The sequence below is a fragment of the Pelodiscus sinensis genome, chromosome 18 (assembly GCF_049634645.1).
Source record: "Pelodiscus sinensis isolate JC-2024 chromosome 18, ASM4963464v1, whole genome shotgun sequence".
Classification (NCBI taxonomy): domain Eukaryota; kingdom Metazoa; phylum Chordata; order Testudines; family Trionychidae; genus Pelodiscus; species Pelodiscus sinensis.
In genome coordinates, this window is record NC_134728.1 from 24324082 (window position 1) to 24466514 (window position 142433).

Below are 142433 nucleotides of genomic sequence, written 5' to 3' on the forward strand. Positions count from 1 at the left end.
TGGACACTGGCCCTCTCCTCTGGGAAGTGGTGAAAGAAGGACCTGTTGCAGCTCTCCCACTGTTGCATGGTGTTGGTCATCCATGTTTGGCTCTCGATGGTCTGTATACAGCCCCAGCTGTCTCTGGAAGCATTGGGCCCACCAATTCCGTGGAAGCAGTGAGAAGATTCTCCATGCTGCTGTTTGCGGGGGAGCCAGTCTTCATTGCTCTGGATTTGCAATAACTTAACAGATGCTCTCGGCTGAAAGCTGCTGGAGCCAGAGACTGCTGAGTCATCTCCTCCTGCTCATCATGCCAAATTGAAAATGTGCACTGCCCAAGTGCTTTCTGAACAACTTGCGTTCTCCCAGATCAGAACTGAAAAACCTTTGCGTTGTCACAGAGCTGTGTCTAAAGCGCTTCTCACAGGCATCGGAGCCTGCCTCCCTCTCTGCTGTATTTCCACAGTTTACTGAGGTCTTGACTCTGGATACGAAGCATGCTCTGCTGTGGTGTTTGAGGTTGTTTTCATTTCACTGTTAGTTTAACACTGTCAGCATTTCTAGCTGGAGTAGTGAGGTGAAAGCAGAGAGGGAGGGTTCAGAGTTTTAGTAAGCATGATTGGGGTGGTTCAAAATAGCATATGGTTGTATCCATTCAACTGACAGTGTTTGCAGGCCGGGGCTGTCTGTGCATTTTCTTTTGTCCCAAGCAAACCAACCACTGTTAATGTGCAATGGAGGGTGAGAGTAATAAAGGGCTAGTGAGCAGTCCTGGGATCTCTGTTCTCTCCTGGCAGGCTGGTTTTGGGGAGCCCATGGGAGGTTTCCCTAGTGGTACTTGCTGTACAGCTTTCTTTCCTGCTCTTCTGGTCCAGTGCATAGCAGCACCTCCCAGAAGGAATGGTGTTCCTTGCTATGGCAAATGTTTGCTTGTGAAAAACTTAACCAGTTTTTGAAATACACTGGGTTTATATGTTTTCAAGGTTATGTTCCAATTTGCCATCCATTTGTTTCCATACAAGCTTCTCTTACTGCAGAGCAGCAGAAATGGTTGTTGCTCTCTCAAGGGGGGTTAAAACTAAAACCAGCTGTGAAACTTCCAGAGCATTGTACTGTTTGTTCACTGCACAGCTGTTCACAATGTTCAATAAAGCTTTATAAACTTTGGTCTATGGACTTGTGCCAGTTGTGATGCATGCACTACCACTGGACTAAGGCATCTGGATGAGTAATGTTTTCTGACCTTTTCTGCCTCACTCGACAATCTGTTCCCAGAAAAAGGTGCAGTGAGCCTTCCAGAGATGTGGTTCAGGAGTTTACACCAAGGTTTGTTCGGTGGAGCGTAGCTCCCTGCCTACCGATGCTTTCCATTGATTATTTAATGTTGATTCAGGTTGTAGGGTTTAAACTCTTACACGTGGCATTGGGACCTCATCCAAGGTTGCGTCACTGAATGCTGTGTATGTTTGCTTTGACCTGCCCTTAGAGCTTGAAATCTAAAACTCAGTCTATGGGTGTGTTATTGAAAGTGTGACCTGTAATTCATGGCATGCAGCACCAGTGTGGGGGGAGTGTTCTGGTACCTTCATTTCACTTCACGTGTTCGATGACAAGTGAAGGCAATGCCTGAAACCCCCCTGAAGGCTTTCTGCATCTTCGCTTGCATTGCTGTGCTGGGGTGAATTAATAAGTGCCACTTTTGTCAGTGTAGACTCAAGCAGCACTAAGGATGTTAAATTGCTGTTACCTGACTAATTGTGTAGTTCCATGGTCGCCAACTGGTTGATCGCGAGGTCTTGACCAGTTGATCGCGAGGCATTGGGGCCCACCCCACCCGCCATTTTCCCCCACCCCTGCGATGCCCCACTACCTACCTCCAGCGTAGTACTGGCTTCCCGCGGGGTGGACGGAAATCCTTCCTGCAGCTTTGTGCCACTTCCAGGGGTTCCGGAAGTTCGCTGGCTGCTCCCCTCCCACAGCTCTGTGGTGTGCCTGGTGCTCTGCGGGAGGGGGTGTCGGCCCCAGAGGAGGAGTGCAGAGGCTTCCCGCGCTGCAGGAGGGGTGAGTCGAGCACGGAGGGCGTTTGGCCCTGGGTCAGGCGTGCGCTGACTTCCCTCTGGGGGGGGGGGAGAGAATCCTGGGAGGAGGCAGGTGCAGGGAACTCTCTGCCCCCAATGGCCCCCTGTTCCCTCTCCCCACCCTCCTGTTCCCTCTCCCCACTCTCCAGCCGCAGAAGTCTAACCCCACTGGCAGCCTGTCCCCTGCCAAAGCACCCACTAGCACCCTTCCCCAGTAGTATGTCCCCTGCTCCCACCAACACTGTTGGGGACACATTAGTGAAGCTTGGGGGGGGGCGGAGGTGTTGGAGGGGGGTTTTGGCATCTCCCTTGTGTGACTCCAACTGACTTTTCTGTGCGTCAGAGACCCCTGACTCAAAGCAGGTTCCCTGCCCTTCTCAGAAATAAAGACAATGCAGAAACTTTTTGTGTTTTACATAGTATTTTATTTAAAAAACGAAGCCTGGCCAACAAACCCCCAGTTGGGGCCAAGCCTCCATCTGGCCACAGCATCATAACACTCCTGCACTCCCCTTTCCCCCAGACCCTACATCTGAGCCTATCATACACTGGAACCCCCTGCCCTGAGCCCCTCACGTACCCCAACCCAAATTCCTGAACCCTCACATCCAGAAGTCTGTGGCTTGCTTAGTACCCTAACCCTACATTTGACCCCAACACTGCCCGGCCTGGTGCCCCCTCCCCGAGCCAGTGTCCCCTTATCCACCTTCTCCTGCATCCAGATTTCTTCCCAGAGCTTGCACCTCTCACCCCTTCCCACACCCAAATCCCTCATTCCCACCCCAGCGCCTACATATCCTGTCTCAACCCAGCGAGGGTACAGCTAGGAGTTTTTCAGGATTCTGGAGATATCCCAGAAAAACTCTTCCGCATCCAGGGATGCGTTTGTTCTTCCACTTCTTTTAGTGGAAGAGCAAACATGATCTTTCGGTCACCTTTATTCCTCTTTCCACAAGGAATAAGGGGGCCTCCAAAAGAAGGGTTTTTCTGACATTTGGTCTAGTGTAGAGAGGTCAAATGTTGGAAAAATTTCCTACAGAAGAATTGGGGAAAAAAAGCAGCAGTATAAGGGTTGGGGATAGCAAGTGATGGAGAGGAGGAGAATAGAGAGGGCGGGGCTTCAAGGAAGGGGCGGGGCGGTAGATCTTGGCTTGTTCTGTCATTTAAAAAATGATCTTGGGTGTAAAATGGTTGGAGACCACTGGTGTAGTTGATACAATTTGTATTGACTACACAATTAGTTGCTAAGGACTGCTCTGCAGAGCGGCAGGGGGGTAGCTCCAGGAGCCGGCTTGAGCTGGGACTGAGTAGTCCTGGCTTGTGCCTGCTCCAGGAGCTGCCTGTGCTGCAGCTCTGAATTTTAAATGTCGTAAGAGCTGCCGGGCTCTTAACGACAATTAAAATGCAGAGGCGCAGCGTCCTGCACCAGCGTGAGCCGGCACTGCTCAGTCCCGGCTTGTGCTCTGAGTCCAGCAGTCCCTGTTCACGTCAAACGGGCTGCTGCCGGAACAGCCCCTGTGCACAGCCAGCGTGGGCTGCCATGAGCTGGGCTGCTTGGCAGCAGCAGCCCCTGTCCACAGTGGGGTCTAGCTCCCTGCTGGGACCCCCATGGACAGGGGCTGCTTTGCATCAGCCTCCCCTATTCTCCACCCCCTCCCGCCGCCTCTGATCAGCAGACTTTTAAGGTAGCTCCCCCCAGCACCAGCTCCTGTTTCTCCCCCCACTCCTTGCTGCCTCTCAGAGGCAGCAGTGGGTGAGGAAGCAAGTAGATGATACTCCAGTCAACTAATCAGCACTGTGCAGGCAATACAGCTTTCCAGCAAGATTGGTCAGCAAGTGTGTGGAGTGAGTGGATTGGCACTATCCTTTCAAAATAGACCCTTTCCCGCACCAGGCTTGCCCAATGGTACTGGGAGGTACAGAAGTCTGAAGTCAGAGGGCTAGTTTATACTGTGCTACACTGGTGAAGATGCGCTATGCTGATGGGAAAGGGCTCTCCTGTTGGCATAATTACTCCACTCGGGGCTAGGGACTCCTGTGAGCAGCAGCAGCTGTATTGGCAGGATGATATAGCTGTGATGCTCTCCTGCTGACAGGAGATGCCTCTTTAAACTGATGTAACTTATGTTAGTGGAGGGTTGGGGGGGGCTTTTTCAAACCCTGGAGTGAGGCTTGTTACATCAACTGAAACGAAAGGGTGGACAGGCCCATAGCAAAAGTTGCAGGCTCTCTTCAGTGCAAAAATGTAAAGGGTATGAAATATACCTCGCTTCCCACATCCTGAAATTAATTGCTGGCAGGGCACTGAGACCCTTTTCACCAGTTTAAAGAGTCCACAGAAATTATATTTGCCCATTATTTGAAAGAAAACATTCTCATAAAAGCAAGAGTGAAGAACACTGCAGAGGTGAGCTCGTCTGGGTAAGGAGAGTTGTCTTCCAGCTACTTTGAGTCCGCCAGCATGGAGAGGAGATTTTAAAGTTGATCAAAGAGCGGAGAGAAGTGGACTGAGACAAGAGGCTTGATGGCTCTGGGAGGTCAGGTTGAAGAGCGAGGAAGCTTGCAACTGTGTGTGTGTTTGTTCAGGGCAGTAGACTCACGAACTGAAGGAAGCTCTGTGAGTAGTGCAGTGTGCAGTTGGTTCTCATCCAGGTTCCACAGAGAGGTGTCCATGTTACACATCCTTCACATTTGGTACTGTTGTTGGCAGCAGTCTCAGCATCAAATAGGACAGGGAGACTGCAGTATTTCTGCTCTTGTAATATAATGGGGCACCACTGAGAAGGTCCAATTGGCCCAAGACTGGGGCTGCTCTAAGGCACACCCAACCAGTCACCAAGAACACTTCAGCTCCCACTCTGGCCAGCAAGAAATCCCACAAACAACCCCCTTAGACTCTCTAGCTTTATCTGTGTCATAACCAGCACTGCATCTTACACTGATGAGAGGTTATGAAAACCAATCGCACCGAATTGGAACCGATTCTTCCAATCCCAAAGGAACAGCTTCATTCCCTCAGATCTTACCCAAGAGAGCATGCTGTGCCAATCTTTTAGGCTCTAAAATTGAAAGAAATGGTTGGGAGTAGAATTGTTAAAGAAATCATTACAGACCCCGCTCACAAAGTTCCTGGTGTAGGCTTGCAGAGATGGAAAGTCTCTGGAGTACATCCTCTGTTAGAATGGGTCAACAAGTCCTTCTGGGCCCTTTCTCCATAGCAAAGATGCTTCTGAAGTGAAGAGCAGTAGTGAAAATAAAGATGGAGCCCCTAGGATCCTTTTATACTTTTGGCTGTGTGGAGGGAATTCCATTGTTCTCCCTGTGCAAAGGTACCTTACCAATCCATCCACTGACTTTGATCTTTATCTGTTCAGGTTTAGCACCCTTTCTCCTGCTACATTATGTATAGAGGTAGGGGGGTGGGCGACAGAGCATCTTCCTCCCCTCCCCCGCTTCCCTTCTCCTATTTATTTCGAGTTTTCTTATCCCCTAATCATAACTCCGGTCATCTGAAGAAGTGGGCTGTGCGCACAGAAGCTCGTGATACCATCGACATGTTTTGTTAGTCTATAAAGTGCTACCAGACCATTTGCTTGCTGTTTTTTTTTCTGTAACAGACTAACTCGGCTACCCCCGAAGCTCCCAAAATGGAGTTTGTCACATGAGCAAGTCACCTGTTCATGTGCTTTTTAGGTGAACAGCCATAGCCTACCTGCTGGTCTGCCGGTTTGCAGCAGCCTTCCTGAGATCTTTATTGGAAACACTTAAGGCCCATTGTTAGAGGAATACTGCTGTTCGCTATTTTTTTTTTTCCTCCCCTTCCCGCCCCACCCACTCTGGCCTATCCCTTACTTATTCATGGATCTGGACTTCTAACTCCGGTCATCTGAAGAAGTGGGTTGTACCCACAAAAGCTCAAGATACCATGTACATGCTTTGTTAGTCTTTAAGGCGCTGCTAGACTATTTTTTGTTTTTTATATGCTGTCAGTATACCATGGCAAGAAACAGATTTATTGCTACTCATGAAAGACCTGCCATTAGGCAGTTAGCGAGTAAAATGAATGAAAATGCTTTTGCTCTGGAAATAATTGGTATAGCTGTCATTGCATTAGTTCATAGAACTCTGCTTTACAAAGTCCTTAGATGGTCTTAGCTAAATGACTAGTTTCACTCTGGTTGGGATTCACTTACATTTTTGTAAAGCCTCCTCTTACAGCTAGTCCATCCAACATCTTCAGGCGGCACAAGATTTGGCCATTGTTTTCCCATAGCTCATTACACAGCTGGTTTACAGTCGTCCACAAGACTGTCATGACTAAGATGGTCTCTTGGGATAGGGTAGTCTTGCTAACTGTGCTTGCGTACCTAGAGTTTGCAGGAAGCGCTGGATGCACCATCGCAGCACTTTGATTGGATGCAGAGGGAGTGTGCGGTTTTCACAGTCAATGTGGCGTGCCACCAGCATGCAGCTCACTTCAGGTGCCCTTGCTCTATATGCATGTCACGTTAGTAACACCAGTAGGAAAAAAACCTACATGGATGGCAACCCGCAGAATCTGGCAGCCCTGCACCTGGACAACGGTAAACAAAATGTCTCAGGCTCCAAGTTGCCCACCACTGCTTCTAGGAATGTGAAGACCCAGGAGAGTGACCACAACATATTTTACAAGTTCAAGGTCCAGTCTGTTTTACAAGTTTATTAAAACCCACATGCATCTGACGAAGTGGGTCTTTGCCCACGAAAGCTTATGCTCCTACACTTCAGTTAGTCTATAAGGTGCCACAGGACTCCTCGTCGTTTTTGAAGTTTATTAACGTTTCTAAGCATCTAGAAATTCAATAAATGCCTCTGCACAAGTTCCAAGTATAGTCTCACATCCTTAATGGTATTCTTAAGCTCTGATGCTGTCTTGACAATTGATCATCAGTAGAAGGATCGTTCCTGCATCCTGCTGGAGTTTTCCCACTGGGAACTCAATTTACCCAGAGCATGTATGCATATAGTGTACCCTGTGCTGAGGGTATGTGTAGAAATGTGACTGCTGGGGGTCTTGTAAGCAAAAAATTGCTCTTAATACCGCCATGAACTTGCAGTATGACCTTGTGCAAGTCGCCTAACTTCTCTGTGGCCCAATTTGCCACATGAATAATTTACCCCACAGGAGCCTTGATGGGCTTAGTGCCCCTCTTGGACACTGCCTAGCGCTCCGTGGATGGAAGGTGCTATAGCAGCGCAGGTAGTGTAGGACTTGCAGGCTATGTCCACACTGCCAGTTTTTGTGGCAGAAAATATGCTAATGAGGGACTCATTTGCATGAGTCATGATCTCATTTGCATATTTCCTGCCGATCTGTTTTTGCGTTAGAGGTTTTTGCACTAAAACAAGTAGTGTGGACGTTTCCTTTTTGTGCAAAACCCCCTTTTTCCTCAAGATCCTTCTGCCTCAAAAAAAGGAGGTATACCTATCTTGCGGAAAAAGGGTTTGTTTTGCACAAAAAGGAAATCTCCACACTGCTTGTTTTTGCACAAAAACACCTAGCGCAAAAACGGATTGGCAGAAAATATGCAAATGAGATTGCAACTCATGTAAATGAGTTCCTCATTAGCATATTTTCTGCCACAAAAACTGGCAGTGTGGACATAGCCGCAATGTAAGATGATGGCGTGTGCTCAAGAAGCCTGTTAAGCATACAGTGGATCGGGAATCTTAAAGCATTCCTCTGCCCCCAAAGTCACTGCTGTGAACTTGGTAGAGAAGCTGCGAGGCTTCCCTACGCTCTTCTCCTTTGGGCTGTCCACCTGCCACGTTGCTTTCCATTTGATTGGGAGATTACACTGACAAGCTAACCTGCCCTTTGGTTCTGCCTGTGGTTGTGGGGGGGCGTGTTTACAGAATGAAGCAATTACATTGCCCTGGGGCCAAAGTACCGGGGGGGGGGGGGGGGGGTTAAACAGGAGGACTATGGAAGGGCCAGTCTGAGAGCATTGCTTTCACTTTTCTGTTTTCTCTACACCAGTGTTTCTCAAACAGTGCTCCATGGAGCTCCAGGGCTCCGCGAGGTGACAAACTGGAAACATCGACAGCTACAACTCATACAATCAGTGCACCGCTGGGGCTCCGCATACATTTTTATGCATGTAAAGGGCTCCAGAGCCCAAAAAGTTTGAGAACCGCTGCTCTACACTCTTCTAAGGCAGGCAGCTACTTTTAAAAGTGCAGCCCAGTATTGCTGCTATGCTCATCCTGTCCCTATGCTGAAGGCCTGTTGAACTGACCAAGACAGCCCTAGCTACTCCACTCTCCGGCTGTGTCTACACTGGCAAGATTTTGGCAAAATCTTGCCACCTGTCTACACTGGCTGCGAGTATTTGCGCAAGACCACTGACGTTCTAATGTATAAAATCAGTGCTTGCGCAAATACTCTGATGCTCCCGCTCAGGGATGAGCCCTCCTGCGCAACTGTTCTTGTGCAAGAGGCCAGTGTAGACAGTCAATGTTAATTTCTTGCGCAAGAAAACCTGTTGGCTAAAATGGCCGTTGGAGCTTTCTTGCGCAAGAGAGCGTCTACACTGGCACGGATGCTTTTGCGCAAAAGCACATTTCTTGCGCAAAGGCACATGCCAGTGTAGACGCTCTCTTGCGCAAATGCTTTAACGCAAATTTTAAAAGTATTTGCGCAAAATCTTGCCAATATAGACATAGCCTCCTAGTACCAATTATGCTGTTAAAGGGGACTGTTGGTAGGGCTGCCAGGTGTCCGGTTTTGAACTGGACAGTCCAGTATTTGAGCTTTCTGGTCGGAAAACAAATTGATAAAATATAAATGAGAAAATAGAAATGTCTGGTATTTTCTAAATGAGATGTAATGTAGATTGTGATGTCATGTCAAGTGTGTCCGGTATTTTTGATGAAACCAACCGGTAACCCTAAGTCTCTTGGCCCTGGGTAAGGCCCTGCCAATTGGCCCGTTTGCTCTGTACAATGTTTATTTGCTTTGATAATGCATCAGCACCCTACGGAGAAAGGCCGATCCTGATCAAATTCAAATTGAAAACAAACAAATCCTCAACCTCCAGAAAGCGAAATCCAAACTGCTTTCAAGTGACCTGGCTCAGACCGGTGTTGCTAACAATTGAGTTAAAATGGGGCTTAACAGTAGGTTGGCCAATGTTAAGTGATCTGGAGGGACACTCAGCTGGAGAGAGATGACTTCATGATTGAAGCAATTGCTTTACACTATTCCCTTATGTGAAGCCAAAGGGCCTCCATTTGATTCACTGGCATGACAGAGGTAATAAAGTGAAACTTGGCCCATTGACTGCATTTTTCTTTCCTTTCCAGCCAGTTCAGTTCTTTCTGAATTGCCGCCTGAACTTATATCTTGCTGTGACTTCTGTCATCCTGGGGTCAGGAGCAAGGTGAGAGGAGCTTGCATGGCACTTGGCTGGGTTTATGCTGTAGCCTCCATCTCCACCTCTCCCCTGAGCATAAAATTAACCCGAGTCTTACAGGATAAACTGATTAATTCTTGTTCACTAGATCTTCCCCTCACAGAGCAGCCCTGGTGCATATGAGCAGTGCTGAACCTTGCTTACTGCATCTGCTAAGAGCATTATCTCAGTGAGACCTCCTCCCACCCCACAGTCTCTTCTCTGAAACTGCTCAACAGCCTGGAGAGCTCAGCTGACATCTGCCCCCAACCAGGGTCAGGGAGGAAGTATTTTAAAGGGAAACTGACTTGTACTGAAAGGGAGGAAATTAGGGACGTGAGAGTGTTACACATTAAAATGATTAACTGATGAAACTGGGCTTATTGGTTAATCTTCACGATTACATGCAACTCCCGCCCCCCCACCCCACTGCTGCCTCTGTATCAAATGTATGGTGTATCAGAGGCAGCAGCGTGGGGGAGGGGGAGCAGGCAGGAGCTGGTGCTAGTGGGGAGCCAGCTTTAAAGCAGGCTCCTCCCCGAGCACCGGCTCCCAGAGAGCTGCCTGCCCCCCCGCACTGCTGCCTCTGATACAGAGGTAGTAAAAGGGGAGCAGGTAGGAGTTGTACATGCAGGGACCCAGCTTTTACCTGCATCCCCCCATGCTGCTACTGCTGTATCGGGAGGGGGCAGGCAGCTCCCCATAAGCATTGGCTCCCACCTGCTCCTTCCCCCCATGCTGCTATCACCGTTAAAGACCACCCTTATCTAAAATACACCTAGCTCAGGGCAGAAACTGACTTCCAAAGTAGTCTTGTCTTTCTGTCCATTCCTACTGCACACGTCCTCCCTTCATCTCCCTGTTGAAGAGCGCCCTTAAAAGGACATCACCTCTTTTCTTCAAGATAAGTGGACAAATGAGTTTCCCTTTCTTTACTTCTGACTGTGATGAGCTAATTTTAAGAGCGGCCTCCACCAAAATCAATAGCTTAGTAAGATATAAAATCCTTTGTTATGCCTAAAATCTTTGGAAACATTTTTAACAAACAGATGGTGAAATTTCATAAACATGTCTATTGTTATGGAGATCACACAAAAATAAATTAGTGTTCCCTTTTACTAAAAGCAACGAATGTTGCTGTGAATGCACTGAATTGCTCTGATGGATTAATTTAAAATAACGTCTTTGTTTCAATGTGTTAAATATGTAGTAATCTGGAATGATTACTGTCTGACGGCTTAAAGACTACACTTAAAATATAAATCAGCTTAGAAATACTGATTAAGAAAATGTAAAGCAGAGAAGAGCTGCAGCATGTATTTCATGTTGTATGCAGCAGGACAGCTGACTTGCCCTTTCTACAAAGCTGTTGCAAATAAATCTCTGACAACCTTCAGGGTAAAGCAAAACACCCGTGAGTGACACGTTTTATTTCCAAACATAGTGCTTTTAATTAGGCACCTTCTGCACGCCCAGTCTTCACAATCGGGCATGCAGTGGAAAATATGCTCCATTTTCTGTAGAAAAAAATTGTAGGTGAGTGGGTTTTCAAATGTTCAGGGATTTGGCTGGAAGGGGCTAAGCAGAGAGGGGGAGGGAAGAAAAGAGGGAGACAGTGGGGCATGGGAGTGGGCAGGGCCCGGGCACAGCGGGCGTGTGAGGCAGTGCAAGGGTGGAGTATGGGTAGGACCACAGACTGGGGAGCTTGCTTGCTTCCCTAAGTAGCAGCTTCAGCCACTGCCGTACACACGGCCATCGTGCTAACCAGGCTTATAAAAACCAAAAGGCATCCCAGATGCCTCAGTGCAATCCATGATGCTTTCCTGGCACTTTCTGGCAAAGAAAGTAGCACTGAGTATCTCCTGAGTTGGGGGGGGGAGGGGGAGGGAAGGGGAGATGTGCACAAGTATTAGTTGAAAAGTGTGAAAAGAACTGAAATTCCTACAGGTTCTGTTGTATTCCCCCCCCCCCCCGGGCCAGGAGGAGGGGGGGTCCCCTCAGGGCAGGGGGCTGGGCATGCTACATGACAGTACCTGTAAGATATTTGTGTGGAGCACAGTGCAGGTATCTCATGGCAGGAGGCTGGGTGTGTGTGGAGGGGTGCAGGTGTCAGGGTTGGGGGTGTGAGAAGGGACTCGGCAGAGGGTTGGGAGCTGCAGGAATCAGGGCTGTGGGTATGGGGGTTGCATGGCAGGGGATTATGGTGTGCAGGGGCAAGTGTGCCCTTTAGGGAGGGTGGGCAAGTGGTTGAAGCTCCCCTCCAATTCATCAGCCAGGCGAGACAGGCACACTCCTGAGCTTTCCTCACTTCCTGAGAGTGAGGGCAGGCCTGCAGGAGAGCCCTGGGAGTCTGGCTGGGAGGGCGCCTGCTGCAGCGAAGCCTCCTAGCTAGCTCTTACCAGAGCAGCACACAGGGGTCTGAGTTGAAGTGCATTGCTGCACCGGCTCCCTTAGGAAACGTGGCACCGCTCAGGGCAGAAACCTAGCGGCCATCTCGAAGGGGGGCATTTACACGGCGCTTTGGGGAAACAGAACTGGTGCATTGGAACGTCTGCCCTTCTCCACATCAGGCTCAGTGGTACCAGCCTGCAGCTGCTTTGATGCACTCAGAGGATGCACCAGTGGTAGATTGTTAAAGGGCTGTTTCAAGCAGCCAGGCAGCTCCCATTGCAGGGGGCTGGTCTATGTGTGAGCCTGTAATGTAGCTTGTGCAAAGTGTCAACGTGGCTTCTGCCGGCTGGTGTGCTTTCACGCCTCTCAACTCTGCTGTGGCTGCCCTTGGATAGGGGCTCAGCATGGAGCCGAGCGACAATAGTTGTTGGCTTTCCTCTGCTCTTGTTCTCCCCATATGTGTGTAACATCCAAATCCCAGGCTGATCAGATTACAGAGTGATCAGCGGCGATGCAAGCGCATGAAACACACAGTCAGATTAATCCCTTAGGAGCCAACCTGTGTAATCCCCAAAGGCGCATCTGCAAGCCCCAGCCAGGCTTAGCCAGAGCTCAGGCTGACTGCTGATGAGGAATTTCTGCTGGGATCTCGCTGTCTGGGCTGGGGGGAGGGGAACACAGAATGGCATGAAGGGCTGCAGCTTGACAGACAGATGTTGTGATTCTGATCTATACCCACCAGTAGGTCATATGGGCTTTCCTTCAATAGTGCCCCACCCACTGGGTGGGTCATACCACAGCTGATCTACCCAGTGTCCAGCAAATTTATATGCTGTCCCGCCACTTAGCCAAGGTCTGCCTCTCCCAGACCCTGTGGTAGCTCCCACCTGGTAGGCATGCCTTGCAACAGAGACAAGCAAATCGGGTGAGCGCCTGTGACGTGGGGAGCCAGTCTCCCTGTGAGATGGGCTGGCTTGTGTGGAGAAGAACAGGTCCCCTTTGATGCCTGATGTTGGCACATTTCCCCTAACTGGGGATGGGGCTGATCTCCCCTGTCCAAGAGATGGTGAAGCAGGACTTCGGGATCCCTCGCAGGACCAGCCTCTGGGATGGGCTAGGAGAGGCATCACCCCTAATGGGAAGCAAAACAAACAGCCGCTTGGTCTAATTTCCTCTCCTCCTGCTCTGTTGTTGGTGTGAGGCTTCTGAGATTAGGTCACCCATGCATCCCAGAGGGACCTCCTGGGGGAATCCAAGAAGGGGGTGTCCGAGGCCTGACCCTTCCAAGGAGCAGAGGAGGCCTTAATGGTTTTGGGTGGATTGCAGTGTGGTCTTTTGCACACTCCCCTTCTCCAGTGGCACCAGTTCCTGCCCAGTCCCAGTGGACAGGGCTGGCCTAGTCCAAAATAGGTCTGGGTTGTATCTCAAGGCAGCATCTCCCTCCCTGACTCGTCGCCTTTAGAGAGCTGGACAGAGGCTGTAGGTGCATTGGCCCTGGTATTAGAGGCAAGCTCTCTCACCAGCAAGAGTTGGTCCAATAAAAGATACCCCACCTCCCCCTTGTCGCTCCAGAGTTGGCGAGAGGCTGGTCCATCCCTGCCGGCTTCCTGTTGCAACAGCCGTTCCCAGCAGCAGGCTCCTTTCAATTCCCACAAGCAGCTCAAGGCACGTTGCAAAGGAAAGACGTAGCAAAGAGCCAAGGGTCTACTCCACCAGTGCCCCTCACAGCCCAGGGAGCTTGAACAGCCGCTTTGGTGACCAGCTTTGGGTCGGTGTGAGCGCAGAGAATTTGCTTTCTGTTTTGGAGCCATGTAGACGGCATCCTCGGACCATGGCCACTAGCCCACTCGGGGGTGGGGGGGTGTTTCCTGAAGCAATCCCAAGACTTCCAGGGTGGGGGGGAGGGGTGTGCAGGTGTCACTGAATTTCAGCCTACAGCCTTTGCCTCAATATTACAAGCCCCCCCGCTACCTACTACAGGTGAGAGGTCACTGCAAGTTCTTTAGTACAACTGGCAGCCACATGTTGGTACTTTCCCCTGCGGCGGCTCGTGCTGGTTCATACCAGGCGGGAGGAGGAGGTTGCTGTGGCAGCAAAATTTACTTACATCGTGGGAAATGTTAGGACGCCTCTACTGCTGACAGAGCCTCCTGGTGCAAGGCAGCAGCACAGCTCCTTGGGCAAACTGGGCAAGGCAGGTGATGGCTAATGAGGAGCCTCGTTGGCTTATAGAAGTGAGGTGATGTAGGCCTCTGTGTGATGCTTATTAGGAGACATGTTCAGGTTAGAGGGGGTATAGCAGTGCAGAAGGTGAGGCACAGCTTAGGCACATGAAGATGCTCCAGTACGTTGCGGTATTTACCTTACATGACTCTCCCCTGCCAAGCAGAGCTACTCCTGGCTATAGCACTATTCTAGCAGCATAGCGCCCCACAGCCTGCCCTCTGCCTGAGCCTTTCCCCGCCCCATGCCCTGCAGTGAGTGTGGATGCAGCCTGCTTGTCAGTGTGGTGCACCCTCCACACCCCACCAGTGTGGGAGCAGTTTCAAACCCAAAGGCCATTATAGGCCGTTCCCTTGTGGTTAAAAATAGCACTTGCTTGTTCATATGCTTCATTAAGCTGAGACACGGCCTCATTCAGTAGAAACCGAGGGGAGCCTCTGCCACACCCCGATTAGTGTCTGCTCGCCGGCCTACCACTCTGCCTACTGTCCTTAATCAGATCAGCTGGTGGGGCCTGATGTTCAAGCCTGCTGACATGAGAACAAGCAGCCAGACTTTCAGACAAGCCTGGCACAGCAGGCGCCAAACACGCTGGAAGAATCTAGCCCCGGTTGAGGATGCTGTGAAGCATTTGAGCTGGTGGCGAGCTCCGATTAACCACCATGGCCTGTTCTGTAATGGCCCATGAAGGCGGCACAGGTTTGAAACAACAGCCCTCCCCTTACCCTGCGAAGTGAACCTAGCCAGGGAGGTTGTGGCATCCCTGACCGTGGAGGCTTCTGAGAACAAGCTGGACAAAACCTGGCAAAGATCTAGGTGTCCTTGGTCCTGCCCCAGAGCAGGGAACTGGACTAGCAGGCCTTGCAAGGGCCTTTCAGTCCTAGCCGGCTGTGATTTCAGAATATAGTAAGAGGGCAAATGGAACTCGTTGGTGGGCACTTTGCCATCCCCTAGCCAGGGATGAATCTGTTAATTATTGCATGTAATTAACCAGTGGTTCATCTAGCATTGCCTCCAGTGTTAGGTCTTAGGCAGATATAGTTCCTAGCCAGCAATGGAGCAGGGACTCTTATGGACGCTTGTGCCCAGATTTGCAGACGTGCACAACCGTAGTAGTGATGCTCCCTCACCCCAGAGGCCCATTAGAGCTGCTGCACACTGTTGGAGACCTGACTGGTGGGGCAAGAGAGAACTGTTGGGTTCTGCCCCAGTGGTGTTTGTTCATGGGCTGTTTAATGCTTCCAAAGAAAAATTCTGGGACCATGCCTAGTGAATCAGACAACAGAACCGCCTCCTCGGCTCAGTGTCCTGGCATCAGCTGGGCTCCGCGTTCCTCCTGGGATCACACGGTCTCATGCGTAACTGTGCCAGAAGGGAACAACTGACGCCAGAAAGACTCTTTAGCATTGGCATAGAGACAAATGTGCCAGTTAACGCCTCAGCCTGTATGTCAGAGGCTTTCAGAAGACAGTTGCTGCTGAGAAACATTCCCTTTCATTTCATGCCTTGCTTCAAAGGGAGGTAGACAACAAAGCATTAAACATTTAAAAAGACAAGACTGTTGCACTTACCAAACATAGGCCATCAGAGAAGCAGCCAGCAGGAGGAGACAGGCAGCTAATGCTTAGAAAATCTCATTAGCAAATATACTGATTCCTACCTATTTCAGGGCTGGACCTTGTCGGCCATCAGCCATCTTCCCTTAAATGGACTTGACCTAGCAGTGTGCCTCGCAGCAAGTGTTCAATCGGTTCGATGCCAAGGAGGGCCCTAATTTAACAGGTCTTCCACGTCCCATGACACTCCTCCCCTACTAACAGCCAGAGTCAGTTTGCAGTAAGGCTTGTGTCAGGGCCTACTTGATTCTGTTTAAAAGAAAAAACCCAAAGGCTCCTGATGGGGTTGGCTTGACTCAGCTAGGCCTGGCTCCCTCCCCCGCCAAGTAGTGCTAACCATGGGTTTGCCAAATGGTCCACCTCATAACACCCTTGTTAAAAGGTTACTAATGGTCATCAGGAACTGAGCAACGCAGGCCTCCTAAGAGTGGCTGGAGCAGCTTGAACAAAGGGCACACCAGGGCAGTGCTCGCCCCGAAACTCACATTAGGCCAGCAGTGCAATGTGCATCAAGTGGTGAGCTGAGTCTGTGTGTACATGCAGCCTTGCAAACGTGGTTCACAATTAGTAGCACCATTTTATAAATGGCAATGCAGCATCACAGGCAGGCAAAGTGCAAAGGTCCAGGTCACAGAGCAAATTAGTGGCAGAGCCATGTCTCCTAATCCCAGACCCTTTCTCTAGTCTTTGGCTTATACTTTTCCCATATAGCGCTCCATGTGGTCTTGGTGCTGATACAATTACCCGGCTACTTTCTAATCCCTGTCCCATTGGCTGACACGGACACAACCCCAGAACCACCACTGCCCTCTCTATGCAGCATACCAGTCATTAGCAGCTTCATAGCACGGTCCTAGGGGCTTGACAGGTGGGGGTCAGTGATGCATACGCCTCCCGTTTGGTATGGAAATGTTGGCCCTGGAGTGGGGCGCGCAGGGAGGAAGGGAAGGGATCCCAGGTCCAGTTCCTTCACAGAAGGGTGACTGGAACTGGGGTCTCCCATCACCTTGGTGAATAGTCTATCTGTAGGGGCCAAAAGCATGATTTGCCTTTTAATATTGAAGACGGCTCCCTGTGAAAACCCTTCCCTCTATGAGGGGCACATGAGGAATTGAACCGGAGATCTGACAGCCCCGGTGAGTACTCTAACCACTGGAGAGGGCTGCTCATGCTTCAGGCGTGCTTTGGTCCAATTAAACTGGACCAGCTTCAACAGGGCAACTCCTTTGAGACATCCTTGTACCTCAGGCATAGACAGCTTCTTGGGACAGTGTTTGCCCAATTAATATTTCATGAATATAGAACAGTGTTGACAGGAGCCACTCTTCCATCAGGCACAGGGAAGACTTGCCCAAGGGCGGCTAACTGCCCAGGGGAGAGCCAGGGATGTTTGCATGTAAAGACTAACCATTGAACCAAGAAGAAGATGCTTATTGATTAATGGCATTGGTTACACTCAGCGGAACCGCCTCCCCGAAACAGGGGGGTAGGGGCTGGCGGCCCCGCTCCTGGGCAGGCCTCGCTGTGGGCTCTGCAGTATAAAGCTTAGCTAAAAGATTTTCAGGGGGTTACACGTTTACCTTCTTACAGGATTTTAACAGCCCAAGTGAGAGCCCCACACGCTGGCCGGTAGAGGGCTTCCCATGCTTAGGTCCTGCTTGGGCCTGATTAATAGTTAATTAACAACAGCTTCAACAGGGAAGACTGATGGTGCCTCACCTCAGAAATCCTGCAGGCAGCCCCTGGAGATAAACCCCCCCAGGCTAGGTGTGTACTCAAAACACTGGACACGAGCCTGAGTCTCACACACACTGGGGCCCAGCTAATTGGTACAGTTTTAATGAGAGCTGAAGAATGCAACTCCCCTATTCAGATCCCTTCTCGTCGAGCACAGGGGAGCTGAGCCAGGGTTCCCCACCTCCCAACCCTAACCCCTCAGCTCAGGCGTTGAGGGAGGTTGGGCCTGGGCCGAGGGCAAGGGCAGCCAGTGTCGATTCTACATTGTTTATTACTGTCCCTGGCTGCAGAACAGCAGAGGGGATGAGAGAGGGCTGGAGCGGAGGTCGGTCATTCCCCAGCTCCCACCAGCAACTCCCCTCAGCCCTCCGCTGGCCTCTCTTCCTGCCACAGACCTCCCCCTGCCCTCAGCACCTGCCTCTCCTGGGCCTAGGGACTGGATCCCTCTCCAGGAACAGCCCCGCTCCTTGCTGCCCAGTGAGGAAGGAGCCACGCTGCGGTTTCTCTTGCTAGAGCCACAACATTTGTGTCTTTGCGTGGAAACGAGATTTCTTGTCTTGTAAATGGCCCCTGGCTTTTGGCTGACTAGGCTACACTCCGAGCCATAGGAAGACGTCCCTCCTGGACACGTGAAGTAGGCCAGTGGGCAAAGCCAGTGTGAGGTGGTGTTGCCACTGCCTGGGGTCGCCCAGCTCAGTGGCAGGAGACAGTCTCAAAATCAGGTCCCCTCTCACCAGCCTGAAATTCACTTGGGGGAGGGAGGGATATCAAAACTGGTAAGGAAAAGGTAACAAATAACAAAGCTGGCAGCCATTCAGTGACCGCAGGCGGCAGCAGCCTGCTGCTGCCTCCTCCCCGCCGCGGGCCCTGGCACAAAGGCAGGTACCTCGGTGGCTGTGCACACAGTGCAGAGTAGGCTGTCTGCTGCCAACACAGGAAGGGGGATCATGGAAGAGGGTGAAGCAAGGAGGGAGGAGCTTTGGTTTATTCCCACAAAAAGGCTGCATTAAGTGGAAGGAGCCTGAATGGTGCTAAGGAAACCCTAATTTGAGTACAATGTTCCTGGAAGGACTCAGGCCCCCCACTGAGCGGATTCCACCTTCCCCTCGCCCCACCCCCACCGCTTTGGTGTGGCTGTGACGGGCAGGCAGAGCGCACCAGCTAAGAAGTCAGCTGGCAGCAGAACAGGTCTATACAGGCTCCTCCCCACCCCGGAAACAGGATCCTTGTCACAGACTAAAGTCAGAGGCTGGCTGACCTAAGCAAGCATCGTAGTCCAAACCGGAGGCGAGAGGTTGTGCTAGCAGGTGAGAGTGAAACCACGTCTCAGTGCAGACTGCCCAGTGAGGCCAGACAGTGCAGCCTTGTGGGGGCAGGTCCCACAGAAAAACAAACTTTAAAGGACACCAGTACAAAGGGAAAACAAGGGAAGGCCAGGCCCTTGGGTAACACACACACCTCCTAGAGCAACTGTCTCAGAGCTCGCTGCCTTCATTATCTTATCAGAAGGTAACTGGATCCCAGAGTTTATTGCAATGTTATGGATTCTCTCTCAGTCATCATGGCACAGGGTAATCTTGCAGACACGTGAGGCCTGCCCCGCCCTTGGCTGAGGGGCGCACAGAGCCATCCTCAATGGGGAAATGGCAGATGGGCGCTTTCTTTGCAGCTCTTTAACAGACTTGGGAGTTTTTCTGAGAAGCAACAAGCTGATGCATCAGAAGCGTCCGGTGTCTGCCCCAGAACACACGGCGTAGAATGAACATCTCTGCCCTGCACTGACCACAAGCACAGTCACAGCTTGTGATTTTATGGGACCACCACAACTTCAAGTCTGGACAATGGCAGTTGGGCTGGTTGCCCCAGCTTCTAGGAGTTATTGTTTATTGCCCACACACAGTATGTGGCTTTTATTAAATTCCCAATCACAGAATCTCAGCCTGACTGATGATGGGTCCATGGCCAGCAGGTGGCAGTAGGGGAGCAAACAGGGAGCCTAGGACATGCCTTCCATCATAGGCCTTAAGCCAGCTCTTCAGGTACGTCCAAGGGGCACATGCATCAGTCCTTCACTACAGAGGTTCTTTTGAAAAAGAAAGGCTAGATGGGGTTCTTTTGAGGAAAAAAAACCCTTTTTCAAAAGAACCGTAAAACCTCATTTTTAAAGGAAGAATGGTTCTTTTGAAAAAGGGTGTTTCTCAAAAGAACCACATCTAGACTTTCGTTTTCGAAAGAACCTCTTTTGAAAAAGCAACTGGAAGATGATATGCAAATTTATGCCTAATTTGCATATCTTTAAAGAGTGAAAGCAAGTCTAGACATGCCCCAAGCGAAATAGGCAGCAAATTTAAAACAAAAGGAAGTAATTTTTCCATACCATAGAACTGGACAACACTCAACCTATGGAACTCCTTGCCAGAGGATGTTATGAAGGCCAAGATAACAGAATTCAAAATAAGAATTAGCTACATTTATGGAGGATACGTCCATCAATGGCTATTGACCAGGATGGGCCAGAATGGTATTCATAGCCCCGGGACGGGCAATAATTTTTTGCTGGGGGCCACTTAAAAAATTTCTGAAGTGGCCCCGGGTTGCACTGGACAGGGCAGGGCCTCGAGCAGGCTCCTCCAGCCCCAGGCCCTGATTGGGGGCAGGGGATCTTGCAAAGTCTCCTTCAGCCCTGCCAGGAGCACCTGGAGCCTCCAAGCTCTGTGTGTTCCTGGCAAGGCAGAGGAAACTAATTGGGCTGCGGGTGGGGAAGCAGCAGGGCCTCCATGGGCCAGATCCACTTGCTTGGTGGGCCAGATCCGTCCTGCAGAGGCCCTTTTGCCCACCCTTGCCATAGACTGTTCGGCAGAAGCTGGGAATGGTGGACAGGAGATGGATCCTGACGATTAGCTGTTCTGGTCACTTCCTCTGGAACACTTGCCATTTGCCACTGGTGGAAGATTGATTAGCTGGATCTTTGGTCTGATTATTAAGGCTGTTACGTTCTCTGTATGTTGACTGTAAATTGATCTGCTCTGCTCCGTCCCTTCGATGAAGCCGTTGCATGTGGACATTGAAGATCATCCAAACAGAGGTCAATTGCAAAGTTCATCTATTTGGACCAGTACCTGATCCCAACTGCTGCAAACACAACTGGCCCTTATTTCTCAAGTCAACCTCATCTCCAGCCCTCTTTTCCATGACAGGAGAATAAAGAGGCACCTGGAGATGGACAGATTGGTGTGAATCTTGGTATCTGGCAGGACAAACCCACCGGATGCGAAGGTTGGTACAGCCAGATAAGTAATACAGAGCTGCACAGACATGTGACTTGTCTTGGGGCCCTAAGGGAGCAGCAGCCAGAGGCTAGCTGCACAGTCATCATTGCTCCAGCTGCATCGTGACCCGGCCAGCAGGATGGCATGAACTCACACACTGAAGTAGTAATGCAGCCAGGAGGAGATGCTAATATAAGCAGCAAGAGCTGCTGGCAGGAGAACACACATGTTTAAGGGAAACTGGCTCCATCCAACTGTGCTGGGGAGGGGTGATTCCCCTCTGAAGCTCCGTCTTCTTCCCAAAGCTTCAGTACAGCCCTGTAACCCTCAGCAATAAATCAGTGAGGGATGTGATGAGATGCAGGCTGCATAGCCATGATGAAGCAGCTTCTAGTGGGACAACCCAGCTCTAACCTGCATTAACATTTAGAGGACACAAAAAGAAACAAGGTTTGCTGAAGTGCTAGTCAGTCTCTCCTTTTTCCTGCAGTAGCCCAAGGAATCGGAGAGTGCTGGAACAGTTTGCCAGTAGATGCAGCAGCTTTAATATTTGTACTAGGGAGTCAAGCGATTAAAAAAAATGAGATTAATGGCATGTTTCAATGGGGGCAGCGCTGCATGTTGTCCGGGGTCAACTGGAGTCCCCAGCTGACCCCGGGTTCCAAGGAGCCTAGGATCAGCTGGGGACTCCAGCTGACCCCCAGCTTTGCATTGCAAAGCCCCTTTGAAGTGCTGCTCTGGTGCTTCAAAGGGGCTTTGGAACAGCGGAGCTGGAGATCAGCTAGGGACTCCAGCTAATCCCCGGCTCCGCGTGCGCTTCCCCTTTGAAGCACGGGAGCGGCACTTCAAAGGGGCAGCGCAGCATTAATGCCCATGATTAACACATTAAAAAAATTAACACATTCATTCTGACCTGCGTTAATCGCAGGTGTTAACACAGGTCAATTGACAGCCCTAATTTGTACCCAATAACCCTCAGCTGGCATCAGTAGACTCCGCTCACATGACCCTATACAAGATCCTCAGTTACATGATGCAGCAGAGTTTAATTTTTGCCTGCCTTCTAAAAACCCATTCCAGCAAGGCCAAGGCATTCACTAAGGCTGCATAGTCCCCGAGGAGTACATCTGCGGGGAGCTGACTGGAAGAGTTCTCTGGGAAAATTTTGGTTGAGAGAAAAAAAAAAAACACACACACAAAAAAACCTGCTGCCCCTTTAAATGCTGCTCTCCCATTACTGCAACACCCCGCCCTCCCCCGGAAGACAGTCGCAACCCCCTTGGGGTTGTGCACCACTGGGCTACAGATGTGCTGTTGAAAAGGCAGTCTAGAGCTAATAGTCTGATGGGCCTTGGTAGTACAATGCCTGCTAGAATGTGCTTCTCAAAACAGATATTTGCCTTGATAAGTTTGAAAATTTAGGCTGATGGATGTGGGGAGATGGGGGAAAAATGAGGCTACCTAAAGAGATAGTTGTAGTGGGCCAGAGGCCAGCGACTCAACTAGTGTGAAACCTCCTAGCTCCCTTGAAGTCAATCACAAGTGTGCCCAAGTGTGCTAGCGTGAAGCCTGACTGTAGATTTGTAAGAGGCACTCTAGTATTGCTGAGAGGAGCCCTCGTTTATATTTGTGACATGACTTGCCCTAGCTCAGAGTGCTGCACACACAAAAAGCTGACCTTTTCATTCAGACACAAGATGCGAAGGGTTTTTTTCCGTGAGGTCTTTGTGTTTAATCAGACAAACTTCAAAGTATTTACACCAATATTGGAGTTTCAAAGACCCCCCCCCCCCCTGCTCCTCCTCCACAAATCTGGGGACTTTAGGTTTTCCAAAAAGTTTTATTAAAAAAAAGGAGAGAAAGGGGGCTAGATATTTAGACACTCAAAAGGCAGTGGGGGTGAGGAGCAGGGAAGAGGCAGATAACCATGTTCTCTGCATAGTCATCAGCCGGCAACTTTACAAAACACATTACAAGTGAAAACAGCAGAAGAATACCTTGTGCGGTGTAATTTATTTCCCTGAATCAATGCCAAAGAGCATCAGACTCATTAGGTTAAGAGACTCCTGTTTAGTTTATTGGCTTAAAAAATAAATTTGGCAACCACGATAGTAAGAGAGGAAAGTCTTCATCCTGCTGCCTCCAGGGTATTCGTCAGTTCCAACACCAGTATCCAGCCCTGAGACACAACAGAACCTAGGTCCCCTCGTGTCCACACACAGGAGGGTCACCCTGTTCTAGCACACTACAGCATGCACAATGGAGGAGGGTTCATCTGAACATGGGACAAGAAAAAAATTCAAGGAATCCTGCTCTATTCTTCTTCAGACTTGCCCAAGATAGGGAAAGAAAGCAACATTGTGGTCACTTCAATTATTAATAGTCATCATTATTGCTACACCAGCTGTCATAACGTCAGACAAGCACCGGAAACAACCAGTATTCAAGTCATTCTATTCCCCTGCCCCATCTTTCTTTAAAAAATGTACATACTGAAAAAGTTTGAATATGTACATCAGCTGTTTCATGCCCCACCCCACCTCTCCAGCCTGGTGTTCTTCAGCATATGCCTATTTTTGTTTCTGAAGCAATGATTTTGTCTTGGTGGTAGATGTTTAAAGTTCTGTTATATAAATTGTACATGCTTCATTGGCACAACACACATCTAATACGCCCCCCAACCACGTTCTCTGCACATCGGCAATCTTACCAAAAAAATAAGTGGAGGGGGGGGAACCTGATTTCTCTAGGAATTAAGGATTTCTCCACAACTGCTCAATGTATGCAAAAAGACACAGAACATTTAAAAGGTAACGAGAGTCCCTGCTCACGAATGCAGAAATCTAGACACAGTAATTGTCATGCTTTGCAGAAAAACTAAAAGGTCTAAGTCCAAAATTCACGTAAAGGATATACAGAACATTAACAGTCTTCTCATGAAGAAAGGCAGGGACTTTTCTTGGAGCTCAGGGGAAATGAAGTCTTTTCAAGATGTTTTTTAATATGTAGGTAATTAAAAAAGAGAACCAATTTTAATAAATAAGCGTGAGATGCAGGGCTGGGTTTGTGTTTTCACCACTCCCATTTTCACTGAGCTCCTAGAGGAAAAAATGCCTACATGGAAGAATCTGCTCCGGGAGAAAATGAACTACATTTCCCAGCATGCCCTGTTTTGGAAGAGACTGGCAGCAAAGCTAGATTGCCAGCCACATTTGAGGGGCTAGGTTGGGAAGACCCAATTATCTCACCCCTCTGCACCTGCTTCTCCCCCGCTGGACTGGGAAAGTTTTATGCTAAGGAGCTGAGGCCAGTCGATGGGAGCTGTGTCTTGGATTTCAGTGTGGCTGCAACAGCTCAGAAAGCGGCAGCTTTAAAGAGCATCTATAAACCCAGGCTGGATTCTTGCTTCACCTCGGTTTCTGACCCTAATGATTTTTATCACAAAGGCAAATCAGCAGTGCAGATGAGAAACGTGCGGTAAAGCTGATCTGTAAATAACAGGCGTGGGTTAGGCGTGGGTCAGGCTACCTCCAGGCTAGGTTCCTTGCATTGCAATATGAGCAGGCCAAGTTGGAGGGGACCAAAGGTCAGATCCCACTGGAACCAACATGAGTTTGGCACGGATGGCAGCGGAGGGAGCCCACGGGCACAGAGCCCTGCACGGATACACAGATGTGCATCGGCATCGGATCCGCAAAAATCTGCCTCGATCAGCGGCCACAGATGCAGCTCTGCGCAGGCTTGCAAGGTTCTCCGCCAGGGGCTGGGCTGAGGCTCCGAGGCACGGCCCCACCAGAGCCCAGTTGGGGAGAGCCACACAGGCAGCTATGGGGAGCCCGCCTGCAGTTGGGGACCTTCCACCTGCCCTTGGCCAGATGGGAAGCCTGGGGGGGGGAAGGGAGGAGGGCAAGGGAACAGCTGGGGCTGAGCAGTCCCCCCCTCTGCCCACAGGTGGAGGGGCTGCCGCAACTGGGCTCCACACTGGCCTGGCAGGCGGGTGGGGCTGTAGCACTGCCAGGGGGCTACTCAGTTTACCACAGCGGGGCTGCAGCTCCCAGCTGCACAGGTAGCTGTGGGGAGCTGCAGTGAACCTTCCACCTACTCTGGGCCAAGCAGCACCCCCACCCCCCGCTTGTTCCCTGTCCCCTGGCTCCTCACCTAAGGCAGATGGAGGAGCCACACCAGTTCTTCACAGCTGCCTGAGGGGCTCTTACCAACGGAGCCCTTCACAGGTACAAAATTGGTGCTGTCTGCAGAAATGCTCCACAGGTCTCAAGCGGCTACTTGTGGATCTGCAGTCGGTCCTCTCCACGATAGCCCTGGACACGTCTCGTGCCTCCCTGGCTCCAGCTGAGGGAGCGGTAGCCAGCCACTGCTGTCAAGACCTTTCTGCAACCTGAGGCTGAGCTGTTCCAGGGCCTGGCACCTGGCGGAGGTTTGGCTCAATTGCCCTAATGACAGAGAACGATCCCAACAGGGAGAGAGCTCTGGGAGCACGAAAAATACCAAACCCCACTTTGCTCCAGAGCCAGGCCACAGGCTGGGACAGTCGGGGGAAGCACATCAGAATCAATCACCCATGGCTTTGGTGCCTGTGTTTCTAGGGGGTGGGATTAATCCCAGCTTCCCGCCCTCCAGCCGGAATTTCTCCAGGGGAAGGCTTTGTGCCTGCCCAGCACTCCTGAACACTCCCCAGAGAAGATGGTTCTCCTCTGCACCAAGAGCGGGCATCTGAGACAGACCCAGCCCAGCCTGGCGCAGATCGGATGGGTCTGAACAATGGTGCCAGTCTGTCGCTCTGGGGACAGCTGGTCAGGAGTCACTCGCAGCCATGAGCCAAAGCCCCCCCCAGGACAGATGCCCCCTAAGGGAAGCAATTAGGACAGCATTGGCTCGGGATAGCTAAACTCTGGGCTTGGAGCACAGTCCCTCAGTTGCCAAGAGGGTTGGGTTTGGGGTGTTTTTTGGCACAGAGAAGAGCATCCAAAATACAGACAAATCGAGTGAGGACTATAAAAGTCTTGGGGGCAAATGGCAAAGAATTCCAGTTCCATCCACTTGCAGAAACCAGCGTTACCTTGGAAAAAAGACATGCAACTAATTTAACAGCTGGGGCTCCGGGGGAGCACCCGGGCAACTCGGGGCTATGTACAACACCAGGCTATTTTACAGCTCCTTAGACGTTTTCCCTTTTCAGACGGCATTACCCACCGACAGCTGCGAGGTGGCTCCAGTTGAACCACATCACTTCTCTAGAAAGGGGAGAGAAATCGGGCTTTGGTGGCTGCGTGGGCGTCACAGTCAGAGGTGGAGGCAGGAGCAAGATCGGCCACTGAAAACGGTCAGACTCGGAAACATCTCCAGCCTGTGTGTGTGGAGTAGGAAAGGGCAAGTCCAGCAACCCCCTCCTACTTCCCCACCCCACTGAGCGCTCTCCCCTCCAGAGGTGGGCCGAGCACACTCAGTCCTGCTCCAAGCACTGGCCGATCCCACATGGGGCCTGAGGAAGAAATCCATAAGGACTGTGTACGTGGGACCTTGCTTGGTGCATTTGGAGATTTGGGCTGACAGCCAGCCAGCTATCTTGGCCGTGGGCAGGGTGGTGTCTTGTGTGTTCTCTCCTGTCTTCGGCAAAGTGCCCACCCATTAACAACACTCTGCCATCATGGGCACCACTTGCTATTCCACCTCCCTGTCTCTCATTCTGACCACCCAAGTCTATCCCAAGTGTTCCTTTGGCTTAGCACTTTCACTGAAAGGCCGGGAGTAATCCCCAGGCAAACATCCCCTCTGCAGACTTCCTCCACTGTCCACTGGGGACCAGCCTCCGAGACACAGGTCATCCATTTGCAGTGTTGTCCTACAGCACAGTTAATGACAGGAATCCAAGTGCCGGGGCCAGCCCGGCTCTTATTGCCCTGCATACAATCCATCCACCTCCCTGCTCTCCTGCCAGCTCGAAGGAGGTGGAGAGTTGCCTACTGTAATCTCTCCTGCCCCATGACTGACTTGGCTCTAGATGGCCGATTAGCATCTCTTTTAGGGTAAGGGTCACCAGAAAACCCCCACTGACAGCAGGTTGGCCTAGAACTGGTATCTGAATCTGCCTTCCACCAGACCTCCCTGCCTGAGGAGAGCAGAGGAGAGATCTGGCAAGAAGGGATTCAGTCGAGATTTTACATCTACTGGACATAGTTTGCAAACTCAAGTCTGCAGTTTATTCACGAGTCTGATGAAAAATGCAAACAGCCACTTGCGTGTCAACTGCTATCAAAGCAGCCCAGGATTGCAGTAGGAAGTGAGGGTTCTTAGCACCTCACAGAGATAGACCCTTCCTCTTTCCTTTCCTCACCGAGGCCTAGACTAGAGATTGTACATCATTTCTGCATTCGGGGTCTAGTGCCAATTTGCAGCAAGGGCCAAGTAAGTAGGCCAGACACCAGTGCACACTGATGTTGCTTCCCTACCCTATCATGCTGCAAACGGGGTAGATACCAAGACCCTGCCAAAGCTCTCAGCTCCAGCTGTTGAAGTAAGGATGTTAAATTGCGGTGATTCAACTAATTGTGTAGTCGACACACATGACATTGACTACACGACTAGTCGATAAGGACCGCTCTGCAGGGCTGCAGCGGGGGCAGCTCCAGCCGCTGGCCTGAGGCAGGACTGAGCAGTCCCGGCTCGTGCCAGCTCCAGGAGCCGCCTGCGCCACAGCTCTGCATTTTAAATGCAGGAAGAGCCACTGGGCATTTGAAATACAGAGGTGCAGCGTCCCAGCCCAGCACGAGCTGGGACTGCTCGGTTCCGGCTTGCACCGAGTCCAGCAGCTTCTGCTCGTGGCAGCCAGCCTAGGCTGCTTGGTTGCAGCAGCCCTTCTGTGGGGGGCCCAGCTCCCCTGCTGGGACCCCCACAGACAGGGGCTGCTGCCGGAGCAGCCTCTGTCCACAGCAAGCCTCAGCCTGCCACAGGCAGAGGCTGTTTCCCAGCAGCCTCCTCTATCCCCCTCCTGCTGCGGGGCGGGAGGGAGCGAGTATTCAATTCTCCCATCAACTACTTTCTTACATCCCTATGCTGAAGCATGGGGTTGAGGGGAACCCTGCATTAGTGACCTTCTCCATGGCAGCCTTTTCCCAGACCCCCACCTGTACCCAGGGACACAGCCTCAGAAGCTGGGCCAAAGCAGGAGACTCCAGAGGCAGGGTCTGGAGTTGAGGAGATGCCCCCTGGCTGCTCATGACAAATTCTGGGAGTGAGGACAGAGAGGAAAGCCCCCTTTGCTCTCAGGCAGAATGGAGACTTCCCCTCTACAAGTAGTTCTTGAAACCACGGCCCCATGGAGCGAGGGATGCTGTCTTGGGATTCTCCTGAGCTTAGCCGCCTGCAGAGGATCAGACCACGGTCCTGGCCGGGCACAAAGAACCCAGCCAGTCAAAAAGCAGCAACTTTCCTGACTGGCAAAGTTGGGAGACCATCCAAGTGTCCCAAGAACAACTGTTGCCCCTGCTTCTCTAGCACTAAAATCCTTGGCGTAAACGAAGATGCATCTTAATGAGTGGAATGAGGAGACAGAGGGTCTGGCCGGGCATTCTCCCGGTGCACTGCTTAGGGTGCTGGCTGGAAGACCAGGGGTACTTGGTTGAAGAATACCCATCAAGCAATAGGGGGGTAGGCAGCAAGGATAGGAGAAAGGAGGCGTATCCTGCCCCACTGGCATTTGCCTTAGTGTGTCTCTAAGAAGTAGTCATCAAGATGACAAGGTTCCCTTTGCTGGGTGAGACAAGGCTGGAAGACAGAAACCTGCAGCTCAGGATATAACACGGTCCCAAAATGAGTCAGGAGGCATTGGCACCATGAGCAGCAACACTGAACACGAATGCAGCTGCAAGTGCAACTCAGCCACAAAGTCCTTCTCGCTCTCCAGTGGAGTCTTGCACGGGGAGAAAAATCACCTCAACAGCCTCCAGGTCTGTAGGCCACAGCCACCATCCCTGATCCAAACTCACATGTGCCAGGCCAGGGTGCTGGCGCTGGTGTCCCAAGGCCACCACCCTCTGCCCCAGCAGCACAGGGTGGTGGTGATCGAGTGACGTGCGCACTGAACTGTGGACGTCCTCTCTCTGGAAGAGTCTCTCAGTCTAAAACCACAAACGCTGCTGTAGCGAACTGCGGCCCCCTCTGCTCCGGGAGCAGAGAGGACTGGGGGAACCTTGTGCTGGTTTCAAAGGAAAGAGAGAGGCTGGAAGAGGCATGATCTGAGGTTGAAAGGTGTCCATCTGGAGCACTAGTGTCCAGTCCCAGCAAAGCCAAGTGCTCCAGTGAAAGCCTAGGCCATTGTTGTCTATTCCTTTCATTGCACTTCAGAACCACTAGAAGGAAGACGCCTGAAGGCCCCTCCAGCTTCTGCACAGACCTTCCCTCCTGGAAAGACTCCTCCTCCAATCTCCAGTCATGGCACACCGCCAATTCCCCTCCGACTGATCTCATATCAAAGGGCCGCACTTTGTTAAACACACACCATAAATCAGTACTTAGTGATCAGGAGAACCTAGCCCCCTCCACCTTGTGGGGCTCAAAGGCACCCAGTCTCATCCTCTGGGAGAAGAGCTAGTCCCCAAAACCAGGCTCTGCAAGGAGTTCTTGAGATGCGGTGTGCTGTGTGACATGTGCGGGGACACACCAGGAGAGCAAGGTCTTTGGCACCAGGAATCATTCCCACGTCTATAGGTTCTCGCCTGGCTGGTACTGGGGCTCTGTCGACGTGAAGTAGTCCTCCAAGAAAGCCTGCAGGTACTCAAAGGTGGGCCTCTCCTCTGGGTCCTTCCTCCAACACTGGCACATCAGATCGTGCAGGGATTCGGGGCACTCTGGAGGGCAGGGCATCCGGTAGCCACGTTCCACCTGGTCCAGCACTTCCCGGTTAACCATACCTGATAGCCAAGAGAGGGAAGAGTGAGACATACCACTCAGTGCCGGGAGAGATCTCAAAGGCTTGCTGACCCCCGGACCAAGCTACACAAAGATTTCAAGGACCTTCATGCCTGTAATATGCATCTGAAATTCTCTTTGGAGGCCCTGAGTGCTCACAAAGCACTGAAAACAGAAGACCCGCCAATGGGTCCCCTAACTAGAACCCTACTTTGCATTCCACTAAAGGATTGCTTATAATGTTGGCTTTGCTATGAACCTCATAGGGTGCCGAGACGTCACTGATTATCATGCCCACTTCACAGATGGGGAAACAGAGGCACACCAGGGTTAGCTGACATGGCTAAGATCACGTACCTAGTCTGTGACAGACCTAGGAACTGAGTCATGACCTTCTGCTAGCTACAAAGTCGCCAGCCCTGAATATACCACATACTCATGCCGAGTTTCTCCCCACCCCACCACGGCAGGAACGTGGGGAGAACTTGATCCAAGGCAGGGGGTCTGGGCAGGAGTGGCCTGAGGCCAGCTGTGGCAGCCGGCGCCCCTGCCTGCATGGCCATCAATGACCATGATATAATCACGGGCTGCCCCGGGTCTGGGGCTTCACTCAAGGCTCAGTGAACATCTTCTTCCACCCCCTTACTCTTTCCCACCATGGGGAAGGCCTCATTATCTGCCCCCATGCCTAAGCAGTGGCAGAAACACCACAGCAAGTTTCTCCATTGCAAAGATGAGCATAGGAGTCACCATGGCAACTTTAACAAATACACTGCTCCATCGATCAGCTGGGATCTGCCACAGCCTAAGCGGATACCAGATCCTGCCGCGGCCAATGACTGCACAGTCACTATAGATACCAGGAGGTTAGGGGGCATCTATGCTGAGGCCAGATCTATACTGGACCCGGCAGCTCAGCTTAAGGTACGCAACTCAAACAACGCAGAATACGTAACTGGAGTCGGCTTCCCATGAGCCAAGCGTGGTGGGAGGCCAATAGGGGCAAATGCTCTCATCGGCTTCCCTTACTCCTGGCAAGAGCAGGAGTAGCGGCCACCAGCAGGGGCACTCAAGTTCCATTTAGCAAGTCTTAACTAGACTCTTTAAATCGAACTCCGGAAGATCGATTGCAGCAGTGTCGAGTGACGACATGGCCTTACCTGGATATGGCACTCTGCCCTTTGTGGTCAGCTCAGTCAATAGGATTCCAAAGGACCAGACATCTGACTTGATGGTAAACCTGCCATACAAAGCAGCTTCTGGGGCTGTCCACTTAATGGGGAACTTGGCACCTAAGCAACAGCGAGAGAAAACAAGTCTCAGATGCCATCACACGGTGTGTCCACTTGAGAAGCCCACACCTGGAGAACCGAGGGGTCGTGACACTGCCATGGGGGTGAGTGCAGAGCTACTCTAGGTGGGAGTTTCTCCAGCCAGACTTGCAGACCTCTGTTCAGACGACTAGGCTACAAAAAAGCCTGACCCACCTGCAGTCAGTGGCACTAGTGACTGCGATTGTCCCCCACACTCCTTCCAAGGAAAGCAAGCACTGTATTAAGTTCCCCAAGGGTCCCAAGTCCTCTCCCCTTCACCTTCCAATGGCACCAGGAGGGGGAGCAGCGGGCGAGCAGGCGTCAAAGTGCGGGTTTCAAAGCACAGAGTACGTAGCAGCGAGCATGGGACTGTGACTGCAAACTCCTTAGAAGTGCTGGCTCAAGAGCCCTGCGAAGCCGAGTCCCCCAACATGTGTAGCCTGAGCTGCAGCCATGCAGGGTTCCCCACCGGCTATTCCCCACCTTCGGGGTCAAGGCATGAATTCAGTCTTCACCCCGTTTAAATACTTGGCACCTCTGCAGAGACTGCCAGGGCCAGCCTGCAGGAAGCCAGACAGGCCCACAAACAGCTGCTAGAGGGTAACAATTTTGGGTCATCCCAGAGCTGGGCTTGAATGTAGGAGCCTGAGCCACTTGGAAATGTGGGTTCTGTAGTGTAGGCCTCACTACTTTCCATTTTCCACAGCTCCCTCGGGCACCCGCACACAAAAGCTACGTGCCCCGTCCCGCTCCCCATACCTTGCCTGGCCGTGTACTCATTGTCCTCAATCAGCCGGGCCAAGCCGAAGTCAGCCACCTTGCACACCAGGTTTTCCCCCACGAGGATGTTGGCAGCTCGGAGGTCCCGATGGACGTAGTTCATCCTCTCCACGTAGGCCATGCCAGACGCGATCTGCAGCCCGCCCGGACAGTGCGCAGAGAAGGTTAGAAGAGGCAGGACGCTACGCCCAAGCACTAGCCCTCACTGTTTTACCGCAGTGTGGTGTGCAGCTGCCTCCAGGGCACGGCAAACGGCCCACACACCAGCAGCAACATGGGAGGCACTGACTGAGGCGGAAGGGAGGTGGTAAAGTGGGTCACACCCAGCTTACAGGACTTGGAAGGGGCTTGTAGTTATTTTGTAAGGCTTCCTCGGGCTAATGCAGGTTTGTGGGGGGATTGGGTCGGGGAGAGAAGAGACAGAAGCCTGGCAGTGATAAAGGATTTTCTTCCCACAGAGCCCCAGTAGTTTGGAGGCCTCTTCTACAGCAGCCAGGTCAGGGCAGTAAGACCTGGTGGGATCGGTCCAGCGGCAGGAGCCAAGCTGGGAACAAAAAGCCACAGTCGTCCTTGTGTCTGAGCCATAGAGTCAGGGCAACGGATCTAGCACAGGACCCTTCCCCTTCTCCAAGTGCTGTGACCCTCCAGACTGCTATTGCCTTTGACTGAGGAGGTTGCCGTAACAGCAACCCGAACCTGAAAGGCAGGTGACCCACAGTCTAGCACTTTCTAGCTCTACCCTCACCGTCCCGTTCCCAGGTCTCACCTGAGAGCAACTGTGGCAGAGAAACAGAGAGCAGGTAAGGGCAAGTGGGACAGAGGCCCTCCCCTTCTGACCAGATTCTTCCGCTCTCTGCCCCACCCCATGGCACTGTTGGCTTTGGACCACGTTACCCCCAAATGCAGAGGACAAGGACGTCTGAGGCAGCACCTCAAACACTGGGGGACATTTCACGTGGGTGCAAGCAAAATCCCGCTGGCCTCAAACTGCCCTTGTGGAGACTGCTCTGGTTGTCCTGTCCTCTCTGTCAGCTGGACCCCCACACCACACCCAGACCAGGCCTGACACGGCCCAAAGCCCGAGGGCTGCCCACAGTGGCCAAGGAGATAAAAGGGAAATTCCAATCGCAGCTCTCCAGTCAGCCAGACCCACCTGAGCCGCCATGTCCACCAGCTGGGGCAGCCGCAGATACTTGCCCATCTCCCCCTTCAGGAAATCCAGTAAGCTCCCTAGGGCAGAAAGGCACAGCCATCAGCTGCGGTTAGGAAGGAGCAGACACCAGACTCTCGGCGGCTTGACGGTGTTTGAGCATAACAGCAAAGAGGGGTCCTCATGCAGCGGCTCTTGGAGTGAGGGAATGATAGGGGGCGGGGGGAAGAGTCTTGTGCTAAACCAATCGGCAGCCACCCGGGATTTCTTTGCTGCACGTTACAGCCAGTTGGAACATGGCAGCAGCAGGGACAGAATCCAAACCCTCCTGCTCCATAAGACACAGACCCCTGCCTGCTGAGCTAAAGAACAATCTGCCAGCAGGATGGGGCCTATGACACACGGAGCAGCTCCAGTTCCATGCAGTAGAGGGCAGGAGTGCCTGCACCATTGTGAGGCAAGAGATTAAGGCCCAGAATTGGGCGTGGTTATTCCTCACTTCACAACCTGCGGCGCCCGCCCCTAGGGTTGTCCACTATTCCGGGAGATTTTTTTCCCCCCCAACATGACCTTATGCCACTTTCTTAAAATATCCTATTAACATTTCCAAGATTGCTTTCAATCGTCACCAGGAGATGGATTCCAGGAGACTCCAGGCCAGTCCTGGAGAACTGGCAACTCTACCCGCCCCTCCCCATCAGCTCCCAAGCAGGCAATCTCCTTATCCCTCTGTTCCCCAGCGTTTCCCAACCCTCCACCTAACTCTTCTCACTAACAAAAACTGCACACTGCCAAGGGCAGGTGCCTCTGCGAAACACCCAGCACGCTTTCTGTGGAGCAATGGGTAAGACTGCTTAGCTGGCTGGGTCCATTATAGGCCTCCACCTCCGCCCACTGGAATCTGGCTTTCCGCGTACGAGAGCGAATCCGTTTTAAGAGAGATTCCTTCCGGCACCTGCTGGCATCCAGTGCAGCTTGCCCAAAGCCGCTCTCTGCTCTCACAGTAGGTTTAGTTCCACTAGGATGAAGTTTCTCAGCTATCAGAGCCCAGGGCTGCCCCAGGGATCATGCACTCACCTTTGCTCATGTACTCGGTTACAATGTAAATGGGCTCTTCGGACACCACAGCGTACAGCTGAACCAGCTTCTCATGACGCAGTTTCTTCATGACCTGGGCCTCCTGCAGAAATGCCTCCGGAGACATGGTGCCAGGCTTCAGCGTCTTTATGGCCACCCTGGTGGTGCCATTCCAGGTCCCTGGAGATGAAGCCAGAGCCCGTGCATGAAGCAGCTGCTTGAGGATTAGGCATTGTCTCTACAGGTGCTCATCTAGCACAGTGCTGTGCCTGGCACCCAGTCGCCCCGGCACAGCCGGGTTATGCCGTGACACACCATCAACTGGACGTGCAGGGATGCGGCTGCACCAGCCCTCGCTCAGGACAAGCCTGCGAATTGCCACATGCCTGGATGCCCTAAGAGCCTGAGCCTAACTAGCAAAGGGAGAGCTGCCGATTTCACTGCTCCCCACCCAGCTTCACTGCCGATTTCACTGCTCCCCACCCAGCTTCACTGCCGATTTCACTGCTCCCCACCCAGCTTCACTGCCGATTTCACTGCTCCCCACCCAGCTTCCGCACTCCCTGGCCTGCGCTCAATGGCTCTCTGCGGTGGTAGACGTTACACCCTTCCAGCCCTGTGTGGTGAGCAGGCACGCCCTGGGAGCAGCTTCAGCACTGGGGACGCTACGTGCCACTTCAGTGAGCACCCCCCCCAGATGGGACACGCCAGGAAGGAAGGATCCTGGGTGCCAGGAAGGAAGGTTCCCCAGTTACTGCAAGAAACGACAACGGCTAAAACTCCTATTCTCTCCTCCAGCCCCGGCTGCCAGAAATCCAGCTGGCTCACAAACCAGTCAAGAAGAGCAGAGACTTCACGGTCCAAGCACCTGCTGCCGCAGCCTCCGGCATGTGACTTTGGAGCAATCCTTACCCATCCACACTTCTCCAAAGCAGCCTTGTCCCAGCTTCACCTCCAGGCGCAGAGACTCCCTGGGGATTTCCCAAGCATCCTTTGCCAGCCCTTGTGTCTGGGGCTTGGACGTTGGGCACACGTTTGTGAGACGGTGGCACAAGCCATCAGCATGTTCTGGCAAGGGGGAGAGACAGGCATCGGGGGGAGGCGTTTAGAGACGCAGCATCTTCACTACAAGTCTTACCAGCACCAGCGCTGCAGAGTCTGTTCCGATCATCAGCCCCCGGCCTTCTCACTTCAAATCCCATGATTTGACTCTTCCCCATTTTATTTCAGCGGGAAGGGTGCCTGGGACCCTTTGGCCTAGGGTACGACACTGCATTGGGAAGACAACACCCCCTCCACTCCAAATGGAGTTTGCCATCCACGACTTGCCTGCTACAGCATTTGGGCCATATGTCTCTAGGGAGAATTTCTTTGCACCACAGCGGGGAGGCAGAACACTGTCTTTCTTCCTTGATAATGCCCCCGTAACATCTCGTGTCTGCCTCCCTGCTGAGATGCGCCTTCTCCTTAGGAGACAAGGGCTAGCGCAGCAGGTAGAAGAGGCAGCAGCCCTGTCTAACCCTGACTGGGGCAAGTCTAGAGCGAGTGGGGTTGGATATCAGAAACTGCAGGAGTCTTGTCTACGCTAGGGTCCCATCAGTGCAGCCACTGAGGGAGCTGCACCCCACCCCATTGCCAAGGAGACGACCAATAGAGTCTCAATTCACATGCAAGGCTTATGTAGCCTGGCCCCACCTATAGCTGTGCGCTTCGGGGTATTCTCCTCTGATGTCTCCCGCCATCAATGCTGTGCTTTGACCAGGCTGTTCCCCATACACTTACCCATCCCTCACCTCTCCAGCAGTCCTCCTCCCCTCCTTCAAGCCCTGTTCTTGGGGCAATATACCCCCTCCTCCATCATTACTAACCCACGGGCCCTGGGTTTCCGGAGCTGCTCTCCCAGGCCTTGCTGCACTGTGCACAGGCCATAAAGGAACGCAGGGCAGGGAACGGGTCTCAGCTGCATTCTGTACAATCTAATACCCATCTCACGCTACCTACTGGAGTAATAGGCCACCAGCTGCTGCAGGCTGTTGAACTGTGTGCGGGAGGTGATGTAGAAACCACCGCTGTCCAGCTTGCGGATCTTGTAGTGTTTCACGTTGAGCCCCTTGGCATTGTCAAAGTCAGAGACCGAGAGGCAGTAGGCACCTGTGGGAAGAAGAGGTGCATCTTAGTCCTTCTGCCCTGGAGACGCCCTGTTCCGCAAGGGGGACACCCCAAGAGCAGGGGGATATGAGCAATTATAACACCGCCTTCCTCGGAGGTTCACAGGAAGGAAACGGAGGGGAAAGGGCCGAGGCTGGGGCACTTGTAACTCGGTTGATGGGGGAAGAACTGAAGAGGCCTAAGGCAGCCAATGAGGGAATAATTGAAGAGCCAATGCAAACAGCTATTAGTTGTGCCAGCTGCACCCTGCTTCCTTCCTGGTGCTTTGCCTCTGCAAGGCGTGGAGATACAGCCCTGCCGACGGTGCCCTCCCACGGGGAAGCTGGATCCCACGCCCCTGGAAGAGATTCTGGGCATGCCAGTGCAATGGGATGGCGACTTCACAGCAGGCCCATGGGGGGCAGGGGAGAAGAAGGGGTGGGGAGATCAGGCGCTGTTTCCTTCGTACAGAGCAGCAGGCAAGGTCAGCACCAGTGAAGGCCTCCAGTTATGTTTGCTCACATAGGGAGGCCATCAAACATCATCCACTGAACAGCGTGGGGGTCACAGTAATACTGGGAGAGCTTCATGGAGCAATCACTGAGCCGCTCAGGCAGCAATGTGAGTGATTCACTGCCTTGTCTGTGCCAGGCCAGTGTCCCGGAGTGATGCTAGGAAGTGCTGGGGGGCTTGGCAGAGGTGCCATGGAGGAAACATAAGACCTGGCTTTAGGCCACTGCACGGTCATTAACCCTCAGTGTTAGTTCGAGTGTGTACATGGCACCTCCCTGAATTCCCCCTGCAGCTCCTCCTGGATACCGTCCCTTCACTCCTTTCCACACTGGCCTGCAGTGCTGCTAGGTGGCCAGTTCACACACCGCAGGATCACACACGTGCATCACACCCACTCACACGGGCGTCTTGGTTCCAGTTTCACTGGACTGCCTCAACCGGGCACAAGAGTGGAGGGGAAGGAAGATGAAACGAGCAGTTTGGAACTGAGGGGGACACAAAGGGCAGGTGCCAGCCAGTCACTTCCCTTTCAACGGGCACACTGCTCTGCAGCAGAACGCACAGGGAGAGGCACACTGTTCTGGTGCGATGTCTAGGAGCAGCTGGCCCTGCCCTCACCTCCCTGTGAGGAAAGAAAAGAAGGTGCCTCCCTGTTTGATTTATGAATAGGAAGAGGGGAAACAGCTGGCAAAGGAGAACGTGACCTCGGGAGCCTGCTAGTGCTGGTTGGGTTGGCAACGGGGCACGCTGCCATACGAGAGGAGCCAAGATGAATGCACGACTGGGAAAGGCTCCAGACAATAATAAAAGCAACGAAGGAGGAATCTGCCGAGGCAGGAGCGAGCCAAATCCCAGTTACCAGAGAGAGGACTAGCTGGGTTGGGAGAGCACCCTGAGGGCTCCGTGTCCCCCTTTCTGACAGGACGCAGTCGTGCGTTGTGCTGCTATAGGCCTCAGATAGGTGGGTAACAAGAGGGACACGTCCCACAGGCTAAAAATTGTGTTTAAAACCAATCCGCTTCTCAAAGGAAGGGCCCACACGAATCTCCAGACCCCACCTCCCTCCAGCTTAGGAGGGCCCTGGATTCTGGAGTTCAGTGGGGGGCAAGTCTGCAGGGGAAGGTTGGTGCTTTATTCATATTTTCACTGGCATTAAAAAAAATAAAAAAATAATGCTGAGTCTAAGACGTGTTTTCCGGAGCTCCCAGACCTACATTTGGGGCCCAAATTAACATTAATCATTAACAGATGCACCAACCCAAGTGTTCAAAAATAATGAGTCAGCCTCCCCCCCAGAGAGCCATAACATTTTTTAAATGAAAAAACCCCCCCAAAGTCTATTATTTGCCTTCTGATGCGTGAGTCTGTAGGGGCAGGCGGAGCAGAGAGGGAGCCCGGTTTCAAGCTTTTCTTTGCAACCAGGAAGCGTTAATAAACCCCCAAATGTTTCTAAACAATCCTACGATTCCAGGAGCTGGGACTTCGTTGTGAGGCCTGCAATATTGGCTGATTCCCCTCTTCCCCCCTCGTAACATCATGGGAGCTGGCACACCCTGCATGAAGCCTAAAAATACCCTTGAGAAGTGCAACGCCATCTGTGCAGATGGGGAAACTCAGGCAGAGCAATAAAGCAACTGGAAGGTCTCACTCAAGCTAGTGGCCAAGTTAGGAAGAGAATCCATGTGCCCTGGCTCCAGGCCTGAACCGTAGAAACACGTAGTCTTCTTAGCAGCAACCTGGGCCTCAGTTCCTAGTCTGCAAAATGGGGATAGTCACCCTTCTTCTGTCCAATCTATTTAAATGCTAAGCTCTTGTCGGCAGGGATGGCCTTCCTAAGTGTTGGTACAGAGCCCCAGACTCTGGCGAGATCTTAGCCACTACCAGGTCACGTTACCAGTGCCACCTTCCGCCCAATGATGAGTGCACAACAGAAGAGGGAAAGCGACTCTGGTACACTTAGGCAGGGCTGCGGAGAAACTTGCCAGGCCCCTGGGCAAGGTGGGAGGGGGCTCGGATCCATGCTCGAAGAAGGGGCAGAGCATTGGGCAGAAGGTGGGAGGGGGCTGGAGCTAGCCTCCTCCTGCCAGCCCTTTGGAGTGCCTGGAGCATGCTGCACAAGGCTCTGGCTGCTGTTGCAGTAGTGGCGGCGGCAGCTAGGAGCCCTAGGTCCTTTTAAATCACTGGGCCCCGGGGCAACTGCCCTCTTTCCCCCCCGCCCCCGCTCTATTGGTGGCCCTGCACATAAGCTACACTTGCACTTGGTGCAATTCCCACCTTGCCCAAATTCTAGCTCAAGTCTACACAATTATTTTTAGTGCAGTTGTGACCCATATCTTCCTGAGAGATGCTTCTGATAGGATTCTAGCATTTCTGCCCTGGCCAATCCCATCCCTCGGGGCAGCCTCGCCTCCCCTCCCTTCCCTGGACCCAGCCTGCCTGCTCTACGGAAAGTCGCAGGAGTGTCTCTGGATTCAAGGATGCTTTTGTTATGCCCTAGGCAGGTTCCGAGGCCCCAGCCTTGGAACCTGTCTGGGAAATATCAAAGAAAGTCTTTGCATCAAGAGATGCTTTTCAGCAGAGCTACTGCAGCAGCATCTGAGGCTGGGCCCCTAAGCAATTGTTCCCTTTGGGTATGTCTAAACTAGCTCGGTAGTTCGAGCTAGGTAGGCAAATGAGGGCAGCCGGAGTTGCAAATGAAGCCCGAGATTTAAATATCCCGGGCTTCATTTGCATCTTCCCGGGAGTTGCCATTTTTAAATCCCCCTTAGTCCGAACTCTGTGCCCACGGCTACACACAGCATGGAGTAGGTAGTTCGAATTAGGATCTCTAATTTGAACTACCGATACACCTCGGATATTTAAATCCCAGGCTTCATTTGCAACTCCAGTTGCCCCCATTTGCCCACCTAGCTCGAACTACTGAGCTAGTATAGACATACCCTCCGTGTCCCATCAGCAGGCCTGCTGCTGCCCATACTTCCCCAGCAACACTATTTCTAGCACGCTAACTCAATGAAAGCTTGGTGAGCATCTGCAGGCCAACCGGGAATCACGTGCCCAGCTCCAAACCTGAAGCATACAGGGCTCCCTCTAGAGGGAAGGTTGCTCCGTAAGCTTCCACATGCCCCTGTGTCTACCAGGCCCAAACTTCACCATCCCTGCCAGCAGCTTATGCCTGCACATAGAGCTTGGGGCCTGGGACTGTGCTTTCCACAAGCAGCTTGGAGACCGCGTCAGAGCTCAGCCAGTTAATAGTGTCAGACACACAACATTCAACTCCCCCTCCATCCCCGTTCCATTAGCTTATTACCACACCCCCAAGTGTAGGTCTCTGCATGACTCCGTAGAGGAATTGTGCTGCTTGCACTGAGCGTGCCCGGATCAGAACAAGGCTGGTAAGATCGCAGCACATACAAGCAGCCAGAGCGGATGTAATTCACGCCCCGGCTCTCTGCCGCTGCCGGGGTACAAGCTAGACTGCCCCTCCCCCCAGCCAGACCCCCACACGGTCTCCATGAAGCAGCTCGAACCCAATGGCCCCTGGCATTACAGGAAGGAGGGAACTGCAGAGTTCCCCGTTGCCATTGGTTACCCAGCTATTCCCAGCTGAGTGACCCAGTTTTTGCGCTGTTCTCCCGGAGGGGGAAAAAGGCGAGCACAAGATCGGAGACTGTTTACACCCGACGTGTCAATCCCAGCCGCTCTCAGCCAATCACCTTGGGGGGGGGGGGAAGGGTAGAAGGAACTGCCCATTGAAACAGGCTGGCTGAGCGAGGAGATTCAAAACACAAGGGGTTAAAAGCCGGAAGGGTCAGTTCTATCTGTTGGTACAGGACAAGGGGCTGTGGGAATGCTGTAGATAGGCTGCCCCTTTAGCCACAGGACAGGGGGCACGATATGGGGTTGAGGGCACAGAGAACCCCTGTTCCCACTGGGGCGGGGGGCTCTCCGCAATGCCAGCTGGCATCTCCCCATTCCGCCTTTGCGAGAGGAAACGCCGAGCCCATGGAGATGCCTGGCCCCAGCAGACTAACCCCCCATCCTCTTGTGCCTCCACACACCCACCACAGCATCACGTAAGGATGGTTCTCCAAGACTTAACCTGCCTGCGAGGCTCTCGTCATGGAGCTAAGGGCCTGCTGGGGACCCTCTTACCTTTGGTGGTTTCACTCTCCCTGACCAGGAACGTTCCTCGGGGCGTCTCAGAATTGAGCAGCAGCCGCTCTGACTCCCGGCGAGTGATCTTGCCAAAATACCACCTGGAAGAGCGAGGAACAGATCAGCCTAAAGAAATCCCCCTGGACTTAGACCCTCTTCTACTGCTACCACCTTGTAGCGAGTGATGCCCCAACGTCTCCTCCCTCTCAGCTCCGACTGCTAGAGCCAAGGGCTGCATTAACAGCCAGAGGCATCCCATGGAGCTCCCAAACCCCAACGGCCAGGGATCTCTTGGGAAAGATCTAATTAGGTACATTGCAAAACCCTACCCCCAAAATCACAGAAAAGAAAAGTGACTGCCTAATTGAAGTGTCCGTCAAGGCATCCCAGCCCAGTGTTACTGTAAGATCCCTCCCCAGATGTGGAGCAGCAAGTGTGTGTTATTTTCACGGGGTAGTGGGAGCTATGGGAGTGCTTGCAGCTATGTGCAAATGGGAGGCTGTGAGACTTGGGATTAGCCCTACCAAGCCTTCAAGCATGGTGTGTGCAACCCATCATGGCAGATTTACATAAAAATTAGTACTGCAGCCAAATTGCACGTGCCTAGTTTGCACAGACCTCCTGTGCAATTGCATGCACAAATAGAGGCACTGCAGGTGCAAACGTGCCTACTGGCGTGCAGCCATCTAATTTGCATATGCAAACTAGTTAATATTTGCATATGCAGCTAAATGCTTATGTGGCTTGAAAAGAAATGAGATCTTCTAGGGCCACATCTACTACACAGGACCATCTCTTCACAATTGCTCAAGATGGATATCACAGTATATGGCATGAAAACATATCTTGTCTTCACATTTGGCACTGAGCACGCCCAGGAAAACCAACACAATGTTTAAGAGAGTGGCAAGCTCAAAAAGCCCACAAAGGCCTTTCCGAGGCTACACAAATGTCTGGAATAAAACAGACTTGGCAGGCGGCGTGTACTGTTCCTTTAAACTGTCTAAAAAGTTTCAATTACTCTTCAGCCTGGATGGAGTCTGAGGGTGCGACATAGTTACTGGGGATGTAGCCGGTTTGTCCTGTCGTGAGGGAGTGTGCCAGCCACCAGTCCCCTTCCCTAGAAGAGACAAAGAGAGGGAGAGAGGAGACACATTCAAAAAGAGGAACGTCTCTAGAAGTGAAGTCTCCCCTCCTACCTCCCCACACGCAGCTGACAACCAAGAGATCACAGAGTCCCAGGGCTGGAGGTATTGCGAACAAACAGGCAACCCTGGTCCCTTCAGGGAAGTCAACAGCACCAGCCTTATTTCCAGCCTAGTTCTTCTAGACTGTTTTTGCTTAGGCCACTGTTCGGCACCCACAGCTTTACTGAACTGGGAGAAGGAACCCACAGCTGCAATCGGACTGGACTGAAATAGGATTTAGAGTTAGCAGGGCGCGGGACATGCGCTCCAAGGTTCAGGGAGAGTTAGTTCAGGTTGGAGTCTGGGGGCCCACCTAGAGCCCCAACCTTCCCACCTTCTCGAACCCAGTCCTCCAAGATTAACCTGAAGTTAAAGATTGTGTCATGTAATGAAACCTCCAGGAATATGCCCAAGCCAAAGTGGCAACCCTAGTTCGTTGCACAGATGAGCAGCTGAATTTGTTGGCCCACTGAATCATCACTCTTTGCTCTCAATATTATTTTTACCATCAAGCACAACTGCTCCCTCCAACAGTCACTAGAAATTCACCTTTAAGTGCCATCTGCAAGGGCACGTTACAAACCCTGGGGGCAATATCCAAGCTAGAAGGGGGACTAAAGGCAGAGGTTTGCTCACAGAGGGCCGAGGTTGAAGTGCTGAGACCCTGCAACTCCCATCAATTGGGGGGGGGGGGGAGTTACAATTGCTCACCACCTCGGACGATTTAGCCCCTAGTTCTTTTGGGCTCGGATTTACTGCACCAAACAAGAGGCAGATACTGAACCCTGAATAGGCAGAGGGCCCTGATCCTCCGCAGCCTCAAGCATTTGCTTGGATGTTGTCACTGACCAGCATAACAGCTGCACAGGGGAGCCAACACTCTCCACAGGCCACTGATCAAGGTGCATGTGGGGAGACCAGCTCCAGGGTTCCCAGAGGGGGCGGGGCATTAATGGGGGGGGCGGAGCCAGAGGCAGCCAGCCCTCTGCGTTGCCCAGAGCATGGCAAGCTGCCCCTCCCTCCCCAGCCCTCAGAACCACTCTGAGCACACAGCGCAGTGTGGTGCTCTGGCCAAGATTTAATGGGCCAGGGGGTCAAATAAAATGGCATTGCTGAGTTAACCAGTGTGGCTACCACGTTGATCCCATAAGGTGTGCAATGGCCATAGTTGCTGTGAGATCACCCTCACATATACACAGGCACAGGTGACAGCCTTTTAAATAAGGAAACTCCTTACTTAAAAAAAGCACATCAGACACCCACTGAAAATACCTTTGGAGCCATCTGAATTTGAACCAAGTCTGGCTGAAGGGTGAAGCACTGGAAATCCAAGAGAGCAGAAAAAACAAGGAAGCAGAGAAGGAAAAGGAAAAAACAAGAACAGAAAAAAGCAGTGACAATAAAAAATAAAGTGGGCTGGCAAAGACGGTAAGCAACAAGGAGGAAGAGAGGGGGAAAAAGGGAAGTGATGGAGTGTGAGAGATGCGTGATTGAGGCATGAATAGCACTCAGAAGGGCTTGATCTTTTGAATGCACTGGGAACAGGAGGGTCCTGTTTCAGGTCATCTCACCCTATCACTGATGCTGTCTCAGGGGCTTACATGACTGGGGGAGGAGCTTTCCCAGCAGAAACAGATCCATGCCTAGGTGCCTCTCTGTGGGGGCTCTGGGTCTGCAGCAGTGTTCCCTCTAATCTTTTCTACCCATGTGCACATTTTTTCCATCCATGTGCAGAAAAATGTGTTTCTGTGCACCAAGACACGTGCATGTGCACCATCCCTTGAAACACGCAGCTACCCGTGAGTGCACGGCTAATCAGCTGGGCGGCACTGGTGAGTGCACTGCTAATCAGCTGGGCGGCACTAGTGAGTGCACTGCTAATCAGCTGGGCGGCACTGCCATCTCTCCTGAGTGGCTGCACAAGGGGACACTGGTCTGGAGAACCACAGCCGCAGCAGTTTTGTGCAAGACTGGCAGCTCAGGGAGGAGCTTGGGGAAGGGCAGAGACCAGCAAGTAGAGGCCTGGGGAAGGGAAAAGGTGGACCAAAGACGGGGGCCTCGTGGAAGGAGCAGAGCACCCCAGGGAAAAGTAAAAGTCGGTGCCTGTGGACAGGGCCGGATTAAGGGAGGGGTTAGCCAGGCAGTTGCCCAGGGTGCCCCCCATAGGCTGTAAGAGGCGCTGCACGCCCGGCGCCCCTTAGAGCTGCCATAAGGCGCTGTGTGCCCGGGGCCGCGCGCCCGATGGCAGCTGTAAGGTGCGCAGTGTGCCGGGGGCGGAGCCACACATGCGTTGCACGCCCGCTGCCTGTGGCACAGGAATGGCTCGAGCTGGCCCTGCCTGTGGATCCATGCTTCAGTACTGTGCTGCCCGGAGGTCTCAGGGCTCCTGCAGTGCTATCCCAGAAATCACTTTAGGAAGCTGCCTAGGAGCTCAGCTTTTCCTGGAGCAGCACATGAGCTGCTGGCTATGCCCTCGTGAGGTGCGGTGCCATACGCTTTATGAGAAGCCAACAATAGGGGAGAGGTGAGGAAGGCAGCAGTGGCTCCAGCTCCAGGTGGTGCCTCTTCCTCTCCTAGTGACTAACCCTGAACTCTCTCCCTGCACGCCCAGGTGGTTTGGCGTCTTCATCTTGCAGAATTTCACAAGGCCTGCAGCTGGTGAGGAGGCGGCTGCTGGATAGACAAACTCTCCACGTGGATTTGAGAACACACTGCCTCAGAACGGAGAGTTCTGAGACTCCAACAAGCTGTTCCCTAGACAGCGACAGCACAGACTCCCTGGAACGACCACCTCCCAGTGGCCTTCCTCCATCTCAGCAGGCCGCAAGATTCTCAGAACCAAGACCGCCTCCCAGGATAGGGTCATTTTGCTAACTGCACTTATATAATATATGGAGATATACCTCTCTCACAGAACTGGAAGGGGCCTTGGGAGGTCATCGAGTCCAATCCCCTGCCCTCATGGCCGGACCAAGCACCATCCCTGACAGATTTGCCCCAGATCCCTAAATGGCCCCCTCAAGGATTGAAGTCACAACGCTGGGTTTAGCAGGCCAATGCTCAAACCACTGAGCTATCCCTCCCCCAGACCGTATGTATCTAGAATTTGTGGCTGTGCCAACTGAACCACAGTAGCACTTTGATTGGCTGCAGAGGGAGCACACGACTCTCACGGTCAATGCTGTGTGCAACCAGCACACACCTCCCTTCACATACCCTTGCTTTTCGTGTGTGTCATTTTAGAAATACTGGTGTGTGGGGGGGGGGGGGGAGACATGGGGATGGAAATTGTAAACAAAAGGTCTCGTGGGCCATACACAGAACTCCTCTGGACCACATGCAGCCCTTGGGCCATAGGTTGCCCAGCCCTGATCTAAGCACACTTTTAAACAGATATAAGTGCTAAGAAATAGATAAAGTGAGAGTCCAGGCCACCATCGTGGCACGATAAAGTATGGTCGTCATGTCCACTGGCACCGATCTCCCACGATGCTCAGACTGGTGAACTGAGAAAACAAATCCATGGTGGCCACTTTGTTGCATCAGTTCCCAGATTTTCACTGGGATGTCTTGGGGGATTCTTGTAAGTGGGTCACAGGCAGGCAGGAAGGTCTGTGTGACGGGAGACAGCAGCCACATAGTACAGAGACGGTTCAATCAGTCAGATTTTTTTAAGGGGCGGGGGAGAAATGTGTCTAATGTACTGTGACTTCTGGGTAAACAAATCTACAATAACTTTGCAGATTCCTGAGAAGGGTCTTGAGAGACTTTCCCAGAGTATTAATGTGGTCAGAATGGAGAACTATTTTTAAAAGCATGTTATAAGAGATGGTCTGAGCTTATCAAAAGGCACCCAAACACACCTTGCAGATTCTCACCCTCTGCCTCAGCCCCTGAGCAAATGCAGATTCCCTGCAAGGCCCTCCCTGTACAATGGGCTAACCCAAAACTTAGATCTCTACCCCTCAGCCTTGGGTGACTCAGTCCATTTCATGACCCACTTTGCAGGTGTTTTTATCCTATAGAATGAAATGCATGAATATTGTCACGTTATCGAGCACATCTATTTACAAGGCTGGTGCAATGTTTGTGACAATCCCGTGACCCAGCGAAACTGCACACAAAAGCTTTTTCCAATAACATGCCCATGTTTGCACCCTGGCCAGTGAGGTCTTGGGCAAGTCACTTTCTCTCAGTGCCCCACCTGCAACAGGGGGATATCAGCACTGTCCATCTCCCAGGGCTGTGGTCTACAGCAATGTTTCTTAAACTTTTTGAGACCATGGAACACCAAACAATAATATTTTTTATGCGGAACACCTATGAAAGTTTTCTTAAAAAAAAAAAAAGACAAAAACAAAGAAGAGGTTGCAGCACACCTGCAATTTGTTCACAGAACACCAGTGTTCTGCGGAACATAGTTTATGAAACACGGGCCTACATGTATGCTGAAGGTGGTGATGTGCTCAGAGACTACAGGAACGGGAGCCAAGTAAGTAGCTACAATAGACAGCAACGGTAGACAGCCCCACTTTGGCTCTCCCCCGCCCCTGAAAAATATCCCAAAATATTTCATTTTGATCAAGGTTGAACATGGGTTTTTACTGTTTCAATCGTAATCATTTTTACTCAAACTATCTTAAGTCTTAATAAAATATTTAGTTAGTATTTTTGACAGGGAAACTAACAACACCCAATACATTTTGCAAGAACAATTTGATTTCATTGAATCAGCATTTTCCAAAGCAAAACTGTTCCAACAGAAAATTTTTGACCAGCTCGAACGACTGAGCAGGATAAACCTCAATCCTTCCAGCCTAGCCAATGCGACAGGACAGTCCAGCTTTGCTGAAGATGGCAGGGGGAGGAGGGAGAGGGACCCATCCTGGGAGGAAGGGGAAGGCAAGCATGGAGACAATGATTTCAGGTGATTCTAGCTGTATCAGGATTCCTTAACTGGACCCATAGCACATTATGCCACAGCCCAGGTTCCCAGGAGTGACTCCTCCTCCCAGGGGCCTCAGTGTTTGAGGCACATCACAGGTGGGACTTTTCAGCAAGTGCCACCCCTCTGAAACCTTTAAAAACATCTTCCCCTCCCCCCCCCAAAAAGGGGGGGGGGAACAAAAGAAGCAGGTAAAGTTCCTAGCCACTTTTGGAAATCGTGGCCTGCTGTGTTCAGTCACATGGTAACCAGGCTGGGGTTGACTGAGGTGTCAGTTACAGCTGTGGTAGTGAACAGGCCCTGGGTCTCAGAGTCCTACAGCTGAGCTGTGAGGCTTTGGTGACCCACGGTGCGGTTAGCAGCAGCTTGGGGCAGGAGCTCGGTTTGCTCTGTGTTTGTACAGCAGCTAGCACAATGGGCCTGGTCCTAGGACAGGGCTCCTAGGTACTAGGAACACACAAATAATTCATACAGGGCTGAACCTGAGGCCGATCTGAAACCACACAAAGTTTGGGAGATCTAATTATTCATATTGGGGTGGGGGAGCATCTCTACAGTGCATACATGAGCATTTAAAATGCTCCCAGTCAACCTTGACTTTAGCATCTTCGGGGGGGGGGGAGGGCGGGGAAGAGTGTTAATGGAATAGGGCAGCTCCTTTTACAAATTTGCTGTGCTAGTCCACAAACTGACTTTGACAGTCCTTCCCAGCTTTTATAAGATAGTCTGCTAAAGCACAGGAGGCAGACACTTACCATCTTCCCAGCTTTTTAGTCACTTCCTGGCTATACACCTCAGTCCCACCTCTTTAACCCAAGGATGGGAGACTCTTCACGGTTTCATTCTATTGGGGTTCATACACTGGTCCTCTTTCACGCCACACATACTGATCTGTCTCAAGTTTAACTGAGTTGAAACAAAGATCAGTGACCCCAGAAGAAAACTGAAGACACTGAGCTCTGTGTGGTTTCGGAGCAAACCCATAAACCAACCGAGATGGATTCAAAACCAAGCGTGGGCTGGACTTTGTAACCCGCTCAACCAGACACGTTTCATGAGAGGTTACATGGCTCTCGTTCCAATACCAAAGGGCCGGGATGTATCACCAGGCAGGATTTTCCATCTGCCACATATTTTTCTAATGATACTCTGCAAAAGGAAAACAAAATCACTAGGTTTCAGGCTAACTGCATTCAGAACATGGGGCTAGAATGCCAGCTCTGCTGCTAGGTCAGCGAGAAAGCTTGACAAGGTGGGTGGTTATCCCAGGAACTTCTGCACATCTCAGTGTGTTCGGCAGAAGATTAAGTACTTTCAATCATTCAACACGTACCGATTAATCTCTCCCCTAACAGCACGGCATGAATCTGCTTTCTAAAAAGATGGGTTTTTTTCCTCTGATAAATTAAAGGTCACAGCAATACTGCTACATTGGATACTGTGGGGTATTATAGCTTGAAATGGATGTCTTTCCCCCCCGTGTACTGCACCTTAAAATTCCCCAAGAGAACTCTACCTGCAAAGCGTGTCTCCTTTGTATATGCTGCAGAGATAGACATTTTGTTCTCAGACTTCCTGCAGCACATACAAAGGAGACACACTTTGGGAAAATAGCAATAGTGAGCAAATGTAATTCAGATGGAAAGCAGAGTTGTCTTTTGTGCAAGGGATGGGGGGGAGGGAGGGTTAAACCTCCCTCAGATGTTGGTACAAGCCAGAATCTGCAATAGACAAATTCCTCCTTTTAGGAATAGCCATTAGAAACAAAAGCCAGTGTTGGAACAAAATTAAGATTACAAAAGTCAAACTTTCAAAAGGGGGTCAGGGAACTCCCAATGTTAAGGTTTCTTCTGCAACACTGAATTCAGCCACTTTGCACATTAGAGAGATTTTATGGCTTGAGTTAATAACCAAAACCAAAGCAAGGAGTTGGGAACGGAAAATTTCCATTTGAGCAACACTACATAAGGAACACAGCAGGAGAAACCTCAGCCAGGGAGTTATCTGGCCCACTAGTGCTCGATGTTGCAATCTTAAATGTTCCCTTCACATTTTAAGAAAGCGGCAGGGGAAAGCATAAGAATCCAGAAAGATGCGTCTCACAGCACAGCCTTTGCCAGCAGAGCCTGCGAGTTCCCTGAAGCATGGCTTTTTGGCCGGCGCACCTTAAGAGCTCTGAAATGAATCTACAGACAGGCTTGTCGGTGCATGCACGCTTATTAAAAAGCACATGCTTGGTTCCAATGAAGAACAAATTCGGCACCATTCCTGCTGCAGCCCATTCTGTTTCCACCTGCAGGCAGTGAGCTAGGTGGAGCGTAAAGAGTTGGCAAGAAAGCCACTGGGAGAGCAGAAGAGACAACGCAGCAAGGGGTGCAGTGTCAGGAATTTCAGGGAGGCAGCGGGAGAGCATTCCCCACTTTGTCCTGCCTTCCTCCCCCATTGCCATTGTAAATCAAGGTGCACCGATGGCTTGAATGAATGGGAGAAACACAAGGGGGAGAGAAAACAAACAGGTAGGAAGTGCTTTGTTGGGAGGGGGTGGGGAGAGAAAGTGCCAGACCTGAGTGAAAAAAGGGGACTGAATTCACGTCACCGTGGTATAAGCAGGGCTATTTAGTAGCTAGAGAATGAATCTATAAAAGCTCCATGGGGGGGGGGGGAGACCAAAACAAAGGGAGCCAAATGCAACTGTGACCACGGATCATAAATGGATCATGAAACAACCCCCTCCCCGTCACCCTTTAGCCCACCCAGTGAGGAAGTTGGCTTTAAAACAAAACACACAATAACTCAGATACACACCTGACATCCACTTTTCTCCTAAACGAAAGCATGTTGTGCAGGAGAGAGAGAGACAGGGCTTAGATTAGAGGTGCTGTACAGCGACTGGCGCTGCTGGAAAGCGTCTGGGAAAGAAGCGTGCACGGAGAGACCTCACAAAGCAACCGGAAAGGATTTGAGAGCCTGTCACCTTGAGCGAAGGTCGGCCACAGAGGACAGGAAAGCACAGCAACCCCCCTGCAAGGTGCCATTGATTTAAAGGCTGGGGAGGCTGCTGCCAGTAGGCAGAGGAGAGAATTGGCAGCCAAGGGGCACCTTGAGTAGCAGAACAGTATCGCCCATTTGGTGCTTGTGGTGGTGATGCTAGGGCAGGTAGGCGGGAACCAGTTCTGGCTCCCCCAACAGGTCTATTAGGAAGAGGCCTGGCCCCAACACTAGAGCAAACTAAAGCTGATCCTTGTGAGGCGACTTAATAAGAGCCTCTGGGTCTGGCTCATCCCAGAAAGCCCCGAACCTCTTGCTCTGCCACAGCGGTATTAGATGCCCCGAACAGCCAGAAGAGCCACCAACAATCCCACTCCACAGCGTCAGCAGGCCACTTCCCAGCATAGGGAGGGGAACCGTGAAATGGTCCAAGCACAGAACTGGGAGCCAGGAACTCCCGAGTCAGATGCCAGCTCTCTTTATGGCCCTGGGCACGTCACTTAACCTCTGCGTGTCTCACCTTGAGGGGACTGTGGTGACGTCAATGACTGTTCTTAAGGGAGAGGCCACTTGCATTCTAGCTGGGCCCTGTGCATGCCCACCCGTCTCCTCCCAGTGCTGCCCAGCATCTCTTTGCTGCTCCCTGCCGGGACCTTCCTAGAGCACAGACTGTCTCTCAGCTCAAGAGAACCCTCCCCTAGCTCCAGACCACCAACCTTGCCCTAGCCCTGGGGGAGCAGGCCTGCTGAAGTACCCAGCTCTAGGAAGAGAGTGGAACTAACCCAGTGACTCCCAGTATTTCCCAAATGTCTCATTCTGCTACCCAGCTCCAGTGCCCTCAGGGCAGGCTGCCTGGGTTAATGCGGTTATCTTGCAGAATAGGGGGGTTAGGTGCCAAGGGGACAGAGGGCATGTCAGTCTCCCCAGCGGATGCTCCTGCAGGGCTAGCAGGTGTTTCCATGTGGACACAGGCCCTGCAGCTGGGAGACCCTCTGCATGAGCTGTAGGAGGTCTGTTAAACCATCTGAGGTGCATTGACTGCCGCTGGCCCTTGATGCACAGCATGTCTACTGCTCGAGGGGTTAGCAGGCAGCTGGGGACTGAGATCGGGGGCACCACGATGGGGGCGGTGACCACTATCTGACTGCAGACTGCTCCTTACAGTCTGTCAGCTTCTGTTCACTGCACCCTTGAAGGGAGGGACTGGAGCCTCTCTAGCAAGAAACCTTTGGCCAGTGCTCCAGGGAACCATACCCAGTCCCACTCCCCCCAGTCCCCGGGAAGTAAGAAGGGAGAGTGCTTGCACAGGACAAGTGGAGGATCCCACTGGCTGCCTACCCCCTTACTGCTGCACAGGCTGCTACGTGGGCCCAAGCTCCCCAGCTGATAGCAGCCTCAGCAGGCAGAGGCTGTATCTTGTGGTGCTCTTCAGAATTCCCCTGGGCCTAGCTCCAGGGCTCTTTGCTGGCATAGCCCAGCCCTCCTCACTAGACAGGCAGACAGCCACAGCACTAGGCCTTGGGAAGCAGCAGGATCTCAGAGGAGCCACATCCAAACACCAGGCGACAGAGGGGAACAGCCGGGGTGAAACAGGGGAGAAAGAGGAGAAGCAAGAGGGAGGATCGCTGCATTGAGGCAGGACCAGTAGCAGTGGGACTGCCCAGAGCAAAGGGCGGAGCACCGCCAAGGGAGATGCCAGCCTGTGCAGCAGGGGCATCCCCAGCCCAGCCAGGAGGCAGAGACACTTACGTGTTGTTGACGATTTGGAGGCGCTCTCCTTTCTTGAAGGAAAGGTCCGTTTCCGTCCGCGACTCGTAGTCATAGAGGGCCACAAAGGTGGTGACTCCGCCTGGAACAGACCCAAGCTCATCCTGTTAGCCACCCTCCTGCTCCAGGAAGCATTTGCCTGGCATGGCAAATCTACCATGAGCCTGTTTGCAAGGCAGGATTCTCCACCACAGCCTCCCTCACACCTGGCAAAAACGGCAGTGGCCTGTCGTTTCCCGAGCAGCTCCCCCAGCCTAAGGCATGGGGTTAGGGTGACCAGACAGCAAAAAATCGGGATGGGGTGGGGGAGGTAAGAGGTGCCTGTATAAGACAAAGCCCCAAACATTAGGACTACCTGGTCGCCTTATTTGGCGGGCATCACTCCCCCTGGACAGTTCTCCCTCACCTAGCGCTTGGCTTCCCACCCCAAATCTCCAGTTGCCCCTCCCCCTCCTGCAGGGCCCAGCCGAAGTCATACTGACCCGCTAGAGCCCCTGAGCGCTGAGGGGATGTGACTGTGTCGGACGTATTGAAGCCTCCGAAGAGCTTTGGCTCAGCAGCCATGCTCCCGAAGGAGCGGTTGGGGGTCCGATGGGCATCGGGGACAGGCGTCTTGCTGGGCGTTTGAGAGGAAGGGTAGCCGGCATGGTGGGCGTTCTCGGCAGATTCCAGGCTGCGTCTCCTCTGGTTGGGGTCTTTGGGTTTGCTCTTGCTGCTCCCCATGGTCCAAAACTGGAGGAGGAGACAGTGAGGTTAAGCGGATCCCTGTGGTCTGGGTGACACACACACCTGCCCACGAGAGTTTGGGCTGAAGCCTCCAGAGCCCTTGTGGGCTGGCCACCAAATCGCCGGTTAGCTGGCAGACCTCCCATCACTACCACCAGGGGATGGGCTCTCCTTTACATTCAGGCACAGCCCTTGTTTGCCGGCTAACATGACTGCCCTTGGTAAGTGATAATCCACATACCAAAGAGAGACGCTCAGTAGCAGTACAGTAGAATGAATAATGCAGAGCACGGGCCTTTCATGAGGAACAAACTAGACAGACACCAGCCTAGCCCCAGGAGTGTTTAGACCCATCCGTAGGAAACGGGCACCTCGGGGACTTGATGGGAAATTTTAAGGCCTACAATCAGGACCTTAGGCAGAAGAGCCAAAGACCATCTGCCCTAGCTCCTGGGCTCTACCTTGAACTCTGCTGCTCCCCTCAGGACTCCCTCATTCAATAGGTGAACTGTTGAGACACCATCTCCTTTGTGGGCCCATGCCCCCTAGCTCATCCCCGCAGACCCAGGCCCTGCAGAGGGCATGCAGGTCCCATCATGTCCGTGCAGTGCTATGCAGGAAAACTGGAGAGTGGGAAGCGATTAAGAATGGGCAGCTGATGGCCAAAGGTTCACAATTTCCTGAGGGCAAGCAGGATAGCCAGCACCACTGCCCATTGGGCACCAGATGGGCACTCATCTGCAGATTTTGCATGGCTGGGGAGGTGAGTCTCTAATACTATGGAGCAGGCCTGGGCAAAATATGGCCCATGGGCTGCATCCAGCCCGCCAAGCCACTGGATCTGGCCCGTGGAGGAGGTGGGGAGCCCCAGGCAGGCTCCACTGCTTGCCCTGCCGCCCTGCATGCCACTCAGAAATGCGGCTATGGGGCCCCGTTTGTTTCAAAACTGGAGGGGAGGGGAGAAAGCTTCAGGAGCTGCCCCCATCCTCAGCACAATCCCATTGGCCGAGTTCTGTCCAGAAATTGGCCAATGGGAGCTGCCTGTTTGAATAACAGGCAGACAAGAAGAACCTCACTCCCTCTTCTTCTCAGCTCAGTTATTCACACGAGCACATGGCTGGGTAGGCAGGCTGGCTGGGAAACGTTTTAAGCTCTGCAAGCCGTAGCTCTGCCAGCAGGCAGGCTGGTTTGGCTACTGGCTGGTAAATCTCCTGGCCAGAGCTTGCGTCTGGTATCCCAGCCTCACCCTTCCCCCAACCCTCTGTCCCCCTTTTGTGCCCAGACCACCTCCCAGATCTGGCACCCCAATCTCCTGCCCCACATCACAATCCCCTGCACTCCAGCCCCCTGCCCTAGGTCACAACCACCTTCACCCTAACTCCCTCCCACGTTCCATTCTCCCTCCTGCACCCCAATCCCTTACCCCAAGCTCCCTTCTGCACCCCACCTCCATCCCAGACACTGCATCTGCTCCATTAATATCATGGAAGAGTGTGGCCCTCAACCACTTTCCAAATTCTTGAAGTGCCCCCCCCCCCCCCCCGCATAAAAAATGACTGCCCACCCCTGCTCTAGAGCCATTCGAGATGTATTGCAACTGGCTGCCAAAAGAGCCTTTTCCATTACCCTCCTTGGACTTTCCCCTCCCACATAGCTCATCTGCACAGCAGCGAGAGGCCCAGCCTGTAGCACTGCTTGCAGAATTATCCGTGCTTCAAAGAGGCAGCCCAGCACTTCATTCTGAGGACTGCTCCCCCCCACTGCAACACCGGCAGCGTGATCCAACAACAACGTTCCATGCAACCCAGGAGAGGGTGACAAGCACGTCCCACAGAGACTGCTCAGTGCAGGACAGGCAGGAGCAGGGGCACTGGAACCACATGGACAGTGGAGAATTGGACAGGGCGAGCCATTGAACCGAAATGTAAGCCGTGTATAGGATGGAAAGCACTTCTAGCTGGGGGCACAGCAACACCCCAGCACCTCTAGTTCCAGCACCAACGGGCAGCAGCAGAGTCAGATCAACTTATACAAGTTATAACCACATCAGAAGTTCAGACCCAACTGCCAGATTGTCGCTGGAAAGATGTGATTTTAAAAATCCCTAAGGATTGGGGGGTGGGGGAGACCCTATTACCCACAAGGAGCCCACAGGGCGCAACAGTTGAGCATTAAGTTCTCATTCTGAGCACTTTAGGTAGTTAGTGGTTAAGCTCTTTTTATATAAAAGCCATCTTTCAACTCGAGATCACATTCTATAAATACCTCCTAAATAGCAATATAAATGAAGGAAGGGAATTATTTGTGGTCTCTGAAGATGGCAGAACCCATAGCAGTGTCCTGAAGCTACAGAGGGAAGTATTTAGGCTAGATCATTTGGGAAGAGGGGGGTTCTTAGTAAGCAGAGCAGTTGTGCCAGGGCCAGAGGAGGTGGCAGAGATACCTGTGGTGCAGCGATGCGAGAGCAGGTTAGGTGAAGCAGAGCAGGAGGAGGTGATAAGGGAACCTGCAGATGCGTGGGGCCGGGCTGAAAGCCCAGAATGCTCTTTTCTGGGCAAACTTCTCTCTGACTGAAGCTTGGGGAGAAGGGGGGTGAGCCGAGAAGTTCAAGTCTAGATTAACATGGTATGGACACAATAGTCTGCAAGCTGGACCAGGAAGCCTGTTCATCCCCCTGCTCTTAAAGTGATAGACAGCTTGTAGTTCCAGCACTGCCTTCAATACATCACACATGGGCATAGAGCCCAGGAGGTTCTGAGGCACTGCTCCAGTTGAGGAACCTCACCTCCACTTATGGTTTCTGCAAAGTGGGAATAAGTTAGGCTTGGGTATATGGGCCTTTGCTATAGGGAGCTACCTACACCTTAACATTTCTTAAATGGAAAATTCTTCATTCTAATGGACTGAGCTCAGTGTCTGTTAGCCACCTGGTCTTTATTATTGGATCCAGTCTTCAAACTAAACTCCTTTGGTTTGGAAAAAGCTGATGTCAACTGCTCACTTCCAGCCTCTAGATCAATGGTTCTTAACCTGGGGTGCATGCACCCCCTGGGGGTGCGAGATGGCCTTTCTGGGGGTGCGAGACTTGCCAGATTTTTATGAAATATCTTAAGTTTAAAGAACTGACCTACTTCAACAATTTTTAATAAGGGGTGCGAACACATATTTTGAGAACCAAAGGGGTGCAGGCTGCAGTAAGGTTAAGAACCACTGCTCCAGATGAAGGGAACACAATTCTGGTCCCAGTTTTACACAACACACACATACACTCACACCTGATTAACCTTTACTATCACAGGCAGCTGGAGCTACTCATAGCAGTAAAGTGGAGCACACATGCAAACGTTTGCAAGATTGGGACCCTCATCAATAGCTAAAGAACTAGGAATCAGGAGTTTTCTTTTGGCTTACACGGGGGAGGGGAGTTTCTTGGGCGGGGCACGTCCCAGATGGGGAAAGAGAGGACAGCATTTCTTTACTTCAAACATTAAGCTGTGCAAAGTGCTTTGAGAGCCTCAGGCTGAAGGCATTATGGGAACACAAACCAGAATCCTTGGGCAGGCCAAGAGACTTCTGTGGCAATGGCATCTCATGGGGGGGGGAGGGGAAATCACAGTTTGCTTATGAATAGAGAAAAAACAGGAGACAGAGACCAAGGGAATAAGGTCTTTAATAATAAATAAATAATGCAGAAGAGCTCCAGAGAAAATGTGATCTAAGACGGCTGTTCCTCATGCTCTGGAATTCTTGGTTATAACAATCAGACAGGGAAAGGCAGAAACAGATCCGCCTCTTGCCCCCAGTTCAGCCTTTTATTTTTTGCTATCTTTGTCTCGGGTGATTCAGGTCTCCTGCCCCTTGTTCCCATTACTAGATTCTGCCCTGCTAAGTTCCATCTACGTGCAAAGGGAGGAGACACGCACAATGCAGGGCTGGGCCTAGTCACACTGCTTGTTTTCCACCATTGCACGGGCCGTCACAAGCACACAAGTCAACTCAGAATTTCCCCTGGAAACAACACTTCCCCAAACGGAAAAAGATTAAGTCTCGTAATATGGTGTACGTATAAGAGCAGGCATTTTTCCTAATCATTCTGAGTCACATTCGTCTGAGTGAGTATCTGAAAAAGACAAGACACAATGGGCCTTACCTAACTGTGCTGTAATGCATTGCAGTGTCCTTTTCAGAGGCTTCCAAGAGCCTTGTGTCAGCACATTTCACTGGGACTTCCCCAGATCACTGTGTAATGGCGGGAGAAGACAGCATCTGGCCCATTGTCTTCTTTCTTCCTCAGCTGAAATCAGTTTCACCAGCAATGAAAGTGGCCCAGAGGAGGATCCCCGGGAAAATGAAGGACAATTTTCCCGGGGATCCTCCTCGGGAAAATGAAGGACAATGACAGACACTTCCCTACCAGTGTTCCTGCTAAGATTTTCCATCCGTGAGCGGAATGAGTTTCGTCTTGTGGGCCAACATATGAGGTCACATGAGTTTGTCCAGATGGGTGCCACTGTGGTATGAAAATTCATGTTTTTACCACAGAATAACTAACATGCATTTGCTATCCCATTGTAAAAACATAGTGGACAGGACGCTGTACTTTCACCAGAAGGCAAAGTAGGTGAGGGGGACATTGTGCTCCCCTCTCAACAGTGCAAAGGAGTGATAGAATAATTCATTTTAAACATTTCTTTAATTTTGGCAGCACAAAACAGTAAACTTATTGGGATAAAGATCATCAGTGAAACGTACCATAAACATACGTAGCACACAACAGGATATAAAATAAAAAGAAAAAAGATGTATGCAACAAATGAAGTATGTGTTTCAATGTTTGCAGGAGAAGGAATTACTTACACAAGCAAGAATCTGTAACAAATATTAAATTGGTGTGTGTGGGGAGGGTGTTACTAGAAGTCCAAAACGGTATAGAATATTATAGAAATGTACTTGTATATGATTCTTTGGGAGAGGGAACAGTACATGCATGTAGCTACTGTACCCTAAAGACTCAGGGGGGAGGGGAAAAAAAAAGCATGAATCACCCCAAAATGTATTTATTTATTTAACTTCATTACTTCAGGGTGCATTACAAATTATCTTTTCATTCTTGTGGTTGTCTGTCTTGGCTATGTATTTATGTTTAGTAAATATTATTGTAGAAATTTGCCTTTGCAAAGGATTCCATAAAAGACAGTATACTATCCTTAGGCCAGATTTTTAAAGGTATGTAGGTAACTAGTGGGATTTTCAAAAGAATCTACATGCTTTCAACCTGGTCTTTAGTGAATAGTTATATACACAAGTGGTGACACGTGAAAAAGCACTGAAGTGCTGCCCAGAGAATCAAAATAAATTCACAAAGGGCATCTTATTGTCAGCTCAAAGGAAACGAAAGTAAATTTTGACACCAATCCAGAAAGTCAGTCAGCCTTTAAATCAAATAATCCTAAAGAATTAACTGCTGCTAGAAAAAAACAAAAATGTAGACTCAAAAGTTATCATTACAAAATCACAATAAAAACTGGAAGAGTTTATATTAGGAACATATTTTCAATGATTATTCGCTATTAAAATCTGTTCAATAGCGCTCAGTCCTCCATCTGCACTGTATTAACAAATGTAAATGATGAAGGGCAAAGACTAATAAGAGCAACCGTTGAAGAAGTAAATTAAGGAGACTTTAGTGGGACTTTCCTTGTCCTTAGAAAAACAGCGGACCTACGTCTGTCAATTGCCAGGAGGCTTTAGGCTGCCCTGTCCCCGGAGGATGGATTGTTTTTAACGCTACAACGAATGAGGCTTGCCAGTTGCCAGGCCGGGGGATCTGTACGATATTTTACCCAACCCAGTCCCCTTACAGCTCAGCACAGAACTGCAGCCGGAGCGGAGCTGCCCTGTCCAGGCTGCCCAGAGCCTTCAGCCCTGCTGGGCAGCGCCCTGCCCGAGGGGGCCAAGCCCCCTCTGCTTTGCCACCCCCTTTCCCCTGCAACCAGCTTACCCCCTGCCTCAGGCTGGGCTGCTGCTGGGACCCTCCCTCGAACCAGTCCCGGGAGTGGGCAGTCGCTGCCCGGCTGGGACTTGCCTGGGGATGCCCTGATCCAGTCCAGCCTGTGGCGGAGCCCACGGGCGGCGGAAAGTCAACCTCAGCGTGAGGGGAGGTGGCTGCGAAGCTGCTCAGGTATCTGTGGACAGCTCCTGCCTAGCAATGGGGCCTGGCACATCCCTACCAGGCCCAGGGCACCGTGCTGCCGCCTAGCCCAGCACTTCCCCCCACCTCCGCCCCCGTCCGGGACTGTGGGAGCAGCCACGGGCTGCCTGCCATGCAGCTCTGGCTCCGACTGGGCTGCCGGAGCAGCTGCCCCCCCGGCCCGCAGCTCCAGCCCTGGGGAAGGGCTGAAGCTAGGGACATGGCCATGTGGTGGCTGCCCAGCTGCTCCTGGGGCGGGGCAACAGCCTGCGCTGAGCAGCCACCGCATGGCCCTGCTGAGGAGGTGAGTGGGCCTCAAATTCAGGGGTGCACCTTAGAGGAAACACTGTTCACCATCCCTGCTCTGTCTCCCAGGCCCCAATCTCCCAGTCCCCTGCCCCGCAGCCCCATCCAACCCAGTCCCCCAGCCTCCTGCCCCACCTCCCAGCTGCAATAGCCCCATTCCCCCTGCTCCGCCTCCCAGCCCCTATCCCCTGCTCTGCCTCCTAGGCCCCAGTCTTCAGGCCTCCACTTTGCCTGCTCCACCTCTCAGGCCCCAATCTCCCGCTCCCTGCCTCATTGGACCCAACCCCATAGGTGCCTCCCAGCCCTATCAGCCCCAGCCCCCCACTCCACCTCACAGCCCCAATACTCCAGTCCTGTACCCCACCCCCCAGCCCCATTGTCCCCAACCCCATAGCCTGTCTGCTTCAATCCTCTGTCCCTGCCACCTCCAGCCAGCTGTGCCACTCAGTCTGCCTGCTCCACCACCAGCCTCCCTACCCTCCTTCTGCTGCCCCACAGCTCCTACCCCCACAGCCCCACCCCATGAAGTGACTGTTCCTCCTCCCCCATAGGGGATGGAGAGTGCAGGTACTTGGGCTGCACAGGGCATCAAAAATCTTAAGGATGGTCCTGAAGGGAAACAATGGCACATATGGGCCACTGGCCAGGAGGCACAACATAAAGAGAAGAGTCAGACCCCAGGCTCAGAGTGGGGCAGAAATCAGAGTGGTGGTGAGGTGAATCCTTATGCTAGATCCCTCCTAAGCTCTCTCTGTCCTTCTATCCCATCTCCTCCACCTCCAGCTCAGCACTTCTTAGGCTGGCTGCCCCATAGGGATGTTAAATTTAGATTAACTGGCTAATCAAATAGTCGAGGCAATTTGCATCGACTATTCGATTAGTCAATAAGGGCACCTCCGCCTTTGAAGAGCAGCAACAGCCCTGGAGCTGTTGCTACACTTGAAAGGCGAAAGTGCTGTGGGGAGCCCGGGGCCAGTGGGAAACTCAAACCGTCCCCCACTGGCCCTGTGCTCCTCGCGGCGTTTCAAAGCAGCAGCTCTGAGTGGAGCCTAGGGTCAGCTGGGGACTCAGAATCCCCAGCTGACCCCGGGCTCCATGTAGCACTGCTGCTTTGAAACGCCGCATGCAGCCTGGGGCCAGCTTGGAGTCTGGTGTTTCAAAGCGACAGACCCTGGGCTCCATGTGGTGCTGCCGCTTTGAAGCGCCCCCATGTATTTCTCCCCCTTACTGCCTCTTTCTGATAGAGGCAGCGGGGGAAAAAGGGGGGGAGTGACTAGATGACTAGCGTGTCAACTATCCAGTAAGTATTTGCTTATCAGATAATCAACTAGCAGTTCATATCCTTACTACTCCAGCAGGCCCTCTCTTGGAGCCCAGCCTGCCCTGGCAACCCTAAGTAGGAGGAGGAACAACAGAGCAAAGGATTGAATGGCAAGTTCACCAAGGTGTGCTTTACATAATGCCAGCTTTGTAAGTCTTATATGAGGAGCAGGCAGGCAGCCCATCTTCCCTTCTCCGCCTGTTTACACTGTCAGATCACAGCACAGACAGGGAAGGGGAAGGGCCATCGAGCAGGGTTGGTTCCCAAGAGAGGACGTACCAGCAACAACTGACCAAGCAAGTCTCTCCATTCCTCAGACACCCACTGGCTCCTTAGCAGGCCCAGTGTCCACTCCAAAGCAGTGACCCACCTCTCCCGGAGATGCTGCCAAAGCCCTTTTCTTCCCCCCTTGTGCAAAATAGAAGTCATGCCAAGTCATGGAGGCAACCTTTGGGAAAGGAGATGAGCCTCAGAAAGAGGCCACGCCAACCCTCCAGCTAATGGTGGCCCATCAAGAACTTGCTATGGGCAACAAGTTTCCACACTAGCGGAAACATGACTGCCAACAGCTGGAGGCAGCCACGTGTCCAAGTCTCGGGCAAGGAGAGAGTTAAAATTCCAACTTCTGCCTGTAATCCAGGAGGAAGCAGCAGCAGCAGCAGCCTGAAATCCAGCCCATTCGCCAGGAGATCTCCAGCCATCCATTCCTGATAAAACCAGGACAGGTCACTGCCTATCCACTAATCTAGCAAAGGAATTTGTACTGCTAAAGAGTGGCCCAGGGAGGCCTCGGGGAAAGGCATTATTAATGACCTGTGCTGTATGAAGGTCTCTAGGGTGACAGTGAGAGAGCAGAAGCACTTTGTCAGGTGGGAGAGAAAGAGGGAGCCATGAATGTGAGAAAGGAAGGAATACAGCAAGTTGAATTTACTGCCAGTCAGCCAAGACTCCTTCAGGAGGCCAGCTCCTTCCTCCCATGGCTAGTTCTCTCTCTTCTAGCCTTGCTAAATGAATGACTGGGCTTAAAGAAAGCTACTAAGCAGAGAAGCAATGTAGTATCAGCACCAGCAGGAAACAGATATTGGAAGCTTCCCTGGGGAGCCTTTAGACCTAGCCACAACAAGATCAGAACTGTGCCAAGCACAGCCCTTCAGCGTGGCTGCTTTCACCTCCTGAGAGGCCTTTTGCCTTGTGAGCACGGCTGATTTCAGGCAGAGCTCTGGTCTCTGCACTTGGTTTCTAGCCATATTCCTGATAATGATTTCCATCCATGTACAGAATAAATTTTTATGTGCACTGAGGCAGGTGTGGATGTGCACCACCAGTAGAAACACATGCTGCCAGCTGTGGGCGGCATTTGAATCTCTCCTGGGTGGCTGCCCAACTGCTCAGCTTACAGGAAACACTGGTTTCCAGTACAGTTTTCCAGACACTGGTTCCCCTGACTCCTACCAAACTACCAAAGGAGAACTTCAAAAATGCATCTGAAGCACGGACACAAGAAGGAAATTGCCTAAATTGTCATCCCAAAACCATTACTACATCTTCCCTGTGACGAGGCAGCACCTTGGAGTCCCGATCATGGAGCAACAAGGCCTCACTGTCTCTGGCACCACACAACACACAGAACAAAAAGATGGTCCTTAACCCAAAGAATTGACAGCCTGAGTCACATGGTTCCAAGCAATGCGCAGAGCCATACAACAGGGAAACAAAAAGCATGCAGTGGAGTGGGAAAGAGGATAAGAAGAGAACGAAGCGCTGTTACTTTTCCGGAGAGTGACCAGAATCTGTTTATTTGTACATTTCCTGCCTCCCATGACCATCCTCCCCCAAACCAAAAACCCTCTTGCTCTTCACATCATTTCCTCCGGTTTATAAATAAAACAACGGCAGCACTAGATTGTCAGGGGAAAAACAAATATTTGTGGTTCCAGTTCCCATCTGGTTTGTCAGCAATTAGGATCTCACAGAACCTTTCATTTGAAAGCCCCCTTCCCCTAGGAAGGTGAAGTGCAGTGTTATGAAAAGCAGGCAGCATTCCCAGGCGCTTGCTCCTGCCTGATTAGACATGGTATATTAAGGTAGGCTTTTCCGCAGCTGGATTAGTACAGAAGGCAAGTTCAGGCTGGCAGGAGCCTTCTTACAGGTTTCAGCTTAAGGGAAGAAATTGCACGGATGAGTTTGAGGTCATTGGTGGGATGAGTTTAAGGTCTCAGTCCAACAAGACAGAACTGAAGAGAACTAAAAGCATCGTGCCCCATTTAGTGCAGCCAGTGGTATCTGCTCTGGAGACAAACCAAACCATCTCCATGCAGTATCCAGCAATCTGAATCATTCCCACACACCCAGCCCAGTAGCTGAGCTGGGATGAAATCTACTCACCTCAAGGTGCCTATTGCCTAGAGATCTCAGTGCCTCTAAGTGGAGAATTTTGCTTTCCCCTTACGATCTGTTGACTAGTCACTGGCAGAACCTTCAGACCCTCTTCTCCCCCACTGCTCAAAAAGAAGAAGAAGAAAAAAGGAGGTCTTACCTAGATCTGTCCAGCCACAGCCTTTCTATGGGGCAGCAGGGCCCCAAAGTCTATGGGGCAGCAGGACACAAAGTCACCTCAGCTCTTCAGGAATCTAAGACACAAGTAAAGGGAAAGGTTAGCCTCGAGTTCAACACATGGCTCAACTCCATGTCCCCTAGGCAGGGACGCTGCCTGGCTGCCTTCCCAGCACAGATTGCCCCATGCTTGTGGTTTTCAGTACTCCAGATCAAGATCAGTTTCATGCCTCCTCCCTCCAACTGCCCAGTAAGGGGGAGGGGGGCTTCCCATCTGGCCAAGAGGAGCACATGGGAAGGACTAATCAAAGCCGGCGTGGTTGTCTCCATCCTCTTCACTTTGTACCAGAGCTTTCTAGTGTGGCAGGTTTCTCAGACACACAGCCAGCCTCTGCTTCTCTGCTCTGTCAAGTGTAAAGAGGGGCAAGTCTCTGCTCCCCTTCATCAAATCAACAGGGGAAGGAAAGGGAGGAGGTTGGGGGAACTCCAAGGCTAACTGAGCTTGTGCCTGATCATGTCTGCTTGTGACAGAGCGTCGTCACCACAGTGCGAGATGCTGCTCCCCGCATGAGCTAAGCGGGCCTGCGTAGCATCCCAGAGCTGCTGCTTCTCTCCCCACTGGGATTGGGGATTTCAACTCAGACCCCCAACTAGCCACCCAGAACAGCCTCATCAGCCCTAAACAGATGTAGGGCAAGGACATCCCAATGCTTGTGAGAGATACTGCAAGTCCTGGCACCCAGAGAGAGCATAGGCACAGCACACGTAGCAGGAGAGCACACAGGCCCAATACACCATCCAAAACATCCCCCAATCCTTGGCTGAACTGGAGGCTCCGGGCTTAACTGGTTTACACCACCTAGGTGTCATTTGCCAAGCATGCCCAGGTGGCTCAGCCACCACCCATTAACTTGGGCTCCTTTCAGCTGAATTTATTCTCATCTGAAAGCAAAACTTTGCAGAAGTGTCTTATGGACACGATCTCTGTCAATCACTTCTTTGCCACACAGGTCACGCCCCAGAGTGGTTATCAGCTGGAGTTTCGCCTTTGGCGTTCCTCCTCTGACCACCAACAGGGACACAAGGCATTACAAAAATCCACCATGTCACTCATTTTGTGTGTCTACAGCAGCTTTCAGAGGATCTCCAAGCACCACCCACATCTTCAATCCACCGGAGTGGGGGGAAGTGTTTGAAGGAGGAAAAAAGAGATATACAGAAAACATTTGAGCTACCCTGAAATACAGCCACATCTGGACTGAATGCAGCAGCTATAACAAATCCTCAGCAATTTGAGACTCAGTGGAGATACACCACCACAAGATATTTGAAAGTTATGGGGAAATTAGGACTAGAATTACTGGATTTGAGGTTTAGCTTGAGGATCCTCCTCACTCTTAAAGTGCTATGGGATTTTTTTTAATCACGAGAGATGGGATGATTTCACATTTCATCCAAATGACACCACCTGTATAAAGAAAAGGAGAGCAGGCAAAGCCATGAAGCGCCCGTGGTGTTAGCAATGGTGAGTGCATGAGGATAGATCAGTCACTGGTGTATTTACCACAGTGGCATCTAACCTGATCAGAGCTGGGGTCACAACGAAAGCCCTCCAGCAGTGCTACACACAAAGTTTTTAGAAAGAATCAGTATAAACAAACACCAAACAAGAGCGCATAGTGCTCCTGGTGGTCTAAGACTGCCTTCAAGATCTCAGCCCCTGCTTAGCTTGAGAACTAACAGGATCCCAAAACAAGGTGGTACGGAAAAGGCTAAAATTGTGGGTTTTTAAGAATTGTTCTGTTGCACTAGGGTGGATATGTAAAATGCATTTTATTGTCAGGATTTATGCAGACCCAGCCAGCTAAACGTCTCCTCCCTGTCCCACTGGTTTTATGGCTGGCAGAGTCTGAGTATATTGGTTAACATGCAGCAGATATGCTATAGTGCAGTTTGATATCCTTTCTTTCCCTGGCTAATAATTTTTAACGCTATTTTTAGTGAGGCTGATTGGGATGACAAGCAGCATTTGACTGACAGCTCTTTAAGACAGAGCAGTTTGTAATTTGTACTTGACTAATATTTGCTAGAAATAATTGCACAGCAGGACGCGTGGATTTCAAGTTACAGTCTCAACTCAGAATCGCAGCACATACAAATAAGATTCCCTTCCCACCTCCACACTCCACTGCATTTGACAGGTCTATCTATGGAGGCTGCATCCCTTGGCTCTGTCTGATTCAGTTAAAGCCACAGTGAAGTTCTGGAAAGGGAATCTTCCTAGTTCCCCTTTTTTTAGCTGATGTGCAGTATCTTGTTTTAAAAGACAGTATTAGAGTTTCACTGTGTTGAGCAAAATGGTTGACTCGTCTGAACGTACTAAAAAAAATGGCTTGCGTTGATCAGTGCATCTGATCAGGTGAAATGCCACCAGCAAAGGAGATATTAAAAAAAAATCCATGCAAGCACAGAAGAAAAAGCATCTTAGGGAAAAGAGATGGACTATAGGTCTGCTTGGGAAGATATGCAAGGCAGTTACAATTCAGGCACAGGCACTGGACTGGGACTCTAAAGACCTGGTGTGAAGTCCTAGCCCCTTGATCCCTTCATCCTGGGTTCTATTCCCATCTCTCAGAGGGGAAGCTGTGTTAGTTTGCATCCACAAAAACAAGGAGTCGTCCTGTCCTGTAGCACTTTAAAGACTAGCAGATTAATTTGGACATCATCTTTGGTGGGTAAAAGCCCATCTGACAAAGTGGGGGTTTTGCCCATGAGAGCTTATACCGAAATAAATCTGTTCATCTTCAAGTGCACCAGGACTCCTTACTGTATTCCCATCTCTCCCACTGATCTGCTGCGTGACCTCTGGCAAGTTACTTCACCGCAGTGTCCCGCCCCACTCCCTTTGTCTCTTGTCTGGATTATTAGCTCTTTGGGGCACCGGCTGTCCATCACCAAAGTCCATACAGTGCCTCTCCGTGCTCCTGTGGTACACAGTATTACTAAGGGAGGGAGGCTGGCAAAGGATGGACAGAAAGAAACTAGAGGCAGTAACACCTCCCCCCAGCCCCAGCACGGCTACATGAGCAGATGACCCTTGCCTGCATTAGCTTTCTGTGGTCTCTTGCTCTTTGGTGTCAGCCACAGTAGGAAGTTCTCAGCAGAGCCCAGGCTAATTATTTTCAGGAGCTCACAGGAAGTGGAAATTAGGTGACCAGTGTTAGTGCCTCTGTACAAGGGGTGGGCACTAATTTTTGCCAGGGGGCTACTTCAAACATTTTTTAAGTAGCTCTGGGCCATCCAAGAAGGGGCGGGGCCTAAACAGGAAGGGGCGGGGCCACCCCACCCCCCAAACCACGATTGGTCAGGGGTGGGGGAGCCCCTTTTCCACCCCTTTCCACTAGGCACCCATGCCCTGGAAGAGGCTTGGCATGTTCCCCACCCCCAGGCCAATCAAGGTCTGGGGGCGGGGGAGCACGGGAACCCTCCTCTCGCTCTGCGAGGAGCATGTAGCTCTTTGAAGTGCCGCGGGCTCCTCGCAGGATGAGGGCAGGGCGAAGGAAGCTTCACATAGCTCCCCGGCCCTGATTGGCCTGGGGGCGGGGGAGCGCATGAAGCCTCCTCCACTCTCCTCCCCCCACCCTGCAAGCAGCGCACGGTGCTCCAAAGTGCCACGTGCTCCTGGCATGGTGGGAGGAGGCTTCATGCGCTCCCCCGCCCCCAAATCCTAACTGGCCTGGGGCCTGGGGAGCAGCAGGGCCTCTGCAGGCCGGATCCACCCGCTTGGCGGGCCAGATCCGGCCTTCAGAGGCCCTTTTGCCCACCTCTGCTCTATACCCTGGGTTAGATGGGAACCCAGAATTTCCCTCCCACTAGCGCTGCACTATCCACTCTTTACAGGTCAGGTTGGAAGTGTGGAAACAATTTTTGCACCATCCTGTCTGGGAATTTCAAGAAGTTGTGGACTCTTCTCTTGGCTCAGGGGAAGCCAGTGTACAGGATATTGCTGCCTGCATTCCTAGGGTGCCAAGTGACAAAAGCCCATCCCAAGGTTTCAAAGCACTAGAAAGTTCCTTGCTTTTACAGAAGGGGAAACAGAGGCAGTAAAATGACTTGCCGAAGTTCATGCCCTACATCAGTGGCAGAGCTGGGCTCAGATCAGCACCCTAGGCCCTTGAATTCCAACCCAGCACCTGCCCACCAGACCATGCCACAGGTGTAAGTTGATCCGTGCTGAAAGACCTCTAGTCTAATTAGAGACAGGTGATAGGAGGAACTGCACTGACAATGCACACAGGTCCCTAGCACCTTCCCCCAAAGACTCTTAAGCACTTCAATCTCTAATGGATTATTCACTACCATCAGGTTTAAGCACAAGCCCCATTTCCTCCAGAAATATACCAATGAATGCACAGAGAGGTTAAGAGCAATGCTCCCTTTAATCTTTTCCATCCATGTGTGGAATAATTGTATGTGCACCAAGGCATGTGCAAATGTGCACCACCAATAGAAACCCAAAACCTAGCTGTAGGCACTCTGCTAATCATACGAGTTTCTCCTGAGTGGCCATCCAAGTGCACAGCTGACAGGGAACACTGGTTAAGAGACTTGTCCAAGATAACAGCAAAGCAGTGATGGAAGCAAGATTAGAACAGGTGGTTGGCCAGCTCGTGTTTGTACTCCAACCAGCCAGCCTTGCTGACACCCTGCCTGGCATTAAGACATCAGAGCCTGCTTGGCCCAGTAGTGGCCGCTTACATCTTCTATTTAAGAGGCTGTTGGAGCGCAGGAGGCAAGCGAGATACCAAGTAGTGAAGGCATTTGTGATCTATAATATCTGCCCTTTCCTTGCAGCTTTGGAGCATTTTCCAGCAGCTAAGAGGAACGTTTCCCCGGTGTCCAGTGCCAGGTTTTCATCCCAGCTCTTTTTCCTCCATCCACTCCCCTCCGCCCACCCCAAGCTGTGGCACTGATTAAGACCAAACAAAGGGGAGGGAGCTGGAGGGGGAAGCTATGGATAAGCTGAGACAGGCAATTCCTGCCCTCAGGAGACAGAACAAGACAGACCTTAGCAAGTGGCCTCCCCCCCCTCAAAAGCAATTAAAAACAAGGCACTCAGCTGCATAATGCAGCTTGGTTCAGCTCATGGTGCTTAGACAGCGTTTCCTCCCGCCCTCCCCTGGGCTTCATCCCTGGCAAATCTGGAAAGCTGTGGGGTTGTTAATTGAAGGAGCCATGGGGTGTGAAAAGAAAGCGTTGGCATATGGAGAGTAAAAATTAGCTGTCTGGGAACACCTCCAGCCCTGGCCAGCGCTTTTTCTCCTTCTGAGAAGCCAGAAGCCCCGGGGTAGCTGGCATTTTGGTTTATGCTCTGTAACCCATCCCCACATTTGTGCTACAGAGAGTTCACGCATGTGGCACAGAGCCTCCCGCTACAGAGATAGGGGCATGGAGCTAGTACCTGGATGGTGCGCTTGCCTGGACAGTGCGCTCCCCTCAGACTGAGTTACGACAGGCTACGGAGCCATGGTTAGCCCTGGAATGGGGAAAAGATGGGGGAGGGGGAAAAAGTTCTTGGAAGTATCGTGTATTGTGGCCGTGCGTAGGACCCCAAGTGATGACCCAGGAGCAGACAGACTGCAGGTGAATGCAGACACAGGGGAACCTGAAAATTCTGGGGTACGGCATGCTGATGACAACTGTCACTGGTGGGGCAAGACCCTTCTGCTCCAAAGCAGAGCTCTTGCCACCTGAACCCAGGGGAATCTCCACTAGTTGGCAGCAGAATGGGGCCTATGGCAGAGTCAAGAAAGCAGCAGTCTGTACTTACATGCAACAGCATGTATTTAGCACAAGAGTAAGAGCTTGGCTAGGTGCCCACAGGCCTTATTCTATAGGACCTGCTGGAGAGAGAATTTCCATCCCAAGTTGAGAGCCACCCCGCAGTAGGGTGACAAAAGGGAGAGTTTTATAGCAGTTTATATCGAGCCAGGATCTCCCGCCCTGCTAACCAGGGAGTGGGGAAGGGGAAGAGAACGAACCCAGTGACTTACGTCTCCCTTGGCAGCGCAACGCTTCCACGGCTGCAGCCCAAGGAAATCCAGCTGCATTGAAGCCAGCCTGTCTCCTTGAGAGAGACTCGCCCGCCCACCGCTGGGGCGTAGAGAGGCTCCTTGTACCCAAATATCTCAAGGCTAGTGTGCTATCAGAGTGTGGCTTTTACAGCCTTCCAGACTGGTGAGGTGGGGGAAGGAAAGCAATCTCCGTTCTAGGAGGGATAAGGAGAGAGACAGATGCCCAACCCACACACCCACCATGTAACCAGACCAAGATCTGGAGATACCACATTCTTGTGTCTGTTACAGGAAAGCAGAGCTCTTGGGAAATAGAGGCATCTACAAAGCAGAAGTCCCGAAGCACTAGGAATGGTGGGGATCCGGCCCCCTAAAGGATGAGATCACGCTCCTCTCCTTGGGTTATGGACCTAGAGCAGCGTGCGGATCCTAGGCAGAGCATGCAACCCCGTCTCACTATTGGCCTTCAGCCTGTGCAGAACTGAAGCTTCCTGCAAACCAAAAGGCCACAAACCAGGGTCACTTTCTATATGGGAACGAAGTGCAAAGGGATTGTTTCAATAAACAGTGCTTTTGTGCATCTGCTGCAGGCTGGGAAAGCACTGAGCAGCAGCAACAGCATGTGAAACCTCTGACCAGTGTCTTGCTGCTTTCATGGCTGCTGTTCAGAAGAACCCTACAGGCAATAACTGGGTCAGCTCCCACTCGGAAATAAACACCCAGCAACAGTGAAGCGGGCACTGGAGAAGACTCTCCAATGCTACTGCCTTACCACAGACACTGCCTTCTGCAGCAGTCAGAAGGTGGGGAGAAATGGGGAAACCCTCTGCATTCCTTGGTGGCCAAAAGGTTTTGGGGACTAAGCCAAGGAGATCAGGGAACAAGACCACTCTCGAGCTTTCCAGTTGTTGGGAGACAGTTTGTGGGGAGGAAGCTTTGGAGTTAGCACACATCAGCTATCCCCAAAAAGGATGGAGCCCCCAGTCCCGGGTCAAAGGTCAGCAACCTGGTAAGAACCAGAGCATCTCCCTCTTTCCCGGAACTTTTTTTGTGAGGGGCAGGAGAGCAAAGGGAGACTTCTCACAAGGGCGGCGATGGCCTCTGGAGAGAGCTGGCTGGGAACTTGACAAACCCTCTTCACTGAAAAATGTCAGTTCCTTGACACTGAAACTGACCATGTTTCACTGCCAACCAGGTGACTCAAACCTTTTGGAAAGAGCTTCCAGATGGTCGGGATGGGGGGTGGGGGTGGGTTCTGACAGTTTCCAACCAGCTTGTTTTTCCAGTCAATGACCTTTTGTTTTGGAACTTCAGTAAATTAGACTTCCAACAACATTTAAAAAGATGTTTTTATTGATCCAAATTAAAAACTTATTTTTGGATTTTCAGTGAGAGGTTGGGATTTACAGGCAGTCCCCGGGTTACGTACAAGATAGGGACCGTAGGTTTGTTCTTAAGTTGAATCTGTATGTAAGTCGGAACTGGCATCCAGATTCAGCCGCTGCTGAAACTGATCAGTTTCAACAGTGGCTGAATCTGGACACCAGTTCCGACTTACACACAGATTCAACTTAAGAACCCCAGGCGTCCCTAAGTCAGCTGCTGCTGAAACTGATCAGCAGCTGATTCCAGGAAGCCCAGGGCAGAGCAACTCTGCCTCGGGCTTCCTGTAGTCAGCCGCTGGTCAGTTTCAGCAGCGGCTGACTTGGGGACGCCTGGGGCAGAGCAGCTGGGGTACTGCCGGGTTGGTCCAGTAGCACCAAGGAGCGGTGATGCGGGACCAACCGGCAGCGCCCCACCTGCTCTACCACAGGCCCCGGGCTTTGCTCCACATCTCCCTGGTCTCCTGGGGGGGCACTAGCTGCGTCCCCCCCCCAGCAGACCAGGGAGACGCTGAGCAAAGCCGCGGAGGACCCGGGGCCGGACCCACGGCGCTTCCAGATCAGCTGGAAGTGCCGCGGGTCCGGCCCCGGGTCCTCTGCCGCTTTGCTCCCCGTCTCCCTAGTCTGCTGGCTCCCCCAGCAGACCAGGGAGACGGGGAGCAGCTTTTCTCGCCCCGGAGGAGGCGGGCGGCGGGACCAGGCGTCCCGTCGCTCCAGTCCTCCGGGGCGAGAAAATCCCCGTTCGTAACTGCGGATCCGACATAAGTCGGGTCCGCGTAACTCGGGGACTGCCTGTAGTTCCAAATGTGGATGGTTTCAGATAAATCACAAGATGTTCACAGGATGGACTGCAGGCTCTGGCTAACCGTATCAGCATCAGCTCTCTGGTGGCTGGTACGAGTTGAGCACTGATCAGATGGTGGTATTAAGTCACATGCTGCAACACCAGCATTAGAGCAGCTGCATCCTCCTCTCTCCCCATCCCTGGAATCAGAGGTGGGGAAGAGAAGAGTGTGCATGGCTGTTAGATAGGCCCTGTTCAGAGCCTAACTCTGAAGGCAAGTTCAGTTGGTTAAACCAAGACAGGCCTTCCCCTGCAACAGTTTGTAAGATCAGAGGTTCATAAAATGCATTTGCCTCATGCCAGGCTGAGGCTATGTCTACAACGGGAAGGTTCGGCGACAAAAGTGCTGTCAACATACAAAAGTTGACTGTTCTTCACTTTTGACAAACCATTTTTTTCTGCTTCCTGTTGTCCACATTTCATGGCCACATTGCTAGCACCCTGTAGACAGACAGAGCAAAGCAATGTGAGTAAACATCCCACAGTGCAGTGTTGTGGAAAAGCAGAGCCGATCCCTGCACTTCTTGGGATTCCATTGTAGCTCTGTGAGCTCTCCATGCTGAGGAATGTCAAAGCAGCATAACAGTCTCTCCAGCCCTTCCCTTGCAGCAGCAGTCTGCCTACCGCTGTGTTCCTAGCAGGGCAGAACAGGAGCCTTCCAATGATTTGTTCTTTGTTTGTTCCCCATACACAGCAGCTCATTCAGCTGTCAAGGCACTCCCTACCCCCGCCCCCCCAGCTTTGAAAGGACAAGGGTGCATGCCTGCAGGGCAGCAGAGTTCACAAAACACTGAACACAGCATCAGGGCAAGCATTGTGGGATATTGGCAGAAGCCAGTTCACTCGGCAAAACAAAGAGCAGAGTCCACACTGGCTCTTTCTCGACAATAAAAGAAGAGAAAAGACAAAAGTCTCTTGTAGGGGTAGAAATCGTTTGTTGCCAAAACTGGGTGTTTTTCCTGACAAAAAAGTTGCATTGCAGTGTAAACGTTCTAACTGTTTTGTTGTCAAAAACCAGTTTTTGGCGACAAAATGTGCCAGTGTAAACAAGCCCTAGGAAGTGGAGCTTTTAGGCTGACAAGAACAGAAGAGACTATGTCCACGTCTACTAGGGATGTCGGAGTATGACCAACTAATTATTTAGCCAGTAAGCTGATGCTTATTAGTTAATGGTGTCAGTTACACTCAGCTGGCTCCTGGGGGGCGGGGAAGCTTTTCTGCAGCAGGGAAGCAGCCTCCCCGGGAACGGGCTGACCGGGGCTGTTGACCCTGCTACCAGGGAGGCTTTGCTGTGGGCTCTGCAGTATAAAGCAGTATTTAAGCTTTATATGGCAGAGCCTTCAGCATGCAACTGTGTACCTGCTCAGATTCTCAGTGTTTACAAGGTTTCTCATTTAACCAACTTTTAACATCCCTAACGTCTACACTACGAGTGCTATACAGACAGTTCCAGCATCGCAGGGGGGTTTTACTGTCAGTGTAAGTAATTCATTTCCCCTAGTGGATCAATTCTTCCATTGATCTTGCCGCAGCTACACGGGTGCCCCAGGCAGCAGAGCAGGGGTGTGAATTTCCTCACCCCCTAGAACAATGTAATAACATTGATCTAAATTCTAAAGTGCAGTTCAGGTCTCCATGCAAGAGCGCGCTAAAAGTACAAATCACATAGCAAAGTCGGAGGCAACAGAGGTTGGGAACAAACAAGAATTTTGGGGGGTATGTGGCAAATTGTATTCCTCAGCCACACTCTCAAAATGCAAGGACTGTATCGGAGAGTTCCAAAGGTTGCCTGGTTGATTTCCATCTATTCCATCTCTAAACCTTAAACTTTTGCCTTTTGGGTGCCGGTCCTCACAGAAGAGAGAACTGCACCGAGCAAATCTAGCCTGTCAGAGTAGAACATGCGGATTTCAGACTGCAGGTGAGTATGGCACTATGCACTTGACTATCTTCCACATCTCCACCCCAGATAATATGCTACGTAAAGAAGAGAAATCCTGGCTGCCCCACACACTGCCTGAAGACACAGACACGCGAGTCCTCAGCAGGCTTTGTGCTATACACAGAGCAAGAGGCAGACACTTCCAGTGCTAGTAGGGATACATTCCACTTGACCCACACTGCTGTAGTACGATGACATTATCTGAATGCTCTTGGTCACTAGTCCACCTCTAAACAACTTCCCACTTTGCCTTCCCTGAAGTGTCCAGTTGCCATTTTGTGCTACCCACACTCCCTGCATATGCCTAGAATCCCACACACACGAGCACGCAGGTCTCACCGTTTTCCATGCTGGATGCAGTACAATGCACTAGAGATGTTAACATGGGCTATTTTTGTAAACGTGTAACCACTAACATTTTCAGCAGTTACATGTTAACACACAGGGGGCACCAGTTCCCCAGAGAGCACCAGTTCCCGCCTGCTGCTCCTCCACTCTGCGCTGCTGCCTCTGTATCAGAGGCAGCAGTGCAGAGGGCAGGTGGCTCCATGGGAGCTGGTACACATAGGGAGCCAATTTCCAGCCCCATTCCCTGATGCAGAGGCAACATTAACTTGCTGCCGGGAACTTGGGAGATCTGGTTTAATTACGAGTTCCACCACAGACTTCCTTTGTTGCCTTGGACAAGTCACTTAGTCTCGGTGCCTCAGTTTCCCCAAATGCTGCCTGCCTCCTGGGGTGTTGCAAGGGTAACTGCATTACAGTTTGTGAGGTGCTGAGGAACTATGGTGATAGAGGCGACGTAAATACCACAGAGAAGATCATGTTGTCTCACCAGGCACACAGGCCGGATGCGATTCCACTCTGACCTCATCACCTGACTGGCAGGGATGTAAATCCGTGCCAAGAAACCTTAGGAACCAGGCCATGATAATTAGTCCAAATAATTCATGAGTCAGGCCCCAAAACACCACACGGCGTTTAAAAGAGGAGTTGGTTCTTTCTGTGCACATGACTGGCTCAGACTCAATGGCACTCAGGGCACACACGGGCTTTTCTCTACAACCATAATGGGCTAGCAACGTCCTTTTTTCCAAATGCAGAGTGATCTGGTGAGACTCCAGGAGCTATGACGTTAAGAACACCAAACCATCTATCGCAAGGCTCATGCAGTCATAACACCGGGCTTAAACAGCCACGTTTCTTTGAAGCCCGTGCTGCCGCCTGCTTTCAGTAATGCTTGGCCATTATCTAGCAAAGGCCCAAGTAGAAGAACCCCCACTCTTTACTCATCCAGGGCAATGTTCCTTTCCTCCCCCTCCCTCTTAATCCAGCTAAAATGTCTCCAAAATAAAACAAGACAGTCAGGATGGGGGGGGGGGGGGAGAAATATGGTAAATCATGCTCCTGTAACCATCTCACCTCCCACAGGACCAGCCTAGTGTATTCAAGGGCCAGCCCCACCCACCAATCCTGTCAGCTCCTGTTAAATTTAAAACCATCTTAATTAAAACTACACAGTCAAAGCTAACAAGGGCCAGTGGGTCACAGAAAGGAAAGGGATAATTAAATTACTAAGCAAATTCACTCCATCTCCTCCCCCATGGAGGTAGAAAGAGGGGCATTCAGAAATGGGAAGGAATGAAATGCCTTAAAAAGACTGAAAAATGAATCAAGGAGTTGCGGATGCTTTATCTGACTAAGCAAACCCAGAGCACAAACACACTCAAATAGCATAATCAGGCAGCAACAGATTGGAATTTTCCTTTATGGCATGAGCATGTGTCGTCCGTCTTCATAGGTTCTGGCCAAGCCTAGCAATTATTTTGGCTTGTCAAGTAAGTTGGGAAACTACTTGCCTAGGCAGGCAGGATTCCATGTAAGTTATCTGTAAACACCCAGCACCAACTGCAGTTGGCAGAGACCCAAGTGAAAACAGGAGGCAGAGAAACACGCTATCATAGTCTGGAGGAGTGTTCCTTTCCCAGCAGGAACCTGTGGAATGAGACACCCAAAGCATGGGCCAGGTGTGCCAGACTCGGTGGGAGAGGGTTTTATGTAGTACTGCCAAGCCCATGCTCGCAAAGCTTCTCAGCCCAGACCCTAAAGATTGTGACATTTAAACTACCTAGAAGGGAAGGGGGGGGAGGGGTCTTTCTGTTTTTTTGAGCCCTTAGAGGTGAGAAACCTAGAACCAGAGGGCTAGAAGGGACCACAAGGGGCATTTAGTCTAGCCCCCTGCCAAGATGCAGGATTTGGTGGATCATTCTAACCCAGCAGTGGCCACCTCATGGCTTGCTCTGATCAGCCGGTCTCACGGCCAGGCCGCTCTGAGCCACATGCGTGCTCAAGGCCCATGCCGTTCTGCTCACGGTCCCCAGCACACTACGTCATATCCTGCACATGCAGGCTGGGTCGCACTCACGCACGTGCTAGCAGCTGGCCGCTGAGCACAGGTGGCGGCAGCGGGAGCTCCGTCTTTAGGTGCAGTGGCGGCTCTGGGACCTGGGCATAAGGTGGGGGGGGAGGGGAAGAGGGAGATGCCTGGCTCTGGAGGAGGGGAGGGGCGAGGGATCAGGTGTGTGTGTGTGTGGGGGGGTTCACATGGCATCCTGGCCAGCACATGCTCAAAGCCGGACACTCAGCGCACGCCCCAGCACCTGGAGGGAGACGCATGTGGCGGTAGCAGAGGCTCTGGCTCCAGGACCCAGGCATAAGGCTGGGGGAGAGGGGGATTGGGTTAGAGTAGGGCAGGGAAGGGAGCAGGAATCCCAGTACTGCATGTCAGCTCCAACTTCTCAGGAAGAACGTGGCTGTCATGGGGAGCAGAGGAAGAGCACGTGCTTCCTGAGAAGTTGGAGCTGGCATGCAGTCCCGGGACTCCTACTCCTACTCCTACTCCTACTCCTACACACACCTACACACACACACACACCCTCTGCACAGGCAAGCAGCAGGGGGAAGGAAGTCACCAGCCGAGCAACAGACCCGGTGTTTCAGGAAGTGTGCCAGCTGTTTATGGGAGGGGAAGGGAGGAGAGGAGAGGAGAGGGGAGGGGAAGAGCAGCCCGTGCACTTCCTGAGACCCAGGATCCCCAGGTACCAGCCAAACTGTTCCTGTCCCCTCCCCTGGCCAGACCCCCCCCACCAGAACCCTGCTACCTGCCCCAGCACCCACCAGCACAGTTGGGGCCACATTAGTGAGGCTTGGGGTTTTTTGCAGGGGTTGTTTTTTGCATCTCACTTGTGTGACCCCGACTGACTTTTCTGTGGGTTAGTGACCCCTGACTCAAAACAGGTTCCCTGCCCCTTTCATAAATAAAGACAATGCGGAAACATGTTGTGTTTGACATAATATTTTATTTAAAAATGAAGCCTGGCCAACAAGCCCCCAATTGGGCCCAATTCCCCATCTGGTTGCAACATCATAACACTCCTGCGCACACACCCTGACCGCAAACCTGAGCCTATCATACACTGGAGCCCCCTGTCCTGAGCCTCTCATCCCCAAACACCTGCACCCACACAACACCAGTCTTCTGTCACAACACTCCTGCACCATCCACACACTGCAAATCTGTGTCCTGAGCCCATCATACTCCCAGCCTCCCTGCCCTGAGCCCCTCATGTACCCCAGCCCCAACTCCTGTACCCTCACAGCCACAAGCCTGCGGCTTGCTCAGCACCCCAACCCTCCACCTGACCCCAACACTGTCCAGCCTGGAGACCCTCCCTGGAATGATGTACCAGCACCTATTTTCCCCCAGCGCCGCTGCTTTTTTTTTTTTTTGGCTCTTCGCACTCTGTCCACCGCTATTTTGGCTCTTCGTCTCTAACGGGTTGGCCACCCCTGCTCTAACCCATCCCAGACAGATGGCTCCAGCCTCCTTTGGAAAGCCTCCAGTGAAGGAGCTTCCATGACTTCCCTGGGCAGTTGGCTCCAAGGTCACACAGGCAACGGGAGGGGCAGGTTCTCCCCCAAATGCCATGGGCAGGAGGGACAAGGGGCCAGCCAGTAGCCAACAAGGGAGACCAGCGGGAGGGTGTGTCTAGTGCCCACAGCAGGGGACCACCCCCTGCCAGGCTCACTGCCAGCTGCAGGGCAAGCGGAGGAATGGCCCTGGCTCGCTGTGCTCCTCTGGCCACACCGCTTGGGGCAGGACCACCCCACACGCACCCCTGGGAAGTGGCACCATGAGGCTGAAGGCACAAAGCGCCGCTTGCCTCACTGCTGCTGGTGAGTGCGGAGGGGAGGGCAGCCCCCTACCACCGGCCTCGCTAGTGCCCAGGGCCACATAGCTCCGGAGAATGAAAAGAGGCGGGGCAGGGGTGGAGTGGGGGGTTATTCCAGCTCTTCCTCTGGCTGGGGGGGGAGGGGCATGTGACTGGTGACCCCCCCCCCCCCCGACATTCTCTTTCATCAGTTGCCCCTGCCATGCTATGTTTTTCAAGCTTTACTCTGCAACCATGCCGACTAGAATATTTAGGGTTTTTTTTTTCCTTTTGGGAGGTGAGGTGGTATCAAGAATCTCATACCCCATGATCTGGGGGTTTACAAAACACATTCGCTCTCCCCCTGGCAATGAAAGTCAGAAGAGTTGGCAATAATGGCTCATGTCCAAACCCATCTGGACTCCTGCAGGTGGTTTCAACAAGCTGTGGCACCGCGATGGAGTTCACCTGAAATCTACATTCAACTCTGCAGCCTAAATGTTCAGAGTTGTGGAGGCCTACGTTGAGCCCCTTTAAGTAGGGACCAAATTTTCAGAAATCCCTTGGCATAGGCCTACCAAATTCCCCAAAAGAGGACACAGGCCCCGCCACAGGGCAAGGCGGTTGCCTTGGGGCCCGTGTCTTCAGGGTCCTGTGCTACCCAGCTGCTCTGCGCAGCCGCTGTCAGCGTTCCGCCTTGGGCCCCGCAAGCTCTTGGGCCGGGCCCAAGAGGACACAGTGATGGGCAGGATATCCGCAGCCTCCCTCTCAAGGTGGGGCGAGTGTCACTCCCAGTCCGCAACAGAGCAGCTGATGCAGGCCCAGGATGCAGCAACAGCTGTCTGTCAGAGCCATCCTGCCTCTACTTCTCCCCAGCACCAGGAGCCAGGGCCTGGGGGCGGGGGGAGGGGGGAAGGGAGTAGGATCCAGCAGCTGCAGATGCAGGGGGAGGAACCAAATCTGGGCCATTTGTAAACTTTTTGCAGCATCTGCTTGCAAAAATCCCAGACACCGCCTCTTATTTGAAAAATCCACCCAGACAGGGGATTGCAAAGGCAATGTCCAGGAAAACCTGTACGTATGGTACTCCTACCCAAGCACTCTGCCTCTGGAGAAATCAAGCCTCTTCAAAAAGGAACCTTTCAGCCAGCTGAATAAGCCCAGACCTGAAGGGCTAATGGAAGCAGCTGTGGACCTCATTAGCCAGAGAGCTAGATAAGGCAGCCAGAGGGGAAGCGGAAGGGGAGAAGCTAGAGGGAGGCTGAGTGTGTGCACCCCAGCCAGGAGAAGGTAGACGAGTTAGCTGCTGCAAGTAGAAGGTGGTGGGAAGCTGGCACAAACAACGAAAAGGCACGGATGGGGTGACTGCACCAGAGAGGGTCTCCTGGTGATTTGTAGCTGAAGAAGGGGTCCCAGGGCAAGGGGCCTGGGCAAGAACCTTGCCACAAGTATTATAAAGAAAGCTGTGATTCGTTCTCAGAGTCCAAGACTTTCCATGACTTCTGCAGTAGCTGAATCTAGGGGCAGTGGCCCCAGGGCTAACTGCTTGGGTGCCCCACAGCCAGCCGCACTAGCTGCTGCTGGAACGAACCAGGGCCATCTGCTCTGTCAGGACCCAGGGCCAGCTGCACCTACTGCTGCTCGGGAGGCTGCTCCAGGACGCAACGGTGCCTGGGCAGCCCTGAGGAGCACCTGAGCAACAGCAGTTTCAGGGCACATGGAGCAGCAGCCCCAGGGGCGCCTGGCGGTCTATCTTGGGAGCGGCTGGGGGGTGTCAACCCCCAGCACTGGAGCAGGGCCCACCCCCATAGGGGCTCCCCAGAGCAGCAGGGCCCCAGAAGTAAAGATGTAACTAGGAACAATTTTGGTTTAAAAAAAAAAAAAAAATTACTGAGCGTAAATTTTTATTCCTTGCGTGTGACCTGCCCTGACTTTTAAATCGTAGCCTTATTCCCACACGTGCCAAGGAGTGCCATGTAACCATGGGAGTAGTTGCTGTGCTCAGCTGATTGCACCTCTCCAATGGGTGAGCTCACAACTACACAGTGGTAGCAGAACGCTGGGTGAGAGGCCTGGTCACAACGAGCATGCATGCTGGCATGGCCAGGGCCATCCCCCGATGGCAAACACAGCCTTATGTATCACCCTGGGGATTGAGACATAATCTGGAGTGACAAGGGGCTGAGTCCCATCCTCAGACACCTGACTCACCCGCTTTCTAAACAGGCCTGGCCCAGACTTGCCCGTCCCTCTTTGTACTTCATGCCACATTCAGCAACAAGGGAAAAAATAAAAGCGCCAAATCTCTTAAGTGCATAAATGCAATTACCCTCCAAAACTCGGGGGTGAGGGAGAGAAATCACCTGCACCCTCAGATTATTCCTAGAGGTGCAGAAAGCCAGCCAGACGTTCATGCTACCCCATTAATGCAACAGGCCCATCTAGCCAGTCTCGCTACACCGGAGAGCAACCTACATGAAGAATATCACAGGCTGCTGACAGTGGTTGTCAGCCACATACAGCCTGCTTGGCCAGTCCTTCAAGTGGGTGCTGAAAGCAGTCTCCATCGTGATTGTCGGCAACCAATCCCTTCTCAGAAAGCGCCAACCATCACAACACAAAGCATATTAAAGAGCCCATCCACGCTGGTCCCTGAACCATTTTCTACATTTGGGGGGGGAAGTCTTTGCTAATGAATAGTCAAGACCTGCTACACACACAGGGCATGGAGCCACCAGGGATGTCTTTTAGCAGATAGCTACTCAGCTCTAATGGAAGCTTTCCATGTTGTGTTGGTCTTGCTCTGGGATTTGAACTCAGGTCTGTAGAAGCAGAGGAATCCACTTTGTTTCTCTCTCCCATCTAAGGAGAAACACTGCTAGTCTGCAGTGCTGTTCCAGTCACCACACAGAACTGTTGTTCATCTCTCCCTTGCCCACACCCTTTTGAAGCCTCCCTCCTGCCACTGAGCGTGCCCGGGCGCAGATTAGCCACCACAGGCGATTCCATGGCAGCTAGAGAACAAGCCCAATTCGCTCCCAACATACGTGAGAATCTTCAACCCTCTCCTGAGCTCCCCCCCTCCAACGTAAGAGCCACCAGACAAATGGTCCATCCAGCTCAGTACCCTTCCTTCTGACAGAGGCTGGTGCAGGAAGTTTCAGAAGGAAAGAACAGAACTGAGCAATAGAGTGATCCAGCCCTGTCATCCAATCCCAGTTTTGGTGCTCAGAGGCTAGGAACACTCAAGACTGTAGGGCTGATCCCTGAGCATCTTGGCTTAATAATCATCAAAGAACCAATTTTCTACAACCTTATCTGCTTCTCTTTTGAGCCCTTTGACCTTCACAACACCCCACAACAAAGAGTTGCACATGCCGCCCATGCATTGTGTGGAGAAGTATTTCCTTAGATTTGTTTTAAACCTGTGGTCTGTTAATTTCATCAGGTGATCTCTGGATCTCGTGTTATGTGAAGGGGTAAATAATTCCTGGTTCACTTTCTCCACCCTATTCACATGGTTTTATAGATCTCTATCACATTCCCTCTTGGTCATCTCTTTTCCAAGTCTTTTTAAACTTTCCTTACAGGATAGCAGTTCCATACCACTAACTCATTTGTTGCCCTTCTGTGCACTTTTCCCAATTCAAATATATCTTTTTGAGATGTGGCAACCAGAAACGCATGCAGCATTTATGATATGGGTGTACCATGGATTTACACTGTGGCCTCATGATATTTTCTGTCTCATTAGTCATCCCTTTCCCAAGAGTTCCTAACAGTGTTTGCTTGTTTGACTTTTGTTGCATATGGAATGGGTGTTTTCAGAAAACTATCCACAATTGACTCCAATAGCTCCGTCTTGAGCAGTAACAGTTAATTAGATGCCATCAATTGGATGTGTAGTTGGAATTAGGTTTTCCTAATGTGCATTACTTTGTACTTAACATGGAACTTTGTCTGCCATTTGGTGCCCTGTCACCTAGTTTAGTGAACTCTCCTTTTGACTCTTTGCAGTCAGCTTTGGACTCGGCTGTGTTGACTACGTTTTCCACCTCACTGCTCACCCCCTTTTCCAGATTATTTAAGAATAGGTTTAACAGCACTCATCCCAGTACAGCTCCTTTGGCAACTCTGCTATTTACTTCTCTCCACTCTGAAAACTGACCATTTATTCCTATCCTTTGTTTCTGTCTTTTAACTGGTGAATGATCGGTGAGAGGACCTTCCTTTTTATCCCATGACTGCTCTGTTTGCTTAAGTGCCTTTGGTGAGGCACCCTGTACAAGTTTTCTGAAAGTTCAAGTATGCTATTTCCACAGGATCTCCTTTATCTATATGCTTGAGGATTCCCTCAGAGAGCTCTCAGATTGGCTTGGTGAGGTACGAATTCCCTTTATAAAAGTTATGTTGACTCTTCCAACATACCATGCTCATCTGTGTGGCAGATAAATCTGTTTTTCACTGTAATTTCAACCAATTTGCCTGCCTGTAACTGACAGAATCACCTCCGGAATATTCTTTTTTAAACAACAACAACAAACACCCGGTATTACATGAGCAGTCCTTCAATCAGCTGGTACAGAGACTGAAGCGGTCGCAGTTGATAGTTCTGCAATTTCATGACAGCTTCTTCAGGACTCCTGGGTGAATCCCATCTGGTCCTGGTGACTTATTACTGTTGAATTTATCTCCTTTCAACAGAATTCAGAGGCACAGATGGATGGAACACTGGGGCTACAACAGGGGTGGACAAAATACAGCTCGCGGGCCAGATATTTTGCCAAATATTTTAAGCCAGCCTGCTGCAGCCCAGGAGGACCCTCATGCAGGCTCCTTGCCTGCCATGGTCCCACATGCTGCTCAAAGAAGCTGGCTGCCAGGCCTTGCGTGTGTATCTCTGCGCAGCTTGCCCATTGGGGGAAAGGAGATCACCGCACACTGCCCTCACCCCGAAGACAAACAATCCTCACAGCCCTGGCCAATTGGAGCTGCAGGGCTGGGGGGCACTTGCAGCATGCCAAGACCTGCAGCCCCACTCTCCCCAAGGGGCACATAGACAGAGACACACACGCTGGTCCCAGTAGCCAGCCACTTTGAGGGGTGTGTGGGGCCAAAGCAGGCAGGTAGCCTGTCCGACGGTGTGGCTGGGCCGCTGGCCACAAGCTGTCTATGGGGAGCACCTGCCCTTCTGTAACCCTGCCCAAGGTCACAACCCCCTTCTGCACCCCCCCATGTCATGACCCCCCCCTTCTGAACTCAACTCCCCTCCCAGACCCTGCACCCCAATCCCCTGCCCCAAGTCATAATCCCCCCTTAACATAAACTTGCTCCCAGACCCCACACCCTCTCCTGCACCCCAACCCCTTACCCGAGCTCCCTCCTGCACCCAACCTCCATCCCAGACCCACATGGTCTCCATTAATATAGAAAAGTGTAACCCATGATCATGTACCAAATTCCTGGAGTGCCCCCCCCCCAATCAAAAATTATCGCCCACCTCTGGGCTAAAGAGCAATGAACTAGTGGAAGCCAGGCCCTTGTGCCCCTCAACAGCCCTTTGAATGCAGCCTGGGCACTTAGCAATGGATTTTGAAGGGCGAAGAGAGGCCCCTGCGGGCTCTATGAGCCATGGTGCTAGGACTGAGCCCCTCGCACTGGGTGAGGGCCGAGCCGGTGATCACTAAAGGGAACCCAAGGAGCTGGCTGTTACCTTGGCAGAGATGCCTCCTCACTCCTTGCTCTGCAGGGGGAGAGGCCACTGAACCGCCCTTTGGGTGATAAGGTAGAGACTGCGTATCTCCCCCCCGGGAGGGGGGGGGGTTGTGTGCTGGTGAAGCCAGTCTAGGCAAAGTGCACCCAGCCGGGCAAGCTCTCAATAGACACAGCTAATCTAACCCACCCAGCACCCCCGGAGAGCCAGACAGCTAGAGTCACCTGCCCTGGGAAGATGAAGAGTAGGTGAGGAGGCTGTACTAGGGAGTGAGAAGCTACTGGGCACAGATAGGAGGAAGGGGGGAGAATTTCCCCCCATCTCCAAGCTTAGGGGTCTCTGAGATTGACCAAGGAAGGAGGCACAGCCATAAGCTTTGCTCAGAGCTCCAGGTTTGGACCCTGACTGAACAATTTCAACATGAAGGCAAGTGAAACCTGGCTACCTTGGTCAAGCCAGGAGTACAAATGTGAAAGGCTAATTGGTGAGATCACCCTGAATGGGTCATTCTCACCAGTTCTGGTTAATTAGGAACCAGTGGGGCCTGGAGCAGTTCCCTGGTTGCTGTGGGCTGGAGGCTGTTTCAGCTCCGCAGGGGGCCCACCATGGATGAGGGGTCCAGCTGCCTGCAGGCAGGGGCTGCTCTGGCCGGGACTGGAAGCCAGAAGCATATAACCGGTTAACTGGGATTCTACGGCTTTAGCCAGGAGTTCTCTCAGGGTTCTGAAGTGAAACCTGCCAGCCAGCCCTGTCCCCCACAAGGATCAGGGGACCCAACGCCAAACTAAGGTAGCTCTGCCTGCCTCGGGGCGTTCTGAAGCAGCCCCAGTTTCCTGCAGTTCGCTATGAAAACATTTTGCAGGGCTCTCTGCACAGCCCAGCTGCCTGGCCAGCAAAGTGACGTTTGAAGAGCATCATCGCAGGAGACAGGCGCTAACAGCCAGGAGCGGGAAGCTATAAACGTGCCTAAGAGCAGCTCTGGAAGGCCGGGCACAGAAGCTCTCCATTCAGACCACCAGGAGCACAGGCACCTGATGAAAAGCAGGGGGCCCTGCACTCAGGGTCCTCTCATGCAGCTCTATTTAGAAAAGCCTCCATTTTGTTCTTGTTTCTCTTCTAGCTATTCCCTTCCCCCCAGTTTTTGTCTTCCTCACCATGAGTTCCCACTCCACACAAGGGCCTGCCCAGTTCCTCACACACCTCACGCATAGGGTGCAAACCAGTAAAGCCAACGATGCCACAAGCTCTCCAGGAAGAACAAGAGTGACAGGAGCACACACAAACCCAGAGAAAAGGCAGGAAATGTGACCCGGGGCCTCCCGTTCCAGTGACATGGTGGTTGCTGCAACATCATTAGTCCAGTGCCAGAGGGAAGGGTTGAGGGCAGATAGCTTTAGAGCTAACCCAATGGGTGGTGATTTGGACGGAGGAGTTTCACCTTTGCTCCAAGTTCCAACCCCTTTGCACTAGGTGAAAGGGCTAGAAAAGCATCAAGGGGCTGGAAAAAGTCTCTGATCTAGCTGGAGAAAGAGTCGCCGAGGGCTCCAAGGACATCCTTGCAAGCTCTGGCCGTGGAAATGGGGCTGGAGCTGCAGCACTGTGGAGACTGAGTAGCCGCATTCATAGGGAAGTCCAGGATTAGTCCACATCGCACACAGGAAACCCCGCTTAGTCAGATACCCAAGGGCACCTTTGTTGGCAGGGCTAGAGGCCACAAACAGGCTGGGTCCTGGACATGGAGTTTTCCTCTTCCCTGGGCAGTCTTTGTAGAGCAGGGGTAAGGCACACAGATGGCTTGTGCCTGGCAAGAGGGCCCTCCCAGCACCTGTTCTAGGAGAACTCGGAATGCAAATCTGAACCCTCCGATTTGCATTCTATTCCCTTTAGAACAGGGAAGCTTATAGGATCAGGCCCTGTCTCTGTGGTCATCCACAGCCACCTCCCCAAGCACAAATACACTCCCCCCGCTCTGATGGCAGAGCAGTGGCTGCTGGCTGGGCGCCCAGTTTTGAAGGCAGCAACACACCAGCAGGAGCAAACAAGTCAGGGTGGCAATGGGAAAAGTGCTTTATCAATAACTTTTCACAGCAGACTTGGCATCCTACTGCCACCCTTACTTCTGTCCTTCTCCTGGTGAGGAATGGAGTGGTGGGGTTCTCACTGTCCCCTTTATTTCTGCCTCTCAGGTGTACAGCCCTTTTATACAAGACCAGCTACCCAGAGCTCTGAACCCAAAGAAACAGGGTTGCCAACTTCCTAATCGCACAGAACCAAACAATCCTGCCCTTTCTCCAAAGCCCCCCCACCCAGTCATTTCACAGGGTAGGTTCAGGGAGTTGGAGTGTCAGGAGAATTCAGGTGTGGACTCAAGGAGGGAGTTTGGGTGCAGGAGGGGACTCTGGTTTGGGGCAAGGAGTTGGGGCAGGCACAGTTCCCAGCCAATGGGAAATGCAGAGCTGGCTCTCGGGGCTGAAGCAGAGCGTGGAGCCTCCTTCCTGCCCTTGCCCCTAGGGGCTGCAGGGATCTGGCAGCCACTTCCTGGGAGCCGCGTGGAACCAGGGCAGGAAAGGAGCCTGCCTTAGACTTTAATAACCTGGTTCTTAGTGCTGACTGGAGCTGCCAGCCTCCCTTCTCAGCCAGGTCTGGGGATTTAAAAAGAAAAACAGAATTGTCAGTGTTTGCCCATAGAAGTTCCTGCACTGCCTGCAACACTAGTACCCCAAGTGAGAATCTCACAGGGGTATGATGTCCAAGAGAAGTAACTCCATCCCGTGCGACCCACCTCGTTTTAGCTGGGGTCACCAATTATGGTTAAGTGTGACAATCATCTCATTGGACCCTTGTGCTCCTCTTCCCCTGGCTGTCTGTATCCACCTATTCTCCTATCTTGCGTGCAGACTGTCAGCTCTTTGGGGCAGAAATGGTCTTTTTGGTCCGTGTTTGTACAGCTCCTAGCACAAGGAAATGCTGACTCCCAGATAATACCTCTAGGTGGTACTGTAAAGATATTCCCCTCTTAGGGAAAGTGCTCCATTGCAGAAACCTCCTCTGCCCCTCGGGAGCTGTGTGACCTGCCATGGAAGGAGAGCCTAAATCAAACCCTGAATCACCATAATCCAACACAGGAGTTTAACTCTGGTAAGAAGTGACCTCATTTACTCGGTGCAGGCAGACCAGCCTCTCTCATTCACAGCTCCAGCTTTCTCATCCCTCCCCTTCCATTTTAATGATGCTTTTGTGGAGTGGAATGCATTCCGAGGGCAGGAAAGAGCTCCTTGGAGGCTGCCCTTGATATTTTGAGGCCCCCAAACAGGAGCTGTGTGGAGGAATCCTGCTGTGAGCAATCTGGAATCTCTTCCCGCTGAAGGGCCAGACAATAGGGCTTTCTTTCCCCTTGTTTACTGCAGAAGATTAAAAGAGGGGGGGGGGAGAAATACCCCCACTCTGTCCTTCCCCTCCTCCCAGCGTGCAGGCTTTGATCCGTGAGCTGGAATACAGCAGTGAAAGGCCGGCTGTAAGTAACCCTACCAATGTGCACAGCTCAGCTAAGCCAACATTCGCGTCACCTTAGAGATCCCCCCCTTCACATTGACGGTGCCCATCATTGCTCCTTTGTTATTGGGGTTCCCATCATCCCCACTCCCCCTGCCAGGAAGGCCCCCCCTTTTTCAACAGGCTTGGCACTGCCTCACTCACCCTTAATCTCACGAAGGGGGAAGAGACTGGACCATAACCCCATTCGCGTGGCACAGCCAAGCCAATCAATCCAAAACAACGCAGCTTTTGCTTGCAGACAAAGACATCTGCGGGGTGGGGGGGGGGGGGGGGGGGCAGTGTGTTGTGCCAGTGGCTCGCCCTGGGGCAGCTGCTGAAGTACCTGGATCCCCTGAAAATTGTGACCAGCTCACCGCCAGCTACGGTCATAGTAGTCACAAGATGAAAGAGTCCTGTGGGAGCAAGGTTAACCCCTTCCTAGAGAAGAGCATCTCCCCTGCAAGTCAATGTGCTGTTTAATCACAGCCAGCCACAAGGCATGGTCAAAGCCCATCACAGCCCCCACCGTGGGCAGGTGAATACAGCACTAGCCTCGTTTCATAGACAGGGAAGGGAGGAAGAGATTTGTCCTGTGGCTCAAGCCAAGCACCTGCAGAGACTCACCATGGACCATACGCAGCCAGCAGCAGTGTAGGAACAAGAACCCCGACTCCCCACTGCCAGGCCTGTGCTCCAAACACCGGACTGCACCGCCTCTCAGAACACCACCTGGAAGCTGCCCCCGGGCTCTCCCTCTCTCCATTTATGCCATACCCATGGCTATGGCACCCAATTCTCTTCAGCCCCCACTCGTTTTCATGAGGATCCCACTGGGTGACCAAGGCCCTACCGGACCTAGTATTCCCCCTCCCCAAAGCCCATAGGGTCTTCAGCAAGGATCTCAGGGGCCTGAGCTCTTTGATGCAAAAGCCATTTAGCTGCTTGCTCCTTGTGCGTTTCATGGGTCTCTGTGCTAGAGCCTGGGATTTTCACCTCTCCCTTTGCTACACACTCAGAAGAGTCCAGGGCTGGATTCTGCTCTCCACAGTCTGCTTGCTCTCTTCCCCTCCCAGGGTTCAGTGGCCAATGGGTTGGAGGGGCATGTGAGGTGCGGGAGGGTACACCACTGCCGCTCACCTGGACTAGCTGATTTGCAGCTGCCTCCAACCAGTGACAGATTAAAGGGATACTTTGCTGACTAGCCCTGCCTGGCAGCCGGCACCTTTTGCTTCACTTCTGTTTCCTGGCAAGGGAGCAGCTGCTCTGCTGTACCCATTCCTGCTCCTCTAGGCAGGTTCATCCTGCCCGTCTGGGCAAAGTGTGTTGTGTGGTATTTCCGCCGGTGACTTGTTCTTCCTCAACCCATTATCTCTTGACTGCATGCCAGTGACAAGAGATCTCACTCCTGTTTGGAGCCAGATTTCTCCCTCTCTCTGCTCATGTCAGCTCAAAGCCGCTCAGAGCTCCCTTTGATTCCTGCCAGTTGGCATCTGGGATATGAAATCTTAACCCATGAACAGAAAACTTTCTCCGTGCCCTAGAAGGACGGCTTCAGACATCGCCTATTTCTGCAATGACCTCTGTTTGGCTCTAACGCCTGCTAACCGTGAATGTGGCGCTCTTACAATGCTGGGCACGTGCAGCATAGCACCTTTGGGATCCTATGAGCACTTTCTGCTGACAGGCGGCATCGTATTCCTTATACGGAGGGAAACTGAGGCAGTGAGGTCACTTATCTGGTCTAAGGCCATGTAAAAAGAGAGGCAAGTAGAGAAGTGCATTAGCCCTGCGTGACTGCCTGTGACAAGGAGAATGGAGAACAAGAACAACTTCCCTAGAGCATGGATAGAAAAACAACAACTTGGTAGGTCCTTTGGGGATCACCGTTACCACTTCTGTAAGATTTTTAAGAGTAATTCCTGTGGTCCCTATTGTTGTAATCCCGATTCAGTTCTACTGGGCCCTTCATAAGGGTTCATCTCACCAGGGATGCGTGCGCTCCCCCAGCTCTGGATTCATTCCTTAGGAACTGGAGTTGCCAGCACAGGCTTCTGAAGCCTGCAGAAGTTCCTCTGTGTGTCAGACTGGCCCGGCTGGTTTCTGGTATGGAAATGCTTTGTCAGTGACGCCAGCACTGCCAGGGATGGTTTGCACTTGCTCAGACTTGGAACTTCTCTTCTACATGGCCCTGTTCTCCCTCCCCCTCAAAGGACTCGCACTCCTGGCGGAGCCCATATCTTTGTTCTGGCCCAAGGGCTTTCCAGTGTACAACGGCCCAGTGCTCTGGAGCGTGTCATCTCCCTGTGGCTCTTCACGTCCGCAGGAGCAGGAAGAGAGCAGCACTTGGGCTGCCTACCGGTAACACCACGTGTGTGCCACTTCCTCAGTTATCCTGAGTGTGCGCTCTCTGCTCACAGCTCTGGGGTGGAGAGAGGCACCCCACACTCAAAGCAGACTCTTCCCCTATGGGTTTCTGTCAATGCAGCAGCTTGTCAGCAGCTCTGGGAGAGCACGTTTGCGGGTGGGTCTCCGCTCTGTGGGAGCTCGTTTGCACTATAGGCTGAAGTCTCTAGTCTGGCACTCACGGGACCTGACTGTGCAGAATGTCAATGAGTAGTCGACCAGAGGATTAACTGATAAGCTTGTGTCAGAAGCAGCAAGGGGAAGGGGCAGAGCAGGAGTTGATGCTGGAAGGAGTCAGCTTAAAAGCCGGTTCTCCCCAGCACTGGCTCCGCAGTGCTGCCTGCCCCACTCCCCCCTTGTGCTGCTGCCTCTATTAGAGGCAGCAGAACGGAGCTGGGGGGAAAGGCTGCTGCTGCAAAACAGCCTCCCACCGCAGACAGAAGCTGCTTTGTGTCAGCCTCTCCTGCTGCGGCCTCTGTCCATGGGGAGCTCGGATGCCTGCGGACAGGGGCTGCTACCACCCTGCGTTGTTGCCTCTGTATAAGAGGCGGCAGAATGGGGCAGCAGGCAACCAGTCTTGATGCGGTTACATGACTATTCAATTACCTGATATCTAACATCCTTATGCCGAACCAGAGAATTTGCTGAACCAAGGGAGGCTAATATTGTCTAGCAGCATTACCAGCAGTTCTGCTGTTTACTGGGCTCTTAGAAGACATTTAGGGGTAAGTTAGAGCTAAATAACAGCACAGAACACTGAGAGCCAGGACTGGTGGCTGTAAACAAATTTGACAGGGCTGCAGGAAACTTGGCCACACCCACGATAAGTGGGCATCTGGCTCATTAAAATCATGCCAAACTGTGGATGAGACTGGCAGGGGTGTTCAATAGTGGTTAATTGAATAGTCAAGTAACCTCATGAATTCTTATCAGTTAGTCAACTATTCTATAGTCCCTGGGGGCAGGGCCAGCATCGCAGGGTGCCAAGTGGGAGTTAGTCCGCAATGGGAGCCAGTTTAAAAACCAGCTCCTCTTGCGGACCAGCTGCTTATCACCCTGTGCTGCTGCCTCTGATAAAGAGGCAGCAGTGCGGTGTGGCAGCAGCCCCTGTCTGGGGGGAGGGGGAGACAGTCTGAGTCAGGCTGCTGGCCAGCCTGCTAAAAAATTTACTGGTTGGGGGGGGGGGGGGGGGGAAATGTGTGTAGTCTATAACATTAACTGATAAGCAAAAGCTTATTGGTTAATCAGCTACACTATTACATCCCTAGTTACCGGATCAGCGAGTGCTGAATTAGAGAGGTTCAACCTGTAGAAGGAAGGTTTCTGCCTCTGGAATAGAAATCCACTCCCCTCAGCCTAGAAATTATACTCTAGTTCAAGGGCGGGCAAACTTTTTATCCAAGGATCATGTGAGGGTATCGAAACTGTATGGAGGTCCATGAATGCTTATGAAGATGGGACTGTGGTGCAGGAGGGAGTGAGGGCTTTGGCTGGAGGTGCAGCCAGAAATGAGCTCAGAGTTCAGGAGGGGGTTCAGGTAGGCATGCGGGTGTGATGGTGGCGAGGGCTCTGAGGTGGGGCCAGGGATGAGAGATGTGGAGAACAGAAGGGGACTCCGGGCTGAGACTGAGGGGTTTGGAGGGCTGGAGGGGGATGAGGGCTGGGACACTGGAAGGGGGGGATGCTCAGGGGAGTGTGCTCCAAACTGTGATTACCTCCTCAAGTAGCTCCCAGAAGCAGCAGCAAATCCCCCTGCCAGCCAGCTCTTAAACAGAGGCACAGCCAGATGGCTCTGTGAGCTGCTCTCCTGTCTGCAGGCACCACCCCTCGAACGCCCACTGGCCATGGCTGCAGACTTCAACAGGCTGGGGGAAAGCAAACGTCTTGCCCCGGATTCGTGGTGATTTGGAGGCAACATTACAACACCATGACTGCCTGTTTCAATGCTGGAGCCAGTGAAATCAGCTTGAGGAACAGCATGAGCTAGTGGGTAGGGCACTAGGCTGGGACTTGGGAAACCCAAGCTCTATTCCCAGCTGTGCAAACTTGGGTCTTTCTTGAATGCTGCTTCTATGCCCATCGATTGCTTCTCTTGTCAATTTGGACAGTCCACTCTTTGGAACGGTCACATATTTATTTGCATAGCACAAAAAGCCTGTTCTGAGCTTGGGCCTCTAGTCACCCTGCTTTGCATTGTTTGTTGCCTTTACTTCCCCACATGTGCAGTATTTACTCCCTTAGACTCTCTTATCATGGAGGGCTCTTTTTCTGTGTTCCCACAAGAGCACAGGAGGACCCACCTAAGCTAGCTTTCCTGCCTCAGTGGTGAATTGATCATTCCTGAGAGAGGACAAGCTCTGGTGCATAAGCCATCCTGACCCAACGGCCGGCATCTCTAGCAGATCTTGCTTGCTCATAAGATGAGCAAACCAACTTCCTGATTGCATTAGATTCCTCAGAGCAGCTCTGGCTTAGAGAGCCCTGGTAGACAAGACGACAGGGAAGACTGTACCTGAGTGTGGCCAGGCCAGACTTAGAGCAAGAGACCAGTCAGAAAAGCTGAGAGTCCATTTCTTTCCCCACCTCCCACCCCTTCTCCAAGGAAAGGCAGCTCCCTCCATTTCCCAGATGCATGACAGTTGGGGCTACCATGCCATACGCACCAGGGAGTCAGCCAGTACAGCTAGATGCTGTGGAAGGACCTACAGGGGATCCAGAGTTACCCACAGCACAAGACCTGGAACTCAAGAGAGGGGAGGTGAACACTTCACTGGGAGAGCTTTCACCAACTAGTAAGGGCAGCAGCTTGCTACGCAATGGGAATTGCAATGACAGTACCTGTATATAAGGCTTTCCACGCCAGTTGGGACATGCTGTGGAGCACTTATCGGGTAACAGGATGCTGGCATGGGGGAGGCCTTTGTGAGGCCACTCCCACCCTGATCCTTAAGTTCAACCACAGTCTCTCCTTACACTTCTGCTGCCTTTATTCATGGTGGCCTTTGGGTGCTCAGTGCAGCCACACCCACATCTCTTGGGCTTCCAACCCCCTGCTCCCGCTGACCCATGAAGCCGAGCAAGAAGGGCCACCGCCTATCCCTGGGCTACTCAACTTTGGAAGCCCTGGGGGCCACAATGATACCCATAGCACATGCCGAGGGCCGCAACTTAAGCACGGTTGCATGTCAATGCAAATAGCTTCTTTCATACTGACGGGCATGAACACAAAGATTAAGGCAGACTACACAACACACAGTCTCCATTTACGTCAAATCTGCTGATACTAATTAAATGCAATATTTACCTGATTTCCACCCATATGACAACTCTTTTAATGAGCAATGACAGTTCAGCAATTTAACTAGTAACACGCAAATCAACAGAAGACCATAATATTGACTCCTTTTTTGGTTTGGCTTCACAATTTTAACAAATCTAGTGGGGCGGAGGGTAACTCCCTGAGTCTCACTGGAGCCACTCTGTGAGGCACTGCCGCTGTGGCAGGCGTGGCAGGCATGCTCTGCTGCCACCTCTTGCCGCCCCCCCGCCGGCCAGCAGCTCCTGCGCACGCAGCCTGGCTCAAAGCCATGTGGCTTGGCTCGTGGCTCGGGACAGGCTGCATGTTGAGTAGCCCTGGCCTAGCCTGTAAGCCTCACACTTGTGCAGCCACCCAGGAGAGATTCAAATGGTGCCCAGCTGATTAGCAGAGCGTCCACAGCCAGTAGCGTGTGTTTCTACTGGTGTGACACAGTCGCACATGCCTCAGTGCACATAAAATTTATTCTGCACATGGATGGAAAAAAAATGAGAGAACACACTGCTCCGCACCCCCATGCATACTACCAGCCAGTCTCCTCAGGGTTAATACTGCTGCTCCGTTCTGGCGGCTCAAGCACTCGGAGGGCTGTGAATGCGTTCAGATTTCCATCTCTCCTGCTTTCCGCTCTGGTCTCACTGACAAGCGCTAACGAGCACACTTTGCTGCTAGCGCGGCTGAAGGTGAACAAGGGCACCCGGACTGCTTTGGTGCAGAGCAGACAAAGAGCAGCGTTCACTGGTGTTTCTCAGACAGCTCCTTCAACCATGAACACTAGTGGGGCTTCCCAGCCTGGGTGCTAAAGCACAGCTAACATTAACCCGCACAGAAAAGTCTGCGCAATGTTACGGGCTTTCTAAGCCAGCATGTGCAACCTATAACCGGGATCCAATTTCCTTTCAGAGGCCATGGGACAGTTCTGGCTCATTTCCGTAGAAGCCTATTAGGTCAATCCCCCTCACAATTTCTCTTTCAGGGAAGGACTAAACCTATTGCAGTTGCTTGCTAGGCTCAGGGATGGGGATGGGTTGGGGTTGGGGGAGCATGAAAAGCAGGCATGTCAAAGGCAGCAGCATCTGCTCGGCCTCTGCAAACAGGGTCAAATTGGCCCTTGTTACTTGGCTGTTAATACCCAACTCCACAGCAAGAGCATCTACACCAGGTGTTAGAGGCAGGCAGCCTGGCAGCATGGCCAGCGAGACACAGGAGCCTGCCAAAGAGCAGACAGTCATCTCCCCTCCCCTCACGTGCACAGAGCCCAATGCCATAAGAAGAGCCCCCCCGGCATTGCTCTTCCCATCTCCCAAGGTTCAGCACGTGGGTGGGTCCCCTCTAGCCTAGGACTCACTTCCCACTTTGAAACTGCCCTCTGGTCTCATCCCTTGGCAGCTGCACCACCTGTGCTCACCACGCCCAGGATCAGACATTTATCAAAGCAGCGAGAAGCCCCCTGCGCCCTGCCTTTCTGCTCTGCTCATTTTAGAGCTCAGCTGCCCATGACGCTACAGCATGAACCTAATCCGGTTTATGATGCCTCACCTAGTCACACACACGCCCTCGGCTCCCTCCAGGCTGGACAACAGCCCCCAGCACGGACCTCTCTCTGGTCAAGCCCACCCGAGGCGCTGCTGGGGGAAGAGGTGGGAGAAGGAAAAGGAGCTGCTTCATAGAAATCAAACTGGCTCTACAGGGGTGTAGAACAAGGCTCAGACTGTACCCACAGGAAACTCTCAGCCCTTCTGTAGCCTAACCCTTTTTTTCTGATCAGATTGACAAGCCTTACCCATCCAAATTTTACAAAACTCCTTCCCAGGCTACACGTCTTGCTCTGGGCTGTCATTTGCCCTCAGAGGCTACCAGGGCTTTTGTGGTGTCAGAGGACTGCACAGAGTTACAGTGCACAGCTGGAATAGGACAACACTGCACATGGCTGCATTCCAACCACAGTCACTTCAGTACCTCTGTCTGCCCTCGCTCATTCTTCCCTCTAGTCCCAGGTCTCATGAGCACAGATGTTATGGAAGCATCCTATGCAAGGCTGTAGACATTGAAGCACTTCTGATATGGCAGGTACTAGCCCTAATTCATAGGTGGAAATGAGACACAAAGCAAAGCCAAGTGACTTGGCCGCAGTCACAAGTACGACCAGTGTCGCAGTCAGGAACTAAAACAGCAGCTTTTAACTTGGAGGTTGGCATATTTCAGGGGGTAATAAGTTTAAAATAAATGGGTATTCAATTTTGATCAACATAATGTATGAGAAAACAAAATACATTAAAAATGATTAATCATCATTTTCTTTTTGTTTATTGTCATTTTAAAAAGGAGGAGGAGTAATTTTAGTTTATTAGTGAAACTTAAAGGGTAACAGTGCCAAAGAGGTAAAGAACCACTGAATTGGAAGCGAGGTCTCTGGGTCCAGCGTCCCATCTCTGGACAACGATTAGAGGAAGCCCACCATGAGGAATTCTACAAGAGACAAACACTGTAGCCATTTCTATAAAGTCAATTGGTTTCCTGTCCATTAGTACTTTTTGTATTGCATTGCCCTGCCACACAGCCAGCCAAAGCTCAGAGCACCCAGTACTCAGACTTTATGGTCAGCAGAGACCATAATGATTGCTAGTTTGACTTCTGAACCTGTTGTAAGGCACTGAAGCTCACTCACCAACCCTTAGCCTCTGGCTGAGTTACTGAAATCCTCAAATTGTGGTTTAGAGACTTCAAGTTACAAAGAACCCACCATTTATGCCAGTTTAACTCTGCAAATAGTGACAAGTGTTGCATGCTGCAGATGAAAGAGAAAAAAACCCGGGTCTCACATAAGAAAACAGGAATAAAGCAGGGCAGGGACAAGGGCATATGGGTTTCACTTCTAATGCATGTTTCATGTCTTACAAATGCAGTTTCACACTGGCTGTGAGAGGAGGGGGTGTAACCATGCCCAGCAGAACTGAGAGTGACACGGCAGTTAGCAGAAGTTGAGAATGCATTCCTGCACTCCCCAGGTTTCGATTCAACAAGAGTTCCACAGTCAGACAAACACAAAGTAAAACTCAGTTGCAGCCACCTCAGTTCATTGCTTCCACATCACAGCCAGAGAGCAGCAGTCACACGGTGTGGGTGAGAAATCACAAGCCGGCCCTCAGGGAAGGTGGAACCCTGAATGGGACTCAGAGCTGGATTCAACTTCCCAGCTGTGCCACAGACTTCCTGTGGGACTTTGGACAAGTCATTTCATCCACCTGGTACTGCTCTAAAATGGGAATGGTGCTGCTCTAGCTATCAGGGGTGATGTGCAGCATCCTTCACAACAATTTAAGGTACTGTGACTGTGTGAGTGGAGACCACAGAACTAACTAGGTTGGCTTGAGGCCTCTGAGCAAGCAGATTGCAGAACCTGGCCTGACTTTGTAAGGAGGCCAGTGCAGTTTTGCGGGGAGCCGATTACCTTTGTTCTGTAGAAATAGGCCTTTGCCTTTAATTAGCGTAGGGAACACATCAAGATGGTAGGAACCAGACTGGGCAGGCACAGTGTGAAGCCATAAGGTAGAAAAGTCTTACTGAGTTTGTACCATCTGCACAATGCAGCTAACACCTTTTCACCTCATGGGGAACTGAAGCCTTGTCTATGCTAAACGGAAGAGCTCTGCTACCGTGATCAATGTTCCGGAGTTTGATTTAGGGAGTCTAATTAAGACTTGCTAAATCAAATTCAGAGGGCACTCCCGCCCATGTCCAGTACTCCTGCTTGTGCAAGGAGTAAGGGAAGCTGATAGGAGCATTTGCTTCTGTTGGCCTCCTGCTGTGGGGGCGTCGCCAAGCACGGCTTAAGGTAAGCCGACTCCAGCAACATATTTTACACAGCTGGAGTTGTGTACTTTAAACGGAGCTATGGGGACTAGTATAGACCTAGCCTGAGCCATGTTAGTGTTTGTAAAGAGCTGTAGCATCTCCAAGTAGGGCGAAGTACAATTTATTCTTAGCAGAAGAGGGGACTGAGGAAGGGAGCCTGGAGTTTTTCCTGCAGTCCCTTGTTTGACATTCAGCAATATGGCTCATCCATTGGCTCATCCATAAGGCACCTCCTTTGCCATCTGTCACAGACCACAACCAACACTCCTTTGCCTTACTGAGAAGGGGCTGGAAGCAGCAGTGTGCTCTCCAAAGAGAGATTCTAGGAGCCACCTAAGCTGAAGGATGGCCGTCCTCCTCTAGAGCTTTCCCTGCACTGCAGGGCACGTGAAGCTGCCTGTCAAGGAAGCCTGCAAGCCTTCTCTGGTAAAATAATGACATCACGCAGGCGCCGGACACGGCCCCAGCTGAGCTGACTCTGGGGTGAGCAGAGTCGGACTGAAAAGGAAGTAAGCCTCCCTCCCCTCCCCTCCTCTTCCCTCCCTACCCCAGCCGCCCTTCCTCATCCATGCACGATAGTCTGGCCAGGAGCCTTCAGCACATTCTGTATTTTGATTCCTCTGCAAAGGTCTCCGGCCAGCATGGATCTAGAGAATCTCCGTGCCAGCACGGCTCCCCACAAGGAGCCCCGGGAGACCTGCACGGTCACCTCTCCCTGCCCAGGACTTGGCAGAGCCCCCCGGCACCCGCCCTCAAGCAAGAGCAGGGTTTCAGGACGGACCATGCAGCGACCACTCCCCGCTCCATTCACCTGACACACGGGGCTCACACTGAAAGTCCGTTCTCCCCACTCGGACGGTTTGCCTAGGAATTGGGGTTCCTTATTTATCCGCAGCAGCCAGGCTGGCCTCTCCCACACAGTCAGCCGACCCCTCCAGGGCTGAGGGGAGTGCTCAATTTCCTGGGCCCCTTTAGCAGTAACTGCAATCGACATGCCCCTGCACTGGGAACCTGCCTGCATGATAGTGCCTCCTAGAGAGCCCCAGATGGGAGCAGGGGCCCACAGTGCTAGGTCAGTGGTTCTCATGGTTTATGCCACGGACCGGCAAACCCATTCACAAACTTTTGGTGGACCAGTACAATTTTATTTGCATATTCATTATGCAAACACCACATTGCCGGTCCACCTAAAGCCACAGCCCCCAGAGCCACCGCGAACAGCCAGCTTCAGCTTCGGCAGTCGCCATGCGGCAGGCAGCTGAAGCCAGCTGCTCGCAGCAGCTCTGGGGTGGGGGCGGGGCTGAGGTACAACCGGGCCCCCCTGCACCAGCCACTGACCCTGGAATCCCCTGCACCCAGCCTCCTGCCCTCAGAGCCCCCTCAGTGCCAGTCCCCCATCCCTTAGAGACCCCCCCCACCAGACCGCCCCCGTGCCAGCCTCACAGTCAACCCCCTAGAGCTCCCCCTGTGCCAGCCCCCAATATTAGCACTATCCCCAGAGGTAGGATTGCCAGGTGTCCAGTTTTGAACTGGACGGTCCAGTATTTGAGCTTTCTGTTCGGGAAACAATTGAGAAAATATAAATGTCCGGTAATTTCTAAAAAAGATGGAATGTCGATTGTGATGTCATGTCAAGTGTGTCCAGTATTTTTGTTGAAACCATCTGGCAACCCTATCCCAGAGCCCCCCAGTGCCAGCCCTGCCTTTGTAGCCCCTCCATTCCTAGCCCCACCCCAGAACCTCCCACTGCCAGCCATAATCCCTAGAGCTCCTCACTCCTTCACTATCCCCCAGCACCAGCCACCGACCCCAGAGTCCCCTGCACCCAACCCTCCCCAGTGCCAGCCTCCCACCCTCAGAGCCCCCCCATATCCCATCGCCATCTCGAGCCAACCAGCAGTTCCCCAGATATTGCTCCACATTAAAGCAGGGGAGTAAGGAGCGTTTCAATAGGAGGACGTCTCGGCCCACCTTAAACCAACCGTTGAGTGTTTCTCTTACGGTTTTTATCCCTCTGAGGCTAGGCAAGATCTGCAGCATGTTCAGTCTGTAAATCGGGGGGGAGGGGTCGTTCGGACAGATTAACAGCATGCCTGGTTCTAGGAAGTGAGCCGCCCTCCCCCAGCTTAGCCCTGACCTGTAACAGCACAGCCCTCACCCAGGCCTTGTCGGAGCAACAACAGGGCATGTGTGATCCTTGTTTGCGTTGCAGTCAAGTCATTTCGCTCAGGCCAGAACCTGCTTATTCCCCTTGGGACCCCTTTCAATTGAGGCACAAGGTGCAATATATTCACACTCAGGGGAGTAGAAGGCCTTTAAACAAACACAAAAGCAGCTATTTCCCTGCACTTGCCAGTCTTCTTAATGAGGGACACTGTCCTTCAGAGCTGGGGAAACTTTTTTGGGCTGGGGGCCGCTGATCCACAGAAAAGTCAGTTGGGGGGGGGGGGGGGGCGCACAAATGAGAAAAAAAACAAAAATCAAATCCCCACTGAGAAGGAGAAAGACACTCCCCATAGTCCCCTGACACACCAGAGCCAGGGGGGAAAGCGGGGGGGAGCCAGTAGACTGTGCTCTCCAGCCCTACCGGGTAACAGCAGGGGGCTAGAGAGCCAGCATGGGCACCCCAATGCTGGGAGGGGGAGACATGAGTCTCAGGGGCTGGATCGAGGCAAACTGGAGGCTGCATCTGGCACCCGGGCCTTAGGTTCCTTACCCCTGCAAAAAGCGGGGTGAATGATTTAAGTGAGAAGCTCTCAGGGAGGCTGGGAAAGAGACAAGCAGTATGGAAGCTATTTCTGTAAGGTACAGTCAGGTTTTCCTCCATGTGTTTGCACAGCACAGCAAGCCTCGTGCCAGTAAAGTTTACAGTCATGGAAATGAGACCATAACAGGTCAAACATGAGACAGAGCTGGGAAATTTAGAGCCAGTCTCCAAGTCTTTCCTCCAGCATCAGAGGAAAGTCAGGGAGCAAATACCGCATAGCAGAAGTCACAAGCAAGAAAATGGCCCAGCAAAACGCAGGCAGGAGAGAATCAGCATCACAAGACAGCAGAACCTTCACTCCTTTCTCCCTTTCTGGGGAGCTGACCCTGGGTTCCATGCAGGCACTGCCACTTTGAAACACCGCAGGGAGCACAGGGTCATCGGGGGACTGCTTGACCCCCCCACTGGCTGCGTGCTCCCAGCAGAGCTTTTGCCTTTGAAGTGTAGCAACAGCCCTGGGACTGTTACACTTCAAAGGGGAAGCGCCCTTATCAACTATTCAATTAATCAATTAATCGAAATTTAACATCCCTAGTACTTGCCTTGCGGAGACCTATTTACACTAGGGAACCTGTATCCTGCATTAGGGCATAAGAGCAAGTTCAACTAATCTATACTGAACAAGTCCCTGGAGTTAGCCAACATGGAGAATGCCCATAAGAACACTTCCGTCCCTGGTGCCATGCGTATCTTCCCTTCCCTCAAAAGAACATCAGGCTTCCATCTTTGTTTCAGTTACAGTTTAGAACAGCTAGTCAGGATCAGCGTTCCATCTATTTTTTTCCCCCATTCATGTGGGGAATAAATTGTTATGTGCACCAAGGCATTTGCAGATGTTTACCACCAGTAAAAACACATGCTGCCAGCTCTGGGCAGTTTTGGGTGCTCTGCTAGTTGGGCAGCATTTGAATCTCTCTTGGGTAGCCACCTAAGTGCTCAGTTCCCAGAGAACACTGGTTAGGATCCACTGAGCCCCAGAATCTGTCTAACCTACCCAGTTCATCCCCAAGCGGGAAGAGCAGCAAGATCTAGTCAGCTAAGATTGGTCGTATAGGAGCAATGGTGATTACAACTGCCTCAGTGCATCTTGTCATGAAACCAAGAGAGATCTGAGCTGGGATGTTTATTGGCACTCCCAATATTTTCTCCTCCAGATGTTCTATGGCAGTGTTTCTTAAACTATGTTCCGCGGAACACTGGTGTTCTGTGAACAACTCACAGGTGTGCCGCAACCTCTTCTTTTGTTTTGTCACTTCTTTGGTTTTGTCTTTTTTTGTCTGACAATCTTTTTTTTTGGAAGAAAATTTTCTTAGGTGTTCCGCATAAAAAATATTATTGTTTGGTGTTCCATGGTCTCAAAAAGTTTAAGAAACACTGCTCTATGGTATTGTGCTTTCTCACCATATTCTGTTGCCACCGAGCAGCCCCATCCTCAACAAGTCTGGAGAAACAACCTCAAACAAAATCAACACAACCAGCTATTCCAGTCCCAGGCATCCTTGGTTTCTGGCCACTCATTTGGGATAGGTCTGAGGGAGCAGGATTCCCCCAGACCAGAGGGGAGGGCAGAAAAGCACCAATGTTCTGCATGGATGTCCTGCATTTGGAGCAGGACTTTCCCAAAGCATGATGTTTCGTAGGTCCCTGCACTTGATAACTGGTCACCTAAATCACCTGATCTGGCAGGTCCCAGGACTCTCCCAAAAGGTGCTCTGCTCCCATGTACTTCAGTGGAAGCGGAGGGTGCTGAGCATATTGGCCTCTATGGCACTGGGGCCCCATTCTGCAGAGACCTCAATAAAAATGGATGCCCACTTTCCTAGAGTCACCATTCACAGCATGGGCTCCACCACGTGGAGTGGCATCATCCCTGCTTTAAGCCAGCAACGCAGTAACATTTGCAGTCTCACACCAAGGGACCCAGGAATCTGCCTGGTTTAATTAAAGAGATTTGGCAAAGGGCACAAGAGTCAGACAGGGAGCAAGCATGGGCCAGCTGGTTCTCCCTATGGGGATCTCATGCTCAGCCTTTACCTGCAAAGTACTTCTCACACATTAATGAATTAAGTCTCACTGCACCCCTGGATCATCCCGAGATTGCTCATGGGGAAGTGAGGGCAGAGAGGTTATAAATGGCCTCAAGGGAACTTGGTGTCAGAGCTGGATTTCCATCCCAGGAGTTCCTGGTTCCCAGCCTTCTGCTCAGACCACTCTCTCTCAAAATATCCCCGCCTCAAGTTTGTTTTCAAGCCACATTGAACATGAGCCTCTGCAGCTCAGTCACAAGTTTGCTGCACAGAGTAAAGGCCGGATCCTGAAATAAGATCTTCACAAATTGATGTCTGCACCTAAAATGGAGCTCAGCCTTTTGAAGGATTAGGACCTTGATGTGGATTTGAGCATGGAGGTAAACCCTGGGGGGAAATGCTGTGAAAAGCTGTGAGGAGATGACATGCAGCTGGATTTCATTGCATCTCAAGTAATGTATTTCTCCCTCCCTGTCCCACCCCACCCAAAATAAAGGAATCTACATGTGATTTTACTACACTGCCCCGTGCTTAATCTTTTCATCTAGGGAAAGCTCACCAGCTTCTAGTTATTTTGTGGTTCTGTGTCATTTAAAAAAATGGAAGGTGCATGTAATTGGTTTTGTAAAGTTTGGTTTAAATAGCATTCTATGCTTTAACATTTTTGCTCCAGACAGACTTTTGCTAGCAAATTTCAGCCTGAAGGGATGTTTTTTTGTTAAATGACCCGGCGTTATAAGCCTCAGAAAACAGGGCTTTATTGGAATGGAAACATTGACAGTTTTAACTAGAGCAGTATGCATGGCATTAACAGAGACAGCTATTTCCATGCTAAGTGATTTAAGCTCATTTTACATTTACAAGCATCAACTTAAATGAACTTGCTTCTTCCCTGATTAAAAATAAATAAATCACACAACACTGCAACTTGAATGGAGTTATCTCACAGGCTTTCTTTGCAGAACACCAAGGGAAGGAGAAGGTTGGGGAGGCAAATGGGCGGGGAGAGGAAGAGGGAAGAAAACTAGTTTCACACTGGGACATTCTGCACCAGGGTAAATGAAACACAGAGAACAAATCTCCAACTGGGTTCTATGAAGTGGTACGTCGCACGTTGAGGAAGTGAGGTCATATTGGAAATTGTTCCAAGAGATAAAAGGAACAAGTTAAAAATCAAGCGGCAAGACAGACAGTACAGGAAACAATAGTGCTTTCAAATTTCCCCAGCAATACCAAAACACTCAGCCCTTTATAAAAGTGATGCTTCCCTTTTGTGTTAAGTACTTAGGGAGGAAGCAGATTAAGACACTGAAGTTGTCCACTTCTGCCTATGGCTCACTGCAAACTCTTTTATCAAAATATTATTTGCCTTTGTGGGTCATTACAGGTACGTCTACAGCTGGGCAAAAGTCAGAATAAGCTGCTACACAATTTGAGCTACGTCAATTGCGTAGCTGAAGTCCAAATAGCTGATTTCAGCTTTTGGTGCCACCTATACAGCTGGAAGTCAAAGGAGGAACACTCTTCCTTCGAGAAATGAGGGTTACAGGAGTAAAAAGTCCTCCAGCTTGACATTATTTCGAAATAAAGGCTGGCAGTGTAGACGTGCACTACGTTATTTAGGAGTAACGTCAGTTATTCCGAAATAACGCTGCTGTGTAGACATAGCCTAAGTGAGAGTAGGAACCAGGGGTTCTATTCTAGATCATGTTCAAAGTCATTAATAAAACTCTGAAGTCCAGGCTTAATCCCATCATTTGCCCTAGCGCCAGCCAGACCTAGTGCAATCAGGGTAGCTCCGAGCTCCCAACTCCAGCCACACTTCTGCCAATACACAAATGGGCAGCCACAGCACCAGATGCCACAGAGCAGGTTTCATGCTGCTATTCAGAGGCAGCACAATTAAATGCAACTGGGGAGCCACTGTGGTAAGTGGCTAAGTGCCCATTAAGGCCTGGTCATGCCCATCTGGGAAACAAGCGAGGTTTGTTCTGGAGTCATGGATGGCTGTGGCCGCCCACCTTGTGGCCGAACGCTGACAACTGCATCACTTTCACATGCTGTTACATTGCCCCCGAGCAAAGGCCACCGCACGCTGCAGTACAGAAGAGGTGAATGTGCCTAGTCAATGTCAGTTTCCTTTTGCACACTTGGACCTTGGGACATACATCCCTCCTCCTGTAACCAGGCTACAGAAACTAACGAAGCTCCCCTGGTTTGTCCCACCAGCAAAGCGTCCCAGGCACAATGGTCATTTCCAACTGCCGGCCCTCTTTCCATGTCTCAAAAGAGAGACTTTATTCTCCAGGTCTGGGTCTAGGACTCCATCACCAGCATAACTGGGTAGCTGTGGAGCTGCTTTTGAGGCAGCTCTCCTGAGTCTTCACAGTGCACTGGAGTTTTGCAAGCCCACCAGGCCTTCCTGGGGGCGGGGGAGGGAGCGGACAATCCATGGGCACGTTATAGCAAACGTTTCTCAAGTCCAGCACTTGCCCTCACACAAATCAGCCTCCTAAATCGTCAGGCTGATACACTATTTCAGCAAACCTTCCTCCCTGGCTCACAACTTGGAAGCAGATTCCCAACCCCAGCCTCCCATAGTTCAGAATGGTTTGGCTTCAGCCATCTTTTAGTTTAACATCCACAATCAGTAAAGGCCTAAAGTGCAGAGCAGCCGAAATTCTCATCTGGCTAGGTCCTCAGTTGGTGAAAATGCAATCACTCCATGGACTTCCAATGTCTCCAGGGTGTTAGCTCTGCTTGCTGTGGGTTCTTGGGAAAATCTGTCATTATAGATCAGCCAAGAATCTCTCCCATTGGCTACAGACAACCCTCCAGCCTGAAGCAAATACTTTCCAGCAGCCACACATCACACCCCAGATACACTCACCCAGGAACCTACCCCTGCAACAAACCCTGTTGCTAACTCTATCCACACATCTACACAAGCCATCACGGGACCTACCCACATAAGCCACCACATGCACATTCTCTAATGCGATCTATGTCATCAAGTACCAGCAATGCCCCTCTGCCATGTATATTGGCAGTGGCAGATATAGGGCAGGGCGAGCGGGATGACTGTCCCGGGCCCCGCGCTTCAATAGGCCCCGCAAAACTCTCATCCACCCCAGTACATTGGTCAAACTGGACAGACTCTACGAGAAGGGATAAACGGACACAAGTCAGACATTCTAAATGGTAACACACAGAAACCTGTGGGCAGGGCTCAACAAACTATGTAATCTACTCGCCCATGGCGAGTAGATTACAACCTGGAAGAGCTGGGTTCAGGCGATCTGAGCATGTGCAGATTGCCATACCACGGCTCTGCGAGCCCTGGCTATGGGGGAACATTTTTACCTGCCTGGTTACTCAATCATGGATTTAAAAGTAGTCATTCTTCTACAAAGGAATTTCACTACCCAATTACAGAGAGAGTCTGCAGAACTGAAATTTATCTACAGATTTGACACCGTTACCCTGGGCCTAAACAAAGATATTAACTGGTTAGCGCATTATAAAGCCAATTTCTCCTGCCATTAACATCTGCATTTCCATATCAAAAACTATGTTTGGGGTGGGGTGGAAAACACATCCACCCCCACTTAATTAGCCTCATTAACATGAAACCTACAATTGACAGGCACTTTTGCTGTTATATATATTTCTTGGTTTCTGTTATTTCCATTCCAACTCATCAGAGGAAGTGGGTTTTGCCCAGGAACGCTCATAATTCTATATATTTTGGTTAATCTTTAACGACTACACAGCAGGGCTGAAGCCGAACTAAGCCACGCACCTTGAGCGACATCAATTGTGTAGCTTAAGTCCAAATAGCGTATATTGGCTTTTGGTGCTGTCTACACAGCAGGAAGTCCGAGGTAGAACACTCTTCCTGCGACTTCCCTTACTCCTTGTAAAATGAAGGTTACAGGAGTCAACATTATGGCCAAATAACGCTTTTGTGTAGACATAGCCTAAGGTGCCACAGGACTACTCATTTTTAAAGTTATAGGTGCTGCGCAGCCCTCAGGACCAGGTCTCCAAATTTACACACAACATATTTATATTAATTGCCTCAGCTCTGTCTTCATGATCTGGGTCTTCTTCCACACCTCCCCCAATCCCTGGTTCTGGCACTGTGATCATCAGACACCCCAAACAGCTTTGGGGACCCCCTTTAGCAAAGGTGAACTTCAGAATGTACTGGAGTGCTTTGATGAATGAGAACTTTAAGCATCTGTAGCATCGTTAACTGCTGACAGGGAACTCCAGGCTTGGCAGATGTGATATAAATGGCTTTCCAATACAGTATTTGAAAATAATTTAACACAAACAATACACTTTGGTTACTTCTATACCGAGAAAGTGGTAAGTGGTTTCCTCCAATGGCACTGACCACCGTGAACGCTGTGGTGTAGACAGGATGCAGACACCTAACCATCGTGTCCTCTCATTTTGCTCGCAGAGCAGCTTCAAGACATGCCCGCTTTCTGTCCATACTACAGTTTCCTCTCCTGCAAACACCGGGGTGAGTGTGTGAAGGGGGAGGAGGGGGGCACCAACAAACACCGAATGCTTTCTCCATGCAGACAAAGTTTTAGACAACTTGACAACCTGTGACAAGTGCTGTATTCCTGGTGTGGATCAGGTTTGTTATCACCACCACCCGCAGCAATTTATAAATGGCACAAAGAAGTCCTTCACCCACAACCAGCAGGGTTAAAACCATAGACACCTCAGCCTGGCCCCTACCCCCTACCCTGAAGCCTGGCATGATAGGGAGCATTCAGAAAGCTAGCACTTGCTGGCAGCAAACAGGCCTGGCCAAAAAGAAACCCTCAACCCCTCCAGGTGAGCATTGTGCCCCATAAACCAAGAGCAGCTACCTGGAAACCTTTACCAGGGAGGTGTTATAGTCAAGGATGACCTAAAATACCCTTAACAGTCTGTGGGATCACCCTGGTATTGAGCTGTTCTGTGGAACAGGTAAAATAGTTAGCCTTTGCCACCTCTTTTGGAGGAAAGACCGTATATACATGTTCACCCTCTCCCTCTCCTCCTTCCCCCACTCCCCCCACTGACCATCTGGGTTTTTTACAAACTATAGACTATTGGGTGGTTGTTCCTAGTCTATACGAATACAAAGAGACTGTGTGAGATAATTCTGGGTTCCAATGCAGCCTATTTCCTAAGGGCATTCAGTCACTACAGTAATGGCTGCAGGCCCAGAAACTAACAATATGGGCTTCTAAAGCCCTAGGTTTTATAAAAATGGAAACTGATTTAGGAGGGCTTCATATCTGTTGGTGCTTCAGTAAGTACCAGTGTTCCCTGTAAGCTGAGTGCTTGGGTGGCTGCCCAGGAGAGATCCAAATGCCACCCAGCTGATTAGTAGAGTGCCCCCAGCTATCCAAAGATAGTGTGTGTTTCTATTGGTGGTACACATCTGCACTTGGTACATAACAAAATTTATTCTGCCCACTGATGGAAAAAATTAGAGGAAACATTAGTAAATACTTATAGCAACAGAACCCCAACAAAGCTAGGGAGGTAAGTCATTGTGCAGGTACTCTGACATAAGAGAAGGGAAGGAGCAAGGGAATCAAGGGACAAGACAGCCATCTCATTCATTTTTTGTAGAAAGCCATATAGAAGTTTGCTGGCAAACACCACACAGTACCAGGAACATCCAGCAGAAGAGGCACCCTAAGCCTTCCTGGTGCCAAGATGTATTAAGCACATCCTGACTATCCCTGCCGCTGGGCTTACTCACACATCTCCCAGCAGGTTACAAATGAATGAATCAAGATCATAAAATTCTTAGTGTCTCAGAATGATCACAGAGCATGTGCACCACCCACGCCCCATGTTCCCAGGATAGCTAGGGAGTAAAACAACAACAAAAGCCCATTGAAGTTTGTCAGCTCAGACCCCAGGTGTTTGGCTTCAGAAGAACGAGGAAGGACTCTGTGTAGCTCAAAAGCTTGTCTCTTTCACCAACATTAGTTGTTCCAATGCAAAATATTACCTCAGCCTCTTTGTGTACCTAGAACTACAGTATTTTGCCTGACAGCTCCCGATTACTACAGATATGGCACAGATTCTAAGAGGCACAGTGTTACTTTTTTTTGTATCGATGTTCTATCGATATTCTGATCAGGCAGCAGAAGTTACAGAGCGGTTAATGAATCGTTTTCCAGTCTTTAAATCATAAACACTAAATAAAACAGGACCAGGTTGGGGAGGGAGGAAGAGGGAGGAGCAGCGATTCTCTTACACTGCACGACGTGATGTAAACACACAACCCCCCACAGAGCAGCTACGTCGTTGTTTTGTTTTAAATGAATATTTAACAAATAGTAAAAGGGAACTGGCTCAGAAGACATCAAAGCAGCGGAGTGATTAATATTTCATATTTTGGCCTACATATAGCTCCTCCCCCCCTCCTCGTTTCCCCGACTGGTTTGAATAAATGAACTATAGAAAGTCTTCGGCTAGACAGAGCTGCCCCACCGTTTCAGGCAGCCCCGCACAAGAGAAGAAAGTGCGGGGCTCGGAACAAGTCCCGCACCCCGAGCTCCCCCGCCGCCGCCTCGCCAGCCCTAGCAGACAATACCTTTAGCCCGGAGCTCCTCGGCTAATTCAGGCTGCGGCTCCGGGAGGCTCCCGGCTGCCACACGCAGGAGCAGCCGCTGCCGTCGGGCGGAGCAGTGTAAACCCTCCATTGGGGGCGACAGCCCCAGCAGGCACCCACCGCCCCCAGGCAGGGAGATGCCAAAGCGCCGGGGCAGCCCCCCGGGGCTGGTCGGTGCCCCCGAGCGTATCACCAGCCCCAGCGCGCCGGGCGGTCTCTTACCTTCCCTCCCCGCGGAAAAGCACCGGGGCCGGATGGCTCCTTCGGGCAGCTCCTTTCTCCCCGGCGGCTCGCAGCTCCCGCAGCTACACGCCTCGCCCGCAGCCCGGTGAGACGCCCTGGCCCAGCGGCAGGGGGCCGGACAGCTGCGAGGCGGACACGCGGCTCATGGCCGAGTCCCGGGCGTTCCCAGACACAAAACCCGGCTCCGGCTTTGTCTCTGGCGGGGGGCGGGGAGGAATTAACCCCTCGGCTGCTCGCTCCCCCAGCCCCTGCCCGGCTGCCGCGCTAGCGAATGGCTGGGGACTCGGAGCCGTGATGTCAGCAGCGGTGCACGCCCGCCTGCGGCGGAGACACCTTCTCCCCGCCGTGATTCATGCCGCTGGGTTGAGCATCGGGGCCAGGCAAGGCCGGCGCAGGATCGCCCCCTCCCGCCCTGCCTCCAGGTGCCTGGGCGGCGCCGGCCCGCCCCCTCCTCTCTGCTGCTCCCCGCGCCGCGAATGGGATCCTCGCTTCTTAGCGATTTGCCAGGGCTCCCCCTCCCCCAACGCCCCCCCAAAGGGGGAATATGGCAGCAAACCGGAAACAGATGAAGGGAAAAGAACCAGCCCCCCCCCCCCCCGTTTGAGATCCCCCCCCCCCAGTTTCTTTTTAATAAGGAAAAAGGGCTCCGGGCGCGCAGCCAGCTGGAAACTGGCGTAGTCCGGAGCGAAGCGCCGACGTTTGCAAGACAGGGCTGGACGTCGCTTCGCTCGACGCGGCTCCGGTACCCAGCCCCCGGGGCCGCTAGATGGGTGGCGGGGCTGGAGCTGCAGAGGCTGGAGGCGACGCATAGAGCAGCTGCCTCTGCTGGCCATCCCGAGCTGGAGGGAAATCCCGGGCTTGCTGCTGGCTTCCCGGGGCCCCCAGAGTGGAATTATTGTGGCTTGTTTATTGTGCGATCTAAGCAACCCGGAGACCCCGTCATGGAGCTGGGCAAAAGGACTGTTCCCTGCCCCAAAGAGCGTCCCATAATCTGGGCAGTGCCAGGCTAGGCAGGCAGGATTCCGGTGGGGTTGCCCATGGGCTTGCTCTAAGTAGCCTCCCAGAGCACAAATAAAAGCTGTGTTTAAAAAGAATCTAGTCTGTTTGCAGATGAGTCTCCACCACTCCCTAAGGTGTCTAAGGGCTCCCCAGTGATCACTCACTGAGCTAATCCTGTGTCCTAAAATGTGGGATATTCCTGGCCTTTTCCCCAGCACTCTTCCCCCTAGTACCTGAGCCCATCAGAAGCATTAATGAGAAGGCCTGGAATTCATACAACTCCTCAAACAAGGTTAGGACTAGAGACAATCCTTTGAAAGTTAAGGGTTTGTGATTTAAAGAGAGAAGACTGATGAGAGAGGGGAAATGAGACAGTGACTTTGTCCAAGGTCACACAGAAGAGCTGGGACTGGAACTCTTGACTTCCAGTGCTACTGATGTTTAGGGCCCTACCAGATTCAGGGATAGGAAAAACATGTCTGACTATGACTGTGTATGCTTTTATCCTATGCTATATAGATTTCACTGGGGGAGACCAGCAGTTCTCAAATTGTGGGTCTTAACCCAAAAGGAAGCCCCAGGGTGTGTATGTGCAAAGTTATTTTAGGGGGAATTGTTGTACAGATTGGACCTCCCTGGTTTGGCACCCCTGGGACCTGACTGGTCCACAATGAAGGATTTTGCCCCCCTGCTGCCACCCCTCTTACACTGTTCCCCCGGGCTTTCTGGCTCTCCCTGCAGCCCTGCTGAGCTGCATGCTGGGCTTCCCAGCTCTTCCACACCCAGTCCAGCTGGGCTGTCATTGCCACCCCCACCCACAGTGTGCCTGTCTTCTACATCCCCTCCCCCCGCAGTGGACCCAGATTCTTTGATCTTCCAGACCAAGGAAGTTGCCATACCAGAGAGTTCTGGTTTTTATAGAGGTGCAACCTGAATTGTCACCCAGACTTCTGAGCTGCCTTAGGGTTAGGGTGAAATTTTAGATTTAAATAGCTGAAATAACAAAATGTATTATTTTTAAAATCCTGTGACCATGAAATTGACCCCAAATAGACCATTCATTTGGTAGGGCCCTAATTATGTATTTACTAGTTCAAGATGCCTCTCCTGAGAGGGCCTCAGCTACCTGGTCCCCAAAAAGGTGCATGAGTCAGTGGAGGTTCTGCGTCAGTTTTTACATTTGTATTCCCAGTTGTATCTGTTCTTTTTCTCAGAAGCTCTATGGATAAATGGAGAACAAACTAGATGATGATATCCCATAAAAATGGAACCCGATTAATGGAAAAGGAAAGTGATTTTCATGTAATCTATTTTATTTTTATTTTTTTTGCATTGGGGTCATTTTTATTGTTTAACTCTGACACCCAAAAAAAAAACAGTTGGAAGAAAAACTATTTTGTTACTTACTCCAGCCCTTTCAGTTGCCTGAGAGAGATCTAAACCCATGTCTGAATCCTCCAAGAAAGGAGGGAAAACTTCTTAAGTTGATGCGCCTGATATTTCTAAAGTGAAAAAACCCCTCCCCTCTAGAAACTAGAACAGTCCTCTGCAACCTTTTTAAGCATGAGATCACTTTTTGAATTTAAGTGCAATCCAAGATCTACCTCAAACCCAAATACTCTTGTCCCTCCTCCTTTGTGCTCCTTCTCCAAGGCCCCACCCTTGCTCACTCCATCCTCCCTCCTACCCCGTCCTTCCTCACTTTCACCAGGCAGGGCAAGAGGGTTGGGGCACAGGTTCTGGTCTTGGGCTAAGGGATTTGGAGTGTGAGAGGGGCTCTGAGCTCAGCCTGGGACAGGGAGTTGGAATGCAGGAGGGGGTTCTGGGCTCAGGCTTTGTAAAGGAGTCTGGAGCCAAGGGGCTCAGGACTAGGGCAGGAGATTGGGGTGCAGGAGGGGGGTTCATGACTGGGGCAGGGGTTCAGAGCTGTCTCCAGCTGGGCACTGCTTACCTCGGGTGGCTCCTGGGTGGCGGTGCAGTGGGGCTAAGGCAGGCTCACCCCTGCCCTGGCCCTGCACCACTCCCAAAACAGCTAGCAAACTCCCTCCCAAGTCCTGTTGTGCCCCCTCTCTGCTCTTTGGAGATAGGATACAGGCTGGGAGAGGGGGCACCTTGACATCAGCGCCACTCTTCTCCCTCTCCTGACCTGCAAAGCAAGCAGGAGGCTCCCAGGGGTGGGGGAGGCAGTTCCAAGGCAAAGGGCAAGAGATATGCAGCAGTAGGGGGAGGAGTAGCTGAAGTGCCGGCACTTGACAGCCTCTTGGCCTAACCAGTCAGGATCACCTGTCAGAGGCTCCAAGATCTACCAGTAGATCCAGATCTACTGGTTGGTGACCACTGAACTAGAATCCAGAACCAAACAACCTGTCAGGCTTTCGTTACGCATCATAGAGAAGTGGAAAAGAATACCAGCCTTAATTGGATGTTGTTTTGCAGCTACCTTTAAGATAACAAGGGAATCTCTTCTAGACCCAACATGTTTGAAGCAGTAGTAATCACATATATCTGAGTGATATCTAAGATAGGATAATAAGTTTAATAGTCTGTAAGTCTCACTCTGTGTCTAATTCATTCTCTGTCCCCACTCACCTGGAATCAGGATTTAAAGAACTTGGAGCACTCATCCTATCCCAAGAGGCTATGGTCCATCACTACAAGGCTGAGCTATCCTTGGGAAGCCACGGGGGGAGGAGGGAAGGAATCATAAATTGCTCCATACCCAAATTCACAGGATTGAGTAAAAACTGAGACTGCATTCGCCTCTCCACCCACATGGCCACTTCCGGTCAAACTTTAGGAGCGTTGGTAAATCCCTGGTGGGAAAGACCCCTGCAGTCACTCAAACCAACTTCCTCTTGGCTCAGGAGAAATGAAGCCAGGGAGAAGCACTTAATAGATCAATATGAGGAAGCACAGGGCTGAATATACAGACAGAAGTGGAAATGAAATAGGGTTCCATCCACATAGCTCAGTAGTCAGTACCTTTTTCTCTTTTTCATGCACTGGGATCTCTCCAAAGAGGGACATTTTCCGGCATCCCACCTCAACCATTAATGGGCACTGATTTATAGATGCACATTTGGCCAGCAGAAGGTATCGGCAAGCCAAAATGTGGACACCTCAAACTATTATTTCCATGGACTCCGAGAAAGATTATTTAGATTGACAGAGGAAGAGTCCACGTTCCTCTAGTTCTAGACAGAAGAACCTGGAAGAACAGGTCAGGAGAGTGAGCTCTTTTCTGCTAACTTGTCCTTGTGACTCACTTCCAACCTGGACATACTGTTATGGATCTTGAGAGCTCTGAATACAAGAACTAACATCACTCTTACCGTATATACCTACTTCACTGAGCATATGTCTGCTGCATGAGTATCTATACAGAGATAACCCCTCCTTCACCTGTCTCAACAATCCTTCCCTGTCATATTATATCCAAGGAAGAAAATGGGCCCATTACTTAAGCCCCCAAACACCTGTAGCTTTTCTATGACCTATTAAATCACAGGCTGACAGCACGGACTGTCTGTACTTCTACAGCAAACAGCATCTCATGCCAGGAAATCCCATGGAACTCTGTGGTGGTTTGATTTTCAAACTCATGTTACTTCAGGCAAGAACTGACACTTAGAGAAAGTTGGAAACGTTAAAACATTCCAGAGATGTGCATGGCTGATTTTTTTTCATTTATTGAGAAAGCATTTCCTGTGACACTGCAGAAGGCAGACAAGCCAATGAGTCATAAGGAAGAAGGAGTCACACCAAAAGCTAATTTCATTATGAGTGTCCAGTGGATAGTCACTTGGAGCCATAGCACTGAGTAGCTGTTCATTTGATAGGTTCCTTATCAGGTTACCATTGGAGCATGCTGTCTGCAGTCTTTGTTAATAGTTTTTGATCATTGCCATGCTGAAGACAGGCCTCTGTTTTTTCACCAGTAAAGCCTGGCTCCCTTACACTGCCTTTCACTCTTGGAGGTCTACAATTCCCGATACACAGGCAATATTTAGTATTTGCTTAGCTCACAGGGTTGCTGTGAGGACCAAAGCCATAAAGCAATGTGAATATGAGAAGCACTGCCCACGTGTGTTTATTATTGGCTGGCACTGTTAGTTTGTTACCAGAAAGTCAAACAGCAACCAGCTAGATGTCCAGGAAACAAATTGAGAAAATACTGGACATATTTTCTCAATTAACGTTATAATTAAGTTAGTTTTATTATTACGAGTATCAGTATGTAGTTGCGTACTGCCTGGCTGATAGACACGCTCATGCTGTGTGAGCATGTCTATCAGCCAAGCGGTATACAACTACGCAATAGGGAGGAGTAGGGCAGGATGCAATCTCCGGGGCTGGACTCACCCATGCGCCCCACTGGGACAGTGCACAGGATGGGCAGCACCCTTGGATCTGCATGCGTCCGGGCCAACCCTGCTTCCCGCCAGCCAGTTCCCCCCCCAACCAGCCCTGCTCCCCCCCCCCCCCGGCCAGCCCTGCTTCCCGCCAGCTGGTTGCCCCCCGGCCAGCCACGCTCCCCCCGACCTCCTCCTGGCCAGCCCTGCTCCCCTCCCGGCTGGTTCTCCCTGCCCCGATCTGAGATCAAGTGTGTCCGGTATTTTTTTTAAGCCATCTGGTAACCCTACAACCAGATGTATGAAGAGTTTTGGAGGGTTTTCTGGCTAGGATCATATATGCCACATGTGGCTTGCAGCCTATATGTTTGCGGCCCACGGTGCAGTTTGGGTTTACACAGGGCTCAACGCAGGGCCCACAGGTGGGATCCTTTGAACATGGCCTCCACTGGGAACATGCTTCACACCATGAGGCATCTTCCAGGCAGGGTGAGCATTGAAAGATGCGAGCAGACAGGCTGGCTGGAACAGACGGGTACAGGGTGTTGGTGTTTCTAGCCCCCAGGAAGAAGGTGCCAGGAGCACCGGGGCATTGTGGGAAGTGCTTTGTATTCATGTCCATTGGTGTGAAAGAAGCTATTTGTACATATTTGCATATATATTTGCATGTATCTGCAACCACACTTAAGTTGTGACCCTCGGCATGTGCTGTGAGTATCATTGTGGTCCCCAGGGTGTCTAAAGTTGAGTAACCCTGATATATGCTGTACTAACTCCAGACACCACCTCCCCTAGTTCACTGATGCAGAAGTTTCTGACCAGGGATTCCTGTATCTTTTGGTGACAGACTGCTGGGCTACTATGGGTGCCACTGGCAAGTATGAAAGTTAGGTGCTGTGGAAATCTGAGTGATGAACTTCTTGCTGAAGCTCAGGATCTATACGGGGGGTGGGTGGGGAAGGAAAGTATCTTGTCAATGTTCTTCCCATGATAAACACTTCACCACTGTGGTGAATAGGAAACTCTATAAGTACCAAGCTAGACTGGATTTTCTCTACCTACATTTCAGCTTCTAAATATCTTGGGGTATGTCTACACTACAAAGTTAATTCGAACTAACAGATGTTAGTTTGAATTAACTTTGATAGGTGCTATACTAGCGCTCTGCTAGTTCGAACTTAATTCGAACCAGCGGAGCGCTTAGTTCGAACTAGGTAAACCTCATTCTACGAGGACTAAGCCTAGTTCGAACTTACTAGTTCAAATTAAGGGCTGTGTAGTCCCTTAATTCGAACTAGTGGGAGGCTAGCCCTCCCCAGCTTTCCCTGGTGGCCACTCTGGCCAACACCAGGGAAACTCTATTGCCCCCCTCTCGGCCCCGGACCCCTTAAAGGGGCACGGGCTGGCTACGATGCCCGTGCCACGTGCAAGCCTGCCAGCACCCAGCCAGCAGACCCTGCACCTGGCACGGCTCGAGCCAGCCACCCGATGCCCCCCAGCCCTCCCCCTCTTCCCAGGACCAGGCTGGCGGCTCCTGGGAGCTTGCCCAGGACCGCAAGAGGCGGGCACCCGCCTGGTCCAGTGCAGACATCGTGGACCTCGTCCACGACCTCCGCACTAGGCACAGGAAAGTGGCCGTCTAGGGCAGGAGAGCTGCCAGCCTGGCCACCCAGGAGCAGGTTTGCATGAAAATCAAGGTGGTCCACTGAGACCCCTGACCCTGAGCCCTGAACTTACAATGGCCGTACTGGGTCAGACCAAAGGTCCATCTAGCCCAGTAGCCTGTCTGCTGACAGCGGCCAACCCTAGGGACCCTGGAGGGGATGGACCGAAGACAGTGACCAAGCCATTTGTGTCGTGCCATCCCTCTCCAGCCTTCCACAAACTTTGGGCAGGGACACCACTCCTACCCCCTAGCTAATAGCACTCCATGGACCCAACCTCCATGACTTTATCTCACTTCTCTTTAAACTCTGTTCTAGTTCTAGCCTTCACAGCCTCCTGCAGCAAGGAGTTCCACAGGTTGACTCTTTGCTTTGTGAAGAACAACTTTCTGTTACTAGTTTGAAGCCTGCTACCCATTCATTTCATTTGGTGTCCTCTAGTCCTTCTATTATGGGAACTAATGGAGAACTTTTCTTTATGCACCCTCTCCACACCACTCGTGCTTTTATAGACCTCTATCATATCCCCCCTCAGTCTCCTCGTTTCTAAGCTGAGAAGTCCCAGTCTCTTTAGCCTCTCTTCATATGGGACCTGTTTCAAACCTCTGATCATTTTAGTTGCCCTCCCCTCTCCCACCTCCTTTTCTCAGTCTCCCCGAGTTTGGTTCAATAAAGAGAGTTTCTATTTTTGACCACACGTTTTCTTTATTTTGTACATCAGGAAGGGGGGCTAGGGAGGGGTAAGTGGAAGGAGGTGAGGGAGGAATGGGGTACAAGCTCCCGATGGGGAGGACTGGGCTGGCTCTGCGGGCTTCTGGGGGTGGAAGCTCTCCTGCAGCCCCCCAATTGCCCCCTCTCCCCAGATGGCAGCCTGCGGCAAGTGCAGCCGGTCTGATGGCCGAGTGCTGTGATGTGCCCAGTGTGGGTACTCCGGGCAATCCAAGCCAGGACTGCTTTGCAAGCGGGGCACCCCTGAGAACTGTCTGTCCGGGGTGGACGTCGGGTCCCTTTAAGCACAGCCCTCGGCTAGCCTGAGACAGCAGCTCCACGCTCTAAGTCCTACTCTGATGCCCTGCCGGCACTGCTTCCAGCCATCCTTAACCCCGCTTCAGGGTCCACTTAATGTGGATATGCTAGTTCGAATTAGCAAAATGCTAATTCGAACTAGTTTTTTAGTCTGGATGCGTTAGTTCGAATTAGCTTAGTTCGAATTAACTAATTTGAACTAAGTTAGTTCGAATTAGCGCTGTAGTGTAGACGTACCCTTGGGTACAGGTGCAGAGATACCATTGTGATAGCAGGCTTCTGTTCTCCACATTCCCTCCAGCATAAGTCATGGCTGATTCCTTTTCCTCCCCCCTCAAATCTTTCTGAACTTTTGGTTAAAAAAAAAAAAGGCTGTAGACTCAGTCAGGCCATTTTTAAGGAGCAGCGTGTGAGTCCATGTCTTCTCACTGCTCAGACATGTCGTCCCAGTGAGAGCTACTCATGCAAGTAACTGCTTGTCAGTGAGAGTGAGGAATTGACCCTCAGGTCCAATACAAAGTGGAGTTTGTATAGTAAAGTACTTTTAGGGACACAGATCCAATTTAATAGAAAGCCTTTTGGGTATCTGAAATTTATTTTCTCTTTTGTCGCTACATTTGTTTCTATAGGGTCTCCACCTTTCGAAACTGATCGAAAGAGAACAGCAAGAGCTTCTGTCCCAAAGCTGCAGTATCAAAATAATAACACCGTCAAGAGGAGGGTGACGACATGTGAAATCAATCCATTCTTCCTTCTCTGGCCTGCTAAAAAGCTCCAATTCAGGAACACAACATACGCACAACAGTACTCAGACACAAAACATTGAAATTAATGGAACTTAAGCACATGCTTAAAGCTAAGCATGTGCTTTGGTGCATTCCTGAATCAGTCTCAACTGTGGGGGCTGTCCCTTGGAGCTGTTCATATCCCTGCTAGCACCAAATACCAAGCATTTTTCTTTGCTTTTCATCCTGCTCAAAATGTTTGTCTTGGTCCTTTTAAAATCTGAATATGGATTCTGTTACTAATGGGGACCTGCAGCTCCTATTTGAACTTTTTAAAATTCTCAAATGATTCTTCTGTCCACCTTTAGCTGATGCCACTAAAATTCGCAGTTGCAAAAGCCGAGGGAGAGGAAATGGTATATAGGGCAAGGTTTAAATTGACACAGAAAAGAGGATCTTTCAATTTGAATGTAAAACCAAAACAACCAAACAAATTGAATATTCCACTTTCTGCCATGTCCTACTTATAAGAGCATGTCTTGATTTTTGTGAACAATTTCTTATATATATTTTTAAGTGTGTGTTTCTGCTCCCCTGCTGGTGTTTAAACAAGGCTTTTCAGCAAGGCAGAAACAGATGAAGGGTGAAACTGACTATACACAAAGTGCTGTCAACTGCAAAAATTAACAAGCAGATTCTTGGATTCTGTAAAGAGAAATTATGCCTTACTACTATACTACAGTTCTTTGAGGGGATCAACAAACATGACAAGGGGGATCCAGTGGATACAGTGTACTTAGATTTCCAGAAAGCCTTTGACAAGGTCCCTCACCAAAGGCTCTTAAGTAAAGTTAGTTGTCATGGGATAAGAGAGAAGGTCCTCTTATGGATTGATAACTGGTTAAAAGACAGGAAACAAAGGGTAGGAATAAATGGTCAGTTTTCAGAATGGAGAGAGGTAACTGGTGGTGTCCCCCAAGGGTCCATACTGGGACCAGTCCTATTTAACTTATTTATAAATGATCTGGAGAAAGGAGTAAACAGTGAGGTGGCAAAACTGCTCAAGATAGTTAAGAACAAAGCAGACTGTGAGGAGCTTCAAAAGGATCTCACAAAACTAGGTGAATGGGCAACAAAATAGCAAATGAATTTTAATGTTGATAAATGCAAAGTAATGCACATCGGGAAAAAATAATTACAACTACACATACAAAATTATGGGGATAAATTTAGCTATAACCATTCAAGAGAGATCATAAAATCATTGTGGATAGTTCCCTGAAAACATTCACTCAACATGCAGTAGTTTTCAAAAAAGCAAACAGAATGTTAGGAATCTTTAAAAAATGGATAGAGAATAAGACAGAGACTATCTTGCTGCCTCGATATAAAACCATGGTACGCACACATCTTGAATACTGTGTACAGCTGTGGTCTCCTTATCCAGTAGCCTCCCCAAGAATTTAAATTGGGGGGGGTGTTTGAATTTACAGGGGGGGTGTCAGGGCTGATGAGGGGTGAGAGCGTGAGGGTGTAGGTGGGCTGTATGACACCATAGTTCACAAAACGGGGGTGTTGGGGAAATTCGGGGGGGTATACATGTAGGGAAATTCGTGTCCTTATCTCAAAAAAAGATATATTGGCACTGGAAAAAGTTCAGAAAAGGGCAAGAAAAATTATTAGGGGTTTGGAACAGTGCCATATGAAGAGAGATTTAAAAGACTGGGACTTTTCAGCTTAGAAAAAAGGACACTAAGGGAGGATATGATAGAGGTCTATAAAATCACGACAGGTATGGAGAAAGTGAATAAGGAAAAGTTTACTTTTTCCCAAAACATAAGAACTAGGGATTAACAAATGAAATTAATAGGTAGCAGGTTTAAAGCAAACAAAAGAAAGTTTTCTTCCAACCTGTGGAACTCCTTGCCAAAGGATGTTGTGAAGACCAGGACTTTAACAGGATTCAAAAAAGAACTAGATAAATTAATAGAGGTTAGGTCCATTAATACTTATTAGCCAGAATGGGTAGGAATGCTGTCTCTAGCCTTTGTTTGTGAGGTGCTGGAAATGGATCATAGGAGAAGAATCACTTGATGATTACTTGTTTCTGTTCATTCCCTCTGGGGCATCTTGCATTGGCCACTGTCGGCAGACAGGACACTGGGCTACATGGACCTTTGGTCTAATCCAGTATGGCTGTTCTTATGTTCTTAAAACTTTAGAGAAATATGCGTATTCTAATTTTTTTCCAGTATCTCCTCCTAGGTTTTATCAATAGCCACTAATTTTAGACACCTATTTTTCAGACAGAAAAGCGAGTTGCAAATTGAAATGGCCATTTATCATTCAGCTAAGCAGTTTTCCATCACTTATTTTAAATACCTTTGTTTATTGTATAGTGCATAGTGTCTCTCTTATAGACACTACACCTAAGAACCATGATCTCCCCATGCTGGAAAAGCCCTCCAGGTCAGGTGTGAACTAGAGAAGATAGCTATGTGAGCTTTCGTTATTCATTGTATAAAGTGAGTAAGAGGAAGTCCTCGGGCTAGAGTAGCTGAGCCCCAAGTATGCAATACAAAGCTGTGGACTTACACAGTGCATCTTTTCTACTCAAGGCAGATTAATTTTTAAGCATCTTGGCAAATTTTAAAGCTTTTGTCTTGCAGATCCAGTTCCTTGGGGCTGGTTTTGCTCAGGGCAAAGTCTACACATCTTTACACACATTGGCTACGTCTACACTGGCCCCTTTTTCGGAAGGGGCATGCTAATTTTGAAAGTGGGAATAGGGAAATCCGCGGGGGATTTAAATATCCCCCGCGGATTTAAATAAACATGTCCGCCGCTTTTTTTCCGGCTTGGGGAAAAGCCGGAAAAAAAGCATCTAGACTGGCCCGATCCTCCGGAATAAAGCCCTATTCCGGAGGATCTCTTATTCCTACTTCAATAGGGCTTTATTCCGGAGGATCGGGCCAGTCTAGACGCTTTTTTTCCGGCTTTTCCCCAAGCCGGAAAAAAAGCGGCGGACATGTTTATTTAAATCCCCCGTGGATTTCCCTATTCCCACTTTCAAAATTAGCATGCCCCTTCCAAAAAAGGGGCCAGTGTAGATGTAGCCATTGTGATTATTATTTAGGGTATGGCAGTGATTGAGATGTTGGACAGACATAGTCCTTGCCCAAGAGTTTACACTCTACAGCCCTGATCCTACAAAGTCTCATGCATATGTTTCACTTTTAGCCTGTGAGTGGTTCTGCTGAAGCCTGGATGAGTAAGGCTATGTTTACACTGCACTGTAGTTTGAAATAAGATATGCAATTTGGGCTACGCAAATTGCGTATCTTATTTCAATCTTATTTCAAAATAGCTTATTTCATAATTTGGCACTGTGTAGGATATAACCCGCTATTCTGAAACATCCCTTACTCCTTGTGGAATAATACATGTTTACAGGGATGTCAGAATAGCAAGCCCAAAATAACAGGCTTGCTGTTAAGACACGGGATAGCTATTTGGGGATACTCTGGTTGCAGTGTAGACGTAGCCCAAGTGAGCAGCTGGGTTTGTCCACATGGGGAAATTGACTAGAATAGCACTTGTGGAACATGCTCCACAATTTTGCAATGTGAACTCTTGCTCTGTTGAATGTTCCCACCTAAGTTCCCTCTAGGGTGTGTGCCCGTGTGGCTGCGCAAAAGAATTTTAAGCCTGCTCACCTCCTTCGCAGAGCTGCAGAGCAGCACTCACTTTTCTGCTGGACCCAGAAGGTGAGTGGCATTTAGGGTCCAGCTCTGGGGGCCGCATGGCAGGCAGCTCCTCTGGGGCTGTGTGGTGGGCAGCTGCTCCGGCAGCTGGGGCCATGTAGCAGGTGGCTGCTCCAGTGGCCAGGACCAGGGCTGCGTGGTGAGCGGCTGCTCCAGCAGTCAGGGCAGGGCCATGAAGCAGGCAGCTGCTCTGGCTGCCAGAGACAGGGCTGCATGGTAGGTGGCTGCTCTGGTTGCTCCAGTGGCCAAGACTGCATGGCAGGCAGCTGCTCTGGTTGCTCTGGCGGCTGGGCCCACATGACAGGGAGCTGCTCCAGTTGCCGGGGCCACCTGTCCGGTGGCTGCTCTGGCAACTCTTTCCATGTATAGCATAGGGACCCTGGGTGTCTAACTCAGGCTCATGCACAGCTGTGGATGGACACATTTTTCTCCTTCAGCAGATAAATTTTTACTCCCACAGCTATTAAAACCTTTGCCCTAAATAGGACTTTACTGATCTTGACTAGGGTTGCCAGGTGTCCAGTTTTGAACCGGACAGGCCAGTATTTGAGCTTTCTGTTCGGGAAACAAATTGAGAAAATAAAAAGGAGAAAATATAAATGTCCGGTATTTTCTAAATAAGACGTAATGTCGATTGTGATGTAATATCAAGTGTGTCCAGTATTTTTGTTGAAACCATCTGGCAACCCTAATTTTGACAGAAACCAGGCACATTTTCAAAAGTTCTACATTTTTCACAGAAGTGAAATTCAGTATCCCGGCCTACTCTAGTTACAGTACAAAGTGTTTAAAATTTTGTCCTCTTTTCTATCACAATAACTATCATCGTATTTTTAAAAAGCCCAAGATATTGCAACTTTGGAAGGGGGGGCATCAAAATTATAGGCTGATTTTATTTATTTTAGGTTTTCATGCAGAATAACATTTTTATAACTATGTTCAAAATCCTTATAAGTATTAGGGGCCAAAGTGTCCTAGTATTGTTTCAGATTATACACCAGAGCTAAACACATAACCTCAAGTAGGACCTGTATCATGTAGCACAGATGGCTCGGTGGCAGACATCCGTACAAGCGCACATGACCTCAATGTTGGTGCCCAAGGCAAAACACACTCCGCACCTGGACTGACAATCTTAGCGGGAACATTGTTCCCCACCTGAAGATGAGCTCTGCTCGGGGCCTAAAAAGACAAACAAAAGACAAGGGATTACAACACAGAAGCAAAGTGCTTAAGGAGGTGGTTAAAGGCACTTGTTAGTTCCCTTGGTCGCTTTGCGAATGATAGAGAAATCAAGTATCCCCCGTGCGCCTGTACTTCACTCTTACTGGCGGGCGGCTGTCTTGCAAGTGTTGCAGTAGAAATAGGTCTTTTGGAGCAAAGTGAATCACCATAGGATGGTGGCTTTGAGGGGAGCTCAGGAAGGGATGGAGATGAAGGAAGGCTACCATGGAGTGACATTACAGTCCACTGTGCTCTTTAGGACGTCATTAACAGTCCTTACACATGGGAAAGCAGGAGGGGCTGTTACCCTATGATGCCTCACCTGTCAGAGTTGTTGGAAAATCTTCCAGCGGCATGTTTTTCTGTCAAAAAATCCTGAATCCACAAAGCCACACATTTTCTGAGACTATTGATTTCAGTAACAATTTTTGATGGGAAAGGATCAAAACATTTTGTTTCAAAAAGGCCAAACCAGTTCATTTGGGCTTCTACTCGACACCTGACAATAACATATACATGTCAGAAGGATAAAGTCAAACCTCAACGTTTCAGTGAGGTCCACGTGAAATATTGTGGTGTGCCCAACATTCAGAGATTTTGATTTTTTTCATCCTAAATTGAGACAAAATCAATTTAAAAATCTCAGAATTTCCTTTGGGATAGAAGCTTTAATTAATTTATTTTGACCAACTTTAACAGTGCTAGAGAGGAGCAACAGCAGAGCGTCAGGAAATGTTATGGGCCAGATCTTCACCGCTTCTTGCTGATTTGTTAACAGTGGAGCTCGGGGGGGTTTCTGGTCCTGGAATTGGTGGGTAGCACAAAGATGGTGGAGACAACCCGTGAGACCTTAAACTCCAGCATAATAGATATATCTAGAGCGACTGAGCTCCAGGAAAGCCTCAGACAGCAGAGTCACATCCATGGGCATGGTTCCTACCAGTATAGGGCTGCTCTAAGTTATGGCAGTGGGTGTGTTAGGCAGCTGGAGAGTGGGTTAAAGCCAACTTCCCTCCCAAGTTGGGTACTGTGCCCAACACAGCTCCAGCAGGGTGTTGTCCTCAAACTAATGCATTGTCCTCAAAATGTTGTCCTCAAACCTCTTTGAGCTAGGGATGGCCTGAAGAGACCAGATTCTGGTTCTGTAAAATTGAAACCAGGTGTGATTTGCATCCATGGCTAGTTTCATCCGAACTAAAGTTTGGGATGAGGGGTGGGAAGAGATGTATAAATCATTCCCACTTCTGCCATCGCCCCTCTGAAACCAGCACACATGCCACGCACCTGCACTTGTGCAGAATCCATGCATCTCCCCATGAGGTTTGTTATCAAGGGACAGACAGACATGTATTTCAGCCACTCAAATCAGCTCAGATCCCAGAGACTGCAAGTCATGGCACCATGGTGAACACAGCCTCAAGGAACTTTCTTTACACAAACCCCAATAGCCAAAGTAGATCCTTGCTGCTGTAACATCCATCAATTAGTAGATGAGCTGATTAAACAGTTGCCCTCAAAGGAGGAGAAATGTGTCCTAACAGGCCCCATACATGTGACCCAGCTCTGTGACTCAGCTCCAGCAAAGTGTACAAATAACAACAGGAAGTTGTCAGCATTGGGGCTTGAGTCAGCATTAGGCTAATCACAGAGCTTAGAGAGCAGCTTTGCACTCTAAACTGCACAGTGACCTCTCATGAGTCATTGCATTGGATTGCACTGGTAGACTGAGGAGGATGCTGTAAGAGGGTAGAATGGACCTCACAGCAGCTGGGAGCCAGAAAGCAACAACCATGTAAATAGGAGAGCAGCATGGCATGGGAACCGGACTCAGAGCCAGGAACTCATGCGTACTAATTCCCACTTGGACAATGACTCTGCAGCTTGAGGCAGACCCTAATTTCCCTCTGTGACAGGATTACTGACACAGTAAATGGAAGGCAGTATATGGGCTATAGTTTGATTTTAATAAGGCTTTTGGTGCAGACCCACGAGACCTGGGCTAGATTAAATTACTAAAAGGTGGGTGCCAAATTGGTTGAAAGACCATACTCAATGGTTTGCTGTCCACCTGGGAGGCTGTATCTCATGGAGTCTGACAGGAATCTGTCCTGGGTTTAGTACCACTTAATATTTTGATTAATAATTTGGATAATGGAAAATGTGTATATAAAATGTGCAGATGCTTCAAAGCTAGGAGGATTTGCAAGACAGTGGGACACAGTCTTAAAATTCAAAAGAACATTGATAACTTGGAGAATTGGTCTGAATACAACAACAAGAAGAAATTCAATAGAGACAAGTGCAAAATGCTACACATGAGATGGAAAAATCAATGGCACAGCTGCAAAACAGGGAGTAACTGGCTAGGCGGTACTACTGCTGAGAAGGATCTGGAGGTCAGAGTGGATCATAAACTGAATATGAGCCAGCAATGTGGTGCAGTAGCAAAAAGGTGAATATTGTTACAGGTGGTATTAACTGGAGTGTCATATGACAACACAAGAGGTGACTGTCCTCCCTCCTCCTGGCACTGATGAGGACTCAGCTGGAGTACAATGTCCAACTCTGGGTACACACTTTAAGAAAGAAGTGAACAAATTGAACACAGTCCAGAGGAGAGCAACAAATATGATAAAGGGTTAGAAAACCTGACATATGAGAAAGGGATGTTTAGTCTTAAAAAAAAGATGAGGAAAGCGGGGAGAAACCCGATAATAGTTTTGCAACATCGAATCATAGAACACTAGAACTGAAAGGGACCTCGAGAAGTCATCGAGTCCAGTCCCCTGTGCTCCCGGCAGGACCAAGCACCGTCTAGACCACCCCTGATAGATGTCTATCTAACCTGCTCTTAAATATCTCCAGAGATGGAGATTCCTTAACCTCCCTAGGCAATTAATTCCAGTGTTTAACCATCCTGACAGGAAGTACAGGATATACAGGATCTTTTGGAAAAGTGCCCCATTGTCGAAAAAAACGCATTTAAACTGCGGTTTCAGTTTCGAAATGGCGCTTGTTCGAAACAGCACCATGACGCGATTATGCAAATGAAGTGCGGGATATTTGCACTTTCAAAATGCTTCATTTACATCCCTCTTCCGACAGAGGGGTGTAGTTTAGACGTAGCCTTTGATATTTGGAAAAAGCTTCTAACCCGAAGGGCAGTTAAGCCCCGGAACAGGCTTCTAAGAGAGGTTGTGGAATTCCCATCTCTGGAGGTTTTTAAAGACTCGTTAGACAAACACCTGTCAGGGATGGTCTGGGTATATTCGGCCCCGCCTCAGTGCAAGAACCTGGACTAGATCCGTGTTTTTCAGCAACAGGTCCATGGACGAGCGCTGGTCCTAGAGATCCCCCTGACACAGTTCAGGAAGGCAACAAGCCTGTCCCTGATATTGAAACGGTAGAGAAACACTGTCTTAGATGAACTCTTGAGGCCTCTTCCCACTCTAATTTCTATGATTCTACGAAGTCACTTAGATTCCTTGCACCCCAGTTAGTGAAAATGCTAATGCTTAGCCCCTCACTGTGGGGGCACAAGATTTAATGAGCTATTTGGACAGCACTTTGGTAACGGAAAGTGCTAGTGATCAGAAGGATATTTAGATCAGTGGGACTACGTGCAAAGTCAGTGTGAATAGGGGCTGCAAAATCTGGCTCCCAGAGTAAAGTCCTGGCTAAACACTAACTGTGAATTGGAGGATGGAAGTGAGAATGTAACAGGTAACATAATGGATGGGTGGAGACCTCAGGAGTCGGGAGAGGAGTTATTTCAGATAATGCAAGAATGTTTAACTAGGAGGAATAGCATGAAACTGGGGGGCAAACTGGAGGTGAATATCAAGGGAAACTTTGTGCAGGTGGGAGGTATTACAGTGTAAGACAGTTTCCTGAAGGAAAAGCTTGGAGCTAGGGATGCAAAATCCCATTTAGCCCACTAACTAGTTACATTTAACTGGTATTCCACGGGCAGGAGCAGCCCATGGTGTGGCAAACCTGGCTGGGTTGGAGCAGCCTGCCCACCCATGGCACTGCTCCTGCCCAGCTGGGCCTGCTGCACCGTGGGCTGCTCCTGCCAGGGTGGGCCGCTGCAGGCAGAGGCTGCTCCAACCAGGCCTACTGCACCACAGGTGGGGAGCTGCTGAGTGCCCCAGGATGGAGCACCCCCAGCCTGAAGCAGGGTGGAGTGAGCCTGGCCGGGCTGGAGCAGCCCTTCACCTATGTCAGGTGGGGAGTTGCTGAAGCCCAGCTGGGCTGCTGGTTAATCAGTTACATCCCTACTTGGAGCTCTGTCACTTGTGACATTTCACTGTAGATGGTGGTCAAACTACTAGCAATATAGTACAGGGAATGATTCAGCAGCAGCCTCTGGGAGAGACAAGATCATTAACCTGTTTTTTTCCATGTCTGTTTTCTTAAGTCTCCTTATTTCCTCATGTGTATCACCTCCAGGCGTAGCACATCCCAGCAACTTGCATCATATTTTTCCATTCATAGCAGCAGAAATGTAGGTTGGGAAATTATCCCAGGCCTCATTTTCTGATTGGGGAAGAGGGCGGATCTGGGAAGACATCAATCTTCTTCAAAGACGGCCCAAGGCAGTTAATTTCCTATCAGTGGGGAGCCTCACTAGGGTGTATCTGAGGCAAACGGAAGTGTGTGCATTAGAATGAAAGTAAATTAGGTCTGAATAAGATTAATAGGGATTTAATTGAACTATGCGAACAGAGACTTTGGTCATGAGCTACTTATTAGCCAGCCTCAAGGGATTGTGCTACTTGTAGGGGAGCACAAGGATGTATTGTTGGTGTAATACCTGTGTTCAAAGAAACTACTTCAGCTTTAACATGAGGGGAGCAAGCTAGGAGAGATTTGATCTCATATAATCAAATGGCAAATTAAAAAAAATCCTAACTCACAGATGTATCTGAAGGCAGGCAAGTTTCCTTTAAATAAAACAAGAGAGACTTAGGTCTTCAGCTCTCCTTGGAGGGGTAATGACAACCCCCCCACAAGGAAAGATCTCAGGGATTAAAGGATTTACCATGTAAGTGCAATTGTTCTTTGTACCCTCTCTCTTAGCTTTTCTGCTGAGTCCCAGGGGTGATGGTCACCAGAGAGAGCCTTGGGTGAACTACTTATTTTCATCGAACTCAGTGAACCACCATCAGACAGTGCAATATTTCAGCCACTGTTAAACTGGTCTGGATTCAAACCAGGGACCTAGAGGCAAAAATCTCCATTATCTGAGCCATCTGATCTCCCCAGGGAACTAAAGGCAAAAGTTCCCATCACTGAGCTATCTGATCTCCCCAGTCAGTATCATTAACAAGCAATGTTTTCATCATTACTCTTTTCCCTAGAGCTCTCAGAGCAAAATCCTATGAGACACAAATTAATTTAGTCATGGTATCATTTTCTGTATGCCGGAAAGGTATATTAAAGGACTTTTGCTATCTTTCAAAAGGAGTCAAACACAAACATCTACTGTATCTTACAGTATCAATTAACTAATTTCTTACAGGTGAGGGGATCTGAGAAGCTGTCTTCTAAACAGTTAGACCATTCTTACAACTATCATTGTGCCTCCACCCACTCACTTCCAAATCAGCAGCTATTTTCATACTGAATGCTCAAGAGGAGGCAGCAAAGTTTAAAAAGTCGGTGTCTGCATTTTTCCAGTTATCTTTATTACATAAACATGTCAAGAGAAGTTAAAATACAATACATATTGTATTACTCATCTGTGAGCAAAGACTCTATGTTTAGCTAATCAGAAGGCTGAACTATATTACCCTAAGAAATAGACCGGAACCTTAAAACACTACAAACTAAATATTCATGATTCCTGTTTAGCAAAGAGTGCTTAAAATGTGAATAGTAATGACATGATGGGTCGATGTGGGGGCCTGCTATTTTAGGGCAATGGCCACACAATCCCCATTATCTGGTATGCTCTTTAGGCTTCAGCACAGCCTCTGCCTTTCCAGCAGCGCGCACAATGCCACAAAATACTCTGTGCTTCTCTTTTAACAAATCAACCCTCCCTAATCAAATCACAAGAAGAGGGACTGCAAAACGGTTATTTTCATTTCCTGGGAATTTCTGGACAGGAATATGGAGCATGCCAAAGAATTCAGGGCCTACAAACTCATTGTTCTTTATCGTCTGTTTCATAACATTTCTTGGCTGCATCGAGAGATGACTCTAGCTGTGGAGTTTGGGTAGGTGGGGGTCTTCTTTTGTCTATTAGTGTTTTATGCAGTACTCTGTTGAAAATTGCCTTTAGAACAAAGAATGAATTCAAAGGATTCTCCAAGTCCGGTTTTAACCGCCACTAATGTGCTTTCAGCAACCAGTGACACTGACATTCTGTGTAAGCAGGGAGGACAGTACCTATAGTGCAGCTGAGAAGTGATCAGAAGTTTGAGTAGATCTCGGAGTCCTAAAATCCCCAGAAACACAAAAAGGAACAGACAGTTCTCTCTCTCTCTCCTCAGCAGTGGTAACTTGTACAAGTGCACACATATCGTTTTGCTTATTCTGTAGAACAAATGAAGTGTAATACCCATTAACGGGCATCAGTCCTGCAAGGGGATCCAGGAGACAGACCCCTTTGTCCATTAACCTCAGTGAGATGCAGCAGTGGCAGTGATCTATCCCTGGATCTGACTGCAGGACTGGAGCATTAATCAATAGAACCCTTTCCTTCAAAGCAGATCCTGATGTTGCTCTGAATTCTGAGTGCATTTAGCAGCAGGTTCTCATACTAATGGCCCTCTAGTGATCAAACAAGCCAGTATGTGAGCTGTCATGGGGGGGCGGGGCGGGTACTGCCCTACTGAGCATCTCCTGCTGTAGTACTATATATGTTTCCAATCCTTTCAAGCCACATTGAAATGTAACATTAGATCTGTGGCCCTGAAGTAAGAGCCTGAGGGTGCATGGTTATATAGCAACAGACATCCTCATCTATGTTGCAACACAGCAAGCTTATTGTCCTATGGATTTGGGATTTCCTCCTGGTCCCAGGGCAGGATAATAATTAACTTGTGTAGGAGTTCAGTGAAAGGAGACACAGGACCAAGCTGCATGCATACCCAAAGCATGCCTAAGAGCACCATGATGGGATGGTTTCCATGCTTTGCTAGCAGCAGAATACTGTACATAGAGTTCTGTTGCCGGCAGGCAGTTTGTAGTACTCCTAGCTTCTAACACAACACCCCTGTATTTTGAGGAGCTCTATAATCACCTTGTCCTTGCACTTGTTCAGCTCTTCTCATCACAAGAAGTTTTGAGGTCTCCATATTTCTTTTAGGCTGGAAGCAGAGGGGAAAGATGTTTACATGACTATAGTGGCTGAAGAGAGCAGTCACAGAGTGGTAGCAATAGGGGAAAAGTGAAAGCCCTGAGCTGGGCGAGTCTGGACTTGGGGGAGTTATGACCTAAGGAGAATATTTTTTTTAAAAGTGATAAAGCCATTCCTATTAAGCTGCAAAATACAGTGATAGAGGTAAAAACAACACAAGGCAATACAAAGCTGGGCAGTATGATGTCTTTGATTCATTTGATCCATCTGTCTTTAAAAGAACTTAGAAAAAAGTATCTTCAGTGGCACAACACACACCTCCCATTCCACGCTTTCATTTCACATCCCGACCAGCATGGACGAGAGGCAAGTATAAGCTGCCCTTCCCCATCAGAGGTGAGATGATTCATGCTAACCAGGACAGTTAAATTAACCATCTGGCTGTGTGCAGTCCACTTGTCTTTAAGGTTCCTTTACGAGGCCTTTTACCTCTTCTTCTTAGTTTCCTTTTTGGGTTTCTTGCTCAGCTGTGGAGCAACCATCTTCGGCTTCTTCACCACCTCCGAACTTTTAGACTCAAAACAGTCAGAGTCCTACAACAGATAATTAAGAAAGGAACAGTCAATAATGTTTTTGGCCATGAGATTTATATTTCATATCTCAACCCAGTTCAGAATCAGAAGCCTGGTTTATACTAGACCTGGCAGGTCAGTTTAAGGTACACAACTCTAGCTATGCAAAACACATAGCTGGAGTCAGCTTACCTTAAGGAGAGCCATGGTGGTGTCCACACAGTGGGAGGCCGACGGGAGCACACGCTCCTGCTGGCTTTTCTTACTCCTTGCAGAACGAGGAGTACCAGACGCCTGCGTGGGCTGCCCTCAGCTTTCTATTTAGGGGTCTACATTAGACCTGCTAAATTGAAGGCTAGAAGATTGACCTCTAGAGGGTTCATCTTCTCACTAGTGTAGACATGCCCTGAGTGTCTAGACCAAAAATTTATCTAACCCTTGCCAACACACATTGCACCCATTGATTTAAACCTGGTTACATAAATTACTGATGCCAGCTGACCCCATTAGCTAGATTTAATTTGATTTAGGAGTATCCATCCTGTTTTCTAAACTGTTTTAAAATCATATATTGTTACTGGTGCAATTCTGGGTATAGACCAGATCTCAAAAGCCAAGTAGAACCACACTCGATTACCCAGTAAAGCTGCTAGGCATTTTAGGATGTTAAGGAAAACTCTGAGGAGGAAGAAGAAAGGGCAGCTGTGAAGGAGGGCAGAAGCAGTAAGTGAAAAAAAAATCCAAAATTGGAAGAACAGAAAAAAATTCTGAAATCAGCTGAAACATTCAACAGGGATTTTACAAAAAGAGAAAACATAGCGATGCAGAAGACAAACCCCACCCTTCCAAAAAACCAAAACAAACCTGCAGTGGGAATTTGAAGCTCAGAATTTCTAATCAAGCTCCCAGATTTAGGACAAAGCTCTCTTTATCTGGACTAACATAGCCTCGAGATAGTCCAATATCTTCCTTCAAGCTAAGACGACAAATAATATTTCTACTATGGGAAACAAACTCTAGTTATCTTGGAAAAAGACAAGGAAGCAGAGCCAGTCTCATCCCAGAAAGCGCACACATGCAGATTGCCTTGTTTAATTAAACGAGTTTGGATATAAATATTGCTTACACTTCTACATTTCTATAAATCAAAATGTGCCAACTGGAAAAGGACACACAAAAATGGCAGAGAAAGATGTGTTAGTTCCAAGCTTCCAAGAGAGAACTGCAGATAATGCAGGGGGAGGGGAGTAGCTGATGATACTCTTTTAATTAATGAGCTTGGTTCAAATGTTTCTTAACTTACTATGTTATTACTAGAGCCTTGAATATCCATGGATATCTTCTTTATATCTGCAGGTATTCACATGTGCAGATATGAATGCAGATATCCATGGCTCATTTTTGAAGATACGGATGTGTACACATTTTGTATCTAGAACCCTGCGTATTTGCGGATTATCTGCTTTATATCTGTGGCTTATTTTTGTGGACGCAGATACAAATTTCATAGTTGTGTAGGGCTCTAATTATTACTACTCATATTTGTGTGCCCTTCCAAGGGAGAAGTCTTGGCTGGCTCACTAAAGGATGTAATCGGTGCATTACTCAAGCTACTGCAACTACTATTCAGAGATACAGAGTTCACTGTTGCCATTAGATGATCACTGCTGCCTTCTAATGTTCAAAACAAGGTACTCTTCAAAGCCTCAGACCCCCGCAAGTGAGAAAAGCTGTTTTGAATTCTACACAGACTCAAGCAATTGGTGTCACTCCCATGACCAGAAGACATCTATTCCTGTTTATTATCTTGTAAATCAATCATATGGGACTTGTCTGCAGCTTCTTTCAGAGGGCAGAGTACGTGTGTGGAAATTTAAGCTGAGCATGTGCACACCAAGGGATGGCTTTAAATAGCCATGATTCCATAAGCATTACAACTCCCATTCAGTGCCTGGCTTTCAACTCCCTCCTCCAAAGTGTTAACTCTCACCACTGTTCACTTTCAAGGTTCAGACTCTACAAAGAGTCTGCCTTAATTGGTTTCATGTTCAACTGGCTAAAGAACGAGCTAGATCAACACTAATGTGGAAATGTAGATTTGAGACTGAACTCAGCCCTTTGTTTGTGTGCTGGCAGAAACTGGGAGCAATACAGGTACAAGTATACTTGGAAAGTGCCTTCTGTCACAAGAGACTCCCTTGTTCTGAGGGGTCCTGGCAGAATCAGCTGCCTCCACCTTCCGTGGCTGGGGAGGGGTTGTTGTGATGTGGGGCTGTTAAGACAGAAGAGAAGTAAAGGGATCCTTGCAGGAAAACAGGAAATGCGATGAACTAGAGAATCACTGATCAAATAGGTTCTGGCTAGAGATGTGAGTGAGTAGTTAAGTACTTGACTAACCAATAAAGCTAAGCTTATCAGGTAGTTGAGTCAAGTACTAAACTACTTGCTCTCTCTGTCCTGCCCTCCCGCCCCCCGCTGCCTCTTTATGTAAGGCAGAAAGTAGGGGGGACAGAAGCCAGTCCTGGGGGGAGCCAGCTTAAAAGCTGGTTCTCCCCAACACCATATACGTGGTGCTGCCTGCCCCCCCCCCCTTCAGAGGCAGCAGGGGCGGGGATAGAGGAGACTGCTCCTGCAGCAGTCCCTATATGCAGAGGTCCCAGAGGGGAGCTGGGCCCCGCCCCATGGACAAGGACTCCTGCTGCGAAGCAGCCCCTGTTCACGATGGCCCAGGCTGGCTGCAGGCAGGGGCTGCTCCAGCCCAGTGCGAGCCAGGTCTGAGCAGTCTTGGCTTGCACCGGTCCAGGACTGATGCACCTTTGCATTTTAAATGTAGTAAGAGCTGGGTGGTTCTTACTACATTTAAAATGGAGAGCTGCAGGGTCCAGAGCCAGCGCGAACTGGCTCCAGGAGCTACCCCCACTGCAGCGCGGCTCCCTTACTGACTAATCATGTTGTCGATGCAATTGTATTTACTGCACAATGAGACAAATAATCACTCTTTAACATTCTTGTGACCACCAGCACTTGCCACTTCATGGTGCCCATTCATACTGGTACTGAGCAGAACTGCTTACTGTCTTATGAGACTTTGAAATTGGGAGGATTATGGCCAATACACAGATCAGCTGGAAAATGGCTCCAAAAAAAAGTCCGTATCGCAGCACATTCTCCATGAATGTTGGCTCTGGAACTTCAGGGGGGGAGAAATCCAACTCGGCAGCCATGGTAGAAGCTCCTTCCTCATTCACGAACACTTTGGAGAAGTCTGCTTTCTACAGTGAAATAACAACATAAGACTCTTAATTCTGAGCAGTTTTTAGAATTCAGTCAATTTTATTTTCCATTAAAAAACAATCCCAAAGGAAAAATTATGTTGGTGCCTTTTCATGCTACAAAGCCAATAACAAAGGAGGAAACCATAACTCACACTTTAGATGCTGTAATCTTTTGCAATGTGCCAACTATAATAGCCTTCAAATGACCAGAATTGCTTGCTTATGGGTGGGAGGCCAAACAAACTGTGGCATATAATCTGGCTATAAAGTGATAGCAAGACAGCAATGAACAAGTATATATTTACCCATAAAACTGAGCATGTGATTGCACATTTATTACTACTTACATTTTGCATCACAGGAGAGTGTGAAGGTCAAGAGCTGCATTTTTCCACGATATTAATGGAGGTGTGGGGTCTGGGATGGAGGCTGGGTGCAGAATGGAGCTTGGGGCAGAGGACTGGGGTGCAGGATGGGGCGTGAGTTCTGGGAAGAAGTTTGGGTGAAGGAGGGGGTTGTGACCTGGGGCAGAGGATTGGGATGCAGGGTCCAAAAGGGGGTACGGCTGCAGAAGATTCTGACCTGGAGGAGAGATGTAGGAGGGGGAACAGGGTCTAGGAGGAAGTTGTGATCTGGAGCAGGGGTGCAAGAAGGGTGAGGGGATTGGGTTGTGACCTAAGGCAGGAGGGGGTTTTGAGCTGGGATTGTAGTTGGGATGCAGGGTCTGGGAGGGGATATGAGTACAGGAGTGGGGATGCATGGGGTTTGGGTTGTGAGCTGGTGCAGGAGAGGGCAGGTTTGGGGGAGGGAAGGATTGGGGTGCCAGGTGCAGGCTCTTTCTGGGAAGTGCTTACTTTAGGTAGCTCCCAGCCAGCAGCCCAGTAGAAGCCTTGGGCATGGTTCCTGCCTCTTCAGCCCCTACATGCCGTTCAAAGCTGTGAGGGCTATGTGCTCTCTGCACACCAGGTGCCCTTTGGGGCAGGGTCTCCATGTCCTGCTTGTGCCACAAGCATGGCCAGGCAGCTCCCACTGGCTGGAAACTGAGATTGTGCAGGGGGGTGCACAGCATGCACAGAGAACACGGACCTCGCAGTTGGCTCCTCTGGGAGGCATACGGCGGGCAGGGAATCTGCCTGAGGCTCCCACTGGGCCACAGGCTGGATGCAGCAGGTTGGGGAAATGGATGTGGCCTGCAAGCCATATTTCACCCGCCTAGATACTACACACAGAGCAAAACAGTCCTTGCCCTGAAAACTGTACTACCTACATCGGGGTGGGTAATCAAAACGCAGTCGCCCACTAGGATCAGTCTCTGGCAGGCCGCACCACTTCCTGCTGCTCGCATTGGCCACAAACCGTGATTCGTGGCCAACAAGAGTTGCAATTGTCTGATATCTGCAAAAGCACAGGTAAACATAGTGGTGGGAGCCTGCCAGGAACTAACCCTGCAGTCCACATCCAGCCTGCGGGATAGATAACAGAGTATTATCATCTCCATTTGACAGACAGGCTCTGATCCACCAAAGCACTTCACATGTGAGTTGACCCATAAAGTCAGAGGGACTACTCACATGCTTGTTGGGGCTTCTGTGACTTGTCCAAGGTCATACATAGCTTCCTTAAACTCTATTTAAAATACAAGAGGACAGTCCTTCAACTGAATCTATCCTCAACACAGAGTCTGAGAGGGCTCTACACAGACACAAGGATCCACCTACGCAAGTCGAAATGCAGGACTACATTCAAAGTGGTGTCAAGCAAGCATACTCAACTAAACTATTTTATTTTAAAATCTCTACCCAAACCAAGAAAAGGCAGTAATTCTTAGTGAGGAACAGAGCCAGGGCAAATTTTAAACGTCAGTTATTTTTTATCTGGGTTTGTTAGAAAGAAAAAAAAAGTTCCCTGCCCTCATCCTGCTCAAACTGAAAAAGAGCAAGGATTTTTGGAGAATGTTGGGGATAACTTCTTGATACAAGTGCTGAAGGATCTTACCAGAGGCCGTGGGCAGCTTGATCTGTTACTCACAAAAAGGGAGGAACTAATAGGGGAAGTAGAGGTGGGTGACAGCCTGGGAAGCAGTGATCATGAGATGGTAGATTTCAGAATCCTGACCAAATGAAGAAAAGAGAGTAGTAAAATACGCACCTTGGACTTCAGAAAAGCGGACTTTGATGGGCAGAATCCGCTGGGATGCTAACATGAAGGGGAAAGGAGGCCAGGAGACCTGGCAGTATTTTAAAGAAGACTTATTGAAGGCACAGAAAGAAACCATTCCAATGCGTAGCAAGAGAAGCAAATATGGTAGGAGACCGGATTGGCTTACTGGGAAAATCCTTGGTGTACTTAAGCACAAAAAGGAAGCTTACAAAAAGTGGAAACTTGGACAGATGACAAGGGAGGGGTATATATGTATAGCTCGAGAATGCAGGGGAATTATCAGGAAGGCGAAAGCGCAACTGGAATTGCGACTTGTAAGAGATGTGAAGGATAATAAGAAAGGTTACTACAGGCATGTTAGCAAGAAGAAGGTGATCAGAGGGGGTGTAGGGCCCCTACTGGATGAGGGTGGTAACCTAGTGACAGATGATGTGGGGAAAGCTGAAGTACTTAATGCTTTCTTTGCCTGTCTTCACGGACAAGGTCAGCTCCCAGACTAATGCGCTAAGTGATGTAATATGGGACGAAGGTGGACAGCCCTTGGTGGGGAAAGAACAGGTTAGGAACTATTTAGAAAAGCAAAAAGTACATAAATCCATGGGTCCAGACTTAATACATCCAAGAGTACTGAGGGAGTTGGCAAATGTCACTGCGGAGCCTTTGGCCATTATCTTTGAAGAGTCATGGAGATCAGGAGAGATCCCAGATGATTGGAAAAAGGCAAATGTAGCGCCCAACTTTAAGAAAGGGAAGAAGGATGATCCAAGGAACTATACGCCAGTCAGTCTTACCTCAGTCCCTGGAAAAATCATGGAGGGGATCCTCAAAGAATCCATTTTAAAGCACTTGGAAGAGGGGAAGGTGATCAAGAATAGTCAGCATGGATTCATGAAGAGCAAGTCATGCATGACCAATCTGATTAGCTTCTATGATGAGGGAACTGACTCTGTGGATATGGGGAAGTCAGTGGATGTGATATATCTTGAGTTTAGCAAGGCTTTTGATACCGTCTCCCACAATATTCTTGCCAGCAAGTTAAGGGAATTTGGGTTGGATAAATGGATGGTAAGATGGAAAGAAAGCTGGCTGGAAGGTTGGGCCTAGCGGATAGTGATCAATGGCTTGATGTCAAGATGGTGGTCGGTTTCTAGCGGAGTGCCCCAAGGTTCAGTTCTGGGACCGGGTTTGATCAACATCTTTATAAATGACCTGGATGAGAGGATGAATTGCACCCTCAGCAATGTTGCGGATGACACTAAGCTAGGGGGAGAGGTAGATAAACTGGAGGGCAGGGATAGAGTCCAGAGTGACTTAGACAAATTGGAAGATTGGGCCACAAGAAATCTGATGAAGTTCAACAAGGACAAGTGCAGAGTCCTGCACTTGGGAAGGAAGAATCCCAAGCATTGTTACAGGCTGAGGACCAACTGGCTAAGTAGCAGTTCTGTAGAAAAGGACATGGGGATTACAGTGGATGAGAAGCTGGACATGAGTCAACAGTGTGCCCTTGTAGCCAAGAAGGCTAATGGCATATTAGGTTGCATTATGAGGAGCATTGCCAGTCGATCCAGAGATGTGATTATTCCTCTTTACTTGGCTCTGGTGAGGCCACATCTGGAGTACTGTGTCCAGTTATGGGCCTCAAATTACAAGAATGATGTGGATGCATTGGAGAGGGTCCAGCAGAGGGCAACCAAAATAATTAGGGGGCTGAAGCATATGACCTGCGAGGAGAGGCTGAGGGAGTTGGGTCTATTTAGTCTGCAGAAGAGAAGAGTGAGAGGGGATTTGATAGCAGCCTTCAACTTCCTGAAGAGAGGTTCCAAAGAGGCTGGAAAAAGGCTGTTCACAGTAGTGACTGATGGCAGAACAAGGAACAATGATCTTAAGTTGCAGTGGGCGTGGTCCAGGTTGGATATTAGGAAAAAGTATTTTACTAGGAGGGTGGTGAAGCACTGGAATGGGTTACCTAGGGAAGTAGTGGAGTCTCCCTCCCTAGAAGTGTTTAAGTCTCGGCTTGACAAAGCCCTGGCTGGGTTGATTTAGTTGGGATTGGTCCTGCCTTGGGCAGGGGGCTGGACTTGATGGCCTTCTAAGGTCTCTTCTAGCTCTAAGGTTTTATGATTCTATGATTTTTGCTAAAACTTTCAACATACAATAACTTTTTTTAATTTTAAGAACACTCTCACTGATGCCCACTCATTCGTCATTTTACCAAAAATAAATGCGCAAAAATAAACCAAAAAAAGGAACTGATACCTAAAGTGTGAAGATAGAACTCCCGATCTCATATTGCACAAATCTCCCTTCCCTCTGTGCTTTCCTATTTCATATATCATTGTGGCATAGGGAAGTTTTCTAAAAATGTCCCCAGCATTGTTAGCAGTGTTAGGACCTCTTGTGTAGATAGTATATCAGCTGCCACCACCATATTAAACACTATGCCATTCGATCTACTGATGATAGATCAAATTTACGCAGTAAAAAAAATCCTACCATTGAAAATGTTTTCTAGTGTACACAGGGCTCCTGTAGATAACAGAAAGTCCCAACCTACAAACATCTACATCTGCATTTAACTTTACACTCATAAGTACCTCCAGAGGGTCTAAGTTAAACATACGCATAAGTGTTTGTAGGTCCTGGATCTTAGTGCGGCATAATGCTTCCAGGATTTTGTCTTCACTGAAAAAAAAAAGTGAGTCTTTACACCAAGGCTGCATCTAGACTGGCATGATTTAGTGGAAATACTTTCAATGGAAAAGTTTTTCTGTTAAAAGTATTTCCACAAAAGAGTGTCTAGATTGGCATGGATGCTTGCGCGCAAAAGCATCCGTGCGCTGTATAGACGCGCTTTTGCACAAGAAAGCTCTGATGGCCATTTTAGCCACCGGGCTTTCTTGAGCAAAAAATTAAGGTGCCTGTCTACACTGGCCCTCTTGCACAAGTATTCTTGCGCAAGAGGGCTTATCCCTGAGTGGGAACGTCAAAGTATTTGCGCAAGAAGCACTGATTTTGTACATTACAAAGTCAGTGCTCTTGCGCAAATTCAAGTGGTCAGTGTAGACACCTGGCAAGTTTTTGCGCAAAAGCGCCTGCTTTTGTGCAAAATCTCACCAGTCTAGGTGCATCCCAAGGGTATGTCTACAAAGCAATGCTATTTCAGGGTACTGGAGGTATCCCGATATACCTACGCTGTATCTTTTTAATGTGTCCACTATTTCAAAATATAGCAGATGTGCTATTTCGCCATCCCTGTAAACCTCATTCTACGAGAATGGCTAGAAATAGTGCTTTATTTAGAAATTTGGCGCTGTGTAGACAGCACTAAATTTTGAAATAGCCTATTTCAAAATAGACTTGAAATAAGCTACACAATTTGCATACCACAAATTGTGTACCCTATTTCAAGTTTCAGGTGCTGTGTAGACGCACCCCAAGTCAGCCTCAATGTAAATTCCTAGTGAACACAAGTCACAGGCAGATTTTATCTCAAAAAAAGGGGAGAAGGGCAACCCCTCATTTGGTTCTTATCACAAGATATCTGTACACCATGCACAGACAAGTCACTAATAATACATGGCAATGTGCCTTTAGGTGAAGGCAAAGAATGACAGTGTCAGAGCAAAAGATGAATGTTTCCAATGATCAGCCAAACTGACCAGATCTAGGTATCTGAGGTTATTCAGTAGGCCCATCAATAAAAAAAAGCCTGATTTTCAAAGGGGCTGGAAGCCAGCTCCCACTGGTCTCAGAGGGATATCAGGGTGTTCTGCTCTTCTGAAAAGGAGGACACTTCTTTGTACAGCTATTGATTTAAGGGCCTAACTTTAGGGACCCACGTTTGACAATTATGGCCAGGGGCTGCAAGGGAAACAGCTGAGCAGCTTTATAGTTGAGTGACATCCTTCATATTCAGAATGTCTAGTCCCTCTTTGATAAAAAGGGTTAAGAGGTCACCAGGTCCCATGCGGATTACAAGAGAAGTGAAGACAGGGGATTCATTTGGTGCATGTTTTCAATTTTGAGTCATGCACGAGCTGGGCTGGGTGGGAGGTATCCCATTAACCTGATGAGACTCCTGTCCATAAAACATAAAGGGGGAACATTTTTCTGCTCTTCCCATTCCCACTTTAAAAAAAACATTCTTCCTGATTTAGCTCTGGTGATTCAGACCTTTCCAAAAACCTGACAACCTCTAGCCTCTTCCTTACTCCCTGTTCTCCTGCCAAGCACAGGGCTCTCCTCCACACTTCCTGCTGCACAAAAACCTTTCCAAGCACCCCGGAGTTTGTATCTCACCTACCTGAGCCCCTCACCCATCCCCACCCTGATCCTCTGACCTCCACCTATCCCCACATTGATCCTCCAACCCCCACTCCATCCTCTGAGCCCCCACTATTCCCACCCTGATCCTCCAACCCCCACTCCATCCTCTGAGCCCCCCCACCTCCACCCTGATCCTCCAACCCCGCCCATCCTCTGAGCCTCCCCACCTCCACCCTAATCCTCCAACTCCGCCCATCCTGAGCCCCCCCCACCTCCACCCTGATCCTCCAACGCCGCCCATCCTCTGAGCCCCCCCACCTCCACCCTGATCCTGCAACCCCGCCCATCCTCTGAGCCCCCCCCACCTCCACCCTGATCCTGCAACCCCGCCCATCCTCTGAGCCCCCCCCACCTCCACCCTGATCCTCCAAAGCCGCCCATCCTCTGAGCCCCCCCCACCTCCACCCTGATCCTCCAACCCCGCCCATCCTCTGAGCCCCCCCCCACCTCCACCCTGATCCTCCAACCCCGCCCATCCTGAGCCCCCCCCACCTCCACCCTGATCCTCCAACCCCGCCCATCCTCTGAGCCCCCCCACCTCCACCCTGATCCTCCAACCCCGCCCATCCTCTGAGCCCCCCCACCTGCACCCTGATCCTCCAACCCCGCCCTTCCTCTGAGCCCCCCCACCTGCACCCTGATCCTCCAACCCCGCCCTTCCTCTGAGCCCCCCCACCTGCACCCTGATCCTCCAACGCCGCCCATCCTCTGAGCCCCCCCATCTGCACCCTGATCCTCCAACCGCGCCCATCCTCTGAGCCCCCCCACCTGCACCCTGATCCTCCAACCCCGCCCTTCCTCTGAGCCCCCCCACCTCCACCCTGATCCTCCAACCCCGCCCATCCTGAGCCCCCCCACCTCCACCCTGATCCTCCAACCCCGCCCATCCTGAGCCCCCCCACCTGCACCCTGATCCTCCAACCCCGCCCATCCTCTGAGCCCCCCCACCTCCACCCCGATCCTCCAACCCTCCTATCCTCTGAGCCCCCCCCCACCTCCACCCCGCCCATCCTCTGAGCCCCCCCCCACCTCCAAGCCCCCTCCCCGAACCTCTGCTCCGCCCCGCTCCTCTCACCTCCAGCTCGGCGGCCAGGCCTCGCCGCCCCAGGAAGTGATTCCACCCAGCGCTGCAGGAAGCGCTTCCTCCCTCCGCGCCCGTAGCAACCAGCTCACTGCAGGCGTTGCTAGGCCCCCGCCCCGCGCGCGGCCTCCGTTCGGCGCCCCTCCCCCCCCAACCTAGGGCAGGGGCTCAGCTTCTTAGCTGGTGTAAAGCTACTTCATGCATTGAATTCAATGGAGCTCTGCAGTTACATCATCTCGCTGTCAGAATCAGAGGTTTCTGGCTAAAGGGAGCAAAATACACTCTTGTTTGCTTATCTTCAGCCTGACAGAAAAAGATATAAGAGGGGAAAGGTCTCCCTCCAAAAACAATCCAGCTAGCTGTTCTGAAATATCAAATGGATGTCAGTATGGCTCAGAAAAACAAAAACGTTACATTTCCAAGTTCTGTATTTATTACACTAATTCACACTCTGGATTGATATCACTTCTTTCATCAAAGGATTTGAAAGCCCTATAAAAACGAATACACTCACAAGTAGATGATTGTTCCAATTCTACCAGTGGAGAAACTCAGGGATAGGAATTTGCTTACTGAAAGCCTAATCTCATTTTTAAAAGTGAGTTATAGGCCTAGGACCCTAAATCTCACTGAAAATTAATAGGATGTAGGCTCCTCAATACAAAAAGACCAGCTCCTCAAAGATATTTAGTCACCTGACTCCCCACTGTTAAAAATAGGATTTAGACTCCTAAATTCACTTAGGTACCTTTGCAAACTCTAATCTGGATCTCTAAATTTCCACAGAATCTCCATTTTCCTATATCAATTTAATATTATCAGAGCTCTCCCTGGTACCAGCATTTCAGATGCTTGTGGAGTGAGATCTCTGAGCAAAGACACCCATGTACAGCTTCCATTGTTTGTATTTATGTCCTTTTCTCCTGCCCTCCCCACATACCCAGGCATTTTGTCATGGCATAATATCACAACAGCTGCAAATTTGGGAATGTCTATTCACTCAATAAGCTAGCAGCCTTTCTCTGGACAACCATCAAGCAGTACAATAGAAACCCAGACATTGAATAGGCAATTGGTGCTACTGGGCAGGATTGAAAAGATCTTGCATTGCATGATACCTGCAAACATTATACTTAATCCACAAATTGAAGTGTATTTTAAAAACATAGAAAAAGGACATTAGTCAGATTGTGAATAATGGTTTAGCAAAGTTGGGAGATCCGAGAGTACTCCTTGTCCATAAAATGACTTTTACTCTTTGAATACTTTTCAAACAATTAGCACCTTTCATCAGAGGCTCTCAAAGCACTTTCCAAGGGTGCATATTCAGATCTGCATTTTTATGGATTGCAAAACTGAGGCATGAAGTGATGATGCCAACATTTTAAACAGCAGCCTCTGATTTGGGAGAGAGATTAATTTCTGGTTCCCCAGCCTGAAACTTTTGGGGCCTGGTTTTTGGATGGGCTGAGTACCTGCAGCTCCCGTTGACATTCAGTTTGTATACAGGCATCCTGGGCTAGGATCTGACACCTTTCAATCTGGGTTCCCATAATCTGAGGAAGACAAAATTAGAATTTGTGACCCTGTCCTTCCCAGGTAAACACCCTAACCCCATGGCCACATGGGGACCTTCTCCACTACCTTCTGGGCACAGCGCCCCTTATCCCTCCAGCCCTTTTTAGAAGCCACTTTTGAAAATGTGGGCAAAGTTACAGAGCAAGAGAAGTTCAGATCTAGTTCCCAGTCTAGTTCTGGAATAAGACTTGTCATCTCTTTGGAAAATTGTCTCAGAAAACTGAAATAAGAATGAAGGGCCAAGAACAATTCTTGATCATTTGAGCAGCACTGCCAGGACCTGAGGAAGTGGGTCTGGCCCACGAAAGCTCATCATCTAATAAACCATCTTGTTAGTCTTTAAAGTGCTACATTGTCCTGCATTTTGCCAGGACCTGAATTTTCTCTTCTTCTCTGGGGAGGTGAGTGAAGATAGATGCAGTGAGTCATTCGGAGACTGTAGAATAGTGACATCTACTGGTCCACATGCAAACAGCATTTCACCCACCTTCTGGTGAAACATTTTGATGGCTCCTTCAGAAAATAAACAGGAGGAGACAAACAAGAGCTCTAAAAATGGCATCTCGCTCACACTGCCACATCAGGGCTCTTGACAGATTCACATTGTGCAGGCAAGTTCCACTTGCTCTATTGTAGTCTAAGTAATAT

General features: G+C 50.4%; 3 protein-coding genes across 9 annotated transcripts in view; 1 reads left to right on the forward strand and 2 right to left on the reverse strand.

The window, feature by feature from the left end:
- The window catches only part of BLCAP (BLCAP apoptosis inducing factor), a 21780-nt gene extending 20631 nt beyond the window's left edge, over positions 1-1149 (forward strand). For all 5 annotated transcript variants that reach the window (XM_075901302.1, XM_075901303.1, XM_075901305.1 and 2 more), the window contains exon 2: positions 1-1149. This exon is cut by the window's left edge and continues 656 nt beyond it. The gene's annotated coding sequence lies outside the window, so the exon portion shown is untranslated.
- A 21576-nt stretch (positions 1150-22725) lies between these two features.
- On the reverse strand, positions 22726-108213 carry SRC (SRC proto-oncogene, non-receptor tyrosine kinase). 2 transcript variants are annotated; one of them, XM_075901306.1, is made up of 14 exons: positions 107707-108213; positions 62760-62853; positions 52163-52412; positions 51663-51762; positions 49731-49748; positions 41815-41913; positions 40791-40894; positions 35976-36125; positions 34887-35042; positions 33975-34154; positions 32901-32977; positions 31727-31880; positions 30815-30946; positions 22726-29656 (listed from the first exon to the last, which is right to left on the reverse strand). In XM_075901306.1, exons 3-14 carry the CDS (start codon positions 52401-52403, stop codon positions 29448-29450), a joined length of 1620 nt encoding a protein of 539 aa, XP_075757421.1. In that variant the 5' UTR covers positions 52404-52412; positions 62760-62853; positions 107707-108213; the 3' UTR covers positions 22726-29447. The 2 variants fall into 2 exon arrangements, with proteins under 2 accessions (XP_075757421.1, XP_075757422.1); XM_075901307.1 differs by lacking the exon at positions 49731-49748 and having other exon boundaries at positions 107707-108210.
- An 18937-nt stretch (positions 108214-127150) lies between these two features.
- MANBAL (mannosidase beta like) lies at positions 127151-140335 on the reverse strand. Of its 2 annotated transcripts, none has more exons than XM_075901309.1 (3): positions 140202-140335; positions 132437-132634; positions 127151-129383 (listed from the first exon to the last, which is right to left on the reverse strand). In XM_075901309.1, the coding sequence occupies exons 2-3, from the start codon at positions 132584-132586 to the stop codon at positions 129276-129278; spliced, it is 258 nt and encodes an 85-aa protein (XP_075757424.1). In that variant the 5' UTR covers positions 132587-132634; positions 140202-140335; the 3' UTR covers positions 127151-129275. The 2 variants fall into 2 exon arrangements, with proteins under 2 accessions (XP_075757424.1, XP_075757423.1); XM_075901308.1 differs by lacking the exon at positions 140202-140335 and adding an exon at positions 140177-140201.
- Between the last annotated feature and the right edge of the window lie 2098 nt (positions 140336-142433).

Bases quoted from the DNA above. Each gene is read 5' to 3' on its own strand.
- SRC (XM_075901306.1), bottom strand. From the start codon at position 52,403: ATGGGGAGCAGCAAGAGCAAACCCAAAGACCCCAACCAGAGGAGACGC. The intron at 34,155-34,886 runs GTAAGGATTGCT...CTTCATCTCCAG, and splicing joins CTTTGGAGAAGTGTGGATGG to GGACCTGGAATGGCACCACC. The intron at 30,947-31,726 runs GTATGGGGAGCG...GCTGTTGCTTAG, and splicing joins TGAGTACACGGCCAGGCAAG to GTGCCAAGTTCCCCATTAAG.
- MANBAL (XM_075901309.1), bottom strand. From the start codon at position 132,586: ATGGCTGCCGAGTTGGATTTCTCCCCCCCTGAAGTTCCAGAGCCAACA. The intron at 129,384-132,436 runs GTAAGCAGTTCT...TATCTGTTGTAG, and splicing joins TTTCAAAGTCTCATAAGACA to GACTCTGACTGTTTTGAGTC.